At 42.3% G+C, this 144,179-nt stretch overlaps 3 protein-coding genes and 1 long non-coding RNA gene across 10 annotated transcripts in view; 2 read left to right on the top strand and 2 right to left on the bottom strand.

Moving 5' to 3' along the window:
- The window catches only part of pde4ba (phosphodiesterase 4B, cAMP-specific a), a 215,974-nt gene extending 169,922 nt beyond the window's left edge, over nucleotides 1-46,052 (top strand). For all 4 annotated transcript variants that reach the window (XM_085252838.1, XM_085252837.1, XM_085252839.1 and 1 more), the window contains 9 exons: nucleotides 26,108-26,220; nucleotides 37,292-37,385; nucleotides 40,224-40,507; nucleotides 40,591-40,755; nucleotides 41,455-41,554; nucleotides 41,652-41,806; nucleotides 41,918-42,040; nucleotides 42,168-42,350; nucleotides 42,441-46,052. In XM_085252838.1, coding sequence (XP_085108964.1) covers nucleotides 26,108-26,220; nucleotides 37,292-37,385; nucleotides 40,224-40,507; nucleotides 40,591-40,755; nucleotides 41,455-41,554; nucleotides 41,652-41,806; nucleotides 41,918-42,040; nucleotides 42,168-42,350; nucleotides 42,441-42,890 — 1,667 coding nt within the window. In that variant the 3' untranslated portion in view covers nucleotides 42,891-46,052. The remainder of the gene's footprint in view (nucleotides 1-26,107; nucleotides 26,221-37,291; nucleotides 37,386-40,223; nucleotides 40,508-40,590; nucleotides 40,756-41,454; nucleotides 41,555-41,651; nucleotides 41,807-41,917; nucleotides 42,041-42,167; nucleotides 42,351-42,440) is intronic.
- Nucleotides 46,053-58,496: 12,444 nt separating this feature from the next.
- sgip1a (SH3GL interacting endocytic adaptor 1a) lies at nucleotides 58,497-138,993 on the top strand. Of its 4 annotated transcripts, none has more exons than XM_085252976.1 (27): nucleotides 58,497-58,714; nucleotides 71,024-71,108; nucleotides 77,987-78,031; nucleotides 109,608-109,671; nucleotides 110,313-110,334; nucleotides 110,475-110,495; nucleotides 110,953-111,009; nucleotides 111,284-111,347; nucleotides 111,860-112,035; nucleotides 115,757-115,768; nucleotides 117,219-117,240; nucleotides 117,346-117,430; nucleotides 118,339-118,424; nucleotides 120,175-120,255; nucleotides 120,789-120,863; nucleotides 121,086-121,883; nucleotides 122,789-122,910; nucleotides 123,191-123,344; nucleotides 124,810-124,869; nucleotides 127,051-127,110; nucleotides 128,057-128,168; nucleotides 132,287-132,442; nucleotides 133,579-133,714; nucleotides 133,843-134,045; nucleotides 134,295-134,359; nucleotides 134,922-135,086; nucleotides 135,522-138,993. In XM_085252976.1, the coding sequence occupies exons 2-27, from the start codon at nucleotides 71,057-71,059 to the stop codon at nucleotides 135,542-135,544; spliced, it is 2,916 nt and encodes a 971-aa protein (XP_085109102.1). In that variant the 5' UTR covers nucleotides 58,497-58,714; nucleotides 71,024-71,056; the 3' UTR covers nucleotides 135,545-138,993. The 4 variants fall into 4 exon arrangements, with proteins under 4 accessions (XP_085109102.1, XP_085109103.1, XP_085109105.1 ...); XM_085252977.1 differs by lacking the exons at nucleotides 58,497-58,714; nucleotides 71,024-71,108 and adding exons at nucleotides 76,887-77,014; nucleotides 77,241-77,280 and having other exon boundaries at nucleotides 117,219-117,241; nucleotides 117,341-117,430; XM_085252979.1 differs by lacking the exons at nucleotides 58,497-58,714; nucleotides 71,024-71,108 and adding an exon at nucleotides 76,922-77,014 and having other exon boundaries at nucleotides 117,219-117,241; nucleotides 117,341-117,430.
- LOC146555929 (uncharacterized) lies at nucleotides 71,980-75,515 on the bottom strand. Its single transcript, XR_014889338.1, has 3 exons — nucleotides 75,123-75,515; nucleotides 74,404-74,531; nucleotides 71,980-72,840 (listed from the first exon to the last, which is right to left on the bottom strand). It is a non-coding gene; the product is annotated as an uncharacterized LOC146555929 (long non-coding RNA).
- Nucleotides 138,994-143,429: 4,436 nt separating the features above from the next.
- Nucleotides 143,430-144,179, bottom strand: part of insl5a (insulin-like 5a) — a 1,590-nt gene continuing 840 nt past the window's right edge. Inside the window, exon 2 of the mRNA XM_085252210.1 lies at nucleotides 143,430-143,854. Within this exon, the coding sequence (XP_085108336.1) occupies nucleotides 143,724-143,854 (131 nt within the window). The 3' untranslated portion in view covers nucleotides 143,430-143,723. The remainder of the gene's footprint in view (nucleotides 143,855-144,179) is intronic.

Here is a 144,179-nt window from a genome sequence, read left to right as displayed (position 1 = left end):
CTGATGATGAAAACGTCCCGATGAACAGAATCAACCTTTTGGGATTTACTTACCTGCATGATTGAGCATGCATCAAGACCAGCTTAAAGGAGCAGGGACTCCAACACCTTTAAGGTCAACACCCTCTCAGTCTATGGCAATGCCAAACAGTCAAACTGTGAACAGTGACGCTGGTGTTCTGAGTATTGGTCAATCCAAAAAGTGCTATCAAAGTCCTTTTTATACTGGCAAACAGAAACTACCAATCATGATGACTAACAGAACCATACATGAAATTATTTATTTAAGCCTCTCTGTGTGCAGCAGAAAGTAGAGCAAAGGGCCTTGAAGTAGGACTACCATATCAGTCTCTTTATAAATGTTATTTAATGCAGGCTTTCAACAACCATGCACTCCCTGATTCAGACAGTGGCCCGGTGTGTGTGGGAATGCACAGAGGAGGTCACAGAGAGGAGGACAGGAGAGACAGGACAGGAGGAGGAGTGATGAGGAGTGATGAGGACAGGAGAGATAAGGGTTGTCTTGAAAAGGGAGGAAGAATAAGCAAGAAGGACCCTGAGAAAATATGAGACAAGAAAGAAGAAACCCAACACAGAAACAACATGAATTCTTTCTGAGTCAAGCTGTCTTATTTATTACTTGTATTGACATCTATGTGAAAAGGAATCTAAAGGAATTTAAACTGGGCCACTGCAGCTATAGTAACAAACAGGAGTCGATGGAGCCATAGCAAACCAGACAGACACACCACTCGCTGAAAATCACACACAATTATCTATCAGACTTTAAGTAAAAGAATATTTTTATGTGTGGAATTGCTTTCTCAGCTAAAAATAAAAAGCATAGTCTGTGTACTTAACTCATAAATGACAGTTTTGATTGATGATGGCAAAGGTAATTATGGTGCTAATGACTGTTTACATGGAAACATGCTTGGATGTCTCGTAGATGTTTCACTTCTTCCTCAGATATGTACAGACACTCGTGAGCATGGCACAAATAATCACACATACACATAAACCTCAGCTGATATTAATTTAGAGTGGTAGCATGTGACCAAAGACAGCCTAGACCCTGTCCAAACTTTAGACTAAAGAAGTATCCTGGTATAAGAGCCATTTATCAAGAAAACCTTTGAACTTGGTTCTGCAGTATGGGCAATTTTTGTGAAGAACTGCGTCAAAACTGCGTCAAAAACTGGTTAACAAAGATATACTTTACAAAAATATAGGTTTCATCTGGTCCCTCCTTCAGTAACTTCCATCAAAAGAGCAGTTTTCCTTGAGGGACTACATGCTGTCAGTTTGTTGTTGGTAGAAACATGCATGACATCATATGGTGATCACTTTTGTTTTGTGCATATATTTGCATCTTCTTGCAGCTGCTGTGTGTGCAGTAGTACTGTTTTGTGAGCACTTTTCATTTACTGTACACACAAACACACATAGGTCGTCATGTTAACAGGCCCAGTTAAAACTAGAGTCTCTAGTAGGAACGAGTGCAGCTGTCTTGACCTTCTCACCGATGCAGGCCTACAGCACAAATGAAGATCTGCTAGTGTGACAAGTGTGCTTATCTCACGAACCTACATGCGTACGCAAAAATGATACAAAACCCTGTGTTTACCAGAAAGATTAGCCAGATTAGGCCGTGTTGGGCTGCATTGCCTGCTGCTCTTCTAATACTGGGGCTTTTTTGAAATATATCAAAAAGTTGCTGGTTTCGGGCGATGAAATAAGTCTCTAAGACAGGGGTGGGGAACTCCAGGCATCAAGAGCCTACAGGTTTTAGATCTCACCCTGGGTCAACACACCTGAATTAAATGATGAGTTCATCATCAGGCCTCTGGAGAACTTCAAGACATGTTGACAAGGTCATTTAAATCAGCTGTGTTGGGTTAAGGACACATCTAAAACCTGCAGGACACCGGCCCTCGAGGCCTAGAGTTCCCCCACCCCTGCTCCAAGAACTACAAACCATCTTTTAGTTTGTGCAGTAATGCTGGAAAAGTGTCACGGTCCAGATATGTAGTTCACTGAGGGATATTATGGCTGAGCAAGCATGCCTAAGTGCTGCAGATACAGTATCCACCAGCCTATCAACTGTTTCTCAGCTCACACTCTGCTGCGCACGTCCACAACACCGACCGTTGCTGTGGTAGTGACGTCTTTTACAACCATGGCCTCTGCCTCACTCTTCCCTGCTTTCTCCAAGAAGTATCCAAGCATTGAGCAACACATACTCTCGGTCGCATTTCCCTGCTTGATAGAGGCTAATGGCTGTTTATACTTTTGCCCCTTGTTTCACCTGCCCTCTTTACTACTTCCCAACTGCTCCCAAAACAAATCATACCCAAACACTGTTATACAAGAGTCTGGCTGGTCTGCTGTGTGTCAAACTCTGAAGCAACAATATTGGAATTTTAATTGTTTAAGTGCTTCATGTGTCCAGGCAGAGTTGTTTCATTCCTAGGAAGGCTCTTCTGCAAAAGACCTATGCAGGCAGTGTGTGTATTTGCTGGTGTGTGTTGCGGCACATCTCCACCAGCATGCAGGCAACTGCCACTGACAATATCTGAACGAACTATTGCAACGGCTTTTAAAGTTCAACACAGATTATGTAAATCATGGCTCATATTCATTCTGCAAGTCCTGTGGTTCATGCAATAAAGATAGGGTGCTGTTTTTCAATTATATTCATAATCATATCGATTTCTTTTTAAGCCCTTCGCATGACTCAGAAAACAGCAACAGCTTTCCAGCATAACAAAGTAATAATATAGTATTGATAAGTAGTTTCACTGTTAATAACAAGGGGAAACTGTAGCCAACAGTTGTATGGAAACCGTTTTAATACAGTTTTCACACCACTCATAACTTAGTCATAATTAAACTACTTTATATAAAGTTATCTTCAACTTCAATGTTCCCAAACTTCTTAGACACTCTGATAGTAAAAGCACCCAAACACACACACACACACACACACACACACACACACACACACACACACACACACACTGTGTTGGATGAGAGGCAGGGTAAGGACTTCAGTGGATGCATTTGAATTGCATCAAAGTTGGCAGGTGCAGACAGTCTGCTTGGATGTATGCGCACGGATGACATAATAGAAACTGTAAATGCATGCAAAACAAAGGTATGACTATTATATGAGTGACTGTGAATCAAGTGAGTGTGTCTGTGTGTGTTTGTCACGCAGACAACTTTCTATCCGTGGAAGGAAGTCTACACCGGTCAGGATTATGACATTAATGAGGAAACAGGCCCGTAGGACGACAGCAACTTCCTTAGACACACAGCAGGAAACAAACACACGCTCACCCCCAGGTGTTCAGACGCCACCCACAAGCTCTTTTTCTTTAACACTTCATTCATCTTTCTGCGGGGACAAATGAGTTCCTTTGGCGTGACAATGAGACAAAGAGCAGACAGGGCTTGACCTGCGTCACGGTCCTCAGGATGAAAACACTTATAACACATTGCCCCAGTCACAGCTCATTCAGGGCTTTACTAACTGGTTTCACAGGTGAGCCTTTAAGGCTGGGTCTCCACAACAGGTTTTGATATTGAAGAGAATCTTTTGAAATTAGGATTTTTATTGTTTGTTTGTTTCAGATTATCACCATTGCAATGCCCTAAATTGATATGCAAAACACAGTAAAAGCATTAGCATGTAGCACTTCTTTCAGGGATTTTTGACATGCATACTTTAGGGTTGGTGCTTCTAAGCAGCACTGAAAACTGCTGCTAGGGTTGAATGTTGCTTATTTAAATTCAGAAAAGACAATCTCACAACTCTTTTTATAAAGCCTGCTACCTAGCTAGCTGCTTAGCTAGCTGCCAGCTAGTTAGCTTAGCGAGCTAGTCCCTAAAATCTGCTAAGTTACTAGTTTGAATAATGTTCACTATACTGGTAACTTTGACAAACAACAGTCTGAAGCAACGATTCATCTCCCTGAAAATGGTTTAGGAGAGAAAAAGGTCTGAGTACTGCATTAGCCTTACAGCGCAAGTAGCATCTTAAAAAAACTTTTTTAAAAAAAAAATAAGTATTCTGATTATGTTACTCCGATCAAGTTACTTCTGTAGCACTTTAACAATTGTCCTGAGGGAAATTTATCTTATTTTAGTCAAAGGGGAAAACCACTGCTGTATTTTTTCTTTTGCTTTAGGCCTACTTAATTGCCACAAAGAAATCATTCTACTGTCTCTAGTGTTTCTTTTTGTGGACTTACTGTGTAGTTCTTAAGTTTACCTTTATACAATTCAGCGTTTGTCAAAAGTTTCTTGTGCAAGTTTCACCTCTCAAAGAAAAACATATTTAACTCTCAATAGGGTGTACATATTAGCACTTCTGCATAGTACGCATGCTCAAATATTGCTTCATTGTGTAGAGAGCAATTAACGTCACAAACGGCATAATGAGTGTTCAGATATGACATCACGTTAAATTACACTGAATAATGAATGAGGAAAAAAAGGTGCACTCTGGGTTCTCTTTTATGACTAACTGACCATCAGACGTACAAATCAGCACATGCAGTATTGTACAAAATGTGTACGATGTGGCCAAGCAAACATTAACAGTGATTTTTTTTTTTTTGGTACCTGTGTAAACACTTAAGAGCCCCAGTTTAAACAGCTTAAATGTTAAGTGGGGCATGTTGTGTTGGGTTGTACAAGGTGTTCTGCTGGTCACAGAAACTGCTTTTTTATATTGAGAGAAGGAATTATAGAGAGAAGAGTCTGTTCTTAGCTATGGCAGATAACACTGTTTGCCCTCAGTCTCTCTCTCGCTCTGAGAAAAATACAGACATGCGATGTTTGCTTTACTCTGGAATGTGTATTTTACCCGTGAACTAGTTCTTAATGTCTGGCAGTATGTTTGTATGTGTGCGTGTACAATATGTGTCTCTATTGACACTTATCGTGTCTAATGCTCTTAATGCTAGCCATGGCTGAAATCAGGACTCAAAAATATTTATTGACTTAGATTTTCTTTGACGCCGTAACGGATCCGACTTTGCAAACAGTAAAATGAAAATGTCCCAGCAATGTCCGTTTGAAGAAGCAAGAAGTAACAATACAGTAAACTTATCTACTACCTCTTGCAAAAATGGTACCATCATTATATACCTGTTATATTGAGTTAAGGGTGTTATTGTAGAGCTTTTAATAACAGCTCAGTCTGATTATTACAATTGATGACCTGTGTCAGTGCCAGCTCCAGCAGTTAAGCAGGTTGTTTCCCCATCAATATTCCTCCTTATTCCACATCATTCCTTTTAAGGTTCATTTTGACCTTGGGTGCTAACAATCAAGGTCAAGGTCAAATACCTACCCAGCCTAGGTACTCATGTAACCGAGGTCTAGTATGTTGTGAAGTTTAAAGACAAACCATATACCGTATCTTTCGGACCATAAGGCGCATTAAGCAAAACAAGACAGATAAATCAAAACTTTACTCAACTCATTCTTCTTGCTTCCTCCACTTCCATACCATCGATTCATTAATGTTGAATTCTCTTGCAGCTGCTCTATTCCCATGTTGTTGCAGTATATTAATGACTAACCTCGTATTGTGGATGGATTATCTCAGTTGTTCTCCTGACTGAAGTTTGGTCCGTTTACAGCATCCTGCCATGCGATTGCATTTGTCCCTAACCATCGGGAACCCTCATGTTAACTTTTATCAAGTGGAAAAAAGTTAGCGTTCATCCTCCAGCTTCACTGTGTTTATGCTATGCTAACATAGCTGTGTTGCTAGCAATCACGTAGCACATCATTATATAGCAGCTAGCCCAACTTCAGTAACCCTACAAACGTCACTGCTGTTTAGTTTTCTGTCTTCATTTATGTTGGAAGTGATAGCAGAGCTGTACGTTTGAATTTATTAGAAATCTCTCAGTCAGAACATGCTATATCATGTTTAGGTGGAAACTAGCGAGCTAACTTCCTGCTAACTTCTAACTCCGTTAAATTTAATAAATTCTGTTTTCATGGATGCCTGGATATTAAACTTAATTGTTACACCTGGTAAAGCAGCCACGCTGATCATTTTATTAAAGATGAAAGAATTTAGACAGTTTTTAACTCTCAGTGATGCTGCAGTGTTCGTTTAACTTTGGGACCTGAAGCGGAGTTTGGACCCGGATTCCTCCACGAGGCTCTTGACTACGGCAGCGTAATGCTCCAACAATCCGGTGCGGCTTCGTAGCTACCAAAGTCGTACTAAAACATTTTTTGACAGATTTTTGAGCGTGTAGCACATAAAATCAGTTCGAGACAGGTAAGCACAACCAGAATTCATACATAAGGCGCACCGGATTATAACGCACACTGACGATTTTTGTGAACATTTAAAGATTTTAAGTGCTCCTTATAGTGCAGAAAATATGGTAAGCTTTTTTTGATTTTCACATTTGGTGTGACCTTGACCTGATTTTCACCTAAATGAAATCAGCTCTACCTATTATTGGCCTCTACCACTAAATTTGTGGTACTTTTTTGTGGTAATTTTTAGACTGCTAACAAAAACACAAGCTGAACTGATTACATACTCCCTCCCTTTGGTGGGAGAAAAATAATAGTTTATATGGTTTGAAACACATATTGAAACACATATTATGTAAGAAGAAAAAATAAAGTTTCTTTATTTTGTAACTCTTTGCTGTTATTATTGTTCAACCCAGAACAAATAAAGTGGGAGGGTTAAATGTGACAAATAAGATTTCAATTACATTCCGTTCTGATGAAAATCAGACCACTTGAGTTTTGGGTTACATAACATAGTTTCCCTTTTAATATACTGTCAAAGTATATTGTGGATTCTGTAGTGATGACACTATACTAAAGATATTTTACTTGGCTTAAATTCTATTTGATATTTATTTTTAGATGGCCCAAAAACAAACAAACAAACAAGCAAAATGAATATTCAGCTGCAACACACAGCAGGTAGGATCCCTGCAACAGCTTTACATTTTTCAAATTGCAAGTTTGATCATTTTGCAAAAGAATCACATACATTGTGCAAAATCAGTCTCTCAAATCCTAATAAAATATATAACATCTGCACAGACGTCATCCACTGATTCATGTTACTCAAGTTCATGTTACTCAAGAATTGCTACTTTGCTTTTCTAAGCCAGTAGTGACAGTGGCTCAAGTGGACACATTTCATTGGTTTTAGCACTCAGATTTACTTCGGCTCTTTTTACTTTATAACTTCACTCTTGTCTGCAGCTGGCTGATGGGCCAACAACAGCACAACGAAGAGTAACCCACAGACCGGCTGCACTGTGCTCTGCAGGTAGACAGGCTGTCCATGGACTGCCAACATGCTACCACCAGGGAACCATAATTTTCCCTTTAAACTGTTTTCATTGACAGTGGAGCATGCAGAGTAACCTGTGCAGACTTTGTGGAGAAAAAAAATGGTTGCTGTAGATTCAAATGAAATCTTTCATGTAATTTTTACAAACAGATGTCCCTGAGCAAGGGGCAAAATACCATCTAACTGCTACATGAGGTGTCTTTTCTTGCATTTTAAATGTGTATGCGTGACACATGGCAGCGAGGCTTGCGTCATTTTTTGGATCTAACCAAAAAATTCTCCCAAACCGATGATGAATGCCTCCTCCAAACAGTCATGTTTATTTACCCCGAATATCATTCGATTAAAAGCAGGTGTGTTTATTGTGGTGAAAACTGCACCTCGTGTGGAAAGGGGACAGTGTGATGCTCATTAAGGGCTTTGTGTTTTCGGGGGCGCTTGACCCAGGGTCATGTATTATCCTCTTCAGCTGTCCATTAAATGAAGACACCCTTGTATGTTTATACCCAAATGGACGCTTGCGTGTGGTGTGTTCCCTCTCACGAATTAGAGTTTTAAATCAAGACAATGATCCACTCGCAGCTGTGTCCTCAGTTAACGTCTCCAAGGGACATTGCTGCAAAGAGCAGGACTAATGCGACTGCAGCAGATTGCACTAAACAGTGAGTAAGAGTAACAGCACATCCCATGCTTGAAGAACTGACCTCTGAAAATCAGTTTTTTAGTTCACTAAATGCATATGACTAACATAACTGATGCTTGACTTAATTCTGTTAACTTTATGCTTTAAAGGCAGATTTAAAAAGAGCAAAAGTTAAAGAGTGCAGGTCTTTGTAACGTCAATTATGCAAAGAAGGGATTTTACATTGCTGCTTTTAACTGTGGTTAATAAAACTGGACCATCTTGTGCCACAGCGTCATGGACACACTGTTCTTTTGTTGCAAGTTCCCGTCACTTCACTTTGAGATAAAAGCTGGCTGTTGTCATGCCAAATTCTGATGTGGTACACACCCGAGCAGTACTTGATGGATTTATTCCTCAGTAATATGAAATAGTCATTGCACTAAATTGCATGTCGCATTTTGGGATCTTCAATAAATCTGATTTGAATAATCCTGAAAAAAAAAAAAAGACTGACTTTGAGTATGTTTTCTGGTCAAAAAATTACTTTGGTGATGTCCAACTACTGTGTGCTAAAAGCAAAAGCTGAGCTGACATGTTCATACAGCTGCAAAAGTAAAATGGTGGTGTTTAAGGTGTCGACATAGATTGTATCTACAAGATAAAGCTACCATAATTCAGTTGAATTCAGTTTTATTTATATAACATCAAATACCCCAAGGCCCTTTGTGTTGTAAGGTAAAGACCCTTCAATGTTTGATAGAAAACCCCAACAGTCAAACACTCCCCTATGAGCAATCACTCGGTGACAGTGGGAAGGAAAAACTCCCTTGTGACAGGAAGAAACCTCTGGCAGAACCAGGCTCAGTGAGGGGCGGGGCCATCTGCTGTGACCAGTTGTCAAACCAGTGTCAACCATTGTAGATTTTGAAGCCTTGAATTTCGCATTTAGCAATTTAGCTGTTAGCTTCTTTTGATCTTAGGCGCATCCTTAGTTCACTGTGATTACGTGGGATGCTAGTTTTAGCACTTTACTGAAAGATGAACAAGATGACTGAGTTTGCATTCAAAGTTTGGGAGGGTCTATACAAAGTATTCTAATGGCTGTAAAAGCACATGTTTAATGATGTAGACTGAGGTGTCAAAACTGTCATGACTCGTGTTGTTGGTCACTGAGTCCGCCGCGCAGGAGAACGAGATTAAAAAACTCTGTACAAAGATGAAGTGAAAACGAGTGCGACCACTTTCTGTGCTTTTCGTGATTTATTTCTTCGTCTATGAATTTTTTTGCGGTTCTCCCGTTCCCGGCGAACTCCGCTATCACTTTAGGCCCATTCATCTACCGATCAACCTTCGGCAGTCGCTTACATCATCCACTTGCAGCAACGTGCGGTCAGGACTGTAATTTTTTTTAAAACCCAAATGCAAAGATTGCATTTGGGTTTAGTTGTGGTCAAGAGAAGATTACTACAGTCTTTTATTTGATATTCAGAACTTCTGTGTAGCAGTAAATGGCAGACACAAATGTTCATGCAAACTTGGACTCTATGTAAAGCCTGTTTGTGCAAATATATGTTTGCATCTCTGCAGGTTTCAGAGTTGACTTTCTTTTCATGTAAGATTTGATTTTGACATTTCATAATGTTAATAAAGTTGTTTTTTTTTAATCCAAAAATGTACTTTACTAAGAAACTTCTGTACTTAAAACTAATAAAACTAAGTGCATTTGTCTGAGACTTTTGATGAAATTACAGCGTTATCTTGCCAATCAAGGCTGTTCCAGAAGGCAGTGAAAGACAGCCTTACAGTATTACATTGTTTTGCCTTTTAATAGGAGGATGTTTTTCATTAGTCTTGAACCGGCAAAATGAATGCGCAGTGGACTGCAGCGCATGCCGGAGAGAGAAAAAGAGATGGCAAGAGTCTTGGCGACTTTCCCTTTATTTCCATCTATCATAATCCTTCGGGTCAGCCACACAGCCTGTCCAAACATTTCTATCATCCTCTCCACTATGTGTCACACACAGACCCTGGAAACATGACTGGCATTCAGAAGAAGAGCGGGAACCCCAGCCCACTGTGAAACCACAACAGCCATCAAACTGTCCTCCTGATGCTGTTCTCTGCCAATAACACTGGCTCACTACTTTGAAATGTAATGTGTACACAAACCTTGGCTGCACTGAAAAAGGCACGTCCCACCGTGTGTGTGTTTACTGTTGCACCTTGATCAATAGTTGGTTAACGACCCTCTTAAGGGACAAATACCTGGGACTCGGCAACATTTGGTCTTAGAACTGAAGAAGCTTCTTAGATAAGAGTTGAAACGTCTTTGGGAAACTTGAAGAAGTCCAGTCGCTCCTTAGTTTATCATAACCTGGATGACTGAGAACCCACACAGGCATATTACTGAACCCTTGTTTGCCTCACCAGGTGAATTTGTGTGTGTACCTGTGTTTATGCTTTAGATGAGCCTGCCAACGCTGTGTGTGTATGTGCGACTGTGTGCACACTTTGTGACTGATGTGGGTAGCTGTACGTTTACTCTCAGAGAGGAGATGCGGAATATCACGACCCTCCGCCAAACCGCCCGCTCTCCTGCTCAGCTCAGATCTTACCGTTGTTTATGCGATCTGACTCTTGGAGACAAGGTGACGTCATCAATAATATTTTCTGCCAGGGCCTCTCATGTATCGTGCAGGCTACAGTAAGCGTTTGTCTGTGAATGCGTAAGGTTGCTGTAATACGAGTCCTCTTACTCACAACTTAGACCGTATCACCAGTATGCCAGTCGAGATAAAAGAAACTTGTTTGTACTTGTTATGGAGACCAACCTGAAGTGGTGCTTTTTTCTTCTGAGGAGGTTTTTGTATGCGTGTCCACACCAGGTTTATTTCACTTTTTTGTGTAATTTCCCCGTACGTACTTGTAAGCACAGCAATAAAAGAAAAAAAAAATTATTTAAGAAAAACCAGAGGTGAATCCTTGAGGCGATAATCATAAAAGGTTTGTTGGCTGTGTTTCTGCATCGCATCTGTGTCAGTGTTTTCAAGAAAATGTTTGTTTAGGGAGGGATAATAATCCGCCCACCAGACTGGTTTAAAATCATTAACCAGCTCTGTAAATGGATTTAATCCATACTGTACTATTTTTTTTTTTTAAACCAATGTACTACATGTAAACATCTCATAGAAATCTATAGTAAATAAAGAACCTGAAACACAGGCGCAAGATGTTTGTCAGCTCGATTTGTGTGGCCAGAAAAAAAACTGGTTTTGACAATACTGTGATTGGTCGATAGAACTCAAGAAGACTTCAACCAAATACCAGAAACTTGGCACCAAAAATGTCACTACTGCTTCATGGGCGATTGGTAGAGGTTGTTGGCTGGCTGTGAAATCAGTTTCCAAAGCTCCAGTCACCCAAGCCTAGAGACCAAAGATCAGGAACCCCCTAAAAAATAAAACTTTTGAAAGCTGTCCAACTCTCTGACAACTCTCTAAGTTTGTGTGAGTGAGGCCTAACTTGTTTAAATTACCAAAATCACTCATTAAAGCAAACAGACTAACTAAGACTGAGACATTTAACCTGCAGCACCCGTGCTCTGTTGGGTAAAGTTGCATTTTTGTCATTAGAGTCTGGTGGTTTTGTTAAAAGCAACATAATGGGAAAATGCTGCACAATGGCAGTTGTACACGTCAGGTGGCCTCTGATTAACACCAGAGGCCACCTCTCATTGTTTGTGCATCTGTTATGTCACCTTGCCTGCCTCTGCAGCAAACAGGAATCTGGATGTTTACATGCCGAGGTGCCCTTTGGGAATACTCGGGCTAATATGTAAGATGAACATGTTATTTTTCCCCTCGAGTCATAGAGTTGGAAGTTAACTACAGCTCGCCGTGCTTGATTGATTTTCTGTTTACATACTTACAAGCTTTCAGTTGTTATTAACAGTCAATTTCGATCACATTATGGTCTTAAAGTATAATTCCAATTATACTTTCAGCTGAGAGGAGTCTCCGCGCAGCTTTCCAGGAAACCACATTTCGATATTTTAGAATCTTCCCCAAAGTAAACAAATGATCTGCCTGAAACAGCTGTTTCACTAACTGCATTAGAGGTCTCCATCCAGACAGACTCTTCAGCTGATCTTATCGCCATGCTGACCCATTGCATGGTGATTCTTCACATCGAAGAGCTGGCAGTCACATTTTATTTGGATATTTTTCGCTGATTAACAAATGTCGTACTCGTCCAACCTCGATGCCCTACAGGAAATTGTCCGTTAAATTCCTTCCAAAAATAATTTGTGGACTGTAGCCTAACAGAAGATCTTCTGTTTGGTAGAAGGTGTGCCACTGCAAACACGAAGGAATGATAACCACTCCCAGACAGAAAAAGTAATTGAGGGAATTTTTAGTGTTTCTGTCTGCAGATGTACGTCGACTGAGATCACTCGTATACCGATTTCTTCCTTTGTAGTTGCAGGACAGTTGCATTAATTCTTCCGTATCCTGACAGCCCAGCTCTGATTTTCACCTTAAAATGAAGTGCTTTTCTGTCGTCTGCTCCCTTCCAGGAATTTGGTTCTCTGTGTTTTCTTTGTAGTGGGTGATTGATGGGTTGGCTGTTGCTGAGACTGTCAGAGATACGTAAATGGGGAAAGAGAAAGAAAGGTAGGGTGGGATGTTTTCTACACTGGAATTTTGTTGCATAACAGCTTAATTCCTTACCTCAGTTCGATGGAAAGAGTCTTTTATGACTCTGACGCTGCTGTACTTTGTGTGGCTTTGACCTCTAGGATGATGTTGCTGTTTGTCTGGGAGACTTTTATCAGTGGCGACAGACTTTTGCTGTCACTGTTTTTCCTGCATAGAGAAAATTTCTTTAACTTCTCAGTTAATTTTAAACCAACGCCAAAAGCCAATTTCAATCTTTTAATCACTGCCTTTTTTGTCCTTTTTAAACCAGTACCGCTAAGTGGGCCTTTATCGACTCAGTATGCATTTTTGTTGCTGAAATGGACATAAAACCCAAAGGTTTTTGAAAAATGGCTGGCTGACCCCTGAGGACCAGAGCTTGCCTTTCATTGTGAGATAAGGAAGTAAATAAAATGCTCTGTTGTGCTTTGTTCAGTGAGGTTGCTCCACTAAAACTGTCCTGGCGTGCAGCGACTTCCCCAGTGTGTAAATTGTTTACTAGGAAAAGCTTGTATTGTAGCACCATCCACTCTAAAGCATCCACTCTGAGCTAGCCAGTTTGTTTATGTCTGCACAAATAGAGAAGTGGGTTTTAGAGTTGTGTGGAGAACTAGTTCAAGTTACTGGTTTCAGTTTCTTCCAGGTGCGCTCAAACGATAAACTTTTGTTCTTTTTCTTTTTTGAAAGGAAAAGCCCTTCCATCCATCCATTTACGTCTTATCCAGTTCAGGGTAGTGGGAGCCTATCCCATGTCGTGGGGCGAGAGACGTGGTACTCTCTGAACAGGTCCCAGGTCGTATGGTAGGGTCAATTTAGGACTACCAGTTAACCTAACGTGCAAGACTTTGGAGTGTGGGAGGAAGCGGGAGTACCTGGAGAGAACCCACACAGCCACAGGGATCTTCCAGGTCCTTCCTACCGCGAGGCGACAGTGTTAGCCACTGCGCTGCCTCGGAACAGACAGCAACAGATGAATCAGTGCTCATGAATAAAACTGGTAACGGCTGAGATATGGAAGCAATTGCTGAAAGAAAATAATGCCATGTGCTATATGTGTGAGTTTATAAAACTAAAGTTTGGTGACTATTCTGTAGGGTTGTTTCATATCTTCTGAACAAAAGCAAATACAACACAAATCAAGTTAATCAACTCGTAAAGTACCAAATATTTTCTTTAAAGCATCGTACGCGTCTATAAATGGACCTTGCTTGGGTTGTTTTTGTGTGTCAACAGTTATGTTATTGCATATTAGCTATGGAAAGGTACCCACTGATGCCTTTTCCAGCCTTAGGTCACATTTCACCATCCTCCAACTCACGGACTCTCGAGTATCAGTCAAGTGACCTAAGAGGGTTAAAGAGGTTTCCACACACAGTGACTGACACAGAATAAGTGGCACCGCTTTCTAGTTATTAATAGCTTACTGGACAGTTAAAAAAAAAAAAATTAAAACAAACACTAGTAATCACTTTGTATTCACTCTGTAGCTGCAAATACATTTTAAAAGCCTGACACAAGCTTCTGTTGTGGTGGTGAGCTCATGGTTTAATTGCAAGTAATCCCAGTGTTAAAATGTGGCCGGGCCTGGTCTCCACTTTACAAGTCTCCAGTGTCATAAACAAGCTGCTGTGCCAAGTATTTACCCTACTCAAAGCTCTCTATACACGCTGGCGCTGGGTTCGCGGGGCTCCCAGCCAAGGGAGATCCAGAGCTCAGTTTTAGGAAAAGACCCACTTGACTGTATGTTTATGAGTGTGTATTCTTCTACACGAGGCCTATTTTAGGTTTGATTCTCCTTCTTAGTGTGCGTAGTTTAATTCTTGATTTTGTTAATATTTCATTGCGGTGTTTTAACTTTCTTGGCTTAAAAACGGCAGATCTGCCAGGTTGCAGTTAGGTTGCAGTTTCCTAGTTGTAAACAGACGGATGATTTCCAGTCCTTGCAGTAAGACTGGATGAACAAACTCGACACCAACCAGAAAAGCAAAGGCCACAAATTGCTAACGCTAGAGTTTTATACATAGTAGAGATTAAAAAAGTCATTGATGTAACTCAACTTCCTGTCTACCTACGCTGCAAGCCCCCCAAAAATATCCTTCCTGTCAGAGAAGTTGCATTGCTGCACAGGAAGCACCACATAATGAACTAGAAACCATGTAAAGTAATGTTATGTGCAGTTAGCTATTAGATTCAAGGGGATGGTCATTACTGGATTTTGGGATTAGCTTTGAGCTTCTATTTTAAAGCATGACGTTACATTGCTGTTAAATTCCCATTTTTATTCTTTTCCTTTTATTTTGATTAGAGAGGAAATTTGACTCACAGCAAAGATCCTGTGCTGGATTCAACTCGCGGGACTTTTGAGGAGGATTTCACATTTTGGGTTGTTTTGTTTTGGGGGGTTTTCAGTCTGTCTGTGGTCATCATCCCGGCCCCCCGTTCAGTTATGTCATCCTCACTTATCTAACAATACAAGCCATGATGTCATTAAAACTCTGAAAAACAATCCTTAAACATCTGGTGGGAGCAAACAGTCTGAGTCTTCACAAGTGTCATTAAGTTAGTCAGGAGCCATAAATATTTCAACCTTTTTCCTCGTTTACACCTTAATTGGTTTGAATGCTACTCTTTTGTTTGTTTTTCTGTCCTTGTTTCATTACCTTATTTTACAGCGCGTATATAGTGGCTGTAGGCCTGCTGTACGTCACATACATACACCACTTCACACAAAAAGCGGTGTCACTTCCCTCTTTCGGTAAAAGACAAACATCCTTCATAGAAAGGGGTTTAATTGATTTCAGTTTTCTTTTCTTCTTCCTCTTTAACCTATAAAAACCGTACAAAAACACTTGCAGTTCTCCCTAATAGGATTTATTTTCCCCTCAAACCAATTAAAGTTTCAAAAGTCTCCTTTGAAGTAATATTACGCTCTCCGTGAACAAATTTACATTTCATTTCCAAAGATGTATCAATCTGTCACTTTTGGCTTTGTGAGCATTGAAGGCCGAGTAAATGAACACCATGTGGTTTGATGCTGTTTGAGCGCAGCCGTGACTCCGCTCCAGTTGTTGTTTGGATGTTGTGTTTTACCGGAGTCCTGTTCCGCTTCGGGTTTTATCTGCAGCCCGCCACAGAGAGAGAGAGAGCAGGTTCAGAAAGCTGGAAGCATGCACTCTGCAAGTATTTGAATTATGCCATTGACGTCAGCACAGTCATAAAGTAGACGGGTGCCCTTCCCCTGAAGTATTCCCTTGCCAGCAGGCCTGTTCAGCTCTGTGCAGATGGATTCAAACGCTCTCTGCTTCACAGACAGAGCCTTTTGTTTGGGTATTTGGGAAGCTTTTTGCACTCCCCCCAACCTGACCTGCCAGAAAAACACCACAGCTACTGCGTCCTCTTTGTGGAGCAGCGCAGGAAGCCAGCTTTTTTTTAAAAAAGTCAATGATTAAACAGCCCGCTTTAATAAAAAGCCACCTGATTTTTACCAACAAAGAGAAAAAAACAAGAAAAGCATGCTTTTGCTTATCATTTCTCTGAAACGATTAACCTATTTTTTTTTTCTTCCCCCCAAATCCATGTATCTTTTTCGAAACTGCTCTTCAGTTGCACCGTGAATGCCGCGTGACTATTTCGCTGTTACTCGGGGAGGGAGTCGTATTTAATCTTGATTCAATCAGGAAGTCTTACTTAGCCAGTTTGGATGAACACAATCAATCTTGTCTTGCGTGCTCACCGCTGCCAACAGTCTTTATTGGTTCAATTTGATTTTGTAATGTGGTCTGGGAGGCGCACATAAACACACACGGGCTGGCCCGAAGTGACACACAAGGCATGCTTACCCATCATAAGTAGGCATGCTGTTTGAGGTTATTTGAGGTTTGCTTCAGCTGGTCTTCATATGTTTCTTGAGCCTTCGTTGCACGCAAAGCCCTTCATTGCAGAACCCTTCTGGAGCCTTTCCTGCCCCGCTCGTTAACTCGACTTTATCCCGACCCGGACCAGCCAGAATTGGCTCCGTTTCACGGCTTGCACGCTAAATACAGCCAAGATAATGTTAATGAGACAGTCATGTTTGTCTTGACAACAGTTCAACAACAGCTGGAAAAGTCTCCGGACTAAAATGATTTCTCGCTTGGCCTCAGTAGAATGTTTTTCAGGTCCTGACGCCAAGAAACAGAAGAAGCGTGACATGTGAAGAGAGCCTGTCTAGCTGCAGTGCACATCACCTTGGTGAGGCTGTTTACGGCCCCATTATTTGAAATAAGACCCTCAGGAGTGATATGAGGCCTGGGATGGAGCACGTGGAAGCGGTCCGTATTTTCTGACATGTTCAAGCCGTCAAAATACAAATAACACTAATCGTTTATGACAAAACGAATTACTCCAATTTGTCACCTGAAATGTATTTTCACATGTAGCTCTTCTGACGTGACACTAAATCTAGCAGCAGTAAATGGTAAATGGCCTGTATTTATATAGCGCTTTACTAGTCCCTAAGGACCCCAAAGCGCTTTACATATCCAGTCATCCACCCATTCACACACACATTCACACACTGGTGATGGCAGCTACATTGTAGCCACAGCCACCCTGGGGCGCACTGACAGAGGCGAGGCTGCCGGACACTGGCGCCACCAGGCCCTCTGACCACCACCAGTAGGCAACGGGTGAAGTGTCTTGCCCAAGGACACAACGACCGAGACTGTCCAAGCCGGGGCTCGAACCGGCAACCTTCCGATTACAAGGCAAACTCCCAACTCAAAAAATAAAACAATAATTGTGATTACTGAGCATGCACTTTGTTGCTTTTGTGATTTGAAACCCACTCGAGGAACATGCCAGGTCACTGTATTAGCACAGAAAAAAAAACGCTCCCAGTTAACCATGGCTATTGTGTCCCAGTTTGTTTGGTTACTTGCCATTTAAAGCGATAGTCTAATATGCTAAAATAAGTTAATTGACTTTAGTACTAAATCCAAAAGAAAGAAGGGAGAGAAGGGCAAATATGATATCATTAAAAAGTAGCTGGTTAGCTTCCCTAGAAATTAACAGAAAGTAACAAAAAGGCAAATGAATGTGTGTATATTTATATGAATATGACTTTATATGACTTTTCTTTTACTGAAGCTTCAGCCTGTGACAAAAGCTAATGTGGAGCCCCTACCCCTGCAGTGTTTGCAAAAATAATATCGTGACTGATCTCATTTCTGAATCGCATGTTACAGCTATGAACACAACTTTAAATGCACCGCAGTTTAATCACACAAGTAACACTAAAGGAACCAAGCTGAGCAGGAACCACATCATAATGGGCACTGCAGTAACATAATAAATAATAAATAACACAGTAGGAGGTTTGGGGTGACAGGGTCTCATCGGAGACAATTCACTGAGTAATATATGAACGATGAGTGATGAAGGCTTCTTCCTGCAGCCTATACACACTATATTCTGCTTCTGTTTCCACTTTGAGTGGAAAAGTGGGGAGGGACAGCTACAGGCACCTGTTGAAAACTAGCAGAGATGTAGGATTCTTTCTTTTTTTGATGAAGTTTAACAAACTGATGGTATTTTTTTATCTAAACCTGCACAAAAACAGCTCTTTAGTGGGAAGATGCTTCTCTATGCAATGCACACGCTTTACACTGAGTCAAAGAGGGGCTACTGGGCTGGACCCAAGATCACGTAAACAAGAATCAAGGAAAAAGAGTAGCTTTATCTCTACTGCAGTCAGATATTTGAAATAGGGAAAAAAAGCAGAACACTGTGATTGACCACGTGTCAGCCACGCCCTCAGGAAGTGAGAAGTGAGTAAATCTGTTGGTGTCAAATCAGTCTGGAGGTGTTTTAGAGAGCAGGGTCTTTCAGGACCACCAACAGCTGCTCTATACCCAACACTTCTCATAATCCCTGAATTCAGATGCACCACTTACACCTTTTAATTCTAAGTCTGGAAGCTTCTCTGGAACTTAAAAAGGAGAATAAAGCAGCAGCAGCATCGACACTGACAGAAGTCTGGCTGAGCGGGGTCCCACGGCTCCTCTGATCCATGCAAATCAACCTGAGGGCCAAAGGCCAGTCAGCATGACAATGAGGCTCATTCAGTCTAGTCAGTGCTGTTGCTTTCAATGCAGGAGTTCACCCCAGGTAATACAGACAAAGCCCGGTCTGTGTGCATTTTTTTGGTGGGCATACCCAAGTTTTGGATATATAGAAATGTTAGAAACTGTTGTGAGATGAAGAGAGTGCGTGAGCATGCAGCTCAAGGACAAGACTGTTTACGCTCACAGGTCCTCAGAGCCGAGCTGACAATAAGGCCAAACACACAGCTTCAATGACGTCTGTCTTTTTATCAGCGGGAGAGATACAGATTCGAAACTGTGAAGGTTTTTACATCAGAAAGTGACGAGCGGTCAGATAAGAGGGATACTGTTTGTACGACAAGGCACCTCAGGTCTCAGCGAACCTTCAGACCGTGCCGTGTCAGACTGTCCCTGAGCTCGTTTCACTCCTCACCGTGTACTCCTCACATTCATCTCCTACGTGCGTAAATCACTCCGTGTCTCTGCGAACAATGTGCACGTGACGGAGGCAGAGAAACCTCAGACTTGTGCGTGATTCAGTTTGGAGCAAAGGCCCGTTTGGACTGGTTTCTGGGTTAATGTTACTGTAACTGAAGTTTTAGCCACATAAAATCTTAACACTTGCATGCAAAGATAAAACAAAGTTACTGTCTGGATTAGACTTCGCATAATGGAAGAATGAATTCACTGCAACAGAACTTCTGAAAGAGGCCCGGCCGTCTTCAAAACAATCTTTGAAATTAGGTCACATACCAGTAATACAAATAAATACATGAATGAATGTTCCAGTCACACAGTTCTCATTCCAGTCTTTGTTTTTAGACGGTAACAGCAGCGTAGACACAGAATTTGATTAGCTCTTTCTGCTGTCGTTCCTACGATTCAGCGTGGTCTCTGCTGTAACCGTCCAGCCTTTATGGGGCAGAGTCATCGTTTTGTGCGTTGCTTTTCTTTTCTATCCGGTCGTTCAGTCTGACGTCACTAGCCGTGTCTGGACCTAAACTCCGCTGCAGGTCCATATATCAAACGATCACTATGGCATTACTGAGAGTTGAAAAACTGTCTAAAGTCTTTCATCTTTAATAAAATGATCAGCGTTCTGCTCTACCAGGTGTAACAATTGAGTTTAACATCCAGGCATCCATGAAAACGGAATTTATGACATTTAACGGAGTTAGAAGTTAGCAGGGAGTTAGCTCGCTAGCTTCTATCTAAATACAATATAGCATGTCCTGACTGCGGGGTTTTGGAAACAAATTAAAACGTACAGCTCTGCTATCACTTCCAGCATAAATGAAGACAGAAAACTAAACAGCAGTGACGTTTGTAGGGTTACTGAAGTTGGGCTAGCTGATATATAATGATGTGCTACGTGACCACTAGCGACACAGCTATGTTAGCATAATATAAACAAGCTAACTTTTTTTCCACTCGATAAAAGTTAACGTGAGTGTTCTCGGTCAGGAACAAATGTAATCGCATGGCAGGATGCTGTAAAAGGACCAAACTTCAGCCAGGAGAACAACTGAGATAATCCATCCACAATACGAGGTTAGTCATTCATATACTGCTGCATGGGCTGGGCTGTAGTTACATCCTAAGGTTTTAAAAACTGAGCTTAAATAAATGATTAGCGGTAATAAAAGCCGAGGGAGGTCAACAGGGATCACTGACTGTTTTAGGAGCTTTTTGAGATCAAATAGAAGAAAATACAAAACATTAAACATGTTAACAACACAAAAGCCATATTAAACGCAGACTACTTTAGGCCTGGAAGTAGGATTCGTCGCGTCATCACTGAACGACCGGATTGTAAATCTCACAGAAATGTGTATAATGTGGGGAGGAATGTATAAGCAGGGGGGATTAGAGCCAGCAAGCTACAAAAATGGGGCCTAGCACTCAAACACGTACACGCTGTGTGGCCCAGTCAAAGCACCTTTGTTATGTTTTGTGGTTGTAAATGACTTTCAGTTTAAATGCAGGTAGAAGAGCCACAAGTCACACTGTTGCACTGAGCTGTACTCACATGCTGTGAAACAATAGGACCCCCGACCCTGCAAAAAATGCAAATCTAATGTTTACTTCCAGTGTGTTGCTACTTCCAATAATGTCTCATTTCATAGATTATTCCAGACTGGATTTGAACCTTCGCCACACAAATTCTGTTTACTAAAGTGAGAAACATTAAACACAGATAAAGAGACGCGCTTGCTATTTTGTTAGCAAGTGTAACAACTGCATTCTTCTTTCCACCGACAGCCGCGCACGCGAAAGCGCTGTTTCGCCATCTCCACCGCTGTGTTAGGGGAAGGCAGCAAATATAAAAGCTGGTAGCTTTGGCACGAGAGACATGGACGATTACAACACATCAGAATATTTAATCTGTGAATCAACATCCTAAATATGTCACAGTGCTGCTTCTGGAGGGTCACAACCACATAAAAAAGGAACCAGCACGTTTTACCAGCACTGCGTCCCTGAGCAATGAATTTACCAGCTTTGTCTCCAATATAACAGGATGGCTAGAGGTTTATTTTACCCTCCTATCCTTAATATCAAACAGCCGCAGGGTAAGGAAATGTCATCTACTGAAATATTACTCACATTCTGAGTCCCAGTAAATCAGATAAATGTTTGCTAATGAAATACGTAGCCATGATGTCATTTTGTCACTTCTCAGAACCCAGCTTAGAGAAATGTTTTGATCAAGAAATGTATCGAGGTTATGCAAGAAGGCCCCGAAACCACAAACTCCACCACCGCTCTTCGTCCTCCCCTTGACTTTTCAGATTTCTTGTCAATGACATTTCTGTGAATGTCAAGCCAAACTTGAGTTTGTAAGACCTCCAAATGCAGCGCTACCCCCCCACCTCAATGTACCATCTCTGGTCTTTGTTAGGAAGTGTTGTGTAACCGCACGGAGGGTTTCAGATCAACTCACTTTCTGGTAAAGCAGGAGATGAAGAAAGAGAGTGCCTCAGTCTCTCTCTTGCTTTTTTTCAGCCATTTACAAATCCGGCGCTGCTGCCAGTTGACCAGCGTCAAAGTTTGGCTTCTCTTTAAGTGCGTGTGTGGTCTGTTTACGCTGGTTCACTAGAAATGTGGGACGTCACCCTTCGAAACCTGAATGTTTACACGGTGAATTCTTGGTCAACGAAAAGCAGAAATTAGGATGGACTGAGCAGGTGTGGGGAGGGCTGGTCCTCAACTGACCCCTTTAGTCAGAGTGGGTTTTGTGTCCCAGCGTGTGTCAGTGCTTGCTCACAATTAAGCTAACAGTCTTCCACATAGATGCTGGCTGCTGATAATGCGCTGCAGCTGACATGCCCTGCTGCATCTACCTTTGCATCACGGGCAAACTATCTCTATGCCCATGGGAGGATGACAGATGCAGCTGTCGCTCACACACAGGCACAAACACAAACAGCTTTAACAGCTCCTGTCTGATGTCCTGTGGGCACAATGGTCCTTAAATAACCTCATTTGAGTGTGTGTGTGTGTGTTTGTGAAGAAATCTCCCATAAAATGTGGAGTAAATAAACCAACAAAATGTTATTCTTGTGGAGGAGGTGAGTGAATTTAAATTGATTTTATGGGGAAATCTGAAAAATTATGCTCTGAAATGCTAATAATCAAATAAAAGACAGATCTAAGAATTATAAAACATTTTGGAACCGGCGCTAAAATGCACGTGAAACAGGGAAAGGAAAAACAATCATTGAATTATGGATTGACACAGTAAGAGGAATGCTGGTAACATTAAAAAAACAGCCCATGTGTTCTTTATTTGGATTTTATTTTCTGTTCCTTTTATTTCTCTTTATTTCATTCACTCTTGCCCTTTTCCTGCATTTTCTCGATTTTAATGTTACCTCGGGCTGCTGATTTCGCTGGATTTAGTGAAAAACAACTAAAAACTTTTCAATATTAAATTGAAACCGAGACAGAGAGTGCTGACCTCAAACCCCCCCCCCCCCCCCCCCAACCTTTCCTGCCGGCTCCGCTTCTCTCAGATGGAAAGTACTTGCTTGTATGGCAGTGTGTGCGGTAACAAGACATCTTAGCCATCAAGTGTGCGTGTGTCACTGTGTTTGTGTGGCTGGACTGTACATATGTATTTTCCTGCCTGCCCCTGTGGGACAAACTGTAGGTCTGAGCACTGATCAGAAAGGTCCTTGTGTCGGGTGGAGGCGGTGGAAATCCCCTCTTGTATCGTTGTGTGTGTGTGTGTGTGTGTGTGTGTGTGTGTGTGTGTGTGTGTGTGTGTGTGTGTGTGTTTGGAGTGCTGTTTCCCTCAGTCCACCCAAGGCCATAACTGGAGTACTTACTAATATATAGTGAGTGCACATGCCTCTACTCTTAATGTGTTTTCATTATCACCAGTTTTTCTCACCAATACTTTTTACCCATTATGACAAATCATATTTTAACCTTATACCAACACGTTTGTGATTTACTGCTTGTGTCTCATCCATCTAATTAGACCTGACTATAGGTGTAGACCTAAGATCCAGGTTCAAACTGACCTTTTTTTTTCTTTCTCATTATATCCTATATACTTATATTTACAGTGTTTAATACGTCTATTAGACCACCAAAATTAAAAGCATTGGTAATTAACCAAATTATATTTAATGTTTGTCTAATGGTTAGTCCACCAATGTGTACAGGCTGTTTAATTGAAATGATATTTGAAATGTAAAAAAAGTTGAAGTTTACAAAAAACAACAAACAAACCCTGAAAAACATAATAAGGCTTATTATTATTTGTATGTTGCACTTAATTACTTCTTGATTAATTTCTGACTTTTTTTTCCTTCCATATGTTCAGGAGAGAGAAATAAGGAGATGGATGAATGGATGATGGAGCGGTAGATGAATAAATGGATGGGTGGATGGATGGTTGGATGGATGGATGATGATGAATCAGTAGATGATGGATAGATGATGGCTGGGTAGACGGATGTATGTGTGGATGGATGGATAAATGATGGACGGATAGATGATGGATGGATGGGTAGAGGGATGGATGGATGATGGCTGGGTAGATGGATGGATAAATGGATGGATGGATGATGATGGCTGGGTAGATGATGGATGGATCGGTAGATGGATGAATGATGGAACTTTTCATATGAATTTAAAATAGGCAAAGCCAAATAGGAAGTGAAGTCATATTGCGGAAGCTGTGAACTTGTCTTGTTTTATGGTCGACTAGTCTTTTTTATTAGCTCGATTTCTATCTGAAGTAAAGTATTCTAAGCATCGGTGCTTATTTTTGATAGCTGTTGGAGCAATTTAAATATTTTTGACATAAAACTTAGAACCCGAGCCAAATATTTTAGTTCTTAGCAAATAAATCTTTAACAGGTGGTTAACTGGGTCCTTTGCTGGAGGAAAGACTGGTGATTTTGGCCTTGTTTTCCAGCAGGCCAGGGATCAAAGTAAAACCGTTATACAAGTGTTACAGTTCTGTGGCTCTGGCACCTGCCTCAAAACTTGGATTTAATACATGGAGACCTGCAGGTATTTGGCCTTATGGCTGGCTTTAGGGCCTGACTTGCTGAACTAGATCTTGAGACCCAGTTTTGTGTGTTTTGAAATCACGTCCTGAAAGTGATTTTTAGATCAATCCAGCCATGGCTGTTTCTCTCTGATGCAGCTTCATTTTCACTCATCATTACTGCTACGACTTTGGACAAATGTTGAAATACCAGTCGAAAAACTTCTACTGTGGTTCTTGCTTTCTGAGCAGAGTTTAAAAGGTCAAAAGAAAAGACCGTTCCAGGGAAAGGGACCTTTCTACGCTCTTCAAAAACACAAACCACCTCAAAGATGTTGGAAATACTGGAGAGCAACATCTCAAATAAGTGTAAACCGTTTCAAGATCAGGCAGTTGTGGCATTAAACTAAACACACACACACAAACACACACACTCCCTCTTTTTCTTTCACTGCCCTCATCAGAGTGAGGGAAGGCTGTGGGCAAAGTGCCAGGTGCCTCTCATGTTTGGGAGAGCAAACAGGCTCGTGTCTTTGATGGCGAGGAGATCAGAGCGGGGGACGCATTCTACGTGGCCGCGCTAAGGTCGCCGCAGTGCACACCCTGCTGCCATGTTGTGCTCCGCAGCTAGGCGACCCGGAGTATACACAGTGAGTGGGAGAAGAGTGTGTTTGTGTGTGTGTGTTGGTTCAACTCCACCAACCAACTCATCGCACACTCGCCTTTGCTTTCCAAGACACACTCACTCCAACTCTGACGTACAGTTTGCAGTTGTCTGAAAAATGGTTAAACCACAGGAACAGGGTCGGAGCAGTGACTCCCAGGCCAAGCAGGAATCTCTCAGCAGTGGTGACAGCACAAACCTTGCCTTGACTTTCTCTGTCTGTCATCATAATCCCTCTCTGGACCAACTTCATGTGTGCTTTGTAGATGTTTTTGTTCTTTACTCAAGATTTCTTTTATTATAATCCTTCTGCTTTATTTGACCAACATATTTAAAAAGAAAAGAAATAAAAACAACCTAAATGGTAACAGCACAACAGCATTAGAAATGTCACTGCATTTCTGGTAAACGTAACGCCAGTGCCAGTTCCTGTCATTTTATATCTAGGGCGCATTTTCTGACTGCTGTGGTTGGACCTTCAGCCTTCTTCTTACGTCCTAGAAAGCAACAGTGACACATGTTTTGCAGCAGTTGTTATCATTTTTTTTTATGACTAAATGAGTGATTAAAAACATCCTGCGTCAGAAATGATGGGCTCATCACGAAGACGTGTCCGATGCCACCGTCTGTTGTCGATGATCAAAAATAAAATAATTAGTGTGATTAAATATTTCTTAATCGGTGGCAACTTTACCAGTTAAGTCAATGCATGTTTTTAATGGTACAACATGTGCGCCTCTGCATGTGTGTTTAGGTTTCGAGGTGTCTGTTTCCTGTGAGATGGGGTAAAGTTTGTTTGTGAGGTGGGGGTATCTAGTTTCCTGTAATAGGGTGGTTGACTTTATGTAAATAAGCTGAGGGCCTCAGATTGGGAGATGACGTTTGGGGGGTTGGGGACTCACACAGACAAGTCGAGTGTGTGACAGAACGAGGTCAGGTCCTGGCTTTCTCTCGATTCCACTGACAGCTGCGAGTCCCAGCAGCTAAAAAACCTCCTCATGACGAAGGGGCGCTACAACCGTGTCCCACCTCTAGCAGTCCCCCCTCCTCAGCAGCAGGAACCCTGAGCGAGACCCGTGGGTGGACGGTCCCTGGGAGTGGCTGGGCAGCGTTCGGGCTCCATGTGCTCTGTCTGTTCTGACTGCGTGTCTCTGTGTGCCGGCTGTTTGTTGACAGATGACGCGTACCAGAAACTGGCCATGGAGACAATGGAGGAGTTGGAGTGGTGTTTGGACCAGCTGGAGACCATCCAGACCTACCGCTCTGTCAGCGACATGGCCTCCACCAAGGTATGAGAGGCTGCACCTTTCACTGTTTGCTGTTATTGTGTTTCATCATAATGGGGGCAGTTTTGTGCCATCACACTTGTATTTTGAGCAGATAAATCCAAGTCCATGTGTTGCAAGTGTTTATACAAAAAAAGGGCTCCGCTTTTTAGGGGAGCTCTCAAATCTGACTAGCAAGGGAATCTGCAGGAAGCATTAATCCTTCAGCATAATAAACACATGAAGGGCGGTATACAAAATCCAAAGATGCTACTGCTGAACTTAGCATGACCCATCAAAGTAAACAGCGTTAAAAGTTTGAACATAAACAGAACAGTAATGAGGAGGAGATTGGTTTGGCAGAGGGGGCTGAGATGAGTGCTGATTGGATTAAAAGGCCACCAGCTCACTTATATGTCCTATTTATCATCAGATTTGTTTTCCTGAGCAAACATAAAACTCTCCTTGTTGAAAAGATGGTCTAACAAGCAGGTGTGTGTTTTTTCTTGACCGGCTGTGGCTCTCTTTCCATCTTAGCTGACTAACTTTTCCACTGTCCGCTGATTATTCTGTTTCTTCTGTGTCACCGATTGCGTGTCATGTGCAGTGAAGTTCAATGCCTGGTTTTTATGTGAAGAGACAGGAAGTTGAAACAATGGTACTGAACCACATTCAGCTTAATAATCACTTGTTGTATTGCGCTTCCTGTGCTCGTGTCACTGGATTCTCGACATGATATCTAAGAATTATTAGGTGGCATCCATGACTGTGTGAGTCATGGTAAGTTTGCTCACTTACAAAGAAATGGCTGTATCATTTTCATGGAAAGAGACAGACATACAAGCAAAACATGACTTACTATTTGGTGGTGGACGAACCCTTGTTGGGGTAAGACGTTTCTTTTTGTTGGTCACCAAGTTTGCAAAGATTTCACGAGGGGTTTTGGCCCACTCCTCTTTACAGAAACTCTCTGAATCCTTTAGGTGTTGTGGCTGCCGTTTGGCAACTCGAAGCTTCAGCTTCCTCCACAGATTTTCTAAAAGACTGAGGTCTGAGGCTAGGCCACTCCATGACCTTAATGTGCTTCTTCCTTTCCACTCCTTTGTTAGCACACCCCGTGTGGCAAGATACTGAAAGGAGCTCCAGATTGAGCAGTTTGGTCATTTTATACTTCTTCCATTTCTGAATAATGAAAGCTCATCAAACGTTTTGTACCTCAGTTCCAGTCTTGAGCATATCTAAGGCTTTGCCTCTGACCATGTCCTTGGTGGTGGCGAGGTTCGAATGGAAGAAACTGGTTCTGGTTCTATAAACATGCGTTGAGATGAATGATTGATCCTAATCTGTACACATGGGCACGCAGCCAATCTGTGGGAGTCCGAATCCTAGCTGGGTGGTAGGGGATAAAATATTTATTTCACTCACTAACATGCAAATCAATTTAAAACTTTTATGTAATGTATTTTCTCTGGATTTTTGGTTGATATTTTTTGCTTCTCTCCATTAAAACGATACTACCATAAAAATTAGAGACTGTTCGTTTCTTTGGAAACTTACAAATTCAGCAGGGGATCAAAAAATTATTACTCGGTCTATAATTTATTTCTCTGTCATTAGAATCTCTGCTGCTATTACCTTAAGGGCTGTAATACAAAACACATGGTCTCATAATTGCCTCCTTTTGGCCTTTGCATTCAGATGATGTCATGGATATCAAAGCACGGTTTCCCCGTTACGACAAGGTTTTACATCTATTCAGTTTTGTACTTTAAGAATTCATCATTCAGAGAAAATGATCAGACCTCGCCTGCGGCTTGAAGTATCCAGTCAGTCCACAGATGTCTGTTTTTAAAATGGTTGTCGATAGAAATAATGTGGTTGGCCGCCGGACACCAAAGTAAATATGTCTGTGGGATTTAAAGGTAGGAAGAGTTCATGAGTCACTGGATATATGGCCATCACTGTTAGAGATCTAACCTGGGCAGTTTTATACCGTAGACTGCCACAGAGATCGGCCACTTGGAGGAAGCTAGATATTTACATTTTTTGGTCTTTTGTTTAAGTCCAAACCACAGAAAGCTGCTGTGTGTGCGATGAGTGTAACTTAGCCTGAAAAACCCTGTCATGTAAACATGTGAATCAAGAGGAAAGCTTATTATTTCTCATGAAAACTGGACAACAGGATGCGAGTGATCCAGCAGTGGGTCAAACACAATGAACTAGAGAGGAAGACAAAGAACGTGTGTGTGTGTGTGTGTGTGTGTGTGTGTGTGTGTGTGTGTGTGTGTGTGTGTGTGTTTAAGGGATCCTCGCAGACCCCTGAGTTACTCTCTCTTCCTGTCTCCTTCCTGATCTCCTGCTGCTCTCTCTATATGACAATAGCCATCCCAACATACCCATTTGGACGGTTAATGGCCGTGTTTATTTATCCTATTGCTGCCGTCACACATCCAGCACTGACAGTAAGCAGGAGCGGTTTCACTTGGGTTGACAGAATCACTGCAGAACTACTGGAACAACTATTCAAACAGTCATTTAGACATGAAAGCAGGGGTGACAGACCAAACACAGAAGACAGGCAGAGTGCAGAGGAAGTCGGAGCATCCATGCTTGTACAAACGTTCTTTAAAGAAGCTGTTGGTTTGCATCACTCCTCAGCTGCGTTTCAGTTTAGCCTGAAATCAAGACTGTAACTGTAGGACTTTTGCAATCGTAGAAAACTTTTTTTGGATCGAGACGAACGTTATCTGTAGGTGATGATTGAATACAGGAACTTCACCAACTTGAAAGATTCCCAAATATCCCAATAAGGGAAAAACGAAGGAATGGTTTTGCGCTGCTTTTTCCAGAAAACATTACACCTACCCCTCGGTCTGCCAAGATCATCAGACTGTAACACAATGGAAAGCTGACAGCACTTCCACTTGAGCAGATGGATGTAAACTGACAGGTGTGGCCATTTATCGTTGGTCAAACGAAAGAAAAGTAGCTCTCTAAATTGTACTTTCTTATTTTTAATCAGTTCATACTGAACTGTATTTTTTCTTTAAATGTGGAGTCTCCGCTGCGGTCCACAGCGCAGCGTATCAAGTGGCACAATGTGCTTATTATGCATTATGACCCTCTCTCACAGATGTGACTTTGGCAAGTGGGTGAATGTGCCCCGACACGTAACCGTATGTGCACAAGATGCTGATAAGGAGTCGCCCATCGAACATGTGCCGCATGTATACATGCCTGTGTCTACGTGAGTGTGCGTGCAGCTGGGTGTCCGTACCCACAGTAGGCTAATCCCCTCATATCTCGGCAGTCTTGTTTTTACAGTAAACTAAAACATTGCACAACTGCAGACCCTTTGTCAACTTGGCCGTTACACCCAACGCGGCTTTGTTAGCAAGAACATACCGATCGGCTCATATGACCCCCGCAACTTCCTATTGTATTTAGGATGGTGGAAAAACTGTTATCCAAGCTGTGGCAGAGTATGAAACATGAGCACAGGGGAGGTGAAACGCAAGAAGATGCGATCGTACCTCCAAGGTGAAGTGCAGGCAGGGGCTGATGCTGAGCACTTACAGTACGTGACTGTCCCCTCTGTTATGTATGGTTGACATAGACGGGTCAAAGTCTGTTGTGAGTTGGAATATGCTCCTTCCAGCACTGCAGACTCTCTGTTGTGTGAAAATACAGCTTAAGCATCTAATGTCTGCTTGATTATAATCAGTTCTTTTTGTCAATATGGGGCTCAAGATCATTTAACAGAGTTACTCACAGATTTAAAAGAAAACTTAAAAAGAAAATCAGATTTAGTAAACTTGAAAAAAGATGAAACAACTGTTTTTTTTAATCATGCGGATTTCACTGAACTTTGGGAAGTGAAGAGAAGATAAAGATTTTATCCCAATTCTGCATGAGCCAAAATTATAATTGAAATGGAAGTTTATAATTGACTGCACTCATTTGCGAAACGTGATGAATTTGCTACCAAAAAAGAAACAACTGGTTCCTGCTTTGAAAAGGTGAAAAGCTGCTGCTTTTGTCCAGTTCATATACCGTATTTTCCGCACTATAAGGCGCACTTACAATCCTTTAATTTTCACAAAAATCAACAGTGCGCCTTATGTATGAATTCTGGTTGTGCTTACTGACCTCGAACTGATTTTATGTGCTACACGGTGCACAGAAATCTGTCAAAACATGTTTTACTACGACTTTGGTAGCTATGAAGCTGCACCAGATTGTCGGTGCATTACGGCTACCATAGCCAGGAGCCTCGCGGAGGAATCTGGGTCCTAAACTCCATCCGTTCAGGTCCCAAAGTCAAACGAACACTGCGACATCACTGAGAGTTAAAACTGTCTAAATTCTTTCATCTTTAATAAAATGATCAGCGTTGCTGTTTTACCAGGTGTAACAATTAAGTTTAACATCCAGGCATCCATGAAAACAGAATTTATTACATTCAACGGAGTTAGAAGTTCACAGGAAGTTAGCTCGCTAGCTTCCACCTAAACATGATATAGCATGTTCTGACTGAGAGATTTCTGAAAAATTCAAACGTACAGCTCTGTTATCACTTCCAACATAAATGAAGACAGAAAACTAAACAGCAGTGGCGTTTGTAGGGTTACTGAAGCTGGACTAGCTGGTATATAATGATGTGCTACGTGATCGCTAGTGACACAGCTATGTTAGCATAGCATAAACACAGTGAAGCTGGAGGATGAACGCTAACTTTTTTCCACTTGATAAAAGTTAACATGAGGGTCCCCGATGGTTAGGGACAAATGCAATCGCATGGCAGGATGCTGTAAACGGACCAAACTTCAGTCAGGAGAACAACTGAGATAATCCATCCACAATACGAGGTTAGTCATTCATATACTGCAACAACATGGGAATAGAGCAGCTGCAGAGAATTCAGCATCAATGAATCAATGCTACGGAAGAGGAGGAAGCAAGAAGAATGAGCTGAGTAAAGTTTGACTTATCTGACTGTTTTGTTTCACTTAATGCGCCTTATGGTCTGAAAAATACGGTATGTGCATTAATTCATTAAGTGTTTTCTTGGTTATCAAAGAAAGCTCAAGGAAAAATGAATCCCTATCCCTGAGCCTGAGATGATGACATCATCATCCCCCCAATACAAAATCCACAAACACCAAGCAGCAAATTACTGCATCTTAGAATGAATAATGAAACCATGAAGAAATCTGATGGAGACGAGCACGTGTAAAGGGCTTTTTAAAGAGCCGGTCACCCGAGTAGATTTAACAGTGACAGCAAAGCTTCGGAGATGTGACTGCCAGCTGCAAGAGCGCTGAGCAGCAAGCAAGAGGAGCAGGGGGGGGAAAAGGCTAGAGGCGGGACTACCCCAAGAGGGAGTGTGTATGTAGCAGAGGTCTAACACAGTCATTGCTCCACAGACACAGGGTGTGAGGTAGAGCCTGATCAGACCTCGCAGTCCCGAGTGAGTCACTAGAGCTGTGGCGTTTCCCAGCGTCAGAGAGCAGAGGCTTGGTCCTTTTACTCATGCTGTAGTCAGACTGAGACTGAGACACTTTAACGGACGGCAGCCCCACTCTACCCTGCACTTTACACACAGCAACATGGGCGCCTGTTGCTTTGACAAGAAAGAGAGGAAATTAGGGAAGCTGAACGGTTGGAGGAAGGTGAGTTTTGTTATTTTTATAATTTTATGCTGGTAGACACAGTTTGTAATCATTCGCCATTCGGTGAGATTTCCTGCCTTGCTTGGACTTAAAAGAACAGATGTTTTGTGGCTTGCTCAAGCTTTTTCTTGCACTGAATGCTATTGGATATATATATATATTTTAATATATTACATACACATTGCTTTTTCATACACATTGTGTACTTATATGCCCTTTGATCCTGGTGGAGTTTGGAGCGAATTTTAGCAGCATTTTATTTCAAGTCTGCACATGATTTCACTTTGGAAGCATGTTGGGAGTATTTATTGCCCCTTCAATTTACTGAAAAGTTTGTCCTTTGAATATTAATTTTCAACTCATGGTGGTCAAACCTGCCTTCTGCATTTGCCTCGGGGGTCTTTTATGCTTCCTTTGCTGCGTATTCCCAAATTGTTTCTGTCTGTGGAACTAGATAACCTTTACTCCCAGAGAATCAAACTCATGAGAGATTTATGGTGCTTCCAGATAATTAAGCGCAGATGTCGTTTTGTTCTTCCTGGCCAAATGCCAAAGCGATTTCTTTAGTTTGTAAGTGACCTATAAGTGACAATAACCAGTATTCACTGTAACTGCATAGTTACTGCTTATAAAAAGTTCAGCTTTGTCTGCTTTTAATGTCTCCAACTGCCTAAAATGAGGGAAGGAGCCACAGATTTAAATCACAGGAGGTCCAGCGGATGGAAAGGAGTGTATCTTAGCTGGGTACCAAAGACTTTTTTTTGACATAGGCCAAAACACTCAGGTTGTCTGACGAGATAAGTAGTGGTGAAGTGCTCGTAGCTTGGGTGCACAGTGTCGAGAACACATTTCTGCAATTCTTTATTTTGCCAGAAGTTAGGAGGAGAATTTAGAACAGACGATTTGAGCATTTCCTGGTTTTTTTTTGCAGCGTGGTCTTTAACAGAGGGTTGCTTTCTGCTTTCGAAGCAGCCCCGACTCGAGCTGAGCATTGCAGCCTCGAGCCTAAAAATAGTGAAGCAAACTACATCTGAGGCTGTGATCACCAGGAGCGATTAGAATCAATCAGTCGGCTTAAAAGCGATTCTCCTTCCCATCCTTTTTTGCTCTCGAAACCTTCATTTTTTCCCCCCTCTATATTTTACTGTACGGGACCACAGATGCATGAATACACTCCATCTCTCACACACACACGCGCACACACAAGCATAAGCGAGTGAGTCAGAGGAAGTGAGAGGTAGTCAGGCCGTCTCTCAGAATTGTCTGTATCTCTAACCAACATACGCACAGTTCATACGTAGGTAAGTTTCCTGATCTTCTCCGAGTTATGTCACTACCCCTCCGCGCCGCTGTGCCGATTTTACAATCTGGCGTCACACGTTTGCTAAACCGAGGAGGTGATTAACCGCAAACGCTGCACGTTTGCTGGTAAAGGAGATGGTTGCACGAGTTATAATCAGCAACGCTGCATGCATGCTGTGAATATGAGACTGTGTTTAGAAGCATAAAAATCACGATAATAAATAAAACTTGCAGCTCCTTGCAAATCCTGAGTGACTTAAATCAAGAAATTGATTACTTTTAAAGTGTGTTTCGCACCTTCACAGAGGTGCAAAGATATTTACAGATTTAGCCATAAGTTGTAAATACCAGTACAGACTGGGAGCCCAGTACTAAGTCAAGACTGACCAGAATGGGTGTAGTGCACCCACTAGTGGCTCAGAGACACAACTTCAGTCTGAACCACTTCAGGCGCAAATGGGTAACGAGACAAACTGGAAAATTTCAGCTGATTTCAGCAACACCAGAGAGTTCCAGTTCAGTCATCCTCTAAGCTGTGGTGCAAAAAGATCAGAACGATGAGGAGAAACAGTCAGAGAGTAACAGACACGATACCCTGAGGCTGCAGCGCCAGCTCAGATAATGGAAGCACGCTGATGTTGCGTAAGATCAGTCTCGTGTCAGAGGGAGACTCCGTGTCTGCCTTCCGGTCCACCTGTCCGCCTCGCCGCCCTGCACGGCGAGCTGTCCGATGGGATCACGTCTGAACGGAGGGGGCTCTGCACGAATGCCCCTCCCTCCACCTCTCATTGATGTACCACGGGCTCCATTCACCTTCCTTCCCTCTGTCAGAGCACCTCTCTGCTGAATCAACCCACCCACCGAAAGCAGGGAGAGAAGGGGAGGAGTAAGAGGTTAGAAGACAGAGATATGGAGCTTAAAGCGAGAGGAAGACGAGATAAAAGCAAAAATAATGGAAAATTTGTTGAAAAAACTGATTTAGATTATAATAAATGAAAGGAGCTAACTGGTGAAACAAATATGATAAAGATTCCAGTGACGGAGAGATGTATCCACACATCTTTGGATGGGTTAATCTCCCTCCAGTGTCATGATGTCAGTGGGAGATAAGGAGGCTTCCCTCATGAAAGAGCCAACTCCAAACACACACTGGCAGCGACACATTGAAACACACACACTTATAAAACATGTCAGCACTGACTGGGTTTAAATGCAGGTGACGGCGCTCGCAGGCTGCTGCGGAGCGTGTGCGCACTTTTCTCGCAGCTTCTGGGGGAAGCACGGCACTTCGACACTGCATCCTGTTATTTCTGGTTTCTTTATATATTATGCAGTGAGCTATTATATAAAGAGCTGCCTCCTCCTTTTCTGTGTTTTTTCTTCTCCTTGCATCCCACCTCCTCGCTTCTGGTTCTTTCCCTCATTGGCAGGATAATCTGGAAGGAATTCTCTCGGGAAAGCTTTCATCTCCCCCTCATCTTCCCGCACACACACATTAGGGCCGAGAGATTCTCTGGGAACCTCTGTTTACAGTTTCCTGTGGATATGTTCTGAAGCGTGAGGGAGGCGTCGCAGCTGTCCTCAAGGTTTTCACACATAAGAGCCCAGTCGTGATTGACACGTCTGGTGCTGCTGGTGTTACGCTCCGGTCAGGTGGGCCTGGCCTTGTACACCGCAGCCAGTATCAACACCTGCTCTGAGGACAGCCCATCGATTCTGCCAGCGAAGCAGACAGACAGAGATTGATGACTGTGTTGGCTAGTGGAAGCCGAGAGAGAAATTGACATGTAAGCGGTGGAGAGTGAGGGATAGATGAAGCAGAGCGAGGGAATGGTGGTGGAGGCGAGGAGGAGGAGGCGATTTTCAGCCTGTGCATCAGTGGATGCGAGCAGGGGCGATGTGTGTGGTGAGTCCTCGTGACAGCTCAGCAGCTACAGCACATGTCTGCCTGGGAAGCAATAGGGGAAGCCTCTCTCCTTCGCCTCCCCTCTCCTCATTTAGAAAAAAAAAACAGCCTGACACTGGCTACCTAGTGCTGTTGCCATGGCGTCGGGGTGTTCTGGTAATTGGCGCACACGCAGTTACAGGCAGCGAGAGAAACCGTGGGCTTCGTGTCACCTAACTTGGGGAAGGAAGGACACAATTATCTTCCTTCTTCTCTAACCGTCTCGCCTCCTGTGTCTTGGCTGTTAAAAATAGCCGTCCACAAACACCCTGTCAGCATCTAATATTATTATGGGGTGCGGATAATGAACAGGCTTATGAGTTCTCCACAATGGCTGCCGTGGCTGCACGTCAGGAGACAACAGAAGACACAAAAGAGGGGGCGGGAGGGGATAATAGAGATAATGGCGATTAGAAATACCATCGCTGTACGTTCATATTCTTCAAAACGTGCTGCAGCATCCCTCTCGCTCTTCCCATTGTTTCACTCGTAGATGGGAGGCGCAGTTTCACAGCTTCATGACATTACAGGGCCTGGGAATGAAGGAGGATGGACATTACTTGCAGTGGTTTTGTAGTTGAGAGAAAAAAGAGAGCGAAAGAGTTCATATTAAATGGATATTAAATATCAATCACTCACACACCCCTTTATAACTTTACATATACACCAATGCCAAGCTGTAGTTTGGGCTCCCCCCTTTCCCCCCCACTTTCTGTCAAATCATGTGTTCTGACTGGAGTGTGTTGCTGGGGCTGGCAGACTACAGCGAGGGCGAGAGGAGGGAGGGAGGGAGGGAGTGCTACAGCAGCGAGAGCAGCAAAGCGAGACAAATTCAGTAGAGGAACCCCCCCTCTAGTCAGATGAACATCACTGCCTCACTCCCGCCTCCTCCTCCTCCCCTCTCCATCGCCGTTTTTCCCCTCCTCCCTTCCTCGCTTCTTCTCCATTATTCATCAGTGCGCAGACAGTCCCCAGCTCACGGCTCCAGCTGCTGCTCCAGCCGATCCATCGAGCCCGCTGGGTCTCCTCGCTTACAGCTCCTTCTTTCACGCACATCCGTCCATCCTCCCAGATTTCCATTCCCAAGCATGGAAACTCAGAGCTGGCCCTTTTCTGCTGCTGAGAGAGAGAGTGAGCCACCATCGAGCTGCTCTCTTAGCTGCTGAGAAGAAGAGAAACCCGAGAGGAGAGAAGAGAGGATTTTTTTTTCCCCCCCTGTTTTTGGGTGCTGGAGGAATCCTGATCATCTGCCTCTAATTTGCCCCCATCCTCCCTTTTTGGATTACAGTTCTGGCTTTGTGTAGGAACGAGAAAACGGGGTCCAAAATGCCTGAAGCCAATTACCTGCTGTCGGTGTCTTGGGGTTACATTAAGGTGTGTGGCGCTTATCTACGTAGCTTGTGGGGATACCGCGTTGGCCTCATTATAGCTCTCTGTGCTGTTCTGTCATTAGAAGCTAAAGATCGGTTTGGAACCGATCGGCTGCTTTTGTGGGCACGACGCGTGCACCCAAAGATATTTCCATCATTATTAGAGGGTTGTTGTCGATGGTGGTGGGGGATCCGACGGCTCGGGCTCCATCTTGAGCCCTCTGCAGAGCTGTGTGTCTGTGTGTGCACGCGCATGCAACAGCCTGTCATAAACAGCTGCTGCTGCAGTGTCTGGGTCTCTGTGTACTCTGTGCCTGTTTATCACAAGTGTTTTTTTAAATGTTTGAACCACCGTAGAACTGTTCGCAATGTGCAAATTACATGAAATTACGTGAAATGTTGGCAACAAGAGGAACGTCTCGAGCTGCGTGCAGATTTTCCTCTTGCATCATTGAAATTTTTGCACACTGATGCAGGGAAAATGGCTAAATGCCCCAAATATGCGACCCAGCGTAATAAAACTGTGAAGTGTTTGCTGCGGGTAATTTGAGGCTTATTAAAAAGTGGCAGCCTACTCACTGTTAACGCTAATAATTATCTGCATCTTAATTCATTTCAGGGAAAACTGTGGAAAAGCACAAATATCAAGTGACATTCTTGACCTGGCAGAATAAAACTGGGCACTTGTAAATTTTCCATGTAACCGTATATATCCTAATGTTTCCCAGATTTCCTCTCCAGTGGAAACTGACGACATTTCTCTCTCTCTCTCTCTTCCCCCTCCTCCTCCTCTTTCTCTCTTGCAGTTCAAGAGAATGTTGAATCGGGAGTTGACGCACCTATCCGAGATGAGTCGGTCTGGGAACCAGGTTTCCGAATTCATCTCCAACACCTTCCTAGGTAAATGGAAGTCTTGTGTACACAAACTCAAAATCACGACCATGTTCATAAGTTAAACAAAAACAGCTACTGGATGTTTATGATCCATCTGAAGCCTCCACAAATCACGTTTATGACTTGTGTGTTTGGTCAGATATGCAACATTACAGCTCACAGAGCTCAATTTCTTTTCTTTCTTTGTGGAGGTTCGGTCTTTTGCATGATGTCGAGCTGTGCAAGTTGCTCTGGCTGGTTTCCTGTGGGGGCGTACCATAAAAAAACTGCGCCATTAAGCTTTGTGTCGACGTTTATGACATCTGACCGTTGAAACAGAACTGAAAAAAGTATTAATATTTAATTTCTCAAAATATTACGAGAATAAAAAAGGGTATCGACTGTAAAGAAGGCTTCGGAGTCTGAACTGGAACTGGATGCTGTCGGCGTGGGCTGCACGTCTGAGAATAGATGCGGACATCTAATTATGAATATTCAGCTTTAAAACCTTTCTGGTTTTGTTCTTGGCACCAAAGCACAAAAAGAAACCGTAATGCAACAAACGGCTCTAGAAACATCAATCAACAACCGATGAAACAAAACAGATTCAAAGTTGATTTTCAGGAAACCTGATAAGTCTACGGAAGAGTGCTCGATGCAGGATGCACAAAGCCAGAGAAATAAAGTAGAAGTAAATGATCTCATCCCAGATATACAGAGGGAGAAAGAAAAAGGCTGATATATTTCAGAGATAATGCTCATAAAGGTAGCCGAGATTATTCAGACACTCTGTTTCCGATCGTTTGCCGTCCCCCGCTGGTATAGCGCTGTCAGTGGATCCCTCGCCCCCGTTTAGAGCGAGACGGGCTTTGAGAAGAAGCAAACGAGCGAGGGAGGGAGAGACCTCACTGCACTGAAGGGAAAAAAATGGAGGTATAGAGGAACCCCCTTTGCTGGCAGGGAGATGAGCTCGGCAGATTGGGTGACTCATCCCCATCTTAATGCATCTTTGTCAGCAGGGACACCTTGTTGTCCCTCTCTCTCTCTGCCGATCCGAGAATCCACTCACCAACGACTTCGATAAGGAAATGAGGATTACCCTGCTGAAGGGGGCTGAAGAAGCAAAGGAGGAAAGAGAAAATATTAATCAGAAGAAAAGGAGTCAGCACAGCAGACCTGGCACGGTCCATAGCTCACCAAAAGGACTGTTTTAATCCTTCCATCCACTAAGATTAACATCGCATCAGTAATGCACTTATTTCTGCTTTATCCTATTTTTGTTACTAAAAAAAAAGAGCATCATTCAGTCTCAGGGAAATTAAATTTTGATGCCATAGGCCTGGTAGATCCATCACAAGTCCCATCGTTTTGTGACAGACGACCTCATGCTTGGTAAAACGGTGCTCGTGGAGCACGATTCATCCCCCAGATAAATAAACATCTCAGACTTTTAGCGGGGACTATTTTAATCAAGGATTTCCAATTACGATTGCTTTCGACACAGCAGCTCACGTGTGCCTTTAATTTATTTTTTGGGACCTTTTCCCAGCTGTCCTTGCATCATAAATCTGTCATAACTCCCTTTGGATCAGCCAGCACACCCAACTTTGGGAAAATAGTCGTCTCCCAGGCTCCTCTTCCATCTTCCCCACCGAATCTCTCAGGGAAGAGCTTGTGGAGGAGGGTGAAACGAGTTTGGCTGAAATCTAAGTGAACGTGGGAGGTGACAGAGGATTGGAAAGTGAGAGCGGAAGAAAAACAAGAGACAAAATAGCCGATTGGGATATTTATTTCATCTGCTGATTTGTTTGCATGTTTCGTACCAGCTAAGTTGAGAGAAAAGAGTGAGCTCAGTTTATCCATATTTCAGCTAACAGACACACATATATGTTATATACAGGCAACACGCAAACACTGCACAGCAGTGGTGACAATGACTTGTAATAAATTAGAGAGCAATACATTGCTCCTCCTTTTGTTTCCACGCAGCACATGTCTGAGTGTGCTTAATTGCCCGTTCTCAATTACCAGGCGAGAACTGAAGAGCGATCGAGGCGCGGGGAGAAGAAGGCAGAGAAATGTGAGGGAGAGCATGAGAGTGAAAGTGATTATTTGAATTACGCCTGGTAATTGAATAACCCTCCGCAGGGGAAGGCTGATAGGCCAGCAATGAGCCGAGTCGAGGCTTGATAGACGAGCGCGCGGCGCGCACGCGTGCAGAATAGCCGGTCCCTGCAGGGTCTTATTCGGTTCCTCTGCGACTGCAGTAAACACGGCGGTGTAAGCTCATTACAGGAAAAAATCACTTCTATCATGTTTATTTTTAGCACAGAGACTGGCGTGATGTCAGTGTTTATTTTAATTTTTTTGCCTTCCGATTCGTTTTATTTAGCCGCACAGGCTCGCTGATGTCATCAACTATTGAATCTGATAGAGCTGCAAAAAAACTCCAACAGTTTTGCCCGTGGCGAAGCCTCAGCTTTGAGTGTGTCAACGGGCTGACCTCCGAGAGTCACAGAGCGGGAGATGAGATGTGAGCCACCTGCTGTGAGGCTGGGATGGGGGGGCGGAGGCGCTGCAAGGGGGGTTGAGGGATGTGGATGAATGAGCAGTGGGAGCTCTGAGAGACAGACATGGATGACAGCGAGCATAAATAAGCAAACGACTGGAGGGACAGATGAATGAATGAGTGAGCGAATCAATAAACCCCCCGAGGAATTAACCTGCCACAGGTGCGTCTATATAGCACACCTGGGTTCTCACATCCCAACCATCATACAAGACATCTTCACTGAACTGCTGAATAAGCCTCTTACCTTCTACTTGACCAAAATCCATCTTTTTTTTTAATCCCCACTCACGTAGACAAACAAAATGAGGTGGAGATCCCATCGCCAACATCCAAGACACGGGAGAAGAAGAAGCAGCAGAAGCAGCAGCTGATGACACAGATTAGCGGGGTCAAGAAGGTCTCCCACGGGCCCTCGCTCTCGAGCAGCAGCATCGCACGCTTCGGGGTCAAGACTGATAAGGAGGAGCTGCTGTCCAAGGAGCTGGAGGACCTCAACAAATGGGGCCTGAACATCTTCTCGGTTTCAGAGTTCTCCAACAACCGACCTCTCACCTGCATCATGTACGCCATCTTCCAGGTAAGGACTCCTCTACTACTTCCTACTACTTAAACGTTACCTGGGTTTCCTTCCTCATGTTTATCCCTGTATCCTTCTCCTAGGAGCGAGACCTTCTAAAGACATTTAAGATCCCGGCAGATACATTTGTGGCCTACATGATGACATTAGAAGATCACTACCATTCAGATGTGGCCTACCACAACAGCCTGCACGCTGCTGACGTAGCACAGTCCACACACATCCTCCTCTCAACTCCAGCCCTGGATGTAAGTCTTTCTGAAAGCGATGTCTTAAAGTCCGACTTGAACTCGAGGTTTGGTAATGCCAATCATTAGCTGGCCTTACAGTAGCTCTCCACTTTGGTTGAGTTCGTCCGTTTTTGAATCAGGAGCCAGAATCTGCTGAAATAAGGGAAAACTAAATTAGGAGGGTGAGCTCTTACATCACCTCGTGTGTCACTTTCCTGGATGGCTAAAGAGCTCCACGTCCTTCCGATGAATCATCTATATTTTCCCTTCTCCTCTTCTGAGAGAATCCCCCCTCTCACACGCCTTATTTGTTCAGATTTTCCGGTGAACACTTTCTAAAAGCTCTATTCAAGCTCGAGTAGCTGGTGAGATGCAGCCATGTCAACATGACCCAATCTGAAGATCCTGATTTACACTTCTAGGCTCTCCCCATCTGTCGTCATAGCAGCCAGCTGGCGGCGTATTATACTGTCACAATGTATCTTCACAAAAAAGGCAGACAGCCTATTAGCTAGCTTGTTGAGGAAATACTAATTCTCCGTCCTCGTGTGACCTTGGCAGTGTGCCGTTTTTCTTTGAAGGCAGAGTGTGACAGAAACAACTGGATTTCTCCCACATTGCCACTCAGCTGTCAGTGTCAAAGATTATCTGCTCTTTGCTTTCAGCTTCAATCTCAGGACATTGTTTAACACTGTTCCTTTCTGATTACTTTTACAGGCGGTCTTCACAGATCTCGAGATCCTGGCAGCCATCTTTGCTGCAGCTATCCATGACGTTGATCATCCCGGAGTATCCAACCAGTTTTTAATCAATACCAGTAAGTCTGAAACGCTTAAACAAAAAGTGTCCACTCATATGAGACGAAACAAAGCCATCGGAGCATGTTTAACCATCGGTTTTTAACCACTACGCAGACTCTGAGCTGGCTCTAATGTACAACGACGAGTCTGTGCTGGAGAACCATCATCTGGCTGTGGGATTCAAGCTGCTACAGGAAGACAACTGTGATATCTTCCAGAACCTCACAAAGAAGCAGCGTCAGTCCCTGCGCAAGATGGTTATCGACATGGTAGGAATTCCAGATTCTTGTTTCTTTACAATTATTTCATAGTAAAACTAAAAAAAACAGAAACTTTCCAAAGCCAGATGCTGATCAAGTGTTTTTTCTTCTTTTGTTCAGGTTTTGGCCACTGACATGTCCAAACACATGAGTCTGCTGGCCGATCTGAAGACTATGGTAGAAACGAAAAAGGTGACGAGCTCCGGAGTGCTGCTGCTAGACAATTACACCGACAGGATACAGGTATGTGTGACGTCTGCCTGAGCAGTAATAATGGCACAAGTTTGTGCACGAGGGGCTCAGTCACGTCATCCATCTCTTTTTTGTAGTCTGTGTAGTGACACAGTCTTCAACTCTGTATGACTTCCAGGTGCTGCGTAACATGGTGCACTGTGCCGACTTGAGTAACCCCACTAAGTCCCTGGAGTTGTATCGTCAGTGGACTGATCGGATAATGGAGGAGTTCTTTCACCAAGGAGACAGAGAGAGGGAGCGGGGCATGGAGATCAGTCCGATGTGCGATAAACACACAGCCTCAGTGGAAAAGAGCCAGGTATGCAGAAACTGTATTAGCTATGATGGAGAGAATTCCCAGGAAAGCTTTAAAAGACACTGACTCCTAACACTCGTTTGTTTCTTTCAGGTGGGCTTCATAGACTACATCGTACACCCTCTGTGGGAGACCTGGGCCGACCTGGTCCACCCCGATGCTCAGGACATTCTGGACACGCTGGAGGACAACAGGAACTGGTACCAGAGCATGATTCCCCAAAGTCCCTCTCCGCCCTTCTACGACCAGAGCACACACGGACACAGCGGAGGCACCGGAGGGCCGGGGGGCGGGGAGAAATTTCAATTTGAGCTGACCTTAGAGGAGGAGGACTTGGACGGAATGGAAAAAGACGGCGACGCGGAGGAAGACGAAGAGGAGGAAGAGCTGGATGAGGAGGAGGAGGAGGAGGACAGTCTAGGAGATTCGCGTTCTCCTCCGCTGGACTATTTGGACGGTCAGGAGAATGACGAGGAAGGCATGATCGAGCCCACGACAGCTATAGAGATCGTGACGCACGAGGCTTCGCCCACAGACACATAGGGCTTCCAGCATCAGGTTCACTCGGTGATTTGAAAGGCGGGTGTTTTTTTTGGAAAAAGAGGGGAAATCCTCTTGCTGTCCTTTTTAAAAAGCCCACAGAGGCAAGGGCTTAGTTTTGCCCCGCGCAGTGGCATGTTGCACTTGGGTGTTTGAAGCCAGGCACGGACGGACGGTTTCAGCGAAGCGGCTTCAGAGTTCTCAGGAAATAATTCACGCGAACAATTGAGTCTTGATGGGAAAGCAAGACTGATGGTGGAACTTGAAGGATTTCAGCCAGTTTGGAAAATGGTTACTTTTCTTTTCTGGACTGGCATTAAATGGACATTGACACTACTGAGAGAAGTTTTGTACCTTGAGACTTTTTTACCGATACACGATATGATCTAGAAGTAGCATAGAGTGAGATCTACTGATGGAGACACATTTGTATAGCAAGAGGAAGTGTTTACTTTTTTCCTGTACCATTTGTCAAAGGACTTGTGTGCCTTTTTTACTATTGTCTTTATAATAGTTTTTTATTTATTGAACACTCTAGTATGTCTGTGAAATGTTTTTTTGTTTGTTTGTTTTGTTTTTCTTAACTGAATAGAGCAAATTTTTTTTTGTATATTGAAAAAAGTCTTCCATGTATTGGGCAATAGAGATATCCAAACAAATGTCGACAAACAACTTTTGGACAAATTCATCTAAACGAGAAAACATTTCAGCACAAGTTCCTTCTTTACACGTGGAATTCAAATCCATGGTTCACGCCGCACGTTTAGCTTCTTGCTTTCTGTATCACATGTCAGTCAATGAATGTCACAGTTGCACACAAATACAACACCTCTCGTTCTTGTTAAACAGCTTTTCTTTTAGTTTTTAATGGCCTGCAGACCATTGCACTTCCTGCTGTTTCAAACCAACACTCGACTTTTCATGCAAAATGCTAAATTCCTACATGATTCCTGCTGATCTTTCAGTGTAAACTGTTTGAGCTAGACACTTTTGTCTGTTCATTTTTGCAGTTATGTTGCTGTGAAACAGGCGTTACCCACGTTCAAGCCCTCATTGCCAGATAAAATGCGCAGAAACCCGAGCAAACAGGCCCTTACGTCAAGCTGCTAAGATCTGCGATGAAAAGAAATCTGCTCAGGATAAAATGCGCAACAGCGATGAGTCTATTTTTAGCCCACAGGTATGCTACAGTGGTAATAATCCTGTTAGTTGAAACCCCCCCCACCCCGGCCTCTTTGCAATCAGGCCCAGACCAGATGATTAAAGGCGCTCTTGCAGCTGCCTGTCTGAAAGGCACTCTTCGACCCTCATCAGCGTCAGTATTCACATGGTTTACAAACCCCTCTAGGCTCCGCGGACACGACCTCAAAACAATCAGGCCAGCTATTTCTTCCTCACGCTAAAAAATCCCTGATGTTCTGCTCCTGCTCATTGACGTCAGTTGAATATTGTCCCTCCCTCTCTGCTGTATCAGGTTTCCAGGACAGTCAGGTTATGAGGATTTGGCACAGCTGGAACTGCTGGATTCAGCATGTAAGGCTATGCCTGTTTCCACAGAAAAAAGAAATTAAAAAAAAATAATAATAGGAATAATTAGGCGCTCTAGTTTAAAACAACCCCCAAAAATGTCTGAGGGTTTGAAATGGTTTGCAGGCCATTAGACTTTGGCTCTCGTGGCTTCTGTAATCACGTCTTTTTCTCTTTTTTTTAATTAGTTTACTGATACTCAAAGGTACTTCAGCTGATTTCACATAAGCATGCTTAGTTTTGTGTATGGAGTATGTGAGTAAGTTTCATATGTATGCACAAGCGTTGATGTATGTATGTGTCTGGATGAGGTCTTAGCCTCATAAGGCCTTACCCCCATCACTCCAAACCTTTGTCTCTACTGTTTGTCGCTAGAAGCTCAAGTTGGTCCTTTTGCTGTTTATAACAGTGTATTTATTCTATACTTTAAGCCTGTAAATAAGAAATACTGGTTCAGTGTAAAATCTATTTTAATTTATATGCACTTGCATTACCTGGAAGTGGTGGTGTCTAATGTGTAGAAGACTCTTAATTAGAGCCTTTTTATATATGTATCATATATTGTTTTTATATATATAAATATATATAAATATATCTAAGTATATATTCGCACAATGTTTTGAGTGCCCAACAGAGCAGCAGCTAAAGAGACATATTGTTGTTGTTAGATGGAAACCTTGTATCTACGAAACAGCTTCTTTTTTTAATTTTCACATACAAGTTTAGATACATTTAAATATCATGTCACAGACAAGAACATGGAAATTATTAATATTATGCATGAATATTAAACCAAAAATGTTGTCACTTTGTTTTTCTGTCTTGAATTTCATCTAAATCTGTTTTCCAAATATCAGAGTTCTGCTGAAATAGTCTGAATCCAAGAAAATACAACACATTAAACACATTTTTGACCAACCGCATTTCACTACAAGGTTTTCATCTGACATCAGCAATTTGGTAACCCAGAGGCAACATAGAGGACACGTTAAACTGCGTAGGCTTGGATGTAGGAGTTAGGAACATCTTAGCTTAGTCGGTGCTCGGTTTTAAAGTATGCTAATAGCTTAGCATATTAGCTTAGCTCCCCTCAGTGGCTCGTTACAACCTAAGCTTCTCCATCTGGCGTTTGAATGAAGATTGCTGATATACGAGGCCAGATACAGGTTCGACTGACAAACACAAAGCGATTGTCTCCTTTTACACTTAATGCACTTCATGTAAAAGTAGATCTCATGGGGACGGTATTGTTAGCATGCTACAACACGCCCCGCACTAACATGAAACATTCTGGATTACCAACAAAAATGATCTTATGTAACTGATTGTGCTAAAGTGTTTCTGACCAAACTTGTTAGCAGTTTTGAAATTCAAATTGTCAGTATCAACATTAACTATGTTCAAGCTTCTTCTTTTTTTGGTCCTAGTTGTGTCCAAATGGTTAGCCAGATTTAGCACTATCTGCATGAGAGATGGGTTTGTTTCTTTTATTGTCAATAATATGTTCAAGTCTGCCAGTTGTTGCAGGTGGGTTATTAAATGTTTCACACAATGTATGGTATTATATTGTATATTGTGTTCAAAAATAAATCTGAAATACTTTTTCTATGAAGTGATTAAAAGCAAAGCATGAATATATTCCTACTGTGTCTGCCGTTCTTCTCCCTTTGTGGCCTTGTTATTTTCACCATGGGTGTGAGCAACAAATTGGGTCACAGTCATGCTTCTGGTGGGTTTTCACGCGTTTGTCATGTTTCATTAGTCTGCCTCACAATAGAAGACTGTATTTACAGAGCACCTGGGTCCTGTTCTGTAAAAATAGCCTGTGTATGAAAGTGTACTAAGAATGGCCTAAAATCCCTGCTAGTGGCACCTGGAGGCCTGCGCTGCTCCTGACATTCAAGCTGACTAACAAGGTATGATTAAATTTACACAATAGTGTCCTGTTCTCAATGTCTCACTTGCCTAAAAAAAAAAAAATCAAAGTCAACATCAGTGACAACTTTCTGATGCCAGGTAGTCAGAATAGGTGATCTGGAAGTCTTGGCAATCAAGGAGCAAAGAAACAGTCATTCTAACTGGAACACAACTGTGAAGATTTCCTACAAAAATTTTATGATAATCAGACAGCAGATGGTTAAAAAAAACAACTACTGCTGCCAATGAGACTGTTTCCAGTGAATGTGCGTAACTCTGTTAACATCCAAAATCTGAATCTATCTAGGATATGATATAATCGTCAGTTGGTGTGACGTCAGTGACTCTGCATTGAGTCCAACAGCTCGTGTGAGGCTCACTTATGTTTGATGAGCCTGAGCAGCTATTCAAGTCCAACAAGAGACATAAAGACAAAGGGGTGAATTAAAAGAGTGCTCCTGTGTACTGGTGTCTGCCCCCAATTAACAGACTTCAACACTTGGTTGTAACTCTATATTTCAAACACATGATGTTGGCATGATTCTTTTCCGTGTTCCCTTTTTCTGATTGCCAAGTGTGGAGTGGCGACACTGCTGAACTTCCAAAGTTAATTCATTTCAGCAGTTTGTCACATGTTTGTGTCACGTGATGTCATCAGCGCTTCATTAAATGGAATGAGATGCAGCTGCTTGCTGTGGATTTACGCACCTTCAAATTCTTGCTGCCTAGAGTTAGAGGCCGATGTGGGGTCAGAGGCAGGTTAAGGGATGTTGCCATAATCAATTTTGACCTTTGACTTGAAGTCACACAAGAGAAACAAAAAATAGAGCCAGAGAGGACATTTCCTTATTTAGTCCAGCAGACTCAAAACTCAATTTACAACATGAAACCAGAGAATAAGAGCAGAGTATTGTAACACTCAGCACTACTACATAAATGTTTCTCTTAAAGCCTTCTAATATGCAATAAAAATATGGAAACCTATCAAGAAATTTAAAAAAAATCCAGACATGTAATTTTCCTTAATTAGTTGACCACAACCGAGTGCCTAAATAAATAAATAATCTGGGACTCTGGCCCGTCCAGACAGAAATAAACCATTAAATATAGAAATAATTCTCAGGTCAGGAAAGTGACGTGGAATTAAAATTGGTCCTCGTATCTGTACTATGTTCCTCCTCATTCTCTTTGATGTCCCCGTGTACGCTGCATCATCACAAAGGTTTGGCTCTAATGTGCTGAGATGGGACACAGTGTGACACAGACTCAGCGCCGCAGCCTACACGCAATCTGACAGGGCTGTCCTCATGCGACATAAGGCCTTCGCATATGAACAGAAACGCACACGTAAATACGCTGCCCGTTTTGTGCCCCAGTTAAAATGTTACACACAAACGAACACCTTTCAGACGTGCGCAAGGGTGCTTTCCAACACACACGGGAGAGATGTGAAGTGATTATTAAAAACAGATGGTACAAATGTCAAACAGAATCAATTTCTGCAGTAGCTGAAGTTTTATTTTAGATGTCAAATAACAGCTGCAGTATTGCAAAGTTTCAGCTGACTGCAAAAGACTGAAGTGTTCTGGTCTCGATGCAGTTTTTATTGCAATAAATGATTTTAAAGGTAGCTGCATTGACCTGCATTGCTATGCAAAATAAATGCAAAGTATTTCAAAACTAGAAAGTCTCGACTCGTTATCTTTATTTAGCCATCTCTCTGGGCCAAGCTGTGAGTGTTGAGCAGCAGGTGTTAGGTGAGGCCTAACTTCAGGCTCCATATGTAAATACCTGTGATCAACATAACTAGATTTTAAAAAGTGCACGCAAACTCTTCTGAGATAATATTTCCATATCAGATTCATCAGCGCTATTCCAAATTAAGGCTGAAAAAAGACAAAAACCTTCTCTTTAAACGAGGACCCGAGTGGTGGTGCACGCTCTCTGAATGCTTGCAAGCTCCATCTCTACTCAATTTGGTTCTTGGTTTATTGCAGCACCTCCTGCAGTGACTCCCTACTGATATTTACTGGAAAGGATGCAGACAGTTAAGCTGTTTTATTGCTACATTATTAAGCCGCTTTGTATAACATGTGAGACTTTGTATGTAGCCGGGAAGAGGAGGCAAATATGCTTGATTAAGCAATATTTCCAGGAATGCTCTATTGGCCTATTATTTTAACTGGAGGGTTTACAGGCTCCAGAACCCTTTGGGAGCATCCCACAGTACATAACACTGTGCCATTAGTAATTGACTTTTTTGTCTATTTACCACAACTTCCGTCTTTAAAAACATAATAAGGGCAGTTTTGCAAAGTGGACGCAGGTGTTGCAGCATGAAGCTGCCTCCTTTTTTGCAAATGACTGCAGAGTTGCTGCTCAAACCACCAAACACAGTGATGGAATTTCATTTTATAGAAAGTTTATCGTTTTTTATTTATGTAGCACAGCGGTCCCCAACCCCCGGGCCAGTACCGGTCCATGAGTCGTTTGGTACCGGGCCGCGAGAGTTGAGGCTCGGGTGTGAAATTTATGGTTTACAGTGTTTTTTATCGTTACGATCCCAAACCCTCGATCGCCTCTGTGAACCAGCCTCGAGCTTGGTACGGCTAAAAGATCATTTGATCTAAGAGATCTAGAGGGCGCATAAGGCTGCAATAGGTCCGACAAATACCCGGGAGCCTGTCCATTCAGGGCTTTGTAAGTCAACAATAACATTTTTAAATCAATTCTGAAGTGAACAGGGAGCCAGCAAAGAGAGCCAAGCACCGGAGAAATATGTTCACGTCTTTTAGTTCGTGTCAGAAGACGAGCTGCAGCCTTTGGACCAACTGCAGTCCTGCAAGGCAGGTCCGACTAACTCCAAGAGTTAGAATAGTCCAACAAGGATCGCCTGTTCAAAGTTTTTAAAAGATACTCTGTAATCTGTTTTTGAAAGGTGATATTGCTGTCAAATATAACCCCCAAATTTTTGGCGTGTGACTTAATAAGAGGCTGAAGACTGTGCAGGTTAAAATGAGACGTGCTGGGATCGTCCAAACATTTGTTCTCATTAAAGTTAAGGAAGTTAGAGGCCATCCAGGGGAAGGGTTCTAGTGGAGAAGAAGAGCTTCTCTTCAGTTGAACATAGATCTGAGTGTCATTGGCGAATAAATAGAAACAAATGTTATATTTTCTGAAAGAAAGACAGAGCTGGAGGCAGCAACTGATCTGCGGCATGTGGCCACACGGAGGCTTCTGAGTGAGGAGAAATTCTTCTTACCTAAAGACTTGAAGCATGACATGGGTAAGAGGCTTGAGTAATTCTCATGTATGACCCTTCATATGCAACATCCCAGTGACAACAAGAGCTCTGAGGCTGTCTGCGTTTGCACCCACTATAACCTTGCTTTAAAGGACAATTATGAGTGAGTTATATCACCTTAGTCTCTTTTATTCCCTCTCCGATCCTCTCATTTCCATCTGTAAGTGCTTATTGTTAAATTTATTTTAAATTTTATACTCTATATCTGTCAGTAGCTCTATATCCCCTCCAACTCCCCTTCCTCCTCTCCAATTTCCCTCTGGAAATCTCTTGCTTCAGACATAACCCAGTAAAAGGAAGGGATTTGATTTGATGGAACCGCTTACGTGCATATGACTGGCACTCTATTTCGAAGGCATGCAGTTCCACGGGGATGGGAGAGTCATCTAACGAAGCTAAAAACAGAGCAACGCATTTCCCACCAGTTGAGGTAAATGACACCACTTAACTTCTCCCCTGTGTGGCACAAAGAAAAAGATGAGGGATGTTTTCAGGCCAGAAAAGGAAATTGTAGGCTTATAGGAAATAATAGGGAATTGGCTGGAGGCTGGGAAAATCCCAAGCGTATCCTAGATGTGGATGAATGAGACAGAATAGAGAAAAGGAAGGAGGAGGAAAGAGCAGGGGGAGCATGTTGGCGTGCTTTAAAGGACATAAAAATATATCCAAAAACCAACAACAAAAAAAGTGTCGATGAATTATTGTTACATTTTTAAATCAGTGCAATAATCAGCTTTCAGCGTATAGATGCTGCCAGTAAGAGAAACTTTTAATATGCATGACCTCAGCTGGAGGAACAGTGAAAAGCTCTGCTTTAAAAGAGTACATATGTAAACATATGGGTTTGATATGTAAAGAAAATCCTCACATGTATTTACATTTTGCACAGACAACAATCACAGTTTCACAACTGGAGAAAACAAACAATCTCTGCTCACCACCTGTCCTGTGCTCCGCTTCCTTTGGACTTCCTCTTCACTGCTCAAAACAAAAATCAAGATGAATGGGTGTTTGGATGTACTGGAGGAAATCCACAGAGGAAGGGGGCTTCCACAGGGCGGTTTATATACACAGCAGGTGCACAAGCAGGTAACTGTAAAGATGAATCCCAAAAGGTTGATTCTGTTCATCTGGACGTAGCGTTTTCAGCGGGAGAAACGTTTCTTCTTTAGTCTCAGCTGACTGCCATCAACCTTATAAACAGTACATTTGCACAATAACTGAACGATGGGCTGTGAGGATGAAAAATGGATGAGTGGAAATCTTCACTGAATTTTCCGTAAAGTCCGGGTCTAGGCTCAAACGATGTCTGGAAACCTGGCTGATTTTTATAATGCTCAGAACTCTTTTAACTTCAGCCTCGTGCACACAAACACACGGACAGCTGAAGGAAGACGGGCGTTTTTAAAGGTTGATGCTTCAATCCTCCACTCTGCAAGACCAAAGTGTCTTTGGGCAAGATTATGAAGTGACAGCAGAGAGCTGATTTGAGTGCTAATGCTCAATATTCACTTTTCCAAACTTTCCCGACTGCGCTTCGGTCTTCACTGGATCCTAAAAGACATCTTCACCTTAAAAAGGGAGGTTTCTGTTTTCATTTGACAGGAAAGCAAAGTATTTGAAAATCTGCAGTTTTAAAAAAAGTGCATTTCATTTCTGGAAACTTCACAAACTTCCTAGATGTTGACCGTTCTCTGCAGCTTTCTTGATGACAGCTAAACATATAACCACCATCTGTGTGAGAGAATGCAGACTGCATGCGAGCATGAGCCTGCAGATAACATTTAAGTTCTCTGGCGATCAAAGTTTTATTTCTGTAAATAAGGAATTAACACCTTGCACAGATTATTTTCTCTGCTTGGTATGGAGTGTCTAAGTTTAGGATTCTGAGAGATTCAAGTGGGAGATCACACATACAGGATACGTTCAGTACCCAGGCTTTTTTAGGGCTGGCTGTGTAACAGGACACAGTTGTGGTGACCACACAGGGTTAAATATCTTCTCTTTTAATGCAAATGATGTGGCCTCTGCGTTTGCGTCATTGTGGTTTTATAGCTGGCTGTAGGGCCAGCTGGGTCAAACACTGCTGCTGCTCTCAGAGAAATATACTGGAGAAAATGACAAGCTTGGGAATTGATTTGAATTTGCATGAAGAATTACTGAGCTCCTTTACATCCACGAGAAGATCGTTTAGTGAAGAAGAAAATATTGATTTGATAACTGACGATTTCCTTTCAACTCGCTGTTGATGCATTTTCTGAATTAAATCATTTCTGTAATTAAGACCCTCCTTTTGTAATGAGAAAATAATAACAATACGTTTATAAAAACACATTCGTACAAGACAAAAAAAGAAAAGTAAAACAAGCAGTTACACTTTACAGTTTCACTGCAGTTACACTGGCTTTCAGGAAAGCAAGTAAATCAGTCTTGTGATGGATACATGCGGCTATTTTTATCCCCAGAGCCAATTAGAGTAAAGATGATGAAGTGGATGAGGGTGCACAGAATCACCACAGACAGCCTGTTTAAAGAACCTCAACAAGTCCTTATTGCAAGGCTCCAGACTGCAACTGATTACTTGCTTTCTGAACCAATGTCATTTAAGAAGCAAGCAATTGTTTATGAGGATGGAAGGCGAACAGGTTGTAGAGAAAAGAAAAAACAATAACCTGGTGTCATTTTTAGGGATGTTAGTCAGAAGTATAGCCACACACATGCAGACAACTATGGGAAAAATCTTCAGTGTTGTCATAGCAACATTTGCGCAGGCGCATTAATATTAGCGGCAAGCACTGGAAACATACTGGCAACAATTGTTAATGTGGGTAGTGGTGAAAAGCATTATCTAATCTTACTCTGCTCCCACCACACCCAACGTTGCCACACCTGCAGCCGAGAATATGATGCTGAGAAGGCAAAGCAGGTGAAACAGGAAGTGCAGCTTTAAAAGAAAGAAAGAAAAAAGTCAGGTTTAAGCACTGTTTCCCAGACTACATACAATGCAACAAAGAGGAAACAAAATGCAGTGTGCACAGTGTGGTGTTGGCGAGGTTTACAACAGCTTCAACACAACTTGCCACACCCAGATACTGTGAGATCCTTTGTGCACACTTGATCAGAATTAGGACTCCAATAGTGGAGCTTTGAAAGCGAACAGGTAACAAATATTAAATGACTTGCACCTCACAGAGCGACCGTATTGTTGCTCCTCTCGCTAGAATCATCCAAGAAGATTTATTCTCTCGATTGTCTTTCTTCATTTATTTATGTACTGGACTGCTTCATGTTTCAGTTTCAACCAGAACACATATTTATTCTTTAATTTCACAAGACAAAGTCGGAGATGGCGCTAAATATCTGATGGATCTGATGACGCCACTGGCGTCATAGCGAAATTTGACTGACAGCTATCTTTCTCTGCATTGACTTTAATGATGAACAGGTGGAAAGTGTCGTGTTTATTGTGACATTTAACGGCGCTCACAACAATTTGAAAGATAAAAAGCATAAGACATAAACAGACTCTGCCTAGCTTGGCACTAACCATCTTAAAGGCTGTGATGTTCACCAACCAAAGTACCCCTGTATTCAACATCTTTTCCTTTGACTCACCAACATGAGAAACAATTTAAAAAATAAGCTCTCATTTCTTCATTCCACTGACTAGAGGAGGGGAATTCCTGAGAATCAGAGTTTCTTTTCCTGAAGAACTATCAATTTCACTGCATCGCACTTCCTTGTTCTTTCGTTTCTTCGCAGCTGCGTCACCGAGCCCTCTGGTACTAAAGTTTATAAACCATTTGTTTCCCTCGCACAGCCAAACCAGAGGTTTGCAGCACATGTTAACAATCCCTTTGGCTTGCGTGAGACGTTGTGATGACAAACGTGTGTTTTTCCCTCACTGCTGTTGTGTAATGTCATTCCTTACAGTAATCGCCTGCACTTCAGAGCATTTATAGTTAATGGCAGGCACACTCAGCTTAGCCGCAAGGCTCGATCTGGGGTCATCGTGCCGGAGAATGCTTCCTGTGACCACAGTGAAATATTTAATGGCTTTTAAAAAGTACGTAAAATTGTACCGAAGCCCTAGATTTGTTCCAGAAAATGTTACAATCAATTTGTACAGCAAAAACCTCAACTTAGAAAATTTAAGTTGGAGAAATATAAGAAAGTAAGGCCTGTCTTTATACATGTATTTATATAGCACATAAGTAGTCTGTCATACATTTAGCAGCTCCGACTCTGTTTATAAGCACAAACGGTGCGTGTAGCAGAGTATACATCAGAATATCGGCCAGAATTTTATTTCACCTGGAAAACTGGAATTATATCTAAAATGCAATATAATACCAAATAAAATATATGTTAATATAAAAAGATTTACAATACAAAATTTAAAAAAAAAAACTATGCGTTAAACAAAGAGAGAAAACTAAATATATAAAAGCAGGTTGTGGTCAATTAAACAGCACACCTAATAATCAACCTCTAACAATGTGACTGTGATATGACACTTTTTCTTCTTACTTGTTATTTTATCTTATATAAAGAGAGGATGGGAAACACAGTACTTACAAGTGAGGTTACAGGACATTTTGACATTAGATGTTCTTGTACCTGTTGTACACTGAACTTGGAAAAATAGGAACAAGCTACAAAAAACCCCCCAAAAAACTATGAAGCTGCATACTCTGATTCCACGTTTAAAAAGCCTGTTTTCACATATCTACTCTTGCACGTGTTCTTCTTAATTTGTGAATGTGTATAATGTGTCTTTTTTGTTATGTAGCTGTGTCAGGGAGACCTTTGTACAACACTTTTTGTAAAAGGTCTCTCTTGAAAAAGAGATCTTTAAATTAAAATGAGGGTCACTTGATAAACTTGCGTGCAACCTATCAGTGGCTACACTGATTCTAAGACTGAGATAGAAAGTGAGAGGCAGTTCATAAGTAATAACGCAGTAATACAAATACCGTAGGTCTACATAACCAGCTGGCAACAAAGTCATGATGATGTTCACAACTTGTCTCCGCTGCCCCCAAGTGGCCGGAAAAAAAATCTGTTAATTCAGGCTCAAAGTCAAACAGAAAGAAATGTGTGTGTTTGTGTTGGCTAACAAGCCTGAACATAGACAAACATGACACAGATCTGTAGTGATGTTTGCCACACAGGGTTTTATGGTTGCCTCCTTGTCAATTTGGATAAAATGGAGAAAGAAAAATAAGAATAAACTGAATTAAATAGGGACTGCGCTACTTCTTTCCTTAATTCTAACTTAATGTAGAGCTACTTCTCCTTTATTATCCCACTTCTCTCTACACACTCTTCCCAGAGCGCTGATCTATTCCAGCTAGTTAAACCAAACGTCCTGGTCTTGGTCATCCCGGCGGAGCGGAACAAACCTGGGTAAAAATTGTGGTTGAAGATAATGTGAGTTCTGAACACTTATGTGCTCAGTCCTTATTGGAAAAAGAATTTGTGGTGGACAGGAAATGAAGATTGGTGTGTATTCTTCAGAAGGGTGAGTCTCAGCTTCGGGGATTCTGAGTAAAACAAAGAAAAGATGAACTCAAACCCAAAAGAACACTTAAAGAAAGAAAAAAAGAGGCTTGAACCACGATTTAACCACATGAATTAGACAATTCAAAACATGGTAGTCTCCCTCTTTCACTTACATGTATTTTTTCACTGCGTTTGAGCTACTTTGCTGTGATTAAACTGTCCTTTTGCATCCTTCACTAAGTGATTATGGTGAGTGCTGCACAAGTGTGCGCACGTGAATGAGCAGAGTGAGGATAAGGCAGGAAGCGTGCGAGAGAAAGCCATCCAGACAGGAGACGCACTGAACTGGGACTTTGACACGGGTTTTTTCTCTTGTATTATATCGCAGGGTCCACCAAGCCATTGTGTCGATCAGGTTGCCACGGCAACTGCACTGGAGTTGAATAAGGAGACACGTTCTCCAGACATTCCTCTGTTGGATAACATCAGCACAGTCAAATGCAGGCAACGCGTCAGACAGCAGATACAAACACTTGGATGCATAACTCCTATTCACAACTGAAGAGCGTCATTCAAACGGACCCTTTCTTCTTCACTATGCAGCCAATCACAGATCCGGACTTCCTGATCAGTTGATTCAGCCTGGTCGGGTCACCTGCTCTGACGGTGGTCTCACATCAGATCACGGCAAAGGAGAACTTTGTCATTCATCTCATATTTGGGAGTTTCGTTTGTTCTAGCAGTTGAAATGATTATATTATCATTAGTATCATCATTACTATTATTTTGCTTCTCTATCAGCTATATTGTAGTATTGAGGTTGTGATGTGATAAGTGCCGATATCTGTCCTTGTGGCAGTGGAGCTAAATCAGTCTGTGAGAGAAGTTCTTCCAGTTTCCCTTATTTGAGAATAGCTGCTTGACTGCCACTCTTCCACTGAGACACTTTCTGATAAGACTTTGGTCCAGCTGAAGGGTCAGATGCATCCCTCGGGTCCTGTGTCAGGGCGTTGCTGGATTTGTTTTCTGTTTCTTAAGGGCATGACTTTCACATACTATTCATCTGCTGTAGATAGTGTTTCTCATTTGTTTTGTTTTTTCTTAGGCCTGCCTGTTTCCTCATTTTTTAAGACACGCTGCACAACTGGGGATAACTATCATGGAGCAAAAATACTATTTTATGCCTGTCAGACCTGCTGGTGACAAACTAAAAATACTATTTAAAATTGGTCCTTTGCCAAGTTGTCTGTTATGTGTAGACAAAGCACTGGCTCATCCCTTGAGTTATAGGGACCTTTGTATGCTTGACTTAATCATAGGTTTGTGTTTGTGTTAAGTGGCTTAAAAATGGTTTGGTAACAAGAACCGGACTGAAAATGAGTGAAAAGGCAGCCAAATAACTTTGAAAGGCCTGGAGAACTACTGGAGTGGCTGAAGACTTTTGTATAGTAGTCTATAATATTTAGCATTTGTTTAACTGAGTAAATCCTAGTAAAGTTAGTAACCTCTTGTTTATTTTTAGTTTTTTTTTCTTTTCTTTAAGAAAGTTGTTTAAGATGACTGACGGTTTATTTGGGAACAACAATTCTAATAATCAGCTGTTTATTTTTTTAGAGGGAAAAAAGGTCTTAGCCTCAAGCTCCTCGTGTTCAAAAATGACTTAATCTTCTTAGTCTAAGTCTTTGAATACTGAGGGTTTTTTTATATAATTTATTTTATGTTTAATAAAAAATAAATAGATAATTAACTGAAGGATGTATTGCAGAACTAGTGTATCAAACTAAGTTTCAGGTCAGGTCTAATTGTGCACACATTTTAAAGCGACTGAATGACTACAATCTAAATGTACATGTTATGTTTGCTACACTGAATAATGCCACATTTAGTCTAGCTGTGACCAAGAACTGCAGATGGAACACACACACACACACACACACACACACACACACACACACACACACACAAAGCCATTGCCTTTAGGCTCAAATGTTCATCTAAAAGATAAGTTAAACCTGTAGCGACAAAGGCACTGTTACCAGAATGCTATATTAATGCTTTGAAAAATAACAGGCTTTTCTGTATACGACTAAAGAAGAGGCTCAACGATCAGGTGTGGTTTGCATGCTCGGGCCAAACTAGACTCGGTGTTGTTAAATAATAAAAAAATGTGACTTTCTTGTTATGCAACACCATCAGACTGCGTGACAAAATATTGTGATTTGTTGGAGGAAATTACTTTCCTGGACGGGTTTGATTAAATATTAACCAATAGTTTGGGTGTGTGGGGAGGCTGCTGCAGCAGCTGATGGACAGATATGGATTAGACGACCGAGTGAAACAGGACCTCGAGGTGTTTCACGCGTGGTATCTGAATACAAATTCTGAGAAATGATGGGTGTGAAAAATGAAAATAAACAGAAAAACGTGTTACTCGCATATGTAATATCTGAATACACTTTATTTATCTCATGAGTGTACATTGCTGAAGTCCGTAAGCGGACACCAAGACCAGTCATCTCTTTTAGAAGATTGGCAGACTACATCCGAGGCTGCTTAGCACAATCCTCTTTTCAGCGTTTGAGAGGTTAAATATCGATTACACAGCATTTTTTAAATATGGAACCCATAACTCCCATAGAGTAGGTCATTTGACACTTACTGCTGTTTTGAAGACAGTAATAACAACATGTAAAATGTATTAACTACAAAAAAAAAAAAAAAATTCGCTTCTTCTTGTACGTTAGCCAGACTTCTAACCGGAAGTGACAACCATTTGGGGGTACAAATATATGAAAATATTTCTACCTGCTAATATTTTATAAATGTTTACAGTTCAGTATGTATGTATGACTTCACCCACGTAATTGCGTCTCGATTAGCTATAATAATAAATAATACAAATTCCAAATTGCATAAAGCACCTAACAGGTGGAAACAAGCACACCTGTTGAATGGAAGAGTCTGGTAGCGGTAGGTAGAAAAAGAAAGAAGAAAAGAAGAAAAAAAAGAAGAAAGAAAAGAAGAGAGAAGGGAAAGAAAAAGAAAAAAAAGAATAAAAAGAAAGAGAGAAGAAAAGAAGAAAAAGAGAAGAGAAAAAAGAAAAAGAAGAAAAGAAGAAAAAGAGAAGAAAAGAAGAAAAAGAGAAGAGAAAAAAGAAAAAGAAGAAAAGAGAAAAGAAAGAGAGAAAAAACAGAAAAGAAAGGAAAAAGAAAGAAAAAAGAAAAGAAAAGTAGCGGTAGGTCATTTAGCGACTTTGCTTGTTATCGCCTGTCACGTGCATTACGAACGTTACTCCAATTTTATTATATTTTATTCCACTTATTTATTTGTTCATTATTTTTATTTATTTATTTATTTTAAACTATATTTATTTATTCCATTGGTTCCAGTAACAAGCAAGGTAATATGTCACTTCCGGCAGCCATGTCTTGCCTGACGGTAATTAACAACGTTTGAGTGTTTGAGTGGCTAACCCGCCTTAGTTTTCCCTGTTGAACAGGAGAAAGAGTTTGTTTGGTTTTACCCCATCAGAAAAGCTTTAAGAAGAACAATCTCCAAAACTTTCCAAACTGCCGTAAGTATTGTAATTTTAAGGGGAAAAAAGGGTAAAAGTTAACAAGCGAGTCAAAAGTAAAGCTTACTGGGATGCTTCTAACTGTCAGCTACAGGTGAAGCAATAGTACTAAACGCAAACTCATTAATTTAATGTGTGTGTCGCGCTTTTCAAGTGGTGTGCAGGGCTTTACCTACTGTTGCTCGCTAAAACGATATAGTAAAGCTAAATGAATCATGACATATACTAAGCTAGCTTAGTCCAAAAACATGTAGCACTACTTTAAAGGTGGGCTGGTGCTCGGCACTTATACAGAGCCATTTCCACCGTTATGTATAACTCAGTAGCCATGCCTTTGACGTAGCACAGGTCCGTACTCAAATTGACTTTAGATTGTTAAGAACATTAAAACATGGCAATGTTACTTGACTTGGGAAAGTAGGAGACTCCAGCAACAGGCCAGAAGTAACATAACTGAACTGGTTTTACATAGAATACCATAGGGTTTAAAATAAAGTAACTATGACTCAGGTACTATTTACCAACACTTATTAATATTATTGATCCACTTGTATTCATTGAGGTCCTGTAAAGAACATCTTGCGTACTAGAAATGTAACTGAAACCTTTTTTGTTTTTTTAGTAACAGGAACCACATCAGGGAATTGGAAAAAACTCCCAAATCTCAGGGACAGAAACTAATCTCGTGAGTTATAGCTGTGCAAGTTCACATGAATGATGCGTGCACATTAAATCAGCATTGCGGTGCATTTTACCATTCTTTTTTTTTACCTATAAAGTGTCATACCAGAGTATGTTTTTGCCCAAGGCCTTTACATTTTAAAACTCAGCTGATTAACTGTGGTCCTTAAAGATTCTTGTTTTATTTGAGTATGAATGTTTGCCGTTGACCTCTTTGACCCATCTTAGTTGTGAAACCAGAAAGATAGAAGTGTATTTGTCGGTGATTAAAACACTTGGGACCTTCTTTCCAGCAGTAAATTTCAAATACACAGTCTTTTGTCCCTGATATTCACCAATGCTTTTATGAAAAGAGTGCCTTTGGGTATGCAAGCCTCTGTAGTCTGGACTGGCTCAGTTGCAGACATTAGTCACCAAGGGTCTTGAGTTCAGCGCTCCCCTGTCAGCGTTTTGGAGCAGCACAATGGAGACAGTAGCAGCTAGTTCACGTTCATTACACAATGTTCCAATCCAGCTCATGCTGTGGGAGAGCCGGAGAAGGGAAATGGTGACTTTTGATTAAATGGTTGAGTAATTGTGTTTTGCCATTAGCGTACTGCAGTCGATTCATTCATGTCGATGTTGACTGAGCTCAATGCATCGTGAGGTTTGGCTCAGCATTTGTTAGGGAAATTTACAGGAAAATCTGATGGAGTATGTTTTGTAAGAACTGCGGTGTTTATGCCTACGGAGGGGGGCGGGTAGTTGAATCAAAATACAAAAGGCCAGCCTGTACGTCATGTGATGGAATCCGTGTCCGTTCAACGTGCATTTTTTCAGTTTGTCATTTAAAACTGGTGTTGCTGCATGTGATGATTCTCACACAGCTACCTGAGGCGGAGGGCTGGCTCATATTCTGTCACTTCCGTCCTGTATCAGCGGTGGCACCAGCGTAAACACGTGTGAGAAAGTAGCAGTTAAGTCAGATCCTCTGAGAGAAAGTGTTGAAGCATATTTATTCAAATTAAGACTTGGCCTTGAAACAAAAACGTGTAGACCTCACAGGAGGGGACACGAGGCACTTCAAAAATCCTGAATAGAAACCTGTTACAGAATTTTGTTATAGCAAAGAAAAAAGTTGTCCCTTCCCCCAAATGAGCCAGTGAAACAGTTGAACTGGCAACTGTGTTGTTACTTTGACACATGTGAAAATAGGTCATGACTGCTTCAGATGTGTAGTGGCATGCATCTCTGTAGTGTCTCGGTGATGGTAATGAAGTCGGTATGTTGTGTAGCCCGACACATTTGTCATAACTAGGATGTAATTTAGATCAGGATGGGTAACAAACATGAACTCTTTGAAACGGCTTGTATGCTGCTTCTTTACATGCAGTTTTTATTTCTTATTCACCGTTGACATTAAACTTATGTTTGTGTGTATAGTCATCAAAAGAACTGCCCAGAGGCACGACCATGGTGGCTGCCAAGCGGCGAGACCTGATAGTGAAGGGGCTTTGTTGTAGGTACAGCTCCAAGTTTGGGGGTATCATGTTGAGACAGCCAGAGCCCTGCTGCACATGTGAGTGTTGGAAGTCGAGTGAGTTCACGTAGAGGTTATTGATATGTGGGAAACACTGTGGGGGAGAGAAGGGGTTGCCAAGTTTGAGGATAATGAATGAGGTTTTGGGTTTTGGGTGTTCTTTGCCTGGGAAATTCAGACTGGGAAACTTTCTGATCCCCGTTTCCTGTGTTGTTCTGTGGAAACCCTTAAATGCACAAATATTATTAGACAGTGGAATCTGGGCTCTGACCACGAAGGCAATACTGTGTCCATGTTTCACAATATAGGGGATGGACACACGCAGCATTACAAACTGATAATCTTTATTTGTTCTGTCAGAAACTAGTTTTCCAGGGGCTTCTTGTCATGTGCAAAATTCAGTAAATGTATTCATTTTATTTTCCCTCTCAAAAATTAATTAAAGGAATCATTAAAAAAGGCGTGTGCAGATAAATTGGTAGCACCTGCATAAGACGACGACCTTTGAGTGACGTTGAACTAGTAACTAAATCTGTTTTTGTGTATTATTCCCTCTGAAACATTGCTGAGGATACATTAAAATATATCCTGAGCTTGACGCTTGCATGATTAAATGCAGAGAGTGGTGGTGGTGTTACTGCTGGAGGAGGAGTGAGTCATTCATGCTGTCTTAGCCATAGGGGGAAGCCTTATGTTGTACTGTAGAGTCTTCTTTCACTCAGTTTGGCTGTTGGTATGTTTTCTGCATGGCTTGCCCACCATCCCTTCAGTTGCATTATTATTTATCTGTACATTTGTTTCTGGCTGGAGTTATTTAGGGGGTTTTCCGAATGGGATGAGGGAGCCAGTCAGTCAGTGTTTATGAGCAGTGATCCCTCATCCTGCTCGATTGTTTTTCTTTAGCCTGATGAGTGGAAATGTTCTGTGTTGCAGAGTTTTGGACTCTCCTGTCCAGCTGAAACTTGTTAGAAAAAAAACTGAAGGAAAAGGGGAGACTGTCTTGGGATTGCATATCACGGGCGATCGTGGCTCAAGAGTTGGCAGTTCGTCTTGTAATCGGAAGGTTGCCGGGTCGAGCCCCGGCTCGGACAGTCTCGGTCGTTGTGTCCTTGGGCAAGACGCTTCACCTACCGCCTACTGGTGTTGGCCAGAGGGGCCGATGGCGCGATATGGCAGCCTCGCCTCTGTCAGTCTGCCCCAGGGCAGCTGTGGCTACAACTGTAGCTGCCTCCACCAGTGTGTGAATGTGAGAGTGAATGAATAGTGGAATTGTAAAGCGCTTTGAGGGCCCCGAAAAGCGCTATATAAATGCAATCCATTATTACATTATTATCTATTTTGGGACCTAAGCTGATACCTGAGTTTATTTATCGTCATCGATATATACACATGGTTTAAGTACAGACTTATTTTTCCTGTGTGAAATTGAAGGTGTTATATATATAGTGGTAGTTGTTCTGTGAGCACCACTGATGCTGCTCAGTTAACCATTAGATGATCCTTAAAATCCTGACTCTTTTTACCGAAGGACAAAAAATGCCACCTTGCCAACAAATGCGGTAAAAATATTATATAGCAACTTTTTTTTAAACTTTAAAATACTCAATGTTTTAAAACTACTTCAGCCTGAAAAATAATTTCAAATATTAAGTATAATTTTTGCGATTTCACCCTTTAAAGCCCAGTATGTTTACATAATTCCACTGTTTTCTATTGAAAAAGCAAAAACAATTTCCATAAAATACATTTCGAGGAATATTTGATTGTTTTTATTGGGCCTTAGATGAGTCAATGATTGGCAGCAACATGTGTTTTTATTTTTTTTGTAATGTCAGATTAAAAGAAAACAAAACCTGACACTCGTGATCCCAAGGACAAAAAATGGCAGCTTCGCAAAAACTGCTGTAAAAATACTATGATGTAATATTTTTTCCCATTTTAAATGACTGTCTTTTAAAACTACTTCAGAGTAAATGCAACTATTAAATATCTTTAATCATATTTTAACCATATAAAGGCCTGTATGTTTATGTAGCTCTACGTGGAGCAAATGGACAGACTGCTGTCTTTGCAATCAAGGTTCCCATATGGTGCTGCCAGCTCGTCTCTTTCTGTCTGTGCAAAAGTCACACTGCCCTTAAGTTTGATGATGAGGCTTGAAGGTGGTATTTTGGTCCCCGCAGAGATATGAATACACGCTCAAACACACACACCATTATCTAACATCAATAATGGCACACTTATTATTTCCCTTGCAGAAAACAGAAAAAGTGTGACATTTTGCTGCTTGCTTTGAATGGTAAAAAGTAGCGCCACCTGGTGGACAGTAATCCAAAATAAAATTTTAACATAAAGGAATGCATTAGTTGATGTCAACATAAATGTGGTCATTTTTTGGCCTGAAATGTGGCGGTTTTGCGTAGCTTAGCCATTTTTAGATATTCTAAGGAGCTGAGACAAATAATTTTTTTTTTAAAATCTTCTAGTAAATATGAGCTATTCATTCAGCACAGCCAAAATAGGATGAAAATTAAAAAAGGAATGGCACAAAATGTCCCCAGGATCCTCTGAGAGTTTAAAGGTAGAGAATTTACTGGAAGTGAGGAGTTTGGGTGAGCTGTGTGTGCGTGGGTGAGCTGTGGCTTTCTGTGAGGAAGAAGAGTGTGCTTTATTTTTTGACACACAGGAGCTTCTGTGAAACAAGTCGGAGATAAGTAACACAGAGCTATGTATGCGCCTTTGTATGCCAGTGTAACGGCAGACGCAAGTATGTGATGTGTATTTATATATAGATAAGTAGACTCGCCTCCCTTGTGGTGTGTCACTTTCAGTCGTGGAAAGGAGTCGAGATATTGGAGCAACTTTTGCTGCGCTTGAACACAGGATGACACATTGCAGGCTGGCACAGCGCTGCTGTCAAATGTCACAGAAGGAATCTTGTAAAAATGCTTTGACAGCAAGCATCTGCATCCATCGTCTTCAAAGGCAACGTGATAGCAAACGTTAAGATCACCAAGAGTGTCCCGGGTCTTTGCCCTGTCGAGCAGGCACAACCGTACGAGACTGCGCTCGGCGTTCGTGGTTCAACATTTTCAGCTTGCTGTTGTGGCGAATTCTGTAGCCATGGCAACCAAAGGGAGGCAAAGACTACAGGGGCTGATATTATTATGTCTGAGTTTCTTTTTGCCTCCTCAGGAGCACAGAATAGACGGATCAATAAAAAGAAAGTGTCTGTCAGCAACATCAGGACGTTCAGAACCAACCAGCAGCATCAGGACACGAAGCTGAGGCAGCAGCTCTGGTGCAGCATGTATACCACGAGCTGCTGCAATCCACTGTCAGCGTACATTTATTAAAACCTATAGTGGGAATTGGTATAACAGCCAGTTCAGCGTGAACTGGGAATAGCCAAGCTCAATAACTGCTGTCCCATAGTTGTATTTGGTACAGATAAAGTAAACAGTAAATTATTTATCCTCAGCAGAGTAGAAGGAGCTAGGAAATGCTAGTGTTGGCTAGAGTACTAGCTTTCTTGCCATCAGACTGGGGGTGGGTTTTGATTCTAGCTTGAATAACGTGATATCGATTCATTAAAATCCTGAATCGATTTTTTTTTTAAAAATTGGGTAAAGATCGTGGCTCAAGAGTCGGGAGTTCGCCTTGTAATCGGAAGGTTGCCGGTTTGAGCCCCGGCTCGGACAGGCTTGGTCGTTGTGTCCTTGGGCAAGACACTTCACCTACTGCCTACTGGTGGTGGTCAGAGGGCCCGGTGGCGCCCCTGTCCGGCAGCCTCGCCTCTGTCAGTGCGCCCCAGGGCGGCTGTGGCTACAATGTAGCTGCCATCACCAGTGTGTGAATGGGTGGATGACTGGATGTGTAAAGCGCTTTGGGGTCCATAGGGACTAGTAAAGCGCTATACAAATACAGGCCATTTACCATTTAATATAAATTTATTTTGCCCGAATCGCCAGAATCTCAGGTTAAAGCTCACAAAATTTCAACAACCACCAAACAGCTAAAACAGTAAATGAGAGCAGGAACACGGATTCTGCACAAAGACGTAAACACAAAGCGCGGACCCGCCGACGCATCAGAATCAGTGAGATGTCGCCTTCCTCACCCGACGCCACGGACACGGTCGGGGCTGAAAGCCGACAGCTCGCTGATTTTGAGGCGTCGGTGGGCGCTTTGTGTTTACGCCCTTTTTGTGCTGATTCTGAAGCTGCAGGTTTGATCTCTCCAAACAATATTGACTGAACCAGCAGCAAAAGAAGATCCAAACTACGCTTCACATAAACCTCGTCATGAATTCCCTCTGACCTTTGCTGTTTCGCTTCTACCATGATAACACATGATCACGCTTCATGCACAGCTCTCTCTCTCTCTCTCTCTACTTCAAGAACAGTTTACTGTCTAAAAATCGTTTACTGTCGAAATCGAATCGATTCTAGAAATCAGTGACGATACCCAGCCCTACATCAGACTTTTTGACATGTGGAGTTGTTTGGCATGTGTTATCTTTGGTTTTTGACCAGTTGTCATGTGTTTGGAAGCTTTTATAGCAGGTACAGCAGTTATCACCAACTCTCCTTTGTTGCTCTTCTCTGTATTTATTTCCGGCCCTCCTCTCGGTCCATGACAGTAGATGAAATGGTTATTAATGATTGCAACATACAGTAAGCTCTCTCTCTGTGCACATACATTTTGTAAATATTGTCTTAAGTTTCCCGAGTGAGTCTTGGATTAGTGAGGTACCCTAGTATTGTTCATCTAATGAAACTACTGTAAAATGTTGCTAAGAATGACTAAATGGGATTACCCAGCCACCCACAGGCAGACTCCACCTTACAAGTATTTAGTTGATGACTCATACGGTGATATCGATCACCTTTTTTTCCAGGGACTAGAGAACTGAAGTGACTGTGGAGAACCTGGTTTGTGCTTTGTTGAGCAGGAATGTTACTTTGATTACTGGGTTTGTGACTTTGTGACTTTGTCGTTGTCCTAAGTCAGGAAGTAAGTTAATTCTTCTCCCTCTGAAGCGTTGTAAGATCCAGAAGTTCTTTTTTTAACTACCATTTTAAGATGCTTCATAAATTATAGCTCCAGTTAAATGCGTCATTGGGAGGCCCATCCTGGCTCCTATCAGCACATCACAGATTCTACACACACACACAGAAAAACACACAAAACCTATATTCGACGCATCCTTGTGGGTGTCACACCAAAATAGAGCGAGCCAGTAAGCAAGCGTAGGCAAATTCTGTCTTTTTCCCCAACTGTAAGTATGTATTAAACTGTGGATTTCATTCGTGTGAGTTTTTAGCTCAAAGTCTCCTTTATGAAGGATGCGGATCTCTTACGTAGAGCCAAAGCCTCCAAATAAATGTAATGCAAGTTAAAGATGTAGTCTGTTTAAATTATCCAAAGAGTCGGACAGTATAGAAGTCGCATCTGTGCTATTTCTGCCGTTGTGTGAAATAGTCCTTTGAAACTCCCTTCAGTGAGTTCATCTGGCTCCATTCTGTCATCTCAGCCTGGCTGTCCAAGCAAAGTACGGTACTCTTGGGAGTGGCCTAATTTAAACCGCTCCACTGTTTATAGATATAAGCTGATCGTACAGCAAGTTTGCTCTGTGTTTATTTAGGTCTGGGGCCTCTGTGAAGATGATCATTGGTGTGAATAAGAAGGACACACCAGTGTTGACATCCTGGAGACCATTAGGTAGACGGCAGAGCTGACCAGTTCAGGATCAGAGACATGAGCTCATCTCTTCCATCCCCTGTTCTCAGGCTGAAGAGAGAACTGGGTTTTAATGGGGGCCTCTAGCAGGGGGTTGACTCGGGAAGGGGTTTCGGGTTAGCAGGAATGCAGCGAGAAGACAACTGCGTAGATTTTCAGGCTAAACTATGAAGTGAATTTGAGTTTTGGCTTGCACATAAAGTATGCACACATGCCAGTCTAACAATCGAACAGATATTTATTCCACTGACCCGACACCAAAAATGATGTAGCATACAGAAGAGAAATACTGGAATACATGTGTTTTATTCTAACTTGGCTTTAGATAATAGCCCCAGTGGCATCAGACTAAACAAGACAGATTCACCCATGAGCTGTTAGTCAGCCTCCCCAGTGTAATCAAGTAATCAGGAAGTGTCTGCTAATCACACAATCTTTCATCATCTAATGTGTATGTGTGACTGCAACCCTGGGCAGGGACGCAAGTGGGGTAATGACAAAACACAGCGTGTCTGGCTGGTGGTACTAACAGACTGAGAGCATTGTGAGTGGCTGAATGGCACGTAGGCACACAACATGGCACACTGTCCTCGCCACACCTTATCGCCCTTCCCGCCTCTCACTGAGTGGAATGTTGTTTTGATTCGGCTGCACTCACTGCTGGCTGTTTGTTTACATTTGATGAGTGCAGGCTAATCACCGTCCCTCATCAGAGCACTTTGGAGTGGAGGGTGGAGGTTTGCAGGGATGTTTCTTCAGCAGTGTGCGGGGAAATGGCACGAGGCCTTGGGCCGTGAAACGTGACTGTTGCAGCATGAGCAAAGGGAATTCCCACTATAGATGTTTTTAACCGAGAGCCATCATATCTGTGATACTCCCGCTCTGTGTTGACATGCCTCAGGTGCAGCAAATGCTGTTCCAGGTAGGTAAAAGGTGACGAGGGACTAGAGCAGGGCGATATGGCCAAAAATATTTATCACGATATATATTTGAAAATTTGCGATAACGATATAACTGACGATATAATTGATGCGAGACAAAATACAACTCCACAACATTACTAGCGCAAAAAGACAACCTTCCATTTATTTTCACTTAAATAAGAAGCTGGTTTTTATGTACATTAAAGCTTTATAAAAATGTAACAGTGCAAATGCAAATTCCTTGCTGAAAGTTTTCCAGTAGAAATGGGCTGACATATCCTGAACATAACCATATATAATATCCACTGAAGTTAAAAAGAGGTGCTTTGCAAAATTAAACTGCAGTGTGCAGTACGTATTTTTCGGACCATAAGGTGCACGGGATTATAAGGCACATTAAGCGAAACAAAGCAGTCAGATAAATCAAACTTTATTAAACTCATTCTTCTTGCTTCCTCCACTTCTGTACCATTGGTTCATTAATGTTGAATTCTCTGGCAGCTGCTCTATTCCCATGTTGTTGCAGTATATTAATGACTAACCTGGTATTGTAGATGGATTATCTCAGTTGTTCTCCTGACTGAAGTTTGGTCCGTTTACAGCATCCTGCCATGCGATTGCATTTGTCTCTAACCATGAAGAACCTTCACGTTAACTTTTATAAGTGGAAAAGTGTTAGTGTTTGTCCTCCAGCTTCACTGTTTATGTTATGCTAACATAGCTGTGTCGCTAGCGATTACGTAGCACATCATTATATACCTGCTAGCCCAACTTCAGTAACCCTACAAACGTCACTGCTGTTTAGTTTCCTGTCTTCATTTATGTTGGAAGTGATAGCAGAGCTGTACGTTTGAATTTTTTCAGAAATCTCTCAGTCAGAACATGCTATATCATGTTTAGGTAACTAGCGAAACTAGCGAGCTAACTTCCGCTAGCTTCCTGCTAACTTCTAACTCCGTTAAATGTAATACATTTTGTTTTAATGGATGCCTGGAAGTTAAACTTCATAGTTACCCCTGGTAAAGCAGCAATGCTGATCGTTTTATTAAAGATGAAAGAATTTAGACAGTTTTTAACGCTCAGTGATGCTGCAGTGTTCGTTTGACCTGAAGTTTACGGAGTTTAGGACCCAGATTACTCCCAGATTTAAGAGCATCTTAGTCTGACAAATACGACAATAACAACGGCCGCTTGCATGTTCTGCAAAAAAATGTGCTTTGTCGTGTATCTGACGGACAAACACCAAACCAGTTCCACATCACTGAAGTTGCACCATTTTTACAAACCAATTCTGGTTCATCTGTTTCACTCAACAATCGGCCATGTGCGTATGAAAACAAAGGCACTGCGCACGCGCGTTTTACTCATATTCTATCGCGATATTTCATTTTCCTATCGTTGCCTAACATTATACCGGTATTACCGTGAACGGTATAATATGGCCCAGCCCTACGAGGGACTCATGTAGAATGGTGCCGATGAAATCCATAGGCAATATTGTGTTAGGCAGAAAATGAGAGAGTCTCCATGAACAGCTGTTATTTTTACAAGAGTCTGGTGCGATGTTTGGAATTCAGCCTACACTTAAAAAAATATATATAAGATGATTTAAAAAAAATGTTTCCCCAGTATGGCCACGTGCATGCTTTTTCATGGAAATAGTGTATACTACTGGATTATACTAATGTCCCACATTCCAGTGGAGTAGTGATGCATTTTAGATTTTTGAAAATAATATGTAAAGTATCATAAATGCAGTCAATATTACTGCCTGTCTAATCAACAGAATGGTCTGCAACCAGCTGCTGCTGATGCAGAGAAAAGAACAATGTGTGCAGGATTGATATTTTTGTTTACTGGGGACACTGACGATAGAACTAGAACGTATTTGATGTATGATAAGCAGTTCAGCCTCACCGTCCCAGCGGTTTCTTGCTTGACTAAAAGAACAGCAGTTTTCTACTAAATGTAGCCTCTATGCTCTATCCGTATAGTAACAGCGATGACCTATTTGCATTTTTCTTGTGGCTTTTTGCTGGTGGCGTGGACAGTTTTGGACCTGCAGGCAGATGCAGAGACATTTTTGAAAAATACCCAGATTTAGAGCAATACTGCACCCAGCAGGCGAAAGGCATGAGCAAAGGTGGCGAGAAAGTAGGTCAGAGGGAGGGAAGCGATGGGTGTTTGTTAGTGGGTAGGGGTAGATGCACATACAGAGCAGAAACGGTGCAGAGGGTGGTGGGAAGGATAGATGGGGTGAAGAGGGTTGAGGAAGAATTATTTTCTCTATCTTCTGCAGCTTGCTGCCATCTGGAACGTAAACCAAATGTGCCAGAAAGAGCTTTCTTGCTCATAGTCTATATTTGAGTAGTTAGCACTGTTTATCCAAACTCTTAACAGACTGCTCTGCTCTAAGAAGAGACATTTACAAGGCTCAGGACTTTACAGCACTGTGTCAGTGCTGTCACCTCCGTTTTAATCATAACGTTTAAAATGAAATAGATGTTCGTGTGATCAGCTGTTGTTACTGGAACTATTACTGTAGGTGTGAGCCTACATGTGATCATGTCTGCATCCCTTTTGTCGATCTATTGTTTTATAATTGTGTCTTACTTTGTTACCTTGTTACTGCTCATATTTTATGACTAATCACACACCACGCAGGTGCAAGTCTATGTGGAACAGAGGGGTCGAGAGGTATTTTATGGAGAATAAAGTACTGTGTTTAAGTGACCAGTAGGTGGCACCACTAGCATGTGCACTTTTGGAGTTTGAAGCAAGTTCAACCTGTCAGTTCACCTGAGATTGCCACATGCCAATTAGGATCCACTTAAACTGGAAGAGAGAAAAAATGTAGCTAATCAAGCTTGGGGGCCATGTTTTAGAATGATGGACAAATTTACTCTGCACATCTTTTATATCTATATATGTTTGTACTTTATAGTTTAACTTGAAACTGTAGTTTATTAGTTTTGGTTAGTCTGTGAATCTGTCAAAGCGTTCAGTATCTCAAATCTAAACAGGCTAATTTAGACATTTTTGAAATGCTGAATCTTTCCCCTGTTGGAAATCACAATAATAAATTGCAGATGAAACAGTTGCATGATTAAGATGCATATGCTGTCTTCTGCACTGCAGAACTTAGGCAGAATTCGATGAAACCATTCCCATAGGACACGTTGACCTTCAGTGCTTGACAAATCTGTACTCGCAGGCTGAGGCTACCGTGCCCCATTACTATTCTCCACAGGTTGCGTGCATTGCTTCGCGAGTACACTTGCAGTTGTCAGCATCAGTGTACATTTGTGTTCTCCAAAGACCTTTGTTTATTAGTTATACGGTAGCCTTTGGTAAATATTCATCCTCATCTCCCTCTTCTCTTTCCGGTGAACTGTCGTTGTCCATGTTCGTTGTCTTCCTTCTCATCCCTCTGCCTGGCTGGAGTGAGAGCAGCGGGGTCCATGGAGAGAGCTACTGATGGCTGAGGAGCTGTGCACCGGCTGGTTTCGTATCATTGCAGGTACAGTAGGTAAAACACCTTTATTTTTGCAGCAGCACATCACCTCAGCAGTTTGAGCATGGATCGACAACTTACCCTTAGAATAAGGCATGAAGGTCACCCACCACTTTCTGCATTTTTAGAATCTCAAGCGGTTTACTCACCGGTCCTGCAGTGAAGTGGACTTTATACTGCATTAGCTAATGCATGCTTGTATTGATGCATGACAACATATGAATGCTTTTGTTTATGTATCCACTGTGGCTACATGTTCACTGTGCTGTGTGGTGTGCCCTTTTTAAAAGTGTGTGTGTGTGTGTGTGTGTGTGTGTGTGTGTCAGAAAATAATAATAATAATGGATTGGATTTATATAGCGCTTTTCTAGGCACCCAAAGCGCTTGACGGGAAAGCTAGAAATTCTCTTCTACTTCCTGTATGTTCATACATCATCTACCTTTTGGTTACATTTGAAACCAAATGTAATAGAATCAGATATTACAGAATTAAAGACAGTCTCCTTAGATTACCTGCTGATAATCTGCCTTTACTGTAACATAGTCTACTGGTTTGTTAATTTAACAATACAATTAAAAAGTTAAATAACGTTATGTGATGTGTACATCATGTGCACAAAGGCAATAGCATTGGTTGTGTTTGCACTGATTTGAGGCTAGGTATAGAACAGGGCTAGGCAACTCCAGGCCTCGAGGGCCGGTGTCCTGCAGGGTTTAGATGTGTCCTTGATCCAACACAGCTGAGTTAAATGGCCAAATGACCTCCTCAACGTGTCGTAAAGTTCTCCAGAGGCCCAGTAATGAACTAATTGATTCAGATGTGTTGACTCAGGATGAGATCTAAAACCTGCAGGACACCGGCCCTTGAGGCCTGGAGTTGGACACCCCTGGTATAGAAGAACTGTAGGAGACCGATGCAGTACCATGAAAAAGTGTTTTAATATTAGACCAATATAATCTGAGTAAATAAAGAAAAAAAAATGCACTTTTTAAATTGTAATTTCATTTATTAAGTGGGGGAAAAGCTCTCCAAACCTACCTGGCCCTATGTTCAGTTTCACTAGCCACACCCAGACCTGATCACTAAAATCTCCAACAGTGCATTGACTCATCCAAGAGGTCACAAAAGAACCCAGGATAACATCTGAAGGACTGCAGGACTCACTTGCTTCAGTTGAGGTAGTTCAGGTGTAGTTGAGGTGTTCACGATTCAACAATAAGAAAAAGACTGGGCAAAAATGGTATCATCATTAACTGCTGTGGCAGCGCTAATTAGCTGCATAATCATCATACATGGCTCTCTTGTATTAGAAATAAGAAATATTGTTTGAATTGCCAACTTGCTCGTGGAAACAAATGAACTATATGTTAATGGTACTACACTACAGTGAGTTAATGGTGCCATATTTCTGATTCAGAAGCATCGAACTTCCAGCACCAGCACAAACTGTTAAATATCTGTCATGATGCTCTGTCGGCACTAGATGACAGTGTAGGAGAAGATGTTTGTCTTGAGGCAAACATAACCGAGCATGGCTGATACTAGAAGAACAATGGGGAAGGAAATTAGCAAGGGATGGTGTAAGTGATAAGAAAGATGAATGGATAAAGGCAGGGAGGAGAAAAAATTACAAAGGTCATAGAGATTACTTAGCAAAGCTTTAGAGCTAGTGGGACCGGGGGTAAGATGAGGGTGTCGACCCTCTCCTTGGGGGCATCAGTGGTGGTTGATACGGAAGAGCTGGCCCTGTAGCAAGAAAAGGATGAAAGGAAGGAGAAGGCAGGTGACATAATGAATAACATAGAAGCAACTTGACAGACAGTAATGCAGTGAAAATAAGAAAGAAGCGTGAAATTATAAATGTGAGAGGAAGCTTTGGAGAGAGTAGTTTTATATCACAGCAGTGTAAGAATGACCTCAGGAAGAATAGCTGCTGAAGTGCTTCAGCTAATGCTGATTCTAATGAACTGAAGTTGCCCAGCTGGCTCTGCTCAAACAAGAATAACAACACGTATTTTGTCTCTTGGATTATTCTATAGTTCCATACATGCACATGTATGTATAGAACTATAGAATAGAATGCACAGGGTACACAGTTCTGCAGCACTATATACATATGAACACTATATAAAATGAACAAATATGCAAATAAATAGTGTTACGTGTGGTTATTGAATGAAGTATTGCACAGTGGTGATGGTAGTTGTGTAGTCTGTGTAAAGAGGGAAGTCCTTGGATTTGGGGGGTAGAACTTTTTTGGGAAGAAACCATTCGTGAGTCTGTCAGTGTTTGGGCTGATGCACCTATAGCGCCTCCCTGAGGAAGCAGGTTGAACAGGTCAAAATCAGTAGGCCTATATATGTGTATAGCATGTACTATTAATATGGGTTTGGTTTCTTACCATATGAGCTAGCCATGTTTTATTAATAAGTGTGTGAACGGGGCGTGTAGTGTAAAATGCTTTGAGTGCTCAAGCGAGGTAAAAAAGCACTATAATAGAACCAGTCCTGTTACCATTTACTGATACACCACTACTACTGTTACTACCTCTTCAGCTGCTCCTGACACTGCCAGCAGTAGAAATTAAACATGAGTAAACATTAGGGCTGCCACGATTAGTCGACTAGTCACGATTACGTCGACTATCAAAATCGTCGACGACTGATTTAATAGTCGACGCGTCGTTTGAAGCTTTGTAAGATCACAAAAGACGCAGGAATAAGTAGCAGGATTTAAGAGTGTAATAACGGACTGAAACAGAAGATGGCAGCACTGCATGTACAAGGATGCCAGCTGCTGTTAAACCCCGAAGAAGAAGAAGCTGTGTCCCAGAATTCATAGCGCAGCCCAGCTTAGTTTCCAACAATGGCGGCAGCTAGTTAGTTTTAATGTTACTCTTATTATTCTTTCTGGGTCACAAAATAAACGTTTAACATATTTTCAGGCGAGAATGTAGCTGTGTAAACCTCAAATATCTGCTCAGTTTATCAAGACACTGCATATTTTTGTGACCGAGTGGTCGGCGGGGTTAGGAACAAAATAAATAAACTTGACAACGCCACCTAGGGGAATTACACCCCCAGGAAATATATTTAAGAAAAATAAAGAAAAGGAATAAAAGAAGACCGCACAGATTCAAGGATGCACACTGAGGCAGGTTGGCTTCCAATATTAAAACAGTTTTATTTATAGAAATGAATAAAATATTATAAATAATATTTTATAAATAAAATATTAAAAGTCAAGATGTAGCGTCATTATTGACAGTGTCCTACAGTAAAAATAAACAATCGTGGAACTTGAACTTACCAGCAGCCGTGGAACCAAAAGAAAATCACACCACAAGAATCACTGCAGACCACCCAGTGCTGTACAAAAGAAAGTGTGAAGACGACCCACCACCTGAGGTCCCAGGGCCACTGGCTCGTCCTCCTTCACTGAAATAAAACACAGAAAAGTATGTTAAAAGAATAAAAGGACACGGAGCGTCAGGCTCGCTACAAATCATAAAAAGACTAAAACACACTTTAATAACTTTAATAAAAGAAATCACACACACACACACACACACACACACACACACGGGAAAGGCTTATTCCCCACGGGTCAAACTACCACTCGTGCTGGTAATAATTATTCTCAGGCGTAGGCCGGTCTGGCTCCCCACCGGCTGAGACCGGCCACCCAGGCGATTTAGAGTCCCAGCACGACACTCGGGCAGAGGATCACTTCAGCCCGATCACAGAAGTATGGGTACGAACAACAGTCCAGGGTAAAATAAAACACCAGGCGAACCCAAAAAAGGTAAGCCTACTTAATAAAAACAAGATAAGACAAAACAAGACAAGACAGCAGACTCCACCAAGGAGGAGTTCACAACAGCAACTGAGAAGGCAGTCCACTCTTCCAATTTAGGTTGGACAATTTACCATGGAGAGGTGAGTACAGCAGTGAACCCTGAAACAGATAAGTGTAACCTTAAACTCTTATAGCTATGAATGCTAATAAAAGTAGTTCTAACAGCTTACCCCAGGACCGGAGGCACTATACTCTCATTGGTGGAGATACCACGAACACCTCTCTCCGCAATGGCAGAATTAAACAGACTGCTGCGCTACAACAGGCCGGAAAAGGATATTAACACCAATTCCAGTATTCGGAGGGAATCCAAGGTTAAGCGAGAGCATACCTGTAGCTGTCGTATAATCGGCTCTTGCTGATCAGTCCGTCGCAGTACGCCAGCATTTACTGCTGTATCGTACCAGAAGCTCGGGAGGAATTAATCCAACAAGACATCGGCTTAGCTTTATACAGGCTAGCGCCACCCTGCAATCAATGTGCAGGTGGGTTCCCAATTAACCCGATCACCTGATACAAGGAGCGAGTGCAGTGGAAAGAGAGCGAGGGTGGTAGAGCGAGCGAGAGAGAGAGAGAGAGAATGAGAGAAGAAAAACAACGGAAGGCGAGTAGCCCATCTGGCTACATCTACCCCCCCTTTTTTGTATTGGCGCCCCGACAATAACTCAAGGAACCTAACACCATGGCCTGAATATGGCAAGCTGAGCATTAGCAACTGACGCAGATTCAACAGGACGTGGCAAGTGATAAACATTTGAGTGCTGACCAGCTGTTGAACGTGCTGTTCTCCGCAAATGTGGCCCACTCACCTCAGACTGTTCAACAGAGCCCAAGGAAGAGCCTGGGGGAGCAGAGGTCGAGGGTGCTACAATCACACTGGGAGTAGACCTGAGCTCCACCGATGGAACTCTAGAGGCATCGGGAAGTGACACCACAGGTGCTACAGGGTGTGAGGGTACCTCAGGGACAAGGAGCCACAACTCGTCGTCACTCAGAGAGGTCCGCTCTGAGCCAGTGGGTACAGGTGGCGTTGTCAAGTTTATTTATTTTGTTCCTAACCCCGCCGACCACTCGGTCACATATTCAAAAGCGCTCCGACGTTTTCGGAGACGTCTGTTACCCACTAGCTCGATAGTTAGCCGGGGGCTAGGCTCGCTAGAGCCGTGAGAACACCGGACTCCCGGCAAATGTTTTCAAACCCACCGCCGTCTTTCGCTACTCAGGTTAAACATGATATATGAGTCACTTAGATAACTTAAAAATGTTATTGTTTGGCTTTTTTCAGTATTTTATTTGTTCCTGAGTAAATCGGTTTGTCTGAGATTAAAGTTATAGTTTTTACACAGCTGAATAAACGTCAAGCAGACAGCTGATTATCAGAAGTGTGAGATGCTCAAGAATTTACTCCTGTGTCCTGTTATATTTTAGATAGCAAGGAGTTTATTAAACTCCACCGAAACAATCTGCAAATTTAATTAAAATTTAATAAACTATCATCTTGTCTTTATTTTTAGTTAGCACATACCTTAAACACTTAAAGCTGTAAGCTAATGATAGTTATATAAGAGCAGATGCTGCTGATGCAATAAGCTGTACTTTTTACGTCCAATGGATGATGATCTGATTAGTTGACTAATCGCAAAAATAATCAGTGACTAGTCGACTATCAAAATAATCGTTTGTGGCAGCCCTAGTAAACACGTCTTTTCCAGACTTAAAGACCAATGGGTACAAATTACCCAGTGTCTGCATTTGTGGCTCATTGTTATTCTTTTCTTCCTTTTTCGCCCAGTAAAATCTCACTTTGCTGTTTGATTTGTCACATTTGCCCCCACCCCCCTTCACTCTCCACCCTCTCATAGAAAATTAATCAGCGCATACACACAAACACCAGCACACACCCCTCTCCGGAGGCTGGTCTGTCATCGGCTCTTCCTGTTTGTTGGCTGCAGCTGTAGCCTGCGTTGCCGTGACGTCGCACCGGTCGATTCTCATCCCAGTGCGGTGGGAAAGCACAGAGACAGAAAAAGGCAGCCAAATGAGACAGACTAGCAGAGAGACGGTAAGGTGGGAGGGAGCGGGGAGAGGAGCAGAGTGAAACTGCACCGATATTCCAAAGAGGGCGGGACACGGAGGCAGTTACTAGAGAATTAGGCGCTGTGCAGGACGGTGCAGGGCAAGGATTTTGCGCAGTAGTGACTTAATATAGAGCACGTTTTTATTTTTGTATCAACATGGGTTGTCACTTTACTCATACCCTCATTATTCTCTGTGTGACCAAAAAATAGATTCATGCCTGGGTACCTCAGCACACTGCACTGACATAAGGTAGGGTGAAGGGTAGCTGTGTAAGCATGTGTGTGTATGGTTACTCTGTTTGTGTGGCTTCTATATTTAAACCTCACATATCTGTTTGCTTCCTCGGATGCTCTACATGTAAACATGTAAATGCGCACAGTTATTTGTCAAGTAAGAGAGGTTACTAATGTAGCCTTCTCTCTTTGGGGACAGTGTCAGGAGATTCAAGCTGTAAGCCATGTGACTGCACAAAGAGCTGCAGGGATTGGCTAAGGTCATCTGTGACCTCAGCATACTGCCTCAGCCACCCCCCCTCCCCCCCTCCTCCAAACACACACACACACAACCCTCCCTCTAAATCTCTCCACCTCCTTCTCCCTTCCCTGCCTCTTTCATTTTTTTCCTCCAGTTTGCTTTTTCCCTACCTCTCAGCATCCTCGGCTGTGAAGGTTTGAGCCGCAGCAGCAATAGCAGCAGCAGCAGCATCCATGGCTCCAGCTCTGATCGACACCTAAGCCGTCCCCCACCCCTCCTCTCTCTCGCTCTATCTATCTCTCTGTCTCTCTCCCTCCTGAGCTAGTTGACAGGCGACGTCTGGGGGTGTTGGAGGTTCACAGTTAGCCAGGGCGTTAGCCACAAGCACACAGCTGTTCTGCTGCCATCAGTTCTACTGTGTTTTAGTAGCCAGGAGCTTCTTCTCTTCCCCCTCCCCTCACGACACCACCTTTCATTTCAGGCTCTTTGGAGATTGAGGAATGCAAATCTGCAACCATGATGGAAGGTAAGATCATTTTATTCTGTCTTTTTTATGCCACCCCATTTTTCTTTTGTAATTCAGGATAATCCTTAATGGCCTTGTTCTCGTGTGCTTCATCTTGTAGCAAGTGTATGAGGTATTTGAGGTTGAGATGTCAGAAGCTGTCCTTCTGTTTCGAGCACACGCATTTTGTTGACTTGCTTGTTATTCTTGGGAAAAGGGCACAGCCACTGAATATCTACAACAGAGGCACAATGGCGAAGCTAATTGAAGCGTGTGTACCTTTTTGTGTGTGTGTGTGTGTGTGTGCGCGCACGCATATGTCTGAGAACCCCCAGCCCCCCTTTTTCCCGCTTCCCATCGTAAAGGATTATTTGGATTTATTGTGCAGGAGGGCTTATGTACCCAGCTGGCTCACTTGTATAAATTTTCTTTGTATGGTGTGCTCTGAAACGGATGCACACGCTCACTGCACTGTATGACTTTGCCGTGCGTTCACACTACATGGCTGTTTAACCCAGCACTTGTATGTTTGCACGGGCAAGTGCACGCGTACATTCGAGCCTGCCGATGGCTGGACTGAGCCGTCTCTGTGGGATTAAGCATAGTGATGAAAAAGAGAATTCATCATTGTTTTAATGTCATGTCCCTTTAATTGGTGACATCATTAGGGGCAGGCCGGTGATGTAGGAATGAATCTCTGTAGCTCTGCAGCTGGCACGCGAAACCTTCTGTTTCATATGTCTTTGATTTCCTGGATTTGGTTTGGAAGTACAGTATATAATATATTCAGTGACCAGTTGTATGTTCTATGATCAAAAATGCAAAAGATTTGAAGTGTGTACATTTTAATTGTCTTAAGGTAGAAATTTTCCAAAAATTGTGGATAAATGCACGAGGAAAACCAGTTATTTTGGCTCTTTTGTTTTAATGTCGGATGACCTTAGGACAAGATGGAATTACCTCAGTGGCTGATGAGGACGAATCTTAGCATGCTGTCTGGTTTTATGTGTTTCTCTCTGTGTTTAAAAATAAGTGACAGCTATTGAGTCCTTTACGTTTGCTTTGTAGGCAGGTAATCCACACACGTTTACAGTAATTTGGACATTGGGATATGCTGTTCACCACGCCAGTCCCCTGATTTCTGATGGATTTGTAAGCTTGAGAGAAAATTTCAGTGTTTAAAGGTGTTGTTCTGAGTAAGTAATGGCTATTTGACCAAATGGCTTATCGCTTGACCTTAACTGTGTATTATCATGCTACTGTGTCATGAATAGGCTTACTGTCACTTACTGTCTCATGTGTCATTATACGATGAACTGTGTTGTAGGTTATGATTTATATAATGGCCATATGGCTCCACCCTTTCTGCCAGACCCTGCAATTCACTTGTAACACTGAGGCCTCTAACAATGATATCTAATAAGCTCATGCTGCTCATGCAGACGCAAATAACTCGTTTGTTTTTGAAACAAAAAAGGTAACCCTGGGTAACCTTTTCCTTCCTGTAGGCCGCAGCAGTATAATATGATTCCATGTTCAGTGTTGTACTAGGATACAGACTCGCAGTGACAGCACTGGGCAGTTGGACACTAATGGACTAAACTAGAATATGATGAGCTAATTTTTTAGTGTATTGTCCTGTCATAGATCACATAACTCTCTTGGGCCAAGTTATTGGGTAACCAAAAACTACAGACCATCTATAAACCACTTACCTTCCATCAGCATGGCTAGCACAGGCTTACCATGGACTAGTGAGAGCAGGATTACAGTCAGGTGTTAAAATTGGATGCTAATCCTTGTTAGCTCTGCTTTTTAAGGCCTGCATGCTTGGCCCTGAGTAACATACAGGGTAGAAGATGAGTAGTTACTTAAATGTAACCTAGAGAGAGAGGTACAGGCATTTGCTAACGTGTTGCTAATAGCAGCTAAAGTTAGCTCCTCGTAGCTGTTCTGAGAGATGGCTACTGTCTCAATCTAAAATACACATACATTGGTCTCATTAAACTGCTTACTTTTGTTTCATTTGCTAAGATAGGTAGTCACGCTGCACCTTTTAGAGAATGTTGTGCGTTTCCTTAGCTAGTTTCCTTTGTTTGTATTTTGTCTTTTTAATCTGTTATATCTTGTAAAGCACTTTGTGATCTCTATCTAGAAATGTGCTATATAAATAAAATTTTACTTACTTACTTACTTACTTGGTGGTCTGTTCATTGTTGGATGTTGTAGAATCAGGCCAGTTCTGAAGTGTTGTTTTGTCATCATCAGCTGCAGCAGCCATTATTCAGCTTGGCTGGAAAAGCTCAAACATAGACCAAACCGTTTCTCACTAGTGTTGTTTAAGAGACATCACAAGATGCATGTATCTCAGTTTTATTAATAAGATCCTCTGTTCGATCGTGGGAAGAGATCCTTCTGCGTGCATGGAGAGTTATCTGCTGTGGTGACCCATAAGGGAGCAGCTGAAAGTAGCTTTAGTTCTGCATGTACCGTACATTACCCGGGTCAGTCTTAACTTTCAGTTTTTAACAGTCGTTTGCAGTAAATGTCATTTGCTTTGCTGCTGTATGTTTTTGGATTAAGTTTCTGCTACAATAATTTTTATGTTCTATTTTGCTTCTGTGGACGTTTCATTTTATCCAGTTTTAAACTTTGCTGTTTTATGCTTGTAGTGTTATGGTCCAATAAAAAAATAAAAAAAACTACTTTGATAAGTAGCCCTATTTTCAGATTTATGACACCACATTTCAGAGCTAATCCACCAGGTGTTTATTTTAAGAACAAGGAGAATGCTCTTGACTGATACAGGAACATTGAACAGAAACATTCAGTGTCACCATATTTGGATTTATATGGTTTTCACAGGACATTAAAGGTACATCCACACAGTAAGCGGTCTGTGGTGATTAGTGAAGTGAACTGTTCCCGAGTCAATTGGAATTATAGTTATATATATATATATATATATATATATATATATATATATAAATATATATATATATATATATATATATATAAATAAAATAAATAAGAGAGAGCGCAAAAGGTATGTCAGTATTGGTAGGGTTTTTTTTGTTAATTTCAAATGGCTGCAATAATTCCTGGCTTCATAAAGTTTGCAATCTTCAGTTTTTCTTGATTATAGGTTTTGAATCGACTCTATGATTACATTCAAGGATGTAGGGAGCTACTTAACTGGCTTGCGAGGTCATCAGTGGTGCTCTCCTGTGGTTTCAAATATCATCTCTTCAGCAGGAAAACATGTGAAGTGATTTATTGCATTTAGTCTTCTTACTGTGATCATTTGCATTTATGCTGCTCGTCTTCTCACCCATCACAAATTAATTATTCGACAAACATGTTTTTAAAAGTTTCCCCCATTGGACTTAGTTGAACCAGCTACAGTTTATTGAAATCATGTGTATCCGGTCTTTAAATGATGACGTGTGAACCTGCTTCCGGGCCCAAACTACTCTGCATTTATTAAGGCTGTTGTGTTTTTAACATGTTTTAATGCTTTGTATCTTGTTCTATTTAATCTGAAGGAGCCCCTAAAAACAGTCAGTGATCACTGTTGGTCTCTGTTTTTATTACACTATTCATTTTAAAGCTGAGGTTTTAAACTGTTACAATGTAACTCCAGCCCAGCCCATGCAGCAGTATCTTAATGACTAACCTCGTATTGTGGATGGATTATCTCAGTTGTTCTCCTGACTGAGGTTTGGTCCGTTTACAGCATCCTGCCATGCGATTACATTTGTCCCTAACCATCAGGAACCTTCACGTTAACTTTTATCGAGTGGAAAAAAGTTAGCGTTCATCCTCCAGCTTCACTGTGTTTATGTCATGCTAACAGGAAGTGACAGCAGAGCTGTACATTTTAGTTTTTCAGAAATCTCTCAGTCAGAACATGCTATATCATGTTTAGGTGGGAACTAGCGAGCTAACTTCCTGCTTTCTTCTAACTCTGTTGAATTTAATAAATTCTGTTTTCATGGATGCCTGGATTTTAAACTTCATTGTTACACCTGGTAAAGCAGCAACGCTGATGATTTTATTAAAGATGAAAGAATTTAGACAGTTTGCGGCATCTCTGAGAGTTATAGTGTTCGCTTGACTTTGGGACCTGAATCGGAGTTTGGACCCGGAAACGGCTAATGACATCAGACTTAAAGACCGGATTATGCTTAGTGTTTTTAACCTTGCTGCTAACAACAGATCTAAAAACTGAGATACTTCGTATGGCAAGACTTTGAGGTAAATATAGGCCCACTGGATTTCCTTTGAAGTATTTTTCATATTTCTTATTTGAATTAGTAATACTCAAATATTACTAATTCAGGTGCTGTGGTAGCACACCAACAGTGAGAGGGCAAACACCCCCCAGGGAAGAAATGGGAGAGAGAAGAGGACGTCCAGTGAGAGCAGTGGGTTGTGAGGAATATGTAGTGGTTGATAAAGATCATCAGACGGGGAGAGCTGGAGATGAGGCAGATAACTTTATAAGCAATTAATAAAGGAAGTTCAGATTTGGATTATCTTGATGGTTATATGTATATACGTACACTTAACTTCTGTAGCCTTGGAGACGAGCTACAAATCAGACATGTATGTGCATCCGTGTCCGTGTTTGGTGCTCTGTGCATTACAACAGGGATCAGCTCCTATCTGTTGTTCTCTCTGATCAGTTGCATATTATGTTAAAAACCAAAGGGCTGATTAGAAGTGTCCGACCTTTCCTCTAGCGGTACTCTGGAGTCAAAACTTCCTTTATAAGGCAAACAGCACCAACATTTTTCCTCATCTACCCTAGAGCCAAAACATTTTGTGTTTCAGGCACTTACTCTTGTTTCACCTCTGCCCTAATTGTAAACTCTGTGCAGACTCTTGTGATATTTTCTGATCATGACAATGTTCAGAATGGAAAAACACTTATTTTTAATGACTGCGTGGTATTTCCTGTGGCACCACCATAAGGGATAAGTTCATGTTGCAGTCCGAGGACTGATAAGGATCGAAGATTAGCAAAATCAGTATGTTTTCGGTATTCTGTCAGAATCTTTACTACACTTAGCTGCAGTAATCATTTACTACCCTTAATACACGAAACTTGTACTGAACAATTTAGTCAGTCATAGACAGTAGGAAGCTTTAACCCTGGTTACCAGCATTTGGAATTAGACTGTCACAGGGAGGCATAGTATTTAGAGCTTGTGTGGCTGAAAGTTGGATAAACCCTTGATTTGAATGCAGGACAGCAGAGGACGGAGAGGAGCTCAAGACATATGGTGGCTTCCACTTCTTTATTGCTCTGTTTGTTATTTAAGGTTACAAGCAGGAAAATTTAAGAAACATTATTATTATTATTTGCTTAATTCATCATTTATTTGCAGTGTCACTTGTGCTTTTGGCATCTGCATTTTGTATTTTTAGGCTTTTGTGACATAAAATATATTTATTTATATTTAAAATGTTGCCTTTAAAGTTGCATAATAAAGATCGGATTCTGCTGTGCAAGCTCAGTTAAACTGATGCTGTTGAATTCAGGATTTTCTGTCATTTTCTCGGCCGAGGTGAAATGGTGAGGGGTTTTGCTCCTGGCTTGGCTGGAACAGTCTGTGATATAAATGTCATAAATACTTTATCGGTATGTAAAAAAAATATTTCATACACTATCATCTTACCGGGAGAAAGTTCAAACTGTTTAAAAATGAATATTGCTGATACGAAATAAAGAACACGTCAGTCACTCTGCCCATCTCTGTAGTCGCTCTTTTTCTGAGGATTCCCTGCCTGCAGGTACGATCGCTAGGAGGCAACGAGCAGCTCTCAGCCCGTGGTCAGGTTTAGGAGGATCTTTAAGGTTTAAAAAACCTGACAAATTAGAGAAGAGTTCAGTACCTGAGTTTCCTGTTTCTATGGCTGCACAATGCTGCGCATTCATTTGATAGTGGAAACTGCCAGTACAGGTCAGCGCTACTAATGATTGTGTTACTAGGAAAAAAAAGACAGTATAGATGTACAGTATTCGAGTGTCTGAACTCTCAGGGCATAAGCTCTGCAGTGACTCAAAAGAGCTAACATTCATCGCATACATGTTACTTTTTGCCAAAGAATGAGTGAATATCAGAATCAGAAACTTTATTAATCCCAGAAGGAAATTGAGTTGTCATAGCAGCAGATATACAACAAACATCACACACTCATATAAAGTGAGTGCAGAAACAGAGATACTGATAGATAAATATTAAGATAAACAGATAAATATCGAGAGAGGTATAAATATAAAAGGACAAGTGTGTGTGTGTGTGTGTGTGTGTGTGTGTACAACAGTGACATTGAGGTGTGACCAGCTCTGTTCCACATGTGTGGATCTGACCCAAGTGGATGAATCAAAGAGTCTGATGGCAGCAGAAGGAACGAGCTCCTGTAAGGTTCCCTCAGACGGTGAGGTTGAAGGAACCTGTTGCTCTTCAGATTGTCAGTGTGTCATGGAGGGTGGGAGTCATTGTCCATGGTTGCCAGCAGTCTGTCACTGATCTGGGGTCTCTTATGTCATAATTGCGCAAATTATCAGGTTCTGCAGTGAATATGTGAATAACTGAGTGGTTTGTAACAAGCAAAACACTGAGCACGTCTCCAAAATATTCCTGTGACTCACATATTTTAACAATTAGAGATAAAACTGCATGTAGCTTCAAAATGCATTTTTTAATAACTATGTGCTTGTTATTTATATTGTTACAGAACCATGAAGGACATTGTGATAAAACTAGTAGCTGCATGTTTGCTCTAGAAGACTTTTGTCCTACACTGGGTCCTACTCGAGACCCAAAGGAGTAATCTGGTGTCATTTGCCCAAACCATTAACCCATGTGGAACGATGCATTGGAACCAATGCAGAATTGTATCTTCCTTCTTCTTCTTGCAGCCAACTGACACATAAAGCTGCATGAACAGCTGCATAAAGGTAAACGGGAGAAACTTACTGTCATCCATGTTTGACAGGAGAGTGAGGCACAAAATCTAGTGTAGCGCTCTTGACAGGTTGTCAATGTAGATTGTTCGATCTACTGCGCTATATAAATACAATTGAAGAAGAAGATGCATTTTAGTATTAAATAGTCCACAATGAGACAAAATCAGACAGAGACGAGAATGGGTCTGTGGTAATTTCCAACATGTTTCTCTAAAGAACGTATGGAGGTGATCGACTACTTCTGACGTTGGTTTGTACACTGGAGAAGTGACAAGTCTGAGTCACTGGCTTCTCCTAATAATAACAAAAGTGTGTGTGCATGTAGCACAGCATTAGATAACGCTGATATGAAAAACAAATGTTTGTGCATGTGTGGTCAGGTCATCACAATGTTTGTTTGCGTGCGTCTTCCTCAAAGTGTGGCAGACACAGAGGAAAGCTCTTTGTTGAATGTGTCACAGAATGGGTCTATTGTGGCCGTGCTTTACAAGTCTGACAAAGACCCAAATGAACTTTCCCACAACAAAGACACACAGAGGCAGAAATTCATGAGGGAAGGAGATGAAGTGCCAGCAGTTGAATTCATTTGCTTGTTCTTCTTCACACTTTTCGTATCACCATATTCATCGTAGACAAGAGCCCGTCCAAATTCTGTCTTGTTTTTGTTTGTTTTTTGTTTGCGCAGACACACCCTATCGCGTGCACACACGCATAGATGAGCTAATGTAATGATAACTGAGATTCAGAGCAAGGTAAACAGACGTGTTTGTCGTGGAGCGGCGGCTGGGGGAAGGCGAGGTTCTCATGTGACGTAATGAAGCAGTTTCTTTGAATGACGTGTTAAAGTCGGCTTGAGAAACGTCTTTTTCAGAAAGACTGTTGAGACTACATGATGTGTGTTTGCTAGCTAAAAAGGAAAGGCACTGCATGTAATTCAGCTGGTAATTTTTCAGTAATATTAATATTTAATGTTTTCCGGCTATAATTACATCTTATGTCCCAGTCGGCAGCGTAGTGGTTCTTTTAAACTGAGATGCTGCGCATTAAAAAACAAGCGTGGAGTATCACAGACTGTTACCGACTGACTAAAGATGCTGGTTTCAGCCTGACAGGCCCCACGCAGGGATCAGAGGAACCTTCTGTCAAAGCAGTAGGTGATTTGCTGTCAGAGACGTGTGGTCTAATTTAATCAGGGACTCTAGTTTCATCATAAAAAAAACAGCCTGGTCTTGTGATAACGCAACTGGCGTGTTTGTGTTGTGGTTTTGAATTTAGGTGAGAGCCGGTTGAATGTAGCTCAGAGGCCTGTGCTGGGTTTTCATGCGGCTGTGATGTTACTGAGCGAAGGTTTGAAGGTGAGTCAGAGGCTGTGCTCGTTTCAAAAGTGCTTTATCTTTATCGATGATCTAGAATCATTTATTAGCTACAAACGATGAATGCTAAAGTTACAAAGTAGCTCAAATCGGATGCCTTGCTGGATATTAAATGTGAAATATTTCATGTTAAAACTTTAGTAAGTTTACAAACTGGAGTTGTGATCAGTAGCAGAAGGCTGCTTGTTGTTTCATGTGATTGACATCAATTGCTGTGACACGCTAAATTAACTGAAATCTACAGACAGGATTTTTGCATCGACCCAGTGGACAACTTATGACTCAAAGCAACGAGGTTAACGAGCTCAGGGCAGAATAAAACGTTTTCAGTGAGACTGTATTGAACGTGCTCTGCTGTTGAGCCAAATACAAATGACAACAAGGTCTTTCATGTTTAATCCACAATAAATGAGGGAAAACTCTGTTTACATTAGCATATTTCATGCAGAGTAAAATGGATCAGCTCACGGAGCAATCCCAAGTAAGCAATCTGAGAAGACACATTAACATAGAGATGCACGGACAGAAGCTCTGCAAAAGCAAAAGGAGAATGAAGACGATGCTCTACAGCCATTTCAAGGAGGGAGCAGGCGAGCAAAATGAGCGGTGTAGATAGGAAAGATGATGCGAGTTAAAAATTCCAGGTAGGATGGTGTGAGAGGTGGAAAAAGGTGCGTTTAGTTGAGTCACTTTGTTTGCTTTTGTGTGACATTTGTGGCATTTCTGGAATTTGACCAGATTATATGATAAAGATGAACATAAGCACTTCATTTATTTATTTTCTTTAAATCTTCCGCTTTGGTTTGAAATCGCAGCTTCAGACATCCTCATTTCTGTCACGACTGTCTGGCTGTGAACGAATCCCCAGGGTTGCAGGAAACCCCTCCAGGAAGTTGGATGTATTTTGCTATATAATATTCATGTGTGTCTCTGTTCATCTCCCAGGTTGACTCTTACTGCGTGGCCCAATCTCCTTTTACTCTGCTTAATTAATAAATCAGCGTGACATAACGGTGCAGTTAAACGGATGCATTTGCGTATTCTTTGTTCGTGATTACCCGCTTACCCTGAGCATCTGTATCTACTTCAGTTAGTCATTTTCTGGGTTTCCCAGAATACCTTTCACCAGCCCCTAGAAAACCTCTATGTAGCAGTTTAATAAAGGTGGAAGTATTTTAGTGTGATCTCATAGTTTCAGATCCAACCACCCATGTTATTGATGGCTGCAAAGAAGAACTGAAATATGCTGCTTTTATACGTGTGTTAATTAGAAAAAGTGTTTTTGTTTTCATCCTTGTATCCATGGCGAATCCCCCCTTTCACCATGTCTGTTCTGTCTGGTTGCAGCGTTTCACGTGTTCCTATTGTGCGGCTACAAGCCAACGCAGTGTAAACAGATGTCTTTTTCAATCAGCAGAGGCTTGCACTAACACAGTAATGCAGAGACGCAGCTACAGGAAGAGATTAGCTTGATGCTGGCTTTGTTGAGAAATGTAGTGATGAGGGAAGGGTTGAAGGGTTTGGCTGTTGGAGAGCAACAGAGGGATTGAGGGCGATGGAAATGTGCAGCAGTGTCTCGTCAGCTGTGCGTGATATGTGCGACTTGTGAGCTGAGTGTGAGTCATTACATATTTGTAGTGCATTTACAGTTTATTGGGCTATAGGCCTGATTCATGTCCAGGCTTATACTAAAGATCTGGGGGGGGGGGGAATCCTTGATGTCCTCACTCGACCTGTCAAAAAGTTATTTTTATTCCCATGTATGGACTCTAAACTAAACTAACTCTAAGAACAAACTCCAAGTGTAAGAGGTAGATTACCCAAAACACACACAAACATACTGCAGGCAGTGAGATTTTCAGCAGCAGCAGGAGTAAAAACAAAAGCAGCTCCTGCAGGTGACTTAAACGTATAAACCTCGTATCTGTACGCAGGCAACATGGCAAAAAGTTGTTACTGCAGCCTGTGAAGCATTAGGACAATCCTTTACCGCATGACTTTTGGTACAGACTGTCCAAAAGATATTTCGTAGTGCTTGTAGAAAAACTCGGTGCTTCATTTTTTGTCGTCTTTATTCTTTATTTCTAATGTTAATTTGTTTGTTGAGACATTACACTCTGTAAATGTCAGTAACTTGTGAAAAATGTAATTATTCCTTTGACCAAACTGTACATGCAAACTGTATTTATTACTTATGATGTAAGTAAGGTGGCACAGAAAGCACACAATTAAAACTAGTGGTTTTGTTTGTTTGTTTTTATAGCTGAGGTACAAAAAGTAATGTAACCTGGAATAACATGTTTGAATTATTCATCAATCCCAGTAATCCCACAGTGCAAGTGAACTTCAAGCAGAAACAAAGCGACCTTTGCATCCATCTTTGTCTTTTAACTCTGAGGCCTCTGTGATGTCAACACAGCTCTTTGACCTCGCTGACCCCGGCTCTTCTGTTGTTGTTTTGTTTGTTTTTTAAATTTTTTATTAGGCATCACCTTTTAGCCAGCACTTTTCAGTACAAATATGTTGTGGAGTTCAGGAGACGAGCATTTCCTGTCCTCTGCTTTTTCTGTGCAGCACAGGTATGTGCGACTCTCATTTGCCACCTTTTCAAATCATCATTCAAACCCCTTGTTTTAACTCCATCGTGCATCTACTTTTATAGTTTATATTGTAAACAGGATCACTAAAGCTTAGCTGATATATCGAGGATGCACCCTGGACAGCTGACACGCACAGACTGAACCAGATACTCTCACTTTCATACCTGCTGATTTAGTTGAGTTAACCTTGGATGGAGCACCTGGAGCAAACCTGAACAAAAAGCTAGCTTGGATGTTTGAACACAAGCATGTGGCTGAGAGGTGGTTGCGCCCAATCATAGTTTATGCTATAAATGAAATGGGGGAAGAGAGTGAGTTAAAGCACTTGAATGTATGTAGGCTGTGGTTTGGGGATGAAATGTAATGAAAAGCTTGAATGATAACACTGAGTTTATATTAAACATGCTTGGTAAATCTCCACAGCCAGTTTTTATTCGTCAGTTGCTGAACAGGATTGTAGCTTTACGGGAAATTTGGATTTGTTTTTACTTAATTATTGTCATCGTATCTTAATCTTGAAATGCTCTTATTCCCACGAACCACACTACTCCAAATAAAGCAATGGTTTTATTTTCTACAATTTAAAAAGAAACATTTATAATTACTACAAAAATGTAATTTTTCATTATCGCTGACAATAAATGTGACTTTGTCAGAAACACAGAAAGCCATCTCTATTTTCAGAGGCGATTGTGATCATTTGCCATACTCTATTCTGTGCTGTGCTCCCGGTATCTGCAAGTCCAGCGACGTTGTGGGTACGGAGCTTGACGGCAGAAGTAGAAAGGTGGGATCAGTAAAGTATTCTGATCTGAAACTACTTTTTAATTTAGCCATATCAAGCTCATAGGTTTATCAAAGTGTACACAATCTGCTTGTTGACATATCAACCCTGCTTCCTGGTCCAAGCTCTTACTGCTTTTAAAACGTGTTGCAATGCTTTAGGTCATCTTTTATTAATGATAAACAAGCCCCGACAAACAATTGGTCATCGTCAGCCTTGCTGGCTTTTTATTTGGACTATTTAAGTACAGCATGTGTTTAAGCTCATTTTTAAAACCTCACAGTGTAAGTACAGCCCATGGGCTCACAGCCTGGCAGAAATCTGAGGTCACCATCCTCCATCTTCACTGGGTTTAAGTGTTTCTATTATGTGAACCAACATTGCTGCTGTTTAGTTTTGTGCTAATGGTCGGTAATACTGAAAAATGGCAGGATTACATTCTTCTTATTAGGCTTTTTGTGTCACTGTTTAAGGTTTGGTCAGTTGTCCGAAAATGTGAATGACAACTTCTTTGTTGGGAATTTTATTTTTATTGAAACGTAGTATATTTGATTACAAGGTGGATGTAGAGAAGCCAGCAGATCTCACTGGCAGTAACTTTACACTGTGGTAGCACAAACCATAGAGAAATGTTCCTTTTGTTGTGAGGACCTTCCATCAAAAATAAAGGTAACCCATCAGGTCTTCAATTTCTGAGATGCTGGCGCCGCACAAAGACTCTGATTTTCTACACTTAGCTGAGAGTTTTAAAACTGAGCATTAGCAGCTAACACAGAGCTCTGCCCTACACTGATTGTTCTTTCCTTGTATCTGGCTGAGGCATTAGCTCATTGTGTGTTTGACGGCATGTCATGCTAATCAAACAAGGCAGCAGGAGTCCTTATGTGTTACACAGTAATGTAGAGAAGTAACAGGGGGGAGGAAAATGTGGTCAGGCTAATATAAACTGGGACATCAGTTATTGTTCACTTGTGCAAATGACACACTTTAGTTTGTGTAAGTGAATGTTCCCGGTGTGTGTGTGTGTGTGTGTGTGTGTGTGTGTGTGTGTGTGTGTGTTTGTGAGATAGAGATGATAAATGATGTTGATGAGATGGTCCATCTGCCAGTCATAGCCCAGGAGCTCAGATGGATGACTCATAGCAGATAGGATTTCATTAGCAGACGTCAGGCCAGTCTGCAGAATAGAGGAGTCATTGATTTTCACCGTATCAGCAGAGAGAGGGACAGAAGGGGAGAAAAGGAGACTTTGGGTTTGGAGGACTGCAGCTGAGAGAAAACTCAGTGAAAGTGAACCACACAAAGCACCTGTCATCTGCAGTGCCGCTGTAAGATGCTGCTGAAAGAAGGGTTGTTTGTGTCTATAATGAAAGATGGGCGCAATGGACTTTTTATATTGTGTTTTTCTCTGGGCCATTTTTATGCAAATATCATTGAGACTCATCAGTGGAGGAAGAAGAGGGACTGAGAACGACGTTCGCGTGGAGGATGCACTCTGTAAGTCCAGCAAATGTAGATCTTAAATGCAAATGTGGCAAAGCTTTCACCCTCGTGGCAGTCCGTCACAGTTTCCTACAATCAGGGATTTTGCGTAGCGCCGACGTTACATTCTTGTTTTTCGTTCTTGATTGCGAGGCATCGAGTTCAGTTTTATTTCATTCATCAGACCCTCATTCGATTTTGTTCTAAAAGTCAAATTTTATATGTGACAAACTGATAAAAGGGAAAAACAGAGAGCGATAGAACAAAAAACAAAGTATTCTCTCTGGTTTGTGCCGCTAAAGAAGGGTGAATAAACCAAAGTCAGGATGTGCAGTCCTTTTCATTATACCAGACTAGTCTCTCCAACATTCATTTCTTTAACAACTTCATTGTTGAAAGACTCGGATCCATATATAACAAATGGCCGAGGCAGATCCACTCTGGTGGAACAAATTAAAGGGTTGGCAAAGGAAGTGACTCCTTCACTGTTTGCCTCGTGTTAACCTCTGTCTATAATTTCTGACAGCTATGCAGTGACAGGGAAACGTCTTGGTCCCGTTTCCTGTGATCAAAGATCGGGCTGCCCAACTCAGTTTTTGAATTTGAGCAGAATATGTCATCTTTAAACGTCAGTAAATGCAAACACAGCATGTACCAAGTGCTTCCTCCCAGAATCACAAGGTTTTCTTTGCTGTTTTTCTCCTCCTGCAAGTCACGAGGCTCTGAGCAAATACTTTGTTACTATTTGAGAACATCAGCATCACTTTTAGTGCCTTATGTCTGTGATAGAAGTGTTTTATATTATTATGATAAGATTAATTTGATGTAAAATATACTTTTCTGTATTTTTATAATTAAAAAAATAATTCGTCTTCTTCGTCTTCCAGTATAGTGCAATCCCAAGTTACTTTCTAAATGTAATCGTGCAACGTGTTAATTTAGTCACTCAGCTTCTCAGCGCCCGCAGGCCATCTCATAATCATCTCTGAGATTGCCTTCCTCAGTAAAATATTTAGTCGTTGTGTCTTTATTTCATTTCATTGACCTAAAACTGAAACTCTTACAGAACACGTGCATTAAAAACATTGTATATGTTCTTTTTAATCACAGGAGAGGGGATAATCCATCTCTGCCCAGCACTTTTTAAACTCTCTGAGAGCACATCAGTGCAAACTGTTCTGCATCTGTGTATGATCCATCTGCACATTCAGCAGGTCGAATGCATTCGATGTTAACTTGGCCTCTTTCTATCTCCATTACTTAAGTGCTGCAGTTATCGCAGGATTCTCTCCTGAAATGGCCCTTTGTTGGTTTAGAAGTAGCAGCTGGTTACATAACATGGAATCACTGCTTTTTGGAAAACCTGTTTACAGCATCGTGTGCTCGATGTTTGCAGCACATATTGACGAATAAAAACACAAAATGATTGAGGAATATCACAGAAAAGGTCCCAAATCTTTAGGATTATGAAAGAAATGAGAATTGTTCTACGTTTTGCCTGTTTTCTTCAATCATTATTATTATTTGTGCATTTCTTTTTTTTGCTGGGTATTTACAAAGTAGGTGCAGTGTGTATGTGTAGCTTGAGTCAACTTGTGGGTTATATAAGCTTTTCCATAACTCCGGGTTGCTGGGCGTTAGTGACGCTGGGAATGATGGTCTGTTCCCTCAAAGTGTTTCCAGATCTTGTGGCTCATACTGGTTTCTCTCCTCTTGTTTTTTTCTTTCTCTCCTTACGTTACGGTTTCTTCTTCTGCCCAGCTTTTCTTTTTCGATACTCGTTTGTGTTTTCATGATTTTAATTTGAGGACCGTCACTGTGAAAACATGCTGTCAGAGGCTTTCCATCATTTTTTTTTTCTTTGTGAAACATAGACAGTCAGAAATTCTTTCGCCAACCAAAATCTGGCCAAACCTGTAATCTGGGTGTGAATAAGGGAGGGGTGGAAGCAGTGGTCTGCTGTAACCAGAGAGAACTGAGATTAGTGGAGGAACTAAGGCAAATGTAATCCGCAGGAATTTGGGCCGACTTTTTAGGATCATGTCACAATAAGACGCACGAGAAGTAAAAGACAACACGGTGTGGCGCATTGACTCGACTCCTCTCGCCTGCGTTCTTTCTTCTCTCAGCCCCGCCCCCTTATTGTCCTCATTTTCATAATTGTGAATCAACAAACAAAGTAATTTCTGGTTCTTCCCTCTGGGCACGCGGGAGGAGGACGTGACCAGGTTGCATCTGAGCCGCTGATATGTATCGACATTTTTTTGTTATCGAGCCTCATCTGGGTGAGACCACACACATGCAGCCTGGCAGTGAGCTGTGTGTGCAGAGCTGCTTGTGTGGAAAGCTTCTGATTGTGCGCAGATTTATAACCCGACCTGGGATCAGCTGCTCGTCGCTCTGATCGTTCCCGTCTTTCAGATGTTCCGACACCCTCGTGTCTTTCGCACCACCTCCTCCTCCGTGGCTGGAAAATAGCTGAACTAACAGCAAATACTCAACATATCTAAACTTTAAACACAATATAAGAAAAAACAGACAAACAACAAAATAAAACATTCATAAAGTGGTAATCAGATTTATTTTTTTATTTTCCCTGAATTTTTCTTGGTCCAAGACTTTTTAACTTGGGTTTTTCATTTTTGCATGATTTCATAAGCTTCATTAAAACGCTCAGCTTCAGTTGTTACAAGCATCCAAGGCATAGACAGCATCACAGTTATTTATCTACTTGTTATTTGATGATGTAGTAAAACACAGTACAATGGTAAGAAAAATGGGATTATGTCTCCTAACAAACGCTTACTTTGTGGCACCTGAATGTGAAACTGTGCTGAGGATCATAAAGGACTTTCAGAGGACTTTGTGTAGCATGACAGGCTTTTTAACTGTCGTTAAATATGCACTTGATTTCATTAGCTCAAGTTTGGCAGTTTTACCATCAAAGCAATTAAGGTGGGCAAATAAACTTAATGTTCCAAGATCCTTATTTTTGCTTGGATGGTTTTCTTGGACTGAAGCCGAGCTCACGGACTGTCGACGTGCCAAAAACTGCACCGCAGCGCCGTGTATTTCCCCTGAACTCAGTTTGTTCTGCTACTCCGTTTTCTCTATAATGTGAAAAATATGAACACTCCTGTGCCAACCGACACGATGACACATTGTGAAGGATTTACTGTGAATTAGCTTCACAAAGGAAACGATGGTAATGCAGCCATGTCAGATTGCACTACACAGCACAGGGGTAAGCCTTTACATGCGCTTATCATTGAAGTGCTTCAGTACATGGGATGCACCGCTTAAGCTTGAAAAAACAAGAACAAACGAGCGAAAGATCACAGGTTGTGTTTGAGCCAAGTGTCTAATTTGTCAGTTTCCAGTGTTGCTCCCTTAACATCTAAACAAATACTGATTGACCTGTCATTGATGACCAGACTTGCTCCTGTTAGTTTGCTAGTATTACTTTCCTACTTTCCCCATATAAAAAGATTAACCGTGTGTGTGTGTGTGTGTGTGTGTGTGTGTGTGTTTCAGCGTGTAATAGAATACATAAGGAAGATTTTAGCTATATTTCCACGACTAACTTCACAGTATTTTTGTAATGAGCATGTGTGTTGATTCTCAATTACATTTTTTATTCTTAATCATTATTAGCAGAATCACGATGGCCTCCTAGGCCTGTTTTATCTCGATCAAGGCTGTGGGTGCATCGCAAACGTTTTCTCACCACAGTCTCGATCCTTTCTCCTCCCTCGTCCTCCTGCTCTTCATCCTCCTCCTTAATACTGCCGAGTTCAAACTCTGTGCAAACACCGATCTCGTGGTTTTGAGAAGAAAAAATAACATCCTCTCATCAGTGAATCACGCTTCATTGTACACCCACACTGTCTTGTGCCTCATGGCTCAGCTGCTTTGAGTCACTGTATTTAATATTAAAATGAAGCCAAGACAAGAATCTCTGGATAGTTGGGCCCAGAGAGCACTTTATGTATTTATCACAATCTCAGAACAGATTCTGTGAATCAAGGTAGCTCACAGTGAGCAACGGCTGTCTTTGTAATAAGACGGGAGGTTGAATCGTGCGCTGAGAGCTTGTTTAAATAAAAAGAAAAGAAAAGAAAATGCTCGAGCAGCTATAAAGCAAAGTTGGTTCTTTTGTTTGTTTTTTATTTTGCTCCTTCTTTTCTTATCTTCTTACGACAAAGATGGTGGCACTTAGTGGCACACAAGATTAGTTTCCTCTAAATATTTTTTTCCTGAACGACTTTCAGCTATTGCTTAGAGTTACTGTCACCTTGAAGTGAGGTGCTTGCACGTGCTGGTTTTTTGCAAATTGTGCAAAATAATATTTTTTTTCCTTTTTCCTGCAGTTTGTAAAAATGAGTGCATCTCAAAAATGAAACTATGAAGACACTCGAAATAAATTTCCTGTGGTTGGAAACTATTTTATCTAACGTCAAAGGAGCTTGCAAAGAAAAGTGTCTGGACTTCTTTAAGTTGCTTGAAGACGTTTCACCTCTCATCCGAGAAGCTTCTTCAGTTCTGGATTTAAATCCAGTGGGAGTTTCCCCCCACAGAGGGACAAAAGGACCCCCTGATGATCCTCTAATCGCCTGAGCCAAGGTGTGAAACTGGGTGTGGGTCAAAGTCAGCCAGGGTTTCGGATGAGCTCGTTGTGAAACCTGGCCCCACCTTATCCTGCGAATTCCTGAGGTCAGATGGCCCAGGATGTGAGTGGGCATTAAGGCGTCTGGGGAGGGAACTCAAAGTCTTCAAGCAACTTAAAGAAGTCCAGACGCTTTTCTTTGCAAGCTCCTTTGACTTCGATGACCTGGATGACTGAGAACCTTCAGACACATTTTATCAAACCTTTTTACATTTGCCGTTTTGAGGGATATACATGTGAAATTTCTGTAACTACAAGTAGGGCTGGGCCATATCATACCGTTCACGTTAATACCGGTGTAATGTCGGGCAACGATAAGAAAATGAAATATCACGATAGAATATGGGTAAAACGCGCATACGCGGTGCCTTTCTTTTCATACGCACATGGCGGGAAAAGCACTGACGAAGAATGAGAAGAGCGAAAGCGGATCGTTGAATGAAACAGATGAATCTGAACTGGTTTGTAAAAATGCTGCAGCTTCACTGGTGTGGAACTGGTTTAGCTTTCGTCCGTCAGATACACAACAAAGCACTATTTTTGGTAGCGCATGCTAGCGAGCCGTCGTTATTACCGTGTTTGATTTTAAGTGTGCCGTATTTTCCAATCCTTTGATTTTTCTGAAAATCGACAGAGCCCCTTATAATCCCGTGTGCCTTATGTCTGAACTCTGGTTGTGTTTACTGACCTCGAAACGATTTTATGTGCACGGCGCTCGAAAATCTGTCAAATGCTTCAGTACGACTTTGCTAAGCTTCGAAGCCGCACCGCTTGATGGATTGTCGGAGCGTTACGGCTATCGTAGGCGGAGCCTCGCGGAGTGATACGTACTGTGCTTCAACATAATATTACTGTATTGTGTGTGTATAACCTCTTTAAGTTTTGTGGATATTATACATGGTTATGCTGAGGATATGTCGGCCAATTTCCACTGGAAATGCCTTTTGGTTAAACTGTCAGCGAGGAATTTGCATTTGCACTGTTAAATTTTTATATTTATTTTAATGCAGATAAAAAAAACAGCTGCTTGTTTAAGTGAAAATACATTGATGTGGTTTTTTTTTTGCACTAATAAAGTTGTGGAGTTGTAAAGTATTTTGTCTAGTGTCAGTTATTTCGTCAGTTATATCGTTATCGCAGATTTTCGTGATAAATATTTTTGATCATATCGCCCTGCTCTAACTACAAATATGTGTGTTTAAAAATATGTATATATTTTCAATTTTTCTGTAGTTTATTGCACTTTTTTGCAATTTATCTCGTTACTATGGACCTAATGCATGCATATTATTGAAATTTGGGATATGTCAGTTGTATTGATGCATATTAACTTGAAATGCTACAGCAGGTCAAAATATAAAGACTTGGTTCTGTGGTGGGGTTTAAAGGGTTATTAAAATGAATCACATTTGTTTTGTGTTGATGCTGCTGGGCTGTGTCAGAGAGATTATCCTGACCATCTTACTTATGGGATTGAAAACACTGACCACAAGTCAATAAATACATGTAGAGCAGTGTTCAGGCAGTGCTGCAGGAAATTACTTGTTTTCACTCATATTTATATTTTACTCAATGTTCTTTGATAATGACACAGAGCTTCATGAGCCTCTAAATGTCGCTTGTTAGTGTGTGTGTGTGTGTGTGTGTGTGTGTAAACTGTTAAACTTCAAAATCATCTTCTTTGCTCACACTGTAGCGTATTGTATTTTTATGTAGCAGGCCCTTTCATTTCTGTTAATTAAAAACTACAGTCAATTCAATTCAACTTTATTTATACAGCGCCAAATCACAACAACAGTCACCTCAAGGCGCTTTATATTGTAAGGCAGACCCTACAATAATACATGCAGAGAAAAAGCCCAACAATTAAAACTGTCTTGATCAATACTTCTTCCCACTCCCTTTCAACATGTAAATTAATCAGAATGTTTTTTTGTATGTAATTTGCATAGTATATTTTTTTTCTCTCATTTCTTTTCTAAATGTACTTGTATATTGTTCACATGTTGAAATAAATTACCAATCAATCAATCAATCAATCAATACGTCCAGACGCACTGGATGAACTCATCATGTCTTGAAGCCAACGTAATAAGGGACTGGCCTTGCTATTTTAATCTCCAATCACAAGTGAGCGTCTGTTGTAGACAACTTATCAGAATCAGAATACTTTATTGAGCCCTAGGGAAAATAATTTTTTCGTTACAGTGCTCCATTATAAACAAACATTAACAGAGACAGACAATACACTAACTAAGAATAGCACAATATATACAGGAATATATATACATAAAAGTCACTTGTTAATAAATAGCTGAAAAAGGAAGAACATGTGCAAGAAGGGTGTAGCCGTTGCAGTAAACAGCGTGTTAAGTGGATGCGTTGTACAGGGAGCCAGAGGCAGGAATGATTTCCTGTGTCGTTCAGTGGTGCTTTTTGGTGATCTCAGTCTCTCACTGAACGTGCTCCTGTGACTGACCAGTAGGGATGGGTATCGTTTAGGTTTTATCCGATACCAGTACCAAACCGGTACTTTTGAAACGGTGCCGGTGCTTAAAGAATGAAGAACACACACTTTGTCCAAAAACCTCTCATGTTTAACTGTTTTCCACTTTTTCTTTGGTCATTTTAGCTTTTTTGGCCAGGGTGAAGGGAGTATTTGCCATCAAACAAGAAGACAGCCGCATGTAGCTATGATGATTTTTGCTAGTTCACCTTACCTGCATTAATGTAATAACGTGGTTAGCCTACTCAACGTAAATTACACATGAACAACATTAAGCTACTCACGCAGAGAAGAACGGCTGCTGCTGCATCATCATCCTCATCATTTCTGCTACACTGGCAGGGCTAGGGGCCAGGACTCTCCTCTTCGGGTTTTTGGGGGATGTTGCTAACTCCGGGTCCGATAACAGGCAACCCACCCGCAGTAGATGTGCTCGATGTGAGGTCTCGCAGCAAGCTATCAAATATGGCACATTTCTCGGCTTTTAAAAAAACGCTATGCGTCGCCAGGTGTTTCATCAGATTTGAGGAGTTACCTCCTTTGACAGTATCACAGTATCAGCTTAAAGCACTTGTTGCTGCTGAGTTTGCATCTTTTGCTGTGAAGTACAGCCAGACTTTGACCGCTTCGCCTTGGACATTTTTAATCTGTAGCTCTGCTCTAAAAGAACGTACGTACCTGGCCCCACCTACTACGCTTGCAAAGGTAAAATGATTGGCTAGAATCCAGAGTGTGTGACATCTCAGGGAAATAAAGCACCGAAATGTGCGCTGCTTTTCGGTCTGGTTACTACCGTTTATGTCAGAACCGGTGCCATCATGGCACCAGATACCGGTACCCATCCCTACTGACCAGCATGTCATGGAGTGGGTGGGAGGTGTTATCCAACATTGTCTTTATCTTGGACAACATCCGCCTCTCCGACACCACCTTGAGGGAGTCCAGCTCCATCCACAAAACATTGCTGGCCTTACGAATCAGTTTATCGAGTCTGTTGGCATCTGCGACCCTCAGCCTGCTCCCCCAGCATGCAACAGCATAGAGGATCGCACTGGCCACAACAGACTCATAGAAGATCCTGAGCATTTTCTTGCAGATGCTGAAGGACCTCAGTCGCCTCAAAAAATAGAGACGACTCTGGCCCTTCCTGTAAAGTGCTGTGGTGTTTTTAGCCCAGTCCAGTTTATTGTCAATGTGTACTCCAAGGTATTTATAGTCCTCCACAATGTCAACACTGACCCCCTGGATTGAAAAAGGGGTCAAGTGTTTCCTGGTCTTCCTGAAGTCCACGATCAGTTCCTTGGTCTTTGCCACGTTGAGCTGCAGATGATTCTGCTCACACCACGTGACAAAGGAGTCGACCACAGCCCGGTACTCTGTCTCATCATCCCTGCTGATGCATCCAACCACCGCAGAGTCATCAGGAAACTTCTGAAGATGGCAGGTCTCTGTGCAGTGGCTGAAGTCTGTGGTGTAGAGACAGTCCCCTATGCTGCTGATTATTATTATTATTATTATAATTCTCATCATCTTGAGCAAAAATGTGGTACCACCTAAACACCTTTAAAGCTATTTATCTGAAAGGAATTTCATAATGCAGAATCTTTTTTTCTTTCATGAAAGCCTGTATGTGATGTGAGTTATTATCAGGAAAAAGACTGAGGGGAGATGGCGTTCTTACAAGTTCTTACAGCTCTGAAATGCCACATCCTTATACAGGGAAGGGAGATATCCTCCTTTGGGTGGAGATTCAACTATGCTGCTATATTTCAGGGCACTGTCAGACTAATGTGGCCAAAAGAAGCTCTACTGTCCCCCCTCCCCTCCCCAGTGGCAGCGGCGCTGATGTGTTTTGATAGGAGGGCATGACTGAAATAGCCACGGACTTGTCTTGAGGGAGAAGTCTGAGGCCTGGCAGTGGTTAGGACAACTGTATGCTGGCATTAGTCATATTTAGGTGTGTGTGTGTGTGTGTGTGTGTGAAAACATTTGAAAAGCTCTTGTAAGAAATCATTGCCTTTTGTCTTATTAAAGTTTCAAATATACATATGTTTATGTACCGAAATCATTACCTAACTTGGGGTTTGCTGATGCTTTAACAATTATGCTTTGAAAAACAAAAACAGCTTTATCTTTGATCATTTTATCAGAAATATACATTTGGTAACTATATGAAGGAGGCCGAAGTCAGAAGGTCACGCTGTGGCACGAGCAGGATCACTTTAAGGGGTGTCCTCGATTCTCATGTCAGCATCTCATATGTGTAAAGATTTTTTGTCAGCAAATTAGACATTTCCCCCCGTGTCCTTACACCAATGATCTATGTTAATAGCTACTTTGTTGGCTCTGCAGCAGGGTCATTTGTAGCGCAGTCCTTGGTGGATGCTATTTGGAGCCTGGGGATGAGAAGCTTGAGTGCAGGCTGTTTATAGTGAAGCAGGGGATGAGCAATAATGGGACGCAGGAAGAGATGGACACAGACAGGTAATAAATAGCAACTCTGGTTCTAGCTAATGTTTCATTTTTTAACATTTAATATGTTGTAATTCTTCTTATCTCTGATGTTTAAGGAAACTTGAATAAATAAGGAAGGTTTTAATTAAGGATGAAATGCTGTGATGGCAGCAGTGTGAAAGAAATTTGTCTGTACCTATGACAGCATCATAAACCTAAAAGAATAAATACAACACTAAATATCGAGTAATAAAGAGAGTGCAGACATATAAGGCTGCATCACCACCATCCTCACATTCAGTTTTTGTTCATCTCTGCACCAACCGCTCGCACGCCGCTGTTTGGTTTCTGGCTCTGACCCACTTTATTTAGAGGTGTGTGACGTCACTCAGTGTGTGCGTGCATCAAAACTATCCACTTCCTAATATGCGTACGTGTGGAGTTGTGTGTTCATTGTGGATACATTGTTACTGCGAGCGTTGCACACGATGGCTGACAGCGCAGCCACCTGGCCTGTACAGTCAAGTTCTAATTTTAGCATTCACAAACTGGCACTGTCTCTTTGTCTTACACACACACACACACACACACACACACACACACACACACACACACACACACACACACACACAGAAGAGATTTACTCCTGGTGGTGATATCTGGAGGTTTTCATAGGCCGTGCCCCCACATGGCAGTTTCCTGTTTGTTCTCCAAGGTAATGAGACTGGGGGGGGGGGGACACTTCCACTGACACGATGTCGTCTCCCCTTCCCCTCTGACTTCTATCTCCATTTCGGAGGTAGTTGAGATGAAGATCAGAGAACTGGAAGATTAAATCCAGAGACTAGCAGAGAAGAAAGTAGGTGGAGAATATAGAATAAATTGCTTCCTTCCTTCCTCTGCAAGCAGAGATAAAATGGTTGTAAACAGGGAAGGCTGAATGATTTGAGAGCTTCCTCGTTTGTGCAAATATTTGTCTTTGGAATGAGCTGACATACTTTGTCATTAAATCCATTTGGCTTCATTTTTGAAGGTTAATTCTTAGTTTGTAACTACTGAATAGGAGCATGTGCTTTTCATTAGCACGTCTTTAGTTAACAGATATCTTTTCAGTCTGCAAGGCTGCAAAAACAGTACTTGAAATAAAATAGAAGCTGCATTCAGCTACATGTCTGCTTGAGATAATAGAGGTCTTTCTTTTTTGCCTGGGTATCATTGCTGGTACACTGGGAGGTCAGAGAAGGGTTTCTTTCTCTCACATGTCTTCTCTTCCTTCTCCCTCTCAGAGCCAGTAAGATGAATGAGTCACTCCAACAAAAGAGCCCTTTAAACCGCTTGTTTGCATTGCGCCGGTCGATCTCTGTTTCTTTACTGTGCGTCAGTCTGTCTGCATCCCATCTCCCTGCTCGCTGCTGTTTGTCTGCAGTTGTTTATTTTTCTGTGTGCTCGTTTCTGTGCCTGCCTGCCTTCGTCCTGTATCGCTAATTACTTGCCTGCCTGCCTGTCAGTGGATCCACATGCTTTTCCTCGTGCTTAGTCAACAGCATGACTCAATCGTTCAGCCCTAGTGGGTATTATGGAAAATAATCTAATTGCGATTTTTTGCCCCAATATTGCGATTGCGATGCGATATGCGATTATTTTTTAAGGTCTTTGTCTTCTGTATTATTAAACAAAGACAAGCAATACATCATATAGTATGGCCAATACTATATTACATTAATTTTAAACTGTTCTTTCTTGGAAGACAGACCTCTGTTATGATGACATGAGGTGATGCATGAATTGATGACTGACATTTTTATTTAACTTCTTCAATCACAACAGTATATTTGAACATACACAATAGTTTATTTTTAGCTTACAAACATCTGAGCATAAAGTGCTGACAAGGAACCCTGGTGTAAACATTAAAATGAAAGTCAGTACAATGTGCAGATTGCAGAAATATACATAAACAAAATCAGTGGCTTTACCACACTCAGTTTTTCGACATCTGTGAACTACTAGACAGTCATTCAATTAAAAAATAATATTAAATAAATAAAACTAATAAATAAAATATACACACATCTTACTGATCTCTGCAGTCAGTAACATTACACATAAAGTGCAAACATAATAGCAATTGTATAAACACACACACAAACACGCCTTTAAAGTTTAAAGGCGTGAAACTGGACGGTCTAGTTCTGATTAGCGTCACCGCTGTCTCGGTGGAGTTTAATAAACTCGGCCGTCTGCTTCTTGCTATCTAAAATATAACCAGACACTGGCGTAAATTCTCGACTGTCTCATACTTCTGTTTAATAAGTTTTCTGTTTGACGTTTAGTCAGCTGTGTGAAAACCAAGGAGGAACCCACCCGGGGGATTAATAAAGTTTTATTTTATCTAATCTAATAACTTTAATCTCAGCCAAACCGATTTACTCACGAACAAACAAAACACTGAAAAAAGCCCAACAATAACATTTTTAGGTTGTCTAAGTGACTTATATATCACGTTTAACCCGAGCAGCGAAACTCCGCGGTGATCTGAAAATGATGTGCCGGGAGTTGTGCCGTTCTCGGCCGCATCAGTAACCCTCGAGCTCCCGGCTAGCTGTCGAGCTGGTGGGTAGCAGACGCCTCTGAAAACGTCGAAGCACTTTTGCAAATATGGGATATCTTGATAAACCGAGCAGATATTTGATGTTTACAGCTACTTTCTCGCCTGAAAATATGTTAAAAGTTTATTTTGTGACCCAGAAAGATTAGTATGAGTAATTTTAAAACTTAGTAGCGGCCGCCATTGCTGGAAACTGGAGTTTGGCTGGGCCGCGCTATGAATTCTGGGATATGGTAGTAATTTGGACAGCCTTCGGCGCGTCGCTGTGACGTAATCGGTCTACAAATGCGGCCTCAGGAGGATGCAGCCCATGAATTTGGACATGTCCAGAGTATAATCGCAGCCTTTGCGGTTAGAAAATTGCACTTGATCATGTCGCGATATTATCGCAAATGCGATATATCGTTCAGCCCTAATACCCACAACAACTCAACACACCATCTTCCCGTCGCAGTTGTCCCCTGCCACTCTCCCACCTGAGCGCGCTCCGACATGCACGGCACACACCAGCTTATCATTTCCAAACATGTTGTTTTATCCAAGCAAAAGACGTCGAACACGTTTTAAAAATGAGTTTAAGATATTTATTCCATGTCTAAATGAAATGAGCTCCCATTTTTTTCCTTCTTTATCATTCAACACCTCTGCTGTTAAATCTCAGTGGTGTATTATCTTCCTTTCTGATTACTATGCACAGCAGCACAGGTCTCGCATTCAGAGTCTGGAGTGGCCTGGCATGGTCTCTACTGCTGTAGCTGGCAGCATTAGCTGTGTATGTGTGTGTGTTTTTCTGGTTGGCGAGCAGATTGAGCCTCTTTGTCTCTTCCCCATTTGGAGCAGCTTGTTAACGGCCTCTGAGCTGCTGCTGCAGAAGCAGAGCTGTTCTCCACATGTATGTTGGCCCATGGCTACATGCAGGAGTTTTATTTTTATCCATGTGCGATTTGGAGTTTGTTTCCAGAGCATTGTTTAATGTTTTGGTTCCTTTGTTTCTTATATAGCTAGGGCTAATGCAATAGATCCCAGATGTGTAAGGCGTCAGGAAATAACGCAGTAGGTGCTGTACACGGACTTGGTTTGCTTTAGTTTCCTGCTGACAGTAGTCGATGAAATTGTAGTGAAATAAAAAAGCAGAATAGCACACATTTTTAAAAAACGGGTGGAATATCCACCAAACATGGATCATAAAGATGGATCGGTGCATCTTGCACCCCTCTGCATCTGTTTTTTTTGTATTCTTGAGGCTCCGTAATTGCACAACTGCAGCTGTGCCCCTCATTTCCTAATTTGCCTTTTCTACCTGACAACACATCAGGTATACAAGACGGGTATTTTTCTCAGAGGTGTTTTGGTTTGTGTCGATGTGCTCTGTTTGTCTACCTGCAAAAATTCCACATGAGCACTGAGCAAGTAATATACAATCTTCAGGTTAATCGTCATGGCAACAGCATGTAATGAGCTCTTTTGCACATGTGCTCAGTTTAATAATTGCAGTTGTTCAAGGTGATGGTTTGTTTTTATGGAAGACTGTTAGTGACAAACACTCGATTGAGGCTGCAGGGTAGATCTCACAGAGATGTGATAACACCATCTCTTGTTCAGCTTCCTCCTCCTCCAAGGTTGGCCTGAGCCACACATTTTTAACAAATCAACATTATTTGAATTCCATAGAAATTAGTACAGAGACCCACAGTCTTCTAGGGAAAAAAATGTGGTGTGCTGTTGCTCTTCAAGTGCCTTGTAGTTTTTTAGATTTGGCAGTGTCCTGTCCTGTTTGGCTTCATGTCCTTTGGCTTTTCCTGAAATTGCATTACTGTGTCTTGAGAAGAGACCACTAATTACGTTAGCACATCCTTCTGAACGGAAGCCATCAAGTCATTAAATAGTATGCACCACAAACCCTGTTATTTCCCTCTCTGTTAATGAACTCCTGCCACACACATTCATGCATTCATGTCATGGTGCAGGTCCTGCACTGGTCCTAACAAGGAATAATCATTTATTGGGTTATTTAAAAATACAAACGTTTGGCGGAGTCGTGTGTGAATACAAATATCTGTTCTGATGTATTTTTATGTGTGCGTATTTCAATGCTAAACATTGTAATGACCTCCAATAAAACGACATTTTCCTTGTTCATTATACTGTGTTATTGTCCTTTTCTTGCACTCTTTAATTATTGGGAGTGCTGTTTTATAGTAGATGGACATGAAATAAAAATAAGCTTCATAAAAGCAATAAGAGGTAATTCCCATAAAACAAAATAGTCCTGCAGGGTTGAACTCATTTAAGGTAATGTGCGCTGAAAGAGCCAAACAACACACATACATGTGCATTTTCTTAGTACAGCTGTGAATATGTCAGCTGCTGCTTCAGGGAAGTAGTAGAAACAAACCCCAAAATAGAAGTAAAGGGGTATTTATTTAAGCTGTCAAATCTGAAACAAGTAAGATGTCAAGAAAGAACTGGATTTCTGACATTTTGGTTCACTTTGAAAACCATCACGGCCCAGAATCTTCCTGCTGGCCTTAACTGAGCCTCACGAGAGGAAACATATAAAAGTAAACGACTTTTATGCTTCCAACTGGATTTTTGTATTTTCAGTCAAAGCAACTCTTTAGCTAATGCTACAGCGACACTAGGAAAACACCGACCGGAGACTGTGCGATGAACAAAATTGTGACACGAACGATCGTGTTGCCTTTGAAAATGAGATCGGGTTCATCGCTCTTTGAAGCAGCTTTGGTGCATTCAGATTGTGATTTAACCCTTTCATGCATGGATTTTTACAACCTCAATCAGGATTTTTATTCATCTTTAGGCATAAAAAAAGATTTTTGAACTTCATTCTTTTTAAAACATGTACTTTTCAAAGAGTTTTTTTTACATGTCCACTTAGTCAGTCCACTGGCTGACCAGTGGGTGGCAGGTATGGAGTGGTTTGAGCAAGTATACCATCAAGACTGACACAAATAAAAGAAAACAGCCTTTGAATAGCTGTCCACTGTGGTGACCGCTGCGCGTGAAGGGGTTAAACATTTAGTCTGCTGTCGATCTGTTAGTTTGGGATCGAATGGGGTCAAGTTGATAATAATAACATGTGTGATGGGACGGCGATTAACTGGTAAACTGGCAGTCGCAAATTTGTTGCCATCTATGTTCTCAGAAAAATTCACGTTTACCTCAGATTTCAAACAGCAGTTTGTCTATAAAGATTCATGTAGTTGCTGCAGGTTGGTGATTTAACTGAATGATGATAAAGGTGCTCGACAATCTTATTATTATTTTTTTTAAAATAGCCACAACACAAACATTTAGCACCCAGCTGTCACGTCCCCCATCAAAAACGCAAAGATGAGTCATGCTCGTTGCTGCAGACTGACTCAGGTTACATGAGTCTGCAGTCATTTGCAAACCGGTCTGTCTGCAAGCGTTTGCAGTCAGTTCACATCAGGCCGTGATCGTTTGGAGACAGGTTGCCTCCCACCTGGTGACCTGTGCAGTTACTGTGGGATCAGGTTGGTTGGTTGTGTTGCATGATCAGTCTGTTGGAGACCAGTTGGTTGTTGCAACTATTTGCAGTACTTTAAGGTTTGGCACCAAAAAAACTTTCTGCATCAGTGGGTCCACTGATTATTATTTATTTATTCATTTTATTCCCATTTATGTTTGTTTACTTGCTTACTTATTCATTGGTTTCCTAGTTGCAACCTCATTAAAACTAGGAAAACTCCACCCCAGTGTGAGCGAGCCATAAGTCAAACTGTTCAAAGATTAATCGGACAGGACGATATCAGACTAAAATAAATGTCTGTGCCTTGGTAGCCCAGCTGTTGAAGGAACAATTTAAGCTCCTTCCATCCGTTATACTAAAGGCTGAGAGAGAGCACGCTGTGTCCTCATCTGGAAGCCTCCCACAGATGGTTCACTGAGATCAGGAGGGGAAACTGGTCTGGGAAAGCCAGAGATTGAAAGAAGAGATTGCAGTTTGGCATCGCGAAATGAAGTCGTCTGTACTTTGAAAGGGAAAGGGGTAAAGCTCGACATCAGTTGAGGGGAGGAGCTGTCTGTGTATGTGTGCAAACGACACATACGTATGTACTCACAGGGACACACAAACAGCATGATGGCTTCCACAGTCGCCCTGCTGAAGTACATGAAAGTAATAATACTTGTTGTGTTTTGGTACTTTGTCGCTTCGCTGAAGGCCATCGATGGCTGTTTGTTTAAGGTCTGTAACGTGTTAGACGGGTGATGCATTACCATAAGATGAAAGGATAAGAAAGCGTTAAAAGAAAAACGGAAACCTTCCTGCTCTTCATCCACGACCTCAGTGACCTCACTGATTCAAAGCCGATGTTTTCATATGAAAGAGTACTCATCGTGTGCCTCATGTAGCCACGCAAAGTGGAAATAAGATTTCTGACCTTACCTAAACTCTTATTTTTGACCTTGCCTTTATAGAAACGAGCACTTCTTTCCAACACCTGATCTACTCGTGTCCGTCAGAATTCATGACGCTCTTGGCATCATGAATATTCTGCAGTGGCGTGTGTGTGTGTGTGTGTGTGTGTGTGTCTACCTTTTCGTATATAAAGACAGATCATGTCCTTACGTGCAACATATGAAACTGCCTTTAGTCTTTCTGTATGTGTGCTGGTGCTGATTATAAGCAGCGGGATATTTATTTGAACCTTGACAGTCACCATTAATAGGATGCAAGGCTGAATATGTTGGCAGAATCAATGGGAGAGTATTTCTGGGCGAGAGCGTCTGTGTCCTGGAGGCCTTCTCGGATTGATTTCTCGTTCTGATGCAAAATTAGTCGAGTGGAGAAATGAAATAAAAACATGGAAAAAATGTAAACAAGCTGCAGGTACTCTCCTTTTTTCCCTGTGGGTCTGCTGTAGTAGTCTGCTAAGCTTCGGTGTGGTTTCCTGTTATCCAGCTTATGACACTTCTTAGGTGAGCAGAGGACTGTAGACGCTCTTAATTTTTAGCAGGAGACTACAATGATGATATTTGTCTTTTATTCATGAGTAGGGTCACTGGTGTTGAATTTGAGTACCAGAACACATCAAGGACGGGAGCATGATACCGTTTTGTGTGTGTGTGAAGTAGCATCAAGTTTCTGGTTGGAGACTTGTGTGTAACTGCATGTGGTATGAGGAGAAAAAATAGGTTGGTCCTTAGATTATGTGATGAGATCGCAACCACACAAAGAGGAGGAAGTATGAGAGTAAGGGAAACGTTGGAGAAGAAATGGAGGACAACTGGGCCTTCATTTGGGGTAAGAAAGAGGTGCGAGCATTTGAGTTTGTTTAGCCTAATGTAACTAAACATGACTCATTTCATAGACAGGAGGACTAAGCTGGGACTAGGAGAAGATTACATATTTAATTTTTAGAACTTGAAGCTGGACTAATGTGCTGGTCAACTGGCAGAGTCGTTTTTGTAGAGTAATTCCTGAACAAACAGGATACTTTGTGCTTAAATTGGTAAAACAGGAGAAAGTCCAGAAGTTTCATGTGAACAATGTCTGCATTTCTTGTTTTTCACCTTTTGTCCCGCAGCTGTACCAAGTCCACGGAGTAAATGCGTTTTGTTTTAAGGCATGAACTCGCCCGAGCTTCCTCGAGGCCTAAACACACCAGCGCTGTAATCATTTGTGTTGTGTTTCAATGAGCGGCTCCAGTAGAGCTTCAGGAGATGTGAGGTGATGTGTAGGTGAGATTATGACTGTAGAAGGCTGGTTTGGTATGACCCCTGAATTACTGAGTAATTACCAACTCCAGTAACTTTATGGCTGATTTTGTTCTCACCTTGTGAGTTTGTCTGCTTGATTTGATGTTTATTTGTCTGCGAGCATTTTGAGCTAGTAATCACATTCCTGTTCGGTGCATTAAAAGTCAGCAGTTTCTCAGCGGCTGCTTTCTTGATGTTCGCTGTGCTCAGAAAACTTTGTTTTCATCCTTTTTTTTGACCTCGCATTGATGCAACTAGTCACTAAATAACACATAAAACATTTTCTTTAATTTCCTGGGTGATGGATGAGTCGTTCACTGAGCCTTTAACCCACGAAACCGTCAACTTCTAGTCACGTCTTTGTGTCTGCATAGAATAATTCACCTTTTTCTCTTTTCAGGATTGAAAAAACGTACCAGGAAGGCCTTTGGGATACGGAAGAAAGAGAAGGACAATGATTCCGCGTAAGTCCTCTGTTGTGTTGTTTGATCCACGCACAGAGCTTATTAGTGCTTCACTATGATGCTGTGAAGTGGAGCTACAGGCTGACTGAACACTCGGGGGGGGATGATATGTGACAGTAGGTTATGCATATTTATGGCAGAAGAATGAAGGGATTGTGGTCAGGAAGAACAATTACAGGATTAATATTAAGTGTGGTTCATGTCAAATACATGAAATGCTAGACAGCAGCTTCCTGTAATCATCTACGGCTCAAGGGTCTTCCAGCCAATTACGAGTCACTGCTGAATAGACTTTATAGACCACTTTATTGTATGTCATGTGTTATTTAGGATCTCTAAAATAATAAACCAGCTTACAATACTTGTTGCTTGTTTTTTGTGTAAGATAAAGGGAAGAAATGTTCTGCATTTATGTAACTACGACAGTCATAATACAGGAAACTGCTGCCTTTGGCGTTTGTTTAGTCAATCTTTGAATTTTTGTAGCCATGTTCTAATCCTACACAAAACAGTTGAAGTGTTATGAACCTGCATGTCTGTGGAAGTGTGATCATGTGAAAACTGGATTAATCAGAAAAAGACTCACTTAAATGAAGAAGTTGTGTCTTAAGTAACATTTTCCTTTCTTTTGGTTTGCACAGGGGGTCTCCAGACAGAGATGGTGTAAGTAACAGAAACGATCTAGTACATAAACAGTTTTATGTATTTATTAATTGGGGTTTATGTAAGCCTGTGTCATCAGAGAAATTTGTGAGGCACATTGTTTTTGTGTTTTTTCTTTTTCTGTTCTTTTCACCTGACAGGAACCTCGAGAGGTTGAATCGGTACTGAGCTCAGCTTTTTAGACTAGACCACACTCTAGAGAAGTGTAGTGTGTAGAGCTTAGACTGGTCATAGACGTCGCAGTATGTTCTTTAACTCATCAGCCTGATGCAAGTGCAGCTGTTTCAGCTATCTGTTCTTTAGCGCACTCTCTGAGGAAGCTTTGTGGGGGTGTGGGGGGGCGTTAGGGGAACAACACCAAGTCATGTTCAGCTCCATCAACTAACATTAAAAAAAACCCAAAAAACAGCCAATTTGATGACTTGAAGAGCCGCTAACGTAACAGAGTAGCCTCAGAGTAAAAGCTTTGTGACTTAAATCTGGAGGTTCAAGGTGTTTGGGGGAGATTAGCTGAGACGTAGTTCCTCTGTGTAGGTGTGTAATGCAGTTGCAGGTATGTTGTATCGTGTTTTGTTAGGTGAGATTTTAGTCAAACTGTTTCTGTCTTCTCGCTCTCAGAAGAAGACGAACGGGGCCCCGAATGGCTTCTATGGAGATATCGACTGGGACAGATACGTAAGTAAAAACGCTGCTTTGTAGGTCCAAGCTGACTTTCAAGACTGTTTGTTGGTTTCACTTTCATGTCGTGACTCTTCTGTGTTGATCTGTGGTTTTATAAAACAGATCAACAGCTTCACAGATATGTTAATTGTTTGTAGATGGTCCCGTCAGGTCAGCGGGTTTACGTGTGTAGCTTACACGGTGGGTGTGGGTTGCATGTGTGGAGTTTTTTACTTTGCAGGAACAGCTGCTGTTTGTCACTATCATTCAGACTCATTGTGTCTTTCAGAACTCTCCTGAGGTGGATGATGAAGGCTACAGTATCAGACCTGAAGATGAATTAGAAGAGGAAGATATCCTCAGCACAGTTTTTAATACGTGGCAGTTTCTGTCAAGTTACTTGGCAAGAACTGGATTGCTTCATTGTTTGTGTCGCATTTGCTGCACACTGTTGGGTCAGTTTTTGTCGTGCATGTGATGGAAGACAAACGTGACGTGGCTCACAGAACAGATCAATATGATTAGTGTTTTACTGAGAAATGGCATACAGATAATAAAATGGCTCAAGTTCTTTAAAAAGGTGTTTAGGCCCCAGATTTAAGATACAGAAAAGTCTTCATTTTTATTATGTGGCTAATAAAAAAGTAATTAAAAACAAATTTATAAAGTGGGTCAGAAAAGAACATTTCTAAGTGTCTGTGAATGTGTCTTAAACAGGACGATGTCACAGAAAACAGACTTTTGTAAAGAAGAAACGATTTAAGTACCGACACACAAAGTTTCACTGAGGAATGTGGTTCCCGGGTTTCTCATCAACCTTAAGATGAAATGTAAACGTTTGTTTTCCTTGACATTTTTCCTTCACTTGCCCCCAAAAAGTCTCACTTCTTCTCCTCCGACGAGTCCGAGGAAGAAGAGGACCACAGGAAAAAATTCAAGATCAAGATCAAGCCTCTGCCGCCTGATCGTGTTGTGGAGGCACCCTCAGTCGATGAGCTCAAAGCCTCCATAGGCAACATAGCTCTGTCCCCATCTCCCATGGTGAGTAGATCTGGTTTCCCTGGTCCGTCTCTGCTAGCTTTAAGTTAGCCGTGCATGCATGCATGCATCATTTCTGTTGCTCTTCTTTTTTGTGGTTTTAACTGTGCATAAATGTAGCCGTTGCTCACGTATCGTCTTTTCTACTGTGTGTGGTACTATATGTTGAGCTGCTACGGTTTCTCTACAATATAAAGCTGCTTTAACCAGTATTGCTCAAAAGGGACATAAGGACACCACGAGGAGGACTGAAATCACAATTCATTCCTCTGTTATGATTGATAAAAGACCTCTAATTTCATATAATTGATTTCAAGTGTTGGCGATATAGTCTTGGTCAGACTTGGTCATAGTCGCTGACTTCAGTGTTTGAGTAACTCGAGGCAGATGTCCTACCGCAACAGAAACCATCTAAGCACCGCTGCAAAATAGCAGGGTGTGAAGCTCTTATTTGAAGCGATGCAGCTCAGTTGACGAGTCCAAATTCTAACCAGCGTCCTCTTCAGACAGCCCATAATTAGCGACATCCCTGCCACTCTAGCTGGGACCCATAACTTGAGTGTTTTCCAGTGAGGAGAGCTGGCTTAAGTATCTATCTTGAATTATTCAGGTAGGAAAGTGGGCACCTGTGTGTCAGTCTGCTGTGGTCATTTGAGCCTCTGGGCCTTAATAATTGAGTCCAACTTCAGTGTGCTCACCCACTGACTGTTAACCTGATCACGTGTGAATGATTTTTCACGCTGGTCACGTCTGTGTGAACGTGTATGAAGAGCTAATGCATGAAGGAGGCCTGTGTTTTTGGAAGGTTGCACACCTACATTTCTTACCCTTTCTCAGTTTTTGATCATTTTCAAAGGACTATTATTTCAGTGTGACAAGCTCGATTTATAAGGCTTTGAACACTAATACTTGACATCGTATTGTGTGTTGTTTATCTTCTACTCCTAAATAAGATAAATGTTAAGTGTAGGGCTGCCACAAACGATTATTTTGATAGTCGACTAGTCACCGATTATTTTTGCGATTAGTCGACTAATCAGATCATCATCCATCGGACATAAAACGTACAGCTTATTGCACCAGCAGCATCTGCTCTTATATAACTATCATTAGCTTACAGCTTTAAGTGTTTAAGGTCTGTGCTAACTAAAAATAAAGACAAGATGATAGTTTATTCAATTTTAATGAAATTTGCAGATTGTTTCGGTGAAGTTTAATAAACTCCTTGCTATCTAAACTATAACAGGACACCGGAGTATATTCTGGAGCATCTCACACTTCTGATAATCAGCTGTCTGCTTGATGTTTATTCAGCTGTGTAAAAACTATAACTTTAATCTCAGACAAACCGATTTACTCAGGAACAAATAAAATACTGAAAAAAGCCAAACAATAACATTTTAAGTTATCTAAGTGACTTATATATCATGTTTAACCTGAGAAGCGAAAGACAGCGGTGGGTTTGAAAACGATTTGCCGGGAGTCCGGTGTTCTCACGGCTCTAGTGAGCCTAGCCCCCGGCTAGCTATCAAGCTAGTGGGTAACAGACGTCTCCGAAAACGTCGGAGCGCTTTTGAAAACATGTGGTGTCTTGATAAACTGAGCAGATATTTGAGGTTTACACAGCTACATTCTCGCCTGAAAATGTGTTAAATGTTTATTCTGTGACCCAGAAAGAATAATAAGAGTAATATTAAAACTAACTAGCTGCCGCCATTGTTATAAACTGCGCTGGGCCGCGCTATGAATTCTGGGACACAGCTTCTTCTTCTTCGGGGTTTAACGGCAGCTGGCATCCTTGTACATGCAGTGCTGCCATCTTCTGTTTCAGTCCGTTATTACACTCTTAAATCCTGCTACTTATTCCTGCGTCTTTTGTGATCTTACAAAGCTTCAAACGACGCGTCGACTATTAAATCAGTCGTCGACGATTTTGATAGTCGACTAATCGTGGCAGCCCTAGTTAAGTGCGGCTCTAACTGTATGACATATTTGAGAGTGTTGGATGTTGAGGTGTTGCTCTTCATTTTGGTTCAAATCTGCATGACGTTTAACTGCCCAGCGCTTTTTCTTCATACATGCACACAGTTATTTTATGGCTATGGGTAAAATAATTTTTTTAAAAAGGAATATAGGCCACATGCTAACTGAAAGACTAAACCCTGACTGTTGCATGTATGTGTTTGTTGTTTCTGTAACCTCATTTGGTTGATGTATAAATGGGACTGAATCCAGGGAAAACCGCTAACACCATCCCGGCTGCATGTGCCCGTGTCTGTGGGTTTAGATGACTGCCTGCGTTGTAAAAGAGACTCTGCTATGCCAGTGTTGATGTACCATTCCTCCTTTTTAATTTTTCTAATTCTCTCCCTGTGCTGTCTTGATTTTGCTTTCTCTCTCATCTCATTGTTCTTTGCTGCCTCAAATGATGCTAAACTCTGTAGAAGAGTCCGGTAAGCCTTTGCTTTGTACCCCTCCACCCCCTTAACCTTTTCATCTGTCTTGGCATTTACTACCTGCTGAAAATAGGCTAGCTACATTTAAAGCGAAATATTTATAGGGCCGGTGGCTGTTTTGTGATTTCTCTGTGGCTGTAGCCACTCGTCATCGCGGTGCCAGGTTATTCTCAGCGTTTTCACGCCTCATGCACAATGATGTGGCTGCCAAAGTATTTGGACTATGTGAGCCCTCGTCTTTCAGGGTGTTTCTGCTGGCTAAGATTTCTTAAATCTGGTTTTAATGAGTTTTTGAGTGTTAAGCGCCCTCAGTCCAAACAACTAGGTTGAAAACAGTAGAGGCCAGCAAAAGGTCAAGGATGGAGTGAAAATGTTTGAGCTTAAATAAGAGATCTCACATGACATTTGATATCTTTGACATCTTACTTTTTAATATTTTGGGCAGAAACAAAGAATGTGTCCTACTCGAGCACCAAAAGCAAAGAAGCAATGTTTTCTTTTTGATTCTTTTCGTATTTCAAATAGAAAACGACATCGTATCTTTAAAGGCTAAAAGGTCATAACGTGAGAGTCGAAGAGCTTCCTGCTGTGCTTCCTGTTTACATACAGCAAAGCAGCAGTGATTGGTTATGACAAGCAATACAGAGCTTTGTCCTTCACCGGTGTATCCAATCAGAGGTCTCCTTTCTAGGAGCATTTCCCACCCACTGTTGCATCACTTTAATCACTCACGGCTCACTGCACAACTGGATCAGGCAAAAGAGTGAGCGATGGAGGGAGAGATGGCTGATGCGAGGTGGACATGACACAGACAGATGGAGAGATTTCAGTTCAAATTAAAGATGCCAAGGGGGCAGATGGAGTCTACAAGGGAGAATAAAAGGAAACTCTAAAGGATTAGTTGGCAAAAGGGTGGTGTTTGCAGGAAAGTGATTAGAATAAAGATGGATGAAAAGTGAGCCCATTTGAGATTCTAGAGCGACTACATTTTGTTCTTGAACACTAACCTAGAGTTGGGGAAAAAAAGTGAGAATGACTTATTTAAACTCTTATCTGTTTGACATCACACACACAGCTGTTCGAGCTTATTTAAAATAAAAATCTGAGACAGATGAGCTCGTTTTTTTATGACTGGGTAACAACCACATCCTCAAATTCAGCCAACCAGGCCAAAAATACTTCTCATCCTGATGTATATGATGTCTCCTTTACTGATTTGTCACTCTCTGATCAGGTATCTCTTCTCTCTTCCTTTTTGCTGGTCACAGAGACGTAGCCCGGTAAGTGGCTTCTTCTTCCTTTTCCCTGGGGTTAGACTAAATGTACCATAGCATGTGCCACATGTCCACTTATTCCTTTTCTCCTTGTCCTTGGGGTCAGTTGAATAAGGGAAAATATGTAAGGGTCAGCAGTTAAAACAGTCAATCAATATGTTTAAAAATTTCATTAACATTAAAAATATTTTTAGCTTTTTAAGATCAGCGATATACTTGTGTACTTCTTTTGGGTATTTCTTTGCCTTGAATGGCTTCATGCTTGGTCTCTGCTGGGGACACAATTTACACTTTGGACAGCTTGGACCCTTTGATGTCTTACTTCAGTCACTCCCCATCGTGTCTTCTCATCTGCTCTCCTCCCTGCCTTCTTCTCTCTCCTTATCTGCCTTTTGTTGGCCTCTCACATCCTGCTTGTGGTGAATTCATACACATGCTCTCTTAGACTTTGGTGTTTGGGATCACAGCCGAGAAGGCAGTAATGTTTGTGCTGTTGCCTCCCCATCATCAACACTGGTCTCTTTTTTTTGTACGCCTATCGCATTTTATCACGTGGCTTCTTACAGCTTCAAAGGACGTTTGGAAAACCTTTAAAGACGCCATAAACCACTGCAAGCAGATTTAGATTACCAGTATCCCACTTTCAGACAGATTTGATGTTCACAGCATGATTGTTGTAGCAGCTTTGCATCCCTTCATTTTTTCTGTCTCGCTTAAGGCAGTTTTCTCTACCTATTACCGTTGGGCGATTGGACGAATTTATCGACCACAGCGATAGGCTGAGCGTTTTACAAGAGCGATTTATTTATGTATTTGCCCATGAGTAAGTTAGTTTCAACCAACAAAGTCATGTTTGAGTCTTTGCTGGCGCAGTACGTCTGCACGAGCGGCACACCTCTTTGGTTATATCCTCAGGTTTACCTCTTTCACCCGGTTTAAAGCCAAAGAAATCCCAAATTGGTGACTTTGTATTTTACTTTTTGGCAACTAGTTCCTCCATGTTTGGACTTACTGTGTTCTAAGCACGCAAATCAGTCCGTGCATGATTACATTGCTCCGCCCATCAAAAAGTCACCTGCCCGAATATATCGGCCATCGTCATTTATTGGACTGATGAATGTCGGTTAGAAAAATGTGACAAATCGCCCAAAGTGGGGAATGCGTGCAAGTCATGCCCGCAAGTCATGCCCGCTCATGTGAAGTGTAACTGAGTGCAGTCTGATCAGATTTAGTCGCAGTTCAGCCTCCGACCTTCAACAGCCGTTGTCTTTGCTCTGTCCAAACACACTGGGAAGTTTCAGAAAGAAAAGAATAAAAGAGCTAAGATCATCTTTTTTGGTTTTATTAGAAATCCTCACACATGGATGGAAGAATGTTGGATCCAAATATGAGAACAATTTGAGGTTTCCTGTCTTTGACTTTTTACATTTCCATGTTGTTTCTTTCCACGTTACAGGGTTTGAAAAGGAACACGTCCAGTAAGTATCAGCTTCATCACCTCAGGCCAAGCTCGCTTTTTACAAGTGACAAATTAGGAGGATGTGATGTAAGATTAACGTAAATACATTTCATTTTGGGCGCAGGTGAAGAGATTGCCAGACCGAGACGCGTCGTCCCTCCTGCACCCGCCGTGGCCCCCACACCAGCTCCAGCACCACAGCCCCCCAGGTGTGTATCTCGGTGTCGCTGCTCGTCCTTTCTCCTGCCTTTGGATCACACTTCAGTCCCGAAAAGTTTTGTGCAGTTGGTCTCTATTTTAGCTTTTTGCTCGTTCCACGACACTGACGCGTTCATTTTAATTATACTTTTCTTGATGTTTTAGTCAGCGGTGTCAGTAACAAGAGGCACAATCGCTGTATCATCATGCATAAAATGTCGACATTTGGAAACTGCACCATACGTTGGCGAGGTTTTTGTTATCTTCAGTATTTTCTTTGCTTATTAACTGCAGGCTTAAACTGTGGCATGCCACATGAAAAATAGTGTAGTAAGAGGAAATGTCTTTGGGTTGCTTTTGATCTTTTTGCCATCTCGTTAAATAATTCCAGACAAAAACTGTCCTCTAAAGCCAGACAGTCCTTTGCAGACCTGCCACTGTATCTACACAAAAACTCCACGCTGTGCAAACCTGGTTTTCATATCTATTGCGCTGAAGACGAGGTCTTTTTATGTTTAAGTGTGCGTTTGTTGGTTGTTGTTTGGCTGCGGTGTTTGGTGTGTTGGTTGCAGCCTCGGTACAGTGAATATGAGGTATTTGTATTTTCTGCAGATGCGATTGAGCCACAGTCACTTTCTCTTTCTGTAATGCCAAAAGACAAATGTTAAAAGTCAGTTGTTTTTATTCTGCCCCCAAAACCATCCCATTAGCTTTTCCCGTCATTCTTCCTGTCGTTGTTTATGCTCCTGCCACACTTTGAAAATGACACATTTGTAATATTGTTGGGAAGATTTGAGCGGAAAGGGGAGCTGCAGCCTGATCAGACGACATGCAACGAGACGCTGCACTCTGACTGTTGTAGCTGTAACTGTTTGCTGCTAACAGTTTCTTCTGTATTGTCCTGTTTTTTCTGTCGCAGCAATCAGCAAACACCAGTCTCTGAAGACACCACAGGCTTATTTGGGCCTCCTTTAGAAACAGCCTTTGGAGAACAGAAAACTGAAGGTAACCCTCTGCGTCTTTGTCTGTATCGGCTCTTTGAATATGTTTCTGTTGATGCTTTGCTGTCAAAGTATGTTAGCAGTATGATGAAAAACACACAAACACACACTTGTTGTCTGTGTGAGGCTTCCAGCTAGTTTTAGATGTCTTTGTTGAGGGTGTGGTTGACGGCAGTCCTCCGAGGTCGTGCTCTTTTGCACAGTGAAACTCGTTCATATGCAGATTCTGCCGTCACCTGCTCACATCCAGCCCTGCAGGATTTTATGATGCAGACTGTGGATGAGCTCTTAGCTCTTACGCAACTGCCGTGTCAGGCGTAAGTAACATCAGCTTGACACAAATTCCCTTCGCATTAATTCAGACAAGTAGAAAAGCTCTGCCTCTGGCACTTTGAACTGGTAATGTTTCACTTTTTTTCCAGTAAATACTAGTTTCATTAAGATCCTCTTAAGGTCAGTTAGAGATTCTCTGTGTAATTTGACGCAATTCAGTAGCGTCAGATGTGCCGTTAAGTTGAATCGTTGTCTTTGTGAAGCTGCTGGAGTGTAGGCGGGATGTGTTGCAGGTTTGTTGCATCACACTGCATTCATCCTTTTTTAGCTTATTAGCTGGTGTATTTTTTTCAGATGTCTTTTTTTTATATGCAATTATAAAAGCGAATATTATATAGTAGCACTAAATCGAGTGCGTGTTCTTGTGTTGACACATTGTGATTGCAGTTTTTACTGACGTTCTCATCTGTAGCCGTGTCCCAAAACGTCGGCTGCATCCTCCGGAGGCTGCATTTGAAGGCCGATTACGTCACAGCCAGGCGACGAAGGCTGTCCCAATTCGTCGACTCCTTCAAACGCGGCCGACAAATGCGTCCTTCATTTCCCCAAATTTGAAGGATGGGTCGGGTGTGTCCTTCGTGGCCCACCATATCCCAGAAATCATAGCGCGGCCCAGCCAAATTTCAGCTGCCAACAATGGCGGCTGCTGCTAAGTTTTAAAATTACTCTTATTAATCTTTCTGGGCCACAAAATAAACTTTTAACATATTTTCAGGCGAGAAAGTAGCTGCGTAAATTACAAATATCTGCTCGGTTTATCAAGACATCGCATATTTGCAAAAGTCTGTCACCCACCAGCTTGATAGCTAGCCGGGGGGTTCAATGGTCACTCCAGCCAGCGAGAGCAGCGGACTCCCGGCGTCATCGTTTTCAGACCCCCGCTCTTTCGCTACTCAGGTTAAACCTCATATATAAGTCACTCGGATAACTTAAAAATGTAATTGTTTGCCTTTTTTTCGGTGTTTTATTTGTTCCGGAGTAAACCGGTTTGGCTGAGATCAAAGTTATTAGATTAAATAAAACTTTATTAATCCATCGGGAGGGTTCCTCCGGGATTTTCACACAGCTGAATAAACATCAAACTGATTAAACAGAAGTGTGAGATGGTCGAGAATTTACGCCAGTGTCTTGTTATACTTTAGATAGCAAGGAGCAGACGGCCGAGTTTATTAAACTCCACCGAGACAGCGGTGACGCAAATCTGAAGGCTAGACCGTCCAATTTCACAGCCTCGCACTTCCGGCCTTCTCGGTCTTTGAAGGACCCGGCCCACGTAGACCGCGAAGGCCGGGTCCTCCGAAGGATGCAGCCGACGTTTTGGGACACAGCTTCACGCAAACATCCCCAAAGGATCACGAGCCCGAAGTGTTTCGCTGCTAACGCCCTTCACGATGGCCTTTTCTGTCCCCTCCTGAACTTAGCGGTTCTATCTGAGTGTGACGTGTGGGGGACTCCTCTATCAGAGCCTGAATCCTCTTTGACAAGATCCTTTCCCACAGGAAGTAAGTTGCGCCATTCCCTCCACATTACGCCGCACTTCCCCGTCCCTGTGAAATTAACACACAGATGGATCAGCTCAGCTCATCATCCTGAGAAATCTGCAAACTGACCTGATCAAACAGCTGTGTGCCAAAAATGCTCCCTTCCCCGTTCTAAACAGCCATCGTTTCATTTCATCAGTCATTTCACGAGCACGTGATTCAGCGTCGGTTGTAACACCAGAGACGTTCAATAAGTTTCCGTCATTGGGCACCAACCCTTGCCTGCATGCATTTGGGCTGATGGGGGCTGAATGTTCTGTGTTGCATGGTGGGTAATTTGGGACGATCCCCCCTCGTGTTGTATCTGGAATACAATGGTGCCTGTCGTTGATAGATCCAAACGTTCATCTTGTGTTGGCTTATTTTCTTCATTCATTTTTTTCCTTTGTTGTCGTTTGCGCCTTGAGTCAGACTGTATGCAGCCCATCACCAGGTGCAGTGATGTGAAACAGGTAATTATTGCATTCATTGTTAAACTTGTGATATACTTGCAGCTCCACCTCCACTTCCACCCAAGAATGTCCCAGCTTCTCCACCAAATACTAGCCCTCCACCTGCAGATGATGCTGGTAAGAATCTGCTCATCTGTTTCTGCCTCCCGTTAAATCGCCTCAAACTGAAACAAGCTTTTAAATTTGACCTCAGTCGTCTGTTTATCTTGATGTTCCGGTGCTAACTTTGTCAGTCTGTTTGTCTCCCTGTGATGTTTTATCTCCTTGCTGAGCACATCTGCAAACACCCCCCCCCCCCCTTTTCTTTTTTAAATTGCTCCTTCCTTATCTCTGTTTCAGAAGTGTCTGCAGGAGCAGACAGCTCAGCCAGGAAGCCTTCAATAGCCGACTTGGACAACATTTTTGGACCGGAGCAGGCTGCCTCTGCCTGCGAGGATACGGGTGACTCGTGGGTCTGCTTCAGCGAAGAAGCTCCTGAGCAGCCGCCTCCACCAAAGGACCCTGCACCTCCCCTCCCCTCCTCCCCACCTCCTCCAGAAGAACCAGCACCTCCATTACCAGCCTCCTCTCCTCCACCTGTGCTTCATGCCCCACCCTTACCTACATCACCACCTCCTTCAGAAGACTTTGCACCACCTCTGCCTACTTCACCTCCCCCAGAAGATGATTTTGTTCCCCCTCTACCAACTTCCCCACCTCCCTCAGAGGAACAAGTCGTACCTTCAGTCCGTTCGGGTCCTCCCACTCCCAAAGACCAAAACCCTCCCACGCTCGCCACCTCTCCGTCTCCTGCAACAAAGGAGCTTTCATCTCCTCCTGTTTCCTCCCCTCCTCCTCTTAGTTCACCTCCAAGTGTCCCACCTGCACCCACCCCCAAAATAAGCACTCCAGCACTGACGCCTCCTTCCGAGGAGCCTGCGGCTCGCTCCGTCCCGCCGCCTCTTGTCCTCTGTCAAGAAGAGAAGCCCAACAATACAAGCACCACCCATCCCAAAGAGGATGGAGGTGAAACTGTCACTTCGCCCAAAGATGCAATCCAAGGCAGTAGAAGTACACCTCCGCCACCACCTCCTCCAACGTACCGCGCAGTGGTTTCATCACCAGGTCCCACATCTGGGGCCGGCGGCACGAATAGCGGTGAGCGCTTCAAGATCCTCACTTAAATATATTTGTTGGGTTAAAACTTAATTTAGAGGATGGTTTACAAGAAATATTCTCACTACAATGAAAAGAAAAAACCCACACGTTACCTGATCACTTAACTGCTAATTTTAATGGTGTCATTGCAAACAGACAGTGACAGTGTTGTGAGCTGAGGCATCATGTCAGCAGTGCACCCTGCTCAGATTTTCTTTCAGCTGATTGCACCACTTTTGTTGGAACTTGCATCACAGGAACAGTTATCCTGCATGTTCTTCCTGGAAAAGAGGTCATGTTTTGGCCCAGATTTATGTACAATAGCATTTTGCCTCAGAGCGTATTATGTTACCAGGGCCTTTTTCTTTCACGTTTTATTAAAAACTTGACTTGCTTAGAATTTCTATGCTTTTTGTTGCATTTTTAGTGCCTTTTTTTCTTTGTTTGTTTTTTAGCTTTTTGCTTTTTGACCCGTCCTTGAGCTGCCCAATATGTGGGAAACGTGGACAAAGACAGCAGTGTGGGCGGGTTTGTTTTGTTAGGTTAATTGTACTGAGCCAGTGTCCAAAAGAAGTGGATGTAACGATGTGGCGAAAAAGGAGCTCTTCGAACGAGGAATAAAACTGATCAAATTTCCTCTCGAGTTTTCAAAATGAAATGTTTGAACATCTGAGCGGAATCATTTTTCCAGTTTCGTCAATGGTAAAGCACGTAGAGGGATGTGTGCTCTTAATGCTGTATGGAGGATATGAGGTGTGTAGTAGATCACGACAGCGATCCTGTGAAGTGAAAAATGAAACAACACTTCTTACTGAGTGCTGATGGTACTCTGTCCTTTTGTTTAGTCGTTTTCCAAACTGAATAATTAAATTAATCCCTTTTGTGTTTTTTGCGCGCCCCTTCAGGTTCCTCTTCACCCGTACGACCTGCCACACCGTCGTCAGTCAACCCCACCCCACCTCCCCCTCCACCTCGTCCCCCTTCACGACCCAAACTTCCTCCAGGGAAACCTAGTGTAGGCGATGCGGTAAGACCTTTTTTTGTTGTTGTTTTTGTTTTCATTTTGTCACTCTTATATCTTTCAGTTCTTTGGCTCTGATTCGGGGATTTAGGCATTATTTACATGGCCTTTGAGTCTAGGAAGAACTGGCAAAAGAATAATCATTAAGTCGACTATCTTAATCAGGGTTTAACTTGATAATCCCAAAGAGTTTATAGCGGCTGTGTACATAGTATTTAAAATGCCGCATGCTAAACCGCTTCTTGTTTCCTTCCCGTCTCTCGTCTCGTCTCCTTTCTCTGTTCAGAATCGCCCATTCAGCCCACCGATTCACTCGGCCAGCCCTCCTCCCATTGCTCCGTTGGCGAGGGCTGAGAGCACCTCCTCCATCTCCTCCACCAACTCGATGAGTGCCGCCACCACTCCTACCGTGGGCAAGGAGCTCTCTGTGTCTGTAACAGGTGTGTGGACCATCCGCTCAACACTGCAGCACGTCTCCTGATGGATGTGGAGGTCACAGAGGCTAGCAGGGGCATCTTCTGTCATTATATTAAAAGTTTTACATGCATTTTACGAACTTTGCATGTAGCGTTTGTGCGCATGAGTCATGCACCTGTGCATTTACTCATTTTATTTGTTTTGGTTCTTTTTTTTCTGGAAATGGCAGCAGTTTCACCTTTGATGTTGTTTTACAGCATCTAAGTATCACAGAGCGAAACCTTCTACAAACATGCAAATGATAGTTTTCTGTTTACATTTCTATTTATTGATAAAGAATTAATTACACCTAAAGATAAGAGTCCTGAACTTCACACACACACACACACACACACACACACACACACACACACACACACACACACACATATATCTATAGATATATCTATATATCTATAGATATATCTATAGATATATAGATATATCTATAGATATATCTATATATATATCTATAGATATAGATATATAGATATAGATATAGATATATATAGATATATATATAGAGATATATCTATATATATAGAGATATATCTATATATATAGAGATATATCTATATATATAGAGATATATCTATATATATAGAGATATATCTATATATATATAGAGATATATCTATATATATATAGAGATATATCTATATATATATAGAGATATCTATATAGATATATCTATATATATATATATATATATCTATATAGAGATATATATATATATAGATATATCTATATATCTATATATCTATATATATAGAGATATCTATATCTATATAGATATCTCTCAACATATATATTAGTATCTGATTCACGTTAACACGCAAACACAGGGAAATTCTGCAGGGTGTGAGTAGGAGGTGAGAATATGAAAATTTTAAAGTGCAAACCATCCTTTAATGAATTAGTGACACAACAATTTCTACTCCTTGATAACTGTAGAGTCGGTTTTAAAGGAGCCTGCAGTGCAGCTTTTAGTGGATAATGGCAAATCTCAGTAGACTGTAACATAGCTGAGTCATAATACTAAAAAAAATAATAAATACACATTCTGGAGGCAGCAGTTATGTAAAAGCAGAATCTAGTCCCCGATTGGAGGGTGCTTTCTTCCTCTTTTAAACAAATTGCAGGGACCGACTGAATAAATGACATTTTTACTGAGGTCTCTGTTACAGCCGCTTAATTTAATCTGTATTCTTTGTGCATGAAAACAGTCTCAGAAACTGCTTATTATGAAATATTCTAAATTGCTCCTTTAAAGTTTCACCACTTTTTTAAATTTTGTATTTTCATCAGCATATTTATTATAATTGAATATATTTGTTTTTCTCCCATTTGAATTTAATGTGCATCACAGTTCTGATCATTTTTCGTTGTCTTTCATGGTTTGATTTCTTTTTGCTTGTTTTTTTGCTGTTTGTCTCTTTGGCTCGTCAGAGGATGATGTATATGTAGACAAACTTCCCACCTTTGAGAGACACTTTGATTCGTTTGCAGGTAGGGTAAAGCACCCCCCCTCCTCCTCCACATGGGGACGGGGGGCGGGTTAGGTAAGGGTTTGGTGAGTGCTTGTTTTGAGAGTTTTTGGATTTGGATGCTCTTTACCCGGAGCGCAGTGCACAAAGAAGGGTAAAGGCCATCAGTGAGTGTTTTGTGCCTTTTTTAGATGGAGGTCAACAGGTTTTGTAGCCTCATGTCAGGCTTTAGAAGCACAGTGCATACCAAATCATTTTTCTTACTCCTCCTTTTTTCACTCATCTGCTTTGATTCGTGCACAGATGTAAGGACGCACCAGACATTATTTCTTTTCCTTTTGAATATGGCATCATTTTTCAGTGAAACCACCAATCTTCTACATTGTTTTACTCCTCATACCTTCCCACGCATTTCTCAGCCATCGAATGCATATAACAGTCTCTTTTTATCTGCATATCTTTGTCATTTCTTCCTTGTCTTTCTCGCTCATTCTCTTGGATGTCACAGTGAAATCTGCCAGGAAACAAATGAAAGCTGTGGTGACACAAAAAGCTGAATCTACTGCATAGTACTCCAAAAAAAGTGCCCCCCACCCCCCGGCCCATCTGCCCGCTTCTAAGACTTTTCTCTCTGTTTTATGACTGTGCACCAGTGACTGTCTCGCCATGTTCCCATGGCAACCTCCTGTCTCGTCTCTCGGCGACACACATTGTGCGTGCAGTGCGGTTGCTCCCAGATACCTCTGCTCTCAGTTTGCAGCACAAGAGTGTGTTTGAGTGTTTGTGTGCTGTTAGCATGTCTGAGGAGCTCTTTATCTTGTCGGACCTCGAGATCCACATTGTCTGTCTTTTCCCTCTCACGCGCACTCAAACTCACCAGCTCACTTGTACCGTCAGATCAGTGCTTCTGCTTAGAGTCATTTGAAGCCTGGCGTGAGATTTAGGCTGAATTAGACAGGCAGCAGCTGCTTGGTATTCATGCCATCCTCAGTCTACAACAGGAGTGCACGACACGGCCTCGAGTTCAACCAATCTCTCAACCAGGCTGTAAAGCATCGGTCTGCTCCCACGCTTGACCTCTGACGCTCACCTTTCACACCTGTCGCCCACGCGCTCTTCAACATAGAGCCCGACATATTACCGGACCCCCGCCTTCCCCATCTGAACACCCGCCCTTTTGTTCTTTCTCTGAAGCAGTCTGCCGCTCTCATCGTTCCATCACCCGACACTCTTAGTCCTCCCAGACCTTTAGCCACAGGAGCCTACGGCCATAGCATGGAGAGGAACAGGCCTCCCCTGTTTTTGTGGAGTATTTGCAAAGTTTACAGTGTCAGCGTGACAAAAAAGTACACAATTTTTCATCCGTCAGACCTGTTGGAGTCACATTAGAGCTGGAGTGCAGATCATTAGAAAAATGCTACTGCTCCAGTTTAACGTTTCTTATTCTTTTAAATGCATTTGGGGGAAACAGGATCCACCAGTGTTCAGGTTCATTACCATGTTATTATTATATTATTAAAAAAGTCAGAAAATGAGCTGAAATATGGTTTAATTTGGTTTAAGCTGTTTATCTAGTTTTTTTTCTGTTGCTTACTAATTGGGACTTTCTGAGTCGTCCTCTTTTTTTCCCTGGTGTCCGTGAGGGCGGTTCAGGTGTCTTTGTAAAAGCATATGGCACCTGAAACGTGGGGTGCAGCGAACCACAGTCTCGCCGCCTCCCTGCTATCGTCTGATCTCAGTCCCATGGCTTCCCTCTGCACACCATCCTCATGCATAGCGGCCAGCGTCAGTGTGTTTCATAACTGAAGGCCTGTTGTGAGACCTGATCACAGTTTTAACACTCGGGTATCTGCTGATGAAAGTTAGGGTCACTGAATTGGAAAGTCAGCTTGTTTCTAATGCTTTGCTTTGGAGAAAACGTTGGCTCCCCCAACACAAACAAAAAAAGACCACTGTGTATCACCCATCTTGTCACATGCTCCTCGACCCTTTGTCCTCTTTCGCCCCCAGCCTCCACCTCCACGTTTCACCTCACTGTGACGTGTAATAGACCTGCCATGTGAGACTCACGCTACTGTCCTTCTCTCCTTGCCCCTCTCACCCCTCTTCACCCACTTCCCCGCCTTTCATCCCTGTACCTCCTCCCTCCTCCTCGTCCTCCTTTCCCGACCCCCTCCCTCCCTCTACCCTCGAACCCTCACAGAGAATGACCAGCCATCCCTTGTATGGTTTGACAGAGGGAAGTTTTATTTAACCTTCGAAGGTAAGTTTTCTCTGCAACAGGGTAGCGCGCACACACGTTATTACGAGGCTCATTCGTGCAAGCTTTGGCCTTCTTCTCTCCTCCCCCTTTCCTCCTTCCCCTCTTGGCTCCTCCATCATCATCATCCCTTCATTACCCTAACCCTGGCCATGCTATCGCCCTGACTGAGCCCCCTCACCTAGAGCCAGATATGCGGTGCAATATCTCCCTCTAACTTCTTCTGATGATGATGTTCATTTTCATCATGTCTGCACTGATTCATTCCCTAAAGACTCATCAGTCTTTGTCTACTTTACTAATCACTTTTCTCTGTACTGTCATCATTTTACCTGTTGGGTGTTTGATCTTGGGCTCTCTGATGATCTTTGATCTTGTCCAAAAAATACAAAAATTGTCAGCATGTCTGGAGTACGCATGCACATCTGCCTTGCTCTATGTCTGCCTCTGTCTCTTTTTAAAAACATCCAGCTGTGCTTATTCAGTTAAAAACAGACATGTATAACCCACTGTGTAGAAATGCATTAATCTGAGGGAGACATTGGAAGCAGTTCACAGTCAAAGAGCAGAGAGAAATGGGTATCATCCGTACATATAATGTGCTGTTTTCGTGCCTCTTTACTAACACCAGTATTTGTTTCATTTCATTTCATCACTCTTAATTTGTTCATGTTTCGTTCCTTATTTTCTCCACACACAGTTTGACACAGAGAGCGTAGTTTAAGATTTGGAGCATCTATTTTTCATGTAGTGATTTCTGCTGAAGTGTTTGTATTCAGGGCTGAAGTTTGGATATATTAATATCAAATTTAGGCTTAAGAATTAAAAAATGGTTATAATTTGAATGTAATTCTGTCTCTGACAGCAACCTCAACAAATCAAACAGCAACAGTGGAGCACAGCATTTATTTTAATTACAAATGTGTACGTGTGGGTTGGTTACTCGTAGGCTGCTCTCGAGGGCCCAGTCCTCTCACCATGGGAGCTCAGGACACGCTTCCTGTGGCGGCTGCGTTCACGGAAACAGTCAACACCTTCTTTAAAGGAGCCGATCCCAACAAGTAGGTCTTCTTTACCTGTCACAGTAGAAAACCCTGACTAGGCTATTTCAATATTTATTTATTTTTGTGTGGATGATGAGTAAAAAAAGTTTGTTTGACTACGTTTTACCACAATATTTAAGGGATAATGGTCGACGGGGTTTATTAAGTTTGTCCCAGTTTACCATCTAAAGCGGCTGTAATGTTTGTTTGATGCTTTTGTCCATCCATCCATCAATCCTCATCCGCTTTGTCCGGGGCCGGGTCGCGGGGGCAGCAGCCTAAGCAAAGAGGCCCAGACCTCCCTCTCCCCAGCCACCTCCTCCTGCTTATCCGGGGGAATACCAAGGCGTTCCCAGGCCAGCCGAGAGATATAATCTCTCCAACGTGTCCTGGGTCTGCCCCGGGGCCTCCTCCCGGTGGGACATGCCTGGAACACCTCACCCAGGAGGCGCCCAGGGGGCATCCTTGTCAGATGCCCGAACCACCTCAGCTGGCTCCTTTCGATGTGGAGCAGCAGCTGCTCTACTCTGAGCCCCTCCCGGATGGCCGAACTTCTCACCCTATCTCTAAGGGAGAGGCCAGCCACCCTTCGGAGGAAGCTCATTTCTGCCGCTTGTATCCGCGATCTCGTTCTTTCGGTCACTACCCACAGCTCGTGGCCATAGGTGAGGGTAGGGACGTAGATCGACCGGTAAATTGAGAGCCTCGCTTTTACACTCGGCTCCCTCTTCACCACGACGGACCGGTGCAGCGTCCGCATTACTGCAGCTGCAGCCCCAATCCGTCTGTCGATCTCCGGCTCCCTTCTCCCATCACTCGCAAACAAGACCCCGAGATACTTGAACTCCTCCACTTGGGGCAGGAACTCATCCCCGACCCGGAGTGGGCACTCCACCCTTTTCCGGCTGAGAACCATGGCCTCAGATTTGGAGGTGCTGATCCTCATTCCCGCTGCTTCACACTCGGCTGCGAACCGTTCCAGTGCGAGCTGGAGGCCCTCACCCGATGAAGCCAACAGAACCACATCATCTGCAAAAATCAGAGATGAGATTCTGAGGCCACCAAAGCGAAAGCCCTCCGCCACTTGGCTGCGCCTAGAAATCCTGTCCATAAAAATTATGAACAGAACCGGAGACAAAGGGCAGCCCTGGCGGAGCCCATCACCCACCGGGAACGAGTCCGACTTATTGCCGGCAATGCGAACCAAGCTCTTGCAACGGTTGTATAGGGATCGAATGGCCCGTAGCAATGGGCCAGACACCCCATATTCCCGCAACACCTCCCACAGGACACCCCGAGGGACACGGTCGAATGCCTTCTCCAAGTCCACAAAACACATGTAGACTGGTTGGGCAAACTCCCATGCACCCTCAAGTATCCTGGAGAGGATAAAGAGCTGGTCCAGTGTTCCGCGACCAGGACGAAAACCGCATTGTTCCTCCTGTATCCGAGGTTCGACTAACGGACGAACTCTCCTTTCCAGCACCCTGGCATAGACTTTCCCAGGGAGGCTGAGGAGTGTGATCCCCCTGTAGTTGGAACACGCCCTCCGGTCCCCTTAAAGATGGGGACCACCACCCCGGTCTGCCAGTCCACAGGTACTGCCCCTGATCTCCACGCAACATTGCAGAGGCGTGTCAACCAGGACAGCCCGACAACGTCCAGAGCCTTCAGGAACTCGGGGCGGATCTCATCAACACCAGGGGCTCTGCCACCAAGGAGTTGTTTAACTGCCTCAGTGACCTCGCCCCTGGAAATTGGCGGGTCATTCCCCTCATCCCCAGACTCTGCTTCCTCCTCGGAAGACGTGTCAGTGGGATTAAGGAGGTCCTCGAAGTATTCCTTCCACCGCCTGACAATTTTCTCAGTCGACGTCAGCAGCGCTCCGCCAGCACTATACACAGTGCAGGTAGAGCACCGCTTTCCCCTCCTGAGACGTCTGACGGTTTGCCAGAATCTCTTCGAGGCAGTCCGAAAGTCTTTTTCCATCGCCTCTCCGAACTCCTCCCACACCCGAGTTTTTGCTTCAGCCACTGCCCGAGCCGCATTCCGCTTGGCCTGTCGATACCTGTCGGCTGCCTCCGGAGTCCCACAGGCTAACCAAGCCCGATAGGACTCCTTCTTCAGCCTAGTGGCTCCCTTCACCTCTGGTGTCCACCATTTGGTTCGGGGATTACCACCACGGCAGGCACCAACCACCTTGCGGCCGCAGCTCAATGCAGCAGCTTCGGCAATGGAGACGCTGAACATGGTCCATTCGGACTCAATGTCCCCAGTCTCCCTCGGAATGCTGTTGAAGCTCTGCCGGAGGTGTGCGTTGAAGATCTCGCGGACTGGGGCCTCTGCTAGACGTTCCCAGAACACCCTCACTACGCGTTTAGGTGCACCAGGTCTGTCCAGCGTCTTCCCCCGCCACCTGATCCAACTCACCACCAGGTGGTGATCAGTTGACAGCTCAGCCCCTCTCTTTACCCAAGTGTCCAGAACATATGGTCGCAGGTCTGCTGATACGATTACAAAATCGATCATCGACCTACGACCTAGAGCGTCCTGGTGCCACGTGCACTTATGGACACTCTTATGTTCGAACAGGGTGTTCGTTATGGCCAAACTGTGATTAGCACAGAAGTCCAATAACAGAGCACCGCTCGGGTTCAGATCAGGGAGGCCGTTCCTCCCAATCACGCCCCTCCAGGTCTCGCTGTCGTTACCCACGTGAGCATTGAAGTCTCCCAGCAGGACAACAGAGTCTCCAGGTGGAGCACCCTCCAGCACCCCCCCCCCCAGGGACTCTAAGAAGGCTGGGTACTCTGAACTGCCACTCGGCGCATAAGCGCAGATGACAGTCAGGACCCGTTCCCCGACCCTAAGGCGCAGGGAACAAACCCTCTCGTCCACCGGGAAAAACCCCAACGTACCGGCAGCAAGCCGAGGGGATATTAGGATACCCACCCCAGCCCGCCGCCTCTCACCAAGGGCAACTCCAGACTGAGACAGAGTCCAGCCCCTCTCCAGGAGACTGGTTCCAGAGCCCAAGCCATGTGTAGAGGTGAGCCCGACTATATCTAGCCGGTACCTCTCAACCTCACGCACTAACTCAGGCTCCTTCCCCACCAGAGAGGTGACATTCCATGTCCCTATTGCCAGTCTTGGCAGCCGGGGGTCAGTCCGCTTGGCCTCCGCTCCTGGCCGCCACCCGGTACCCAATGCACCCGACCCCTATGGCACCTCCTGCGGGTGGTGGGCCTGCGGGAGGATGGGCCCATGTCTCCTCTTCGGGCTGTGCCCGGCCGGGCCCCATGGACTAAGGCCCGGCCACCAGACGCTCGCCCTCGGGCACCCTCCCCGGGCCTGGCTCCAGGGCGAGGCCCCGGTAACCCTATCCCGGGCAGGGTAAACTGTTCCCTCGGTTTCCTTTTCATAAGGGTCTTATGAATCGCTCTTTGTCTGGTCCCTCACCCAGGGCCAATTTGCCATGGGAGACCCTACCAGGGGGCAAAAGCCCCCAGACAACATAGCCCCTGGGATCCCTGTGACACACAAACCCCTCCACCACGATAAGGTAGCGATTCAAGGAGGAGTGATTTGTCAGAAATGACAGTTTGATTTATGAAGCATCTGATGAGCTCTGGACACACACATGTGTTTACAGCATTATGTGTTTGTAGTTAATATGGTCAAACATCCACAATCCTGTCACACAGTGTTTATAGTGAATATGTGAGGAAGTATACAGGTCCACTAACAAACACTTGGTTGAACTATAGACTATAAACACATAAGAACAGTGTTGGTGGATTTTGTTACAATGAATCCAGTTTTGTATGTTTTGTACTTGAATTTCCTCCTGCAGAGTCATGTAAACAGGTAAAGTTTGCTTTTGTTGCTCTGAGTTGTGGATTAGGATGAACTAATGTGTTATTGATTTTGCTTCTGATCGGGGCTTTACTGCTGTAATAGTGTGTGAGCTGTGATTGGCAGAGCTTTTAATGTAGTGATTCAGTCAATAGCAGAAACGCATTAAGACTGTGTGTTTAGTTTTATTATCAAAAGGAAATGAAGTCATGTGTGATTTGTGCATTTGTGTGTCTCTCTGCAGTCTTTCATGCAGTGTTACTCTCTCTTCTCTTTCTCAGGTGTGTTGTGAAGATCATAGGTGAGATGGTTTTGTCGTTTCCGGCGGGAATCACGCGGCACTTTGCCAATAACCCGTCCCCCGCCGTGCTAACCTTCAGCATAACCAACTACAGTCGACTGGAGCATGTGCTGCCTAACCCCCAGCTCCTCTGCTGGTAATGACACCACCGTAAACTCAACATTTCAGTTAAAAAAATAAAAATAAAAACTCAGCTTTTGCTGGAAGATGTGAAAAGATCGAGCCAACCTTTCTGGGAATACATAACTAAATCTAAATACATTATTGTCTAACTTTAGCGTCACCCAGTAATACCTAACATGTTATATGTGGTCCCGTGTAACCAAACGTGATTAAAACCAAATCAATGTACCTGTTGCAAATTATGCATCATTTTAATTTCACTTACAGAGCATGTGCGATACTTATTTTTAATAAGCATGCCACACTTGACATTAAATTTTAATGACTTTTGTTATGCAAGTCACCTTATTATCTATGGTGACACAGCAAGTTTGATGTCACACAGACTGTAAAACATCAGGAGAGCAACATGTGACCAACAAAAAGGAGTAAAGAGGTTTTGGGGAGGTCGAGGTGATGGCGTGAATGTTTCCATGTTTGCAGCGCTGACATGTGCTAGTGAACTGACTCATCAAACATCTACAACCCCCTGTGGTTTATTCGGGGTCTTTTGACCACTTCAGATGAGTAAATTTTGTGAGCTTGTTTCCAAAATGAGCGCTGAGTAAGTGTGGAGTCATCATGAGGTCGTCTGAGTGTGCAGGCAGATAACCGTGTTGCACTTGTTGTGAAACGCCTGATAAACCGCCTGATGTGATCTTTAAAATTAAATATTAAATTATGCAAAATATCACACATCATTATAGCATGAAGTCATGTGACCTCACAGTAGAATAAACATTGTTTTTAATTATGATTCATTTGTTTATTACAGCTGTCAAATGTTGATGTTTTCCAGCCTCCTGCGCGTTTCTTGTTTTTAGAAAAGCAACTTAAAAATAGTTTTTACTTTATTCTCAGCACCTGTAAAGTCTGTGTGATCTAACGACCACCAACCACATCTGGATCATCGTTGGGTCACACTGACTCTGTGAGGAAAAAGTCACATTTTCCTCCCAAAAAACTTGTTTTTTGTGGTTGAACAGTCGTTTCGTACCAGCACACCGCTGAAGTCTAATGGCTGTGTTTAGTCACTTCAATAGAAAATCACCACAGTCCTGTGAAACGTCTGAATTGTGATCGGGCTCTTTACTGCGATTCCTCCACCAGCGACACCACCACGCAAGCCAAGGCTGACAGCAAGGACTTCTGGGTGAATATGCCAAACCTGATATCGCATTTAAAGAAGGTGGCAGAGCAGAAACCACAAGCGACGTACTACAACGTGGACATGCTCAAGTATCAGGTAACCTTGGATTTGGGATTTTGAGAGTAGCTTAAATCCCAAACACTCAACTCCTTCAGTCGAAGCATGTTCAGCTGTTTAGGGTGTTTCAGTGTGAACAGGCTTTTATCAAACCACGTGTTTGCCAGGTGTCAACACAGGGCCTCCAGTCGACTCCTCTGAACCTGGCAGTGAGCTGGAGGTGTGAGCCCACCAGCACTGACTTGAGGATAGACTACAAATACAACGGGGAGGCCATGTCGACGCCGATGGCCCTCAACAACGTTCAGTTCCTCGTCCCCGTTGATGGAGGCGTTTCAAAGCTACAGGCTGTCCTACCTCCTGCTGCATGGTACGGTCTTTCTAGACTTGTTGTTACACAGTATTAAGCTACACAGCTGAACAGATTAAGGGGGTAAAGGAGGCAGTTTGATGCATTTATTGCTCCAAATGTTATTTAGACAAGAGATAAAATCCTGTGCCATATCTGGGAGTGCCGTGCATTTATTTGCTGTCAGGTTTTGAGGTTAACCTTCAATGACCTGTTCACCTGTTTATGTTGTATCCTTTAATGGTTTTCTCTTATTCCTAATCCTGGTAGGAATGCAGACCAGCAACGAATCCTGTGGAAGATCCCCGATATCTCCCACAAATCTGAAAATGGAGGTATTTCTTTTGAATGATGATTTAACCTGTTTCTTTAAATAACATAAATGTTGGGAGGACACGTGGTGCATGTGTGTGGCTGGTGTACAAATGCTGAAAATGGAACAACCGCAGATGAGGACGACAAGATGGAGAGGAAGTCTGGTGCATCATGCCCACAGTAAACACTGCCCCCTGTTGGACAGCAGTGATACAGTTACTTCACCAAAGCTGATGTTTACAATGAGCTTTTATTTTTTAATGGGATAAAGTAAACGAGTGCCCACGGTAGCAGCTGTGGAGTATTTACACAGTTTCTTCTGACCAAGTTGAGTTTGATTTGTGCTCCAGATCGCAACCTGCCATCATTAGACCCACACTGTCATTTACATGGCAAGGACACCCATCAGTGACCTGACCTCCAGGATGAAGACACGAAACTAGATTATGAATTCTCTTTAAGATGAGATCTGCAGTTGTAGAGATGTTGCCCATTTTTCATGTTGTTACATATTTGCTTTTGTGGTTTCTAAATATTAAACATTTTGGGGCTTGGTCTCATCCTCTCATTCTGATCCCTCAGGTGTGGGCTCGTTGTTAGCACGCTTTCAGCTAACAGAAGGTCCGAGTAAACCGGCTCCACTGGCGGTGCAGTTTACCAGCGAAGGCAGCACCCTGTCAGGCTGTGACATCGAGCTGGCTGGGCCAGGGTACCGCTTCTCGCTCATCAAGAAGAGGTTTGCTGCAGGTCTGTCAGATGGGGTTTTCAAAATAAAATATTCATTACTGCTACACGAAAGCTTAGCCAGCCAATTCCCGAATGTTAACAAGTTTATAAACTGGTTATTGAACATATAAAATCCATGTTTTATCTCTTTAAACTTTTTTAAATACTGATTGTAGTTCCTGGAAATACAACTCCCACCAGTTACACTGTAAACATTTTCCTTTATGTATGTTTAGGTTAAGATAATGTGCATATAGTAGGACTTGAAAAGACTTAGATGAATCCACACAGTAATAAAAGTCAGTTTTAGGATTATTTTAGTAACTTGGTAAAGCTTACCTGAGTAGAATAAGTTTGAATCCTTTCATTGCAGCTACTTAATAAAACATAAAACTAATGAAATATCACATCTCATTTATACAGATAAGCACTTAGTTTCTAATTGACGTCTTTCAGGAAAATACCTGGCTGATAACTGACCCATCGCTGAACAAAGTGAACGCAGTGGACTGAGGTCGACGCCGAGGACAGAGGACAGACGGACACCAGACAGACTCTGTGATCCTTTTCTGAACCCACACAACAGGTCTGCAGCCCGCCCAGCAGTATTGTATAACTTGCATATAACATTGTGGAACTGTTATAGGTCATGTAATTATTGTATTTGTATTCATTTCATAACATCTGTATTGCTGCACTTAGACACAAATGGGTTCTTTCCTCCTCTGTAGTCTGTGCCTCTGTCTCCGTCCTCCTCTGGTCAACGTGTGGTGGTGTTTTTAAAGTTTTTCACTGCAGCTGCCTGACCAAACAAGGAAGGAACAGATTTTTAATTCTTGTTAATGTGAAAATTTGGGCCATTTAAAAAAAAAAATCCTCGTTGTGGTCAGACGTGCATCAAATCTGAACACATCCAGAGTTGGATGGGATGAAGTTAGGAAACAGCCCGGTCCTCAACCTCTGGGATAAGAATACGAGAGGTGTACTCACTGTTTTGCACTGATCCATGTAGCTGCTTCACATGACACACCATCAGCTGTCACAGGTAAAAGTGGGTCCTTCTTCTTGGTGCTTGTGTACGACCTGTATGAAACTAGATTTCCAAGCATCGCCTGCTGGTATTACATGACACATCCTGCTAAAGACACCAGTTAGCCAGTCAAGCCACTATTCTATTTCTCTGTTATATACACTCGCATGCAGGTTGTAAGGATGTTAGGCAGCTGCAATGACTAGTCAGTTTCACTGGTAAAATAAGGAACTATGTTTTCGTGTCAGAACAAAAGAAGTGTACAAAGTGTCATTTAAGTCGAAAATGTATATCTTAAAGGGCGTTTGGTGTTTTCCTCGTATCGTCAGATAGCCTTCCTGTTGTTCACAGGACAGCAGTGTTAGACTGCAGAGTACATGACAGCATTCTATTTTTATTTATTGATGACAATGACTCGTTGTATAAAACGTGATTCTGTATATGAATAGAGTTTGAATGGTATCACACGACTCGAACCCTTAAAGGTATAAATATTTAAATTCCTTCTCATTTTTTGTTATCTGTGTAGTTGGGTAACCTGTGTACAGTATAAGGTCTAATTTTTTGAATTTATTTCAGATATAATTTTTTAACTCAAGTGCAACAGAAGAATTGACCTATATATGGGTGGGGGAGGGGTAATTTAAAGACAAAAGATAAATATCTTTCTGGATTCTGTGTAATGCTTTGTGAAAGCAGTGTTAATGTAGAGTTAGCTATTACATGGCCAAGATTCACGCTTTGAGGAATAAGTTTGACATTTTTGGATGATGCGTGTGACATCCGCCAGGAAACTGCTAGCATGCTAAAAAGGCCGGGAAAGGCTTGCCAGTCTGTGTCTGTCAGCACCTAGAAAGCTGATTAATACACAGTGTCATGTTTCTTCTTTAATACAAGGGTGTAAAAACACCCTGTTGTATTCGTCATTAACAAGTTTATTTAGCTTGAGAGTACTGCATGGGTCCGAAAATGCTAATGGCGTTCATCCACGCTAGACGTTAATGTCTCTGTCAGGATAAAAGGCAGCATTTTAGTAACACCCTGTCATTTTCTCTTGCGCCATCACCAGGTCAGACTTTTCATTAGTTCATGACTTTGGTTTATTAAATAAATGTTCCCCTAGCCTTATTTATGCTCGTTCTGGTGAGCTAATTTTAGCATACTAATATGCTAAATCACCAGGGATACTGCAGTGAACGTGCACTCATCCCATTAGCATGCCAGTAAATCACATTGCTGTGCTGCAGTGCGCACTCTCAAGAGAAGCAAGCATCAAACTCTGTAGATGTTTTAGCCTCTTATATTTTAGCAACGCTAGCTTAGCCGTTTCCCTCCCGTTTCAGTTTTTCTGCTAAGCTAACCAATATGGCTCCTGGCCAAGGTTAGTTTTCCCCCCCAAAATGTCAAACTCATCCTTCAAGGAAGACAAAAACAATAAAAACGGCTGCAGAGATGAAGTTTAGTGACCATGGTACTAGTATTGGAACAGGAACTGTTTACTGGGACCAGCTCATTTCCTTACTTCAAACTTAGCTGTAATAAAACAATAAGGAAACCCTGATCATCTAGTGTTCTCAGTTCTTTCCTCTACCTTCAGTTTGACGGCGGATCACAAGAAAACCTTCCTTCCTGTTTCCATTTACCTCACTGGTACCTAAACTCCCTCATATCATACCCTCATATCGTGAGCAAATCCCAGTCATCCAGCCAGTGCTTGAATCCATGGCTTTATTTTGCATAATTGTAACGGTCTCTGTGAGATGACATGATTTAAATGAGGTTGTGGAGCGAGGTTAAGTCGACCAAAATGCTTTCTTTTTCTTTTTTTGTTTTACGTTTTGTTTTTTCGTATTTTATGTGTGTGTACCCCAGACAGTCAGTCCCTTGCTAAGGAGAATAAGCTGAATATTTTTTAAATGGATAAAAAAAAAAAGTGTTGTTTAATGTGAAAAACACTGTGCTGATGATGCTGAACTTCCTGAATGCTCCGACACTCAACGTGAAGAACAAAAAGTGTGCGTGAAGTGTAATCGAAAAACCTCTGTACTGTACTCTGTGTTGGCAATCAACTAAATGTAACCAATCACGGTCCTCTAAGAGCTCTCAAGCATTTCGAGCGGATTTAGGACGGTATCCTGACGTCAGTACACCAATTCAGCGATGCAGTACATCTGATTGGATAGTTTTTGGGCCCTGCAGTTCAAATGAGTCTGTTCATTTGTACTTTGATCTTGTGCAGACCCAGGCTGAGAGAACGGCAAAGTTGCATTTTGTTGGTGTGAGGAACGATGGATGATTGGTGCCGTTTAGTTCTTGATAATACTTTTGTTTGGTGACGCATTTTTTCAGTCATGTCAGTCTTTCATCGAGCTAAATGGAAGACCACGTGCCCGAGACAATGCTGCTACCTTCTTTAAGCTAAACAGTGCAACAGTCACTACAGCATTATCTACAGAAGCCCACCACACATGCCACCCACGGTGCATCAGTGTAGAATTACTCCTACACTTATGGTTACACGTCTGTTTGATCACAAACCTTTTTCACTGTATTTCTGGAAACAGCGTTTAAAATTTTCAGTGCATCAAAACACAAAAGCTTCATCTTCATGGCGAATTCATCCTGCAGTATTATTGGATGCAAAGCATGCGGTCAAACGGTGGGGCTTTGTGACAATAGTGCTGAAATGACGTGTTGTGCTGAGTGTCAGTTACCTTGTGTTAATGTTGAGACGAGAGCAACGAGTGTGTTTGTGTGCTATAAGCAAGAATGCTTTTTGGTTCTTTACCATTAACCTCAAACACATGTGAAAGCTGTTTGTACAGTACATAACAACGCTAAGATGATCTGAGAAATTTAGTTTGCTTCTTTCCAAAACCAATAAAAGTTATAACTGGATGTTTGTGTTTGCTGTTTTCCTTCTATGAAGTAATATTGTGAGGTTTTATTTGTTCCCATTCAGCAGGTTGCTTTAGCGATGTTAGTCCAAACTTTTGACCTTGGCTGAAATATCCCCCAAAAAATATGGGACGGATTTTGTTTAATTAATTTTGCCCTTAGAACTGCCGCCATTCTTCACTGCACAGCTTCAACAGGTTGCTGAAAATATTCCTCAGATTTGGATCTGTGTTGACGTGATAGCATCACACGGTCATATTTGTCGGCTGCACGTCCATGATGTAAATCTTCTGGTCCACCAAACCAAAGTGTGCTGGCTTGAGATCTGGAGGCTCTGCAGCCCATTTGAGTACAGTGAGGTTACGACATGTTCAAGACATCAGTTAGAGATGATTTGAGCTTTGTGACATTGTGGCACTAAACAGCTGGCAACTACTGTGTTCTTCTGCTACTACATCATGGTTCACAGATGCTCTTCTGTGTTCCTTCATTGTAACAAGTGGTTAAAACCAAGGTATGTAAACCTGTATCCAGTGGTAAACTGCTGGTCATGGCTAGAACTGAAGGCCATAATTTGATTATGTTTGCATTTGTACAAGTGGCTGGTTAGTGTGATTTGCACATGATGGCAGCAGGATTACAATCTTCTGAATTTTCCTGTCGGGGGAATCCTGACAGCTACAGGATGGATTCCCATCCAATTTGGTCCAAACACACATACACCTCTGAGGATGAACCACAGTAGCTTTGATGTTCCCTTGATCCTGTCTGCTCTGCCACCATCTCATTAAATTAGCTGAATTTTAAAGCTTTAATGATTTCCACGTGTAAAATCAGTTTCATTCTTCCCGTCAGTCTAAGCTAGTTTGTGTGCCACGTACGCTAGGACAGCTAACACTGTAAATATGGATTCTATGGTCATTTTGAGCCCAAAGCCTGACAGGAGCTAGCCAGGCCAAAGATGCTATTGTTTCATAGAAAATAATAGAAAATGATATAGTGGAATCAACTTGAATTAATAAAATTCACCCAGGGAAAATAAACCACAGGTTATTGATGCTATTGCGCTTTCCTTTACTTCATAAAATGCTAATTGACTGAAGCTGGATTTGGAATAAGAGCATAGAGGAGTTGGTGGATTTGTAGCTGGTTAAGAGTGTAGTTTATTTTCTTGTTGCGTGCTTACGTGAGAGGTGAAACCTGCTCTAAGTACCGCCCCTTGTAGGCGGGGCCGGGTTGTTGCCTAAGGGTCATGTGTAAGTGGTGTGTGGGCGTTTGTGCACACCTGGGCCCTGTTTCAGGAAGCCGGTTTAGTGCAAACTCTGAGTAAGTATACCCTGAGTTAACGAAAACTCTGGGTTTTCGGTTTCACAAAGCGAGTTCAGCTGAAGCCTGAGTGAGTCACTATGACGACACACGCCGTGAAGCTAACCTGCCCCCTAGCAGGTTTACTACAACTAACCCTGACTGTCTCCGCCCCTTTGTCGGAAACCTGACAGTAGGAAGTGTCAGACATGGCGTGCTCCTTCCTTGAAGAGCCAGTAGATCGTGAAGCCCAAATTCTCCGCAGAGCTCTCCGCCGGGAGAGAGTGATTAGAGCGCGTTCGGACATTTTATCATTTCCTGATGATTTTCTGTGTGAACGTTACCGTTTCTCAGCACAATCTATAATTTATTTTAATAACATCCTCAGGCCATATATTACGCATGTGACACATCGCGGACATGCTCTCAGTTCATTGCATATTATTTGTATTGCACTTCGGTTTTTTGCAAACGGGAGCTTTCTGTATAATATTGGTGACGCTGAGCACGTTTCCAAGGCTACCGTCTGTCGGGCAGTCAGGAATGTTACAGTTGCACTGAAACGTCTCCTGTACTCGTCTGTGGTGTTCCCCGGTCATAGACCCACAAGATTTATCAAAGAGGGATGCCACAAAATTGCAGGTATCAGGGTGACCAAAACGTAATGTATGATGTGGTGCTACTTGGACTACTACTTAAATTTTACATTTATTTTCAGGGTTCCCAGGCGTGATTGGCTGTACAGATGGCACTCACATTCCAATCATTGCTCCTTCAGTAAATGAAGGAGACTATGTGAACAGGAAGTCTTTCCACAGCATTAATGTACAGGTACATAGTTCCCTGTAGCATTTCAAACTAACAAATTATTTCATTATAGTAATGGATGCTAATTTGTGTTCTCTGCACTGTGAAGATCATATGTGATGCTGCCAACATTATCACAAATGTGGAAGCCAAGTGGCCAGGCTCTGTCCATGACTCACAAATATTCCGTGAATGTACACTGAGCACAAAATTTGGACATGGTGAGTTGAGAATACTTTAAAATATATAAAGACCAATTGCTTCAGGGACATTTGAACTGAAGTGTATCCTTCTGTCTTAGGAGAGTTCACTGGCTACTTGCTTGGTGATAGGGGGTATCCATGTTTACCCTATTTGCTCACCCCTTACTCTGACCCTGAACCGGGCCCACAGCAGCGATATAATCTGGCTAATTGCAGGACAAGAGCCAGAATTGAAATGACTATCGGAATGCTTAAGGCCCGGTTCCAGTGCCTGCAAAGACTCAGGGTCACCCCAGAAAGGGCATGTGACATTATTGTGGTATGTGTGATTCTTCACAACATTGCCACAATTAGAGGAGAACACTGTCCTTCTGAACCAAACATCAGCAGTGATCCAAACCATGAACATCCTGACCCTCGCACGGACATACAAGATGGAAGAGCAGTCAGAGACACCATATGTCACAATCATTTCTTTTGACCCATCACCTCAACATGTTGAAAGAAGAATAAACAGATTTTTTGTTCAACTGGCTTTATTGGTCGCCTGTATTTCCTGTACACAAAGTATTAAAAGATGTAAACCTCATAAAGTGTCTCTGTTGCTTCCTCCTCTGTAACAGCTGTCAATGTTTCTTCATTATTTTCCTGTAGTAAAGAAATAAACAACATTGCTGTTCTACTGTAACCTCATATAATCTGTGGAGTATTACTCATAACTGCATGTTGGTCTGGCTCAACAGGAGGCTGCACCAGATGCAGTACACCACCACCATCAACTGATAGAATATGAGGTTTATACAGGTCACTTATAACTTACAAGGGACCAAATGGCAATTAACAAACATACCTATCACCTTACACTTCATTGTCATTATGCTCTCAAAGACAACCAAGACTGAGGGAAGGCAAAATCAGTCGGAAAATAACTTCACTACAAAATAATCCATTATGGTAAAGAGTTTATCAAATGAATGAGTAGCACTGCAAAGGTGACTGTGAAGAAAGGATGTATGCACATCATGTATTATTTTGAATTTACCCCCTATGTAGGCACTTGTGTCTTGCGGGGTTATTGACTCAGAGGATGTCCCCGCAGAGATGCCTTCGGCCACAGGGCGCCCACTGTTTTGGCTGAGGGCCAACTGCTCAGCCTCTGTGAGTGGTGGTGGTGGAGGACCCCCACCTGTTTTTCGGGCCTCCGCTTTTTTTCTGTTGGCTATAACGGGTCACATTTGAGCATACAGAGTAAGCAAATATGTACTTGTAATGTGCTCAGATAATTTCAATAAGTGCTTACAGAAAGAAAATTAATGTAGCCTCTAACTGCAATTGATTTACATGGGACAAACAGACCAAGCACTATGGCTCATAATACAATTACACCTTACCTGTTTGGACTATATTTTTAGATTTCATTTTTACTTGCTGCCAGGAACGTTTGGGGCCTGTTGGGTTGCACCTGCGCTCACATCACATCACAAAATAAAATGTATAAAATGAAAAATAAAATATAATAAAATAACGTGTTAAATGGGTGGAAATCCCTCGATCAATGTTTAAATTAACACTCACGCATTGACTCTGTCGGCTATGTTTTGCCATGCATGCTCCCTTTCTTTTGCAGCTGAGGCTGTGTAACTTTTTTTCCGCAAAATTTGCATGTTATCGGCATATGCTGCCATCAGAATTTCGGCCTCAAGCGCTGTAAAATACATTGACCGTGCCTTCTTTCCCTCCGTCTCCATGGTGACTCGCTTAATCTGTGCTCCACTAATCAGGGCTTTATGTATCCTCGTGCGCGCGCTTAACTTGGGGTTAAAGCAACTCCGCGTTGACTGAACTAATTGTTATCAGCCTTTCTGGAACCGAATATTCCGAGTTGGACAGTTCGGGGTTACTCAACCCTGAGTATCGTTTTTCACTCTGAGTTTTCTAAACCGGCTTCTTGAAATAGGGCCCTGCTCTGCCAGCTGGTTTAGTTACTTATTCATGTACTTGTGTACATACTTGCTTACTTTTGCGTGGGGGGGTCTTAGTGATCCAGTTTGATACGTTCACACGTTGTCCAGTATTTGGAGTAAAAAACAAACAAACCTTTGCAGAATTGAATCCCGGTGTTATAATAGAATATTTATTTGACAAAAGCAGCAAAAAAATGACCAAATACAGGTGAAAGTTGCAAGAAAGACAACTGATTTTAAAACATTTATTTATGGTCGCACATGTACAGCTCGGGTTCAGGAACATGTTCAGAGATGCTCATCCAGATTCACTTCCACAAAGTTTAACAGTTGCACAGAGATCAAAACAGTTCGCCACGTGAGTCAGATTTGGTTCTTAGCAAGGTACACAGTCATTATAGTCACTTTAACAACAACAACAACAACAACAAAAAAAGTGAGAGGATTGTCCTCAGCAGAAGTGGGCGAGGTCGGTCTTCCTGCAGCCCACCTGACAGCACATGTTGGCCAGGAAGATGTTATTATCCCGTTTGGTCATCTCTGAGGCCAAACTGCTGAACTTCTCCAAGCTGCTCTGCTCCCCTGTAGGCAGAACAAAACATCAATGAACACTGTCTGTTTTAGAATCTAAGCCTTTAACTTGGTCCTCTGCAAACGCATTAATAGTGTAACTTTAACCTTACAATCTGAATGTAACTGTGCGGGAAACTCTGTTCACCTTACTTTAAACATGACTTCCAGTAAATGCTTTCTATAGCAGTTCATTTTAGCCGACAGTGTTTCTCAACAAGTGCAGCTGATGAAGCACTGCTTTCAGACGCATCCTGTGTAATTCGTCCATGTTCCCTTTAAATAAGGAAGCGCTAAATGACTGCACGGATGAGCTCGGTCTTATTTGTCTTCTTCA

Source organism: Mchenga conophoros, linkage group LG17 (genome assembly GCF_057382185.1).
Source record: "Mchenga conophoros isolate Kocher_MC1m ecotype Shallow Benthic linkage group LG17, M_conophoros_male_GT1.1, whole genome shotgun sequence".
NCBI lineage: Eukaryota > Metazoa > Chordata > Actinopteri > Cichliformes > Cichlidae > Mchenga > Mchenga conophoros.
The sequence above is the reverse complement of the archived record's forward strand: the minus strand, read 5'-3'. Positions and strand labels throughout refer to the sequence as shown.

Coding starts and splice junctions, on each gene's coding strand:
- sgip1a (XM_085252976.1), top strand. CDS start 71,057: ATGGCTGAGGAGCTGTGCACCGGCTGGTTTCGTATCATTGCAGGTACA. Junction 132,443..133,578: donor AACCCCCAGCTCCTCTGCTG/GTAATGACACCA, acceptor TTCCTCCACCAG/CGACACCACCACGCAAGCCA. Junction 135,087..135,521: donor CAAGAAGAGGTTTGCTGCAG/GTCTGTCAGATG, acceptor GACGTCTTTCAG/GAAAATACCTGGCTGATAAC.